The sequence below is a fragment of the Leucoraja erinacea genome, chromosome 14 (genome assembly GCF_028641065.1).
Source record: "Leucoraja erinacea ecotype New England chromosome 14, Leri_hhj_1, whole genome shotgun sequence".
NCBI classification, from domain to species: Eukaryota; Metazoa; Chordata; class Chondrichthyes; order Rajiformes; family Rajidae; genus Leucoraja; species Leucoraja erinaceus.
The window spans coordinates 24,239,923-24,371,576 of NC_073390.1; the positions used below are offsets into that span (position 1 = coordinate 24,239,923).

General features: G+C 48.5%; 2 protein-coding genes across 8 annotated transcripts in view; one reads left to right on the forward strand and one right to left on the reverse strand.

Annotated features, from left to right (window-relative positions):
- Positions 1 to 8,407, reverse strand: part of LOC129703415 (transmembrane protein 212-like) — a 9,362-nt gene extending 955 nt beyond the window's left edge. Inside the window, exons 1-3 of the mRNA XM_055645821.1 lie at positions 6,331 to 8,407; positions 4,837 to 4,896; positions 2,123 to 2,443 (exon numbers count right to left, since the gene is read on the reverse strand). Of these exons, the coding sequence (XP_055501796.1) occupies positions 2,123 to 2,443; positions 4,837 to 4,896; positions 6,331 to 6,489 (540 nt within the window). The 5' untranslated portion in view covers positions 6,490 to 8,407. The remainder of the gene's footprint in view (positions 1 to 2,122; positions 2,444 to 4,836; positions 4,897 to 6,330) is intronic.
- A 17,483-nt stretch (positions 8,408 to 25,890) lies between these two features.
- On the forward strand, positions 25,891 to 117,057 carry LOC129703416 (phospholipase D1-like). Of its 7 annotated transcripts, none has more exons than XM_055645825.1 (28): positions 25,891 to 26,037; positions 45,394 to 45,592; positions 62,297 to 62,488; positions 63,369 to 63,502; positions 64,219 to 64,364; positions 67,779 to 67,887; positions 68,932 to 68,997; positions 69,568 to 69,626; positions 71,276 to 71,368; positions 71,728 to 71,880; positions 77,777 to 77,926; positions 78,710 to 78,793; positions 79,631 to 79,712; positions 81,121 to 81,231; positions 83,420 to 83,644; positions 84,237 to 84,423; positions 85,561 to 85,650; positions 96,656 to 96,784; positions 98,313 to 98,431; positions 99,104 to 99,217; positions 99,831 to 99,941; positions 101,236 to 101,324; positions 103,909 to 104,022; positions 105,493 to 105,542; positions 106,872 to 107,006; positions 110,872 to 111,025; positions 111,646 to 111,763; positions 113,001 to 117,057. In XM_055645825.1, exons 3-28 carry the CDS (start codon positions 62,332 to 62,334, stop codon positions 113,223 to 113,225), a joined length of 3,204 nt encoding a protein of 1,067 aa, XP_055501800.1. In that variant the 5' UTR covers positions 25,891 to 26,037; positions 45,394 to 45,592; positions 62,297 to 62,331; the 3' UTR covers positions 113,226 to 117,057. The 7 variants fall into 7 exon arrangements, with proteins under 7 accessions (XP_055501800.1, XP_055501798.1, XP_055501799.1 ...); XM_055645823.1 differs by lacking the exon at positions 25,891 to 26,037 and adding an exon at positions 28,907 to 30,684; XM_055645824.1 differs by lacking the exon at positions 25,891 to 26,037 and adding an exon at positions 28,907 to 30,684 and having other exon boundaries at positions 45,397 to 45,592.
- The last annotated feature ends 14,597 nt before the right edge of the window (positions 117,058 to 131,654 follow it).

A 131,654-nucleotide genomic window follows, 5' to 3' on the forward strand; every position in this document is an offset into this window, starting at 1 on the left:
CGCTTTCAGGTCAGGCGATGCTCGAGCCTACAGTTCATCCAGGGCTAACCTGAAGAGGGGCATCAGGAAGGCCAAGCACTGCCATAAGCTCAGGATTGAGGAGCACTTCAACAACAACTCCGACCCCCGACGCATGTGGCAAGGCATCCAGGCCATCACGGACTATAGACCCACCAACATCACCCCCACATCCAGCGACGCCTCCTTCCTTGAGGAGCTTAATCACTTCTATGGCCGCTTTGACAGGGACAATCTAGAGACAGCCATCAAGGCTGTGCTCCCTGCCGATCACCAACCCCTCACACTCACCCCCTACGACGTGTACGTGGCACTGAGTAGGACTAATGCACGTAAGGGTGCAGGCCCTGACGGCATCCCCGGGCGCGTGCTTAGGGCCTGTGCTGCGCAGCTGACAGACGTCTGGACTGACATCTTCAACCTGTCACTTGCCCAAGCAGTTGTCCCCACTTGCCTTAAAACCACCTCCATTGTGCCAGTGCCAAAACACTCCACTGCGGCAAGCCTCAACGACTTCCGCCCAGTTGCACTTACCCCCATCATCACCAAGTGCTTCGAGAGGCTGGTCCTGGCACACCTTAAAGGCTGCCTACCCCCCACACTGGATCCCTATCAGTTTGCCTACCGCAAGAACAGGAATACGGAGGATGCCATCTCAACGGCACTTCACTCCGCCCTCTCCCACCTCGACAACAGAGACACTTACGTAAGAATGCTGTTCATCGATTACAGCTCAGCATTCAACACCATTATACCCTCTAAACTGATCACAAAACTCGATGACCTGGGCATCGACCCCTCCCTCTGCAACTGGATACTGGACTTTCTAACCAACAGACCCCAGTCTGTTAGGTTAGACAAGCACACCTCTTCAACCCTCACCCTGAACACAGGGCTGTGTGCTGAGCCCTGTGCTGAGCCCCCTCCTCTACTCCCTCTTCACCTATGACTGCACACCTGTACATGGTGACTAACACCATCATCAAGTATGCAGATGATACAACGGTGATTGGCCTCATCAGCAACAACGATGAGTCGGCCTATAGGGAGGAGGTCCAGCTCCTAGCAGCATGGTGCGCTGACAACAACCTGGCCCTTAACTCCAAGAAGGCCAAGGAGCTCATTGTAGACTTCAGGAAGTCTAGGGGCGGCACGCACACCCCCATGCACATTAACGGGACGGAGGTGGAACGTGTTTCCAGCTTCAGGTTCCTGGGAGTCAACATCTCCGATGACCTCTCTTGGACCCACAATACCTCAACTCTGATCAAGAAGGCTCACCAGCGTCTCTTCTTCCTGAGGAGACTGAAGAAGGTCCATCTGTCTCCTCAGATCCTGGTGAACTTCTACCGCTGCACCATCGAGAGCATCCTTACCAACTGCATCACAGTACGGTATGGCAACTGCTCTGTCTCCGACCGGAAAGCACTGCAGAGGGTGGTGAAAATTTCCCAACGCATCACCGGTTCCTCACTCCCCTCCATTGAGTCTGTCCAAAGCAAGCGTTGTCTGCAGAGGGCGCTCAGCATCGCCAAGGACTGCTCTCACTCCAACCATGGACTGTTTACCCTCCTACCATCCGGGAGGCGCTACAGGTCTCTCCGTTGCCGGACCAGCAGGTCGAGGAACAGCTTCTTCCCTGCGGCTGTCACACTACTCAACAACGTACCTCGGTGACTGCCAATCATCCCCCCCCCCCCCCCCCACTCCTCCCACCAGGAAATAAATACTATGCATGTAAATAGATTTATTTATTGCTCATATTTATGTCGCTCTTCTAGGGAGATGCTAACTGCATTGCGTTGTCTCTGTACTGTACACTGCACAATGACAATACAGTTGAATCTAAATCTGAATCGGAAGGGTTCCTGACGCCAAATAGAAGACCTCCCTTCTCCGCCTCCCGTGATGTCTCTGTCCTCCCCAACTCCTCCTCCCCCGGTTTCCTCACTTGTTCTCTCTGAGGGTCAGTGAGGAGGTGCCGGGACTTTCCCTGGTCCGCACCCAGTGTGCCGCCCTCCCCCAAACCTCACCCCCACCCGCGTGCTGGCAGAGGTCGGAGGTGGTGAGGTCAGGCCCAGGTGTAGGGGAGAAGGTCACGTACACGGAGGGTTCCTGTGGCGTTGAACCTGTACGCGAGGCGGATGCAGTGGGCGAGGGCCAGGGCGAAGATGACCAGGGCCAGGGCCATGGCCAGGAGGTGTTGGCCGAGGTGGTAGAACTCGAGGAGCGGAGGGTCGAGGCAGAGCGGGGGCAGGCGGTAGGGGTAGGGGAAGCTCACGGCATAGCCCAGGTACCCCTGGCCTGACACCCCCTCCTGGGCAAAGTAGCACAGTGGGCCGATCAGCATGGCAGCCAGAGCAACAGCAAACTGCAGGCACGACGTCACCAGGGTCACCAGGCCAAAGGTCAGGCCAGCGCCGGGCTGCCAATGGAAAGGGAGCTCAGTTAAAAGGATTGGTGACATCCTCCCAAACCCCTCCCTGACCCCACCATATCCCCTCTGACCCCATCTTGACCTCCCCTGACCATAACCCAATCATAACCTCTTCCTGGCCCCATCATAACCCCTTTGTGACCTCATCATGACCCCTCCCTGACCCCACCATATCCTCTCTGACCCCATCATGACCTCCCCCTGACCCCTCCATAACCCCATCATAACCTCTTCCTGGCCCCATCATAACCCCTTCTTGACCTCATCATGACCCCTCCCTGACCCCACCATAACCCCATCATAACCCCTTCTGACCTCCTCATGACCCTTCACTAATCCCATCATGACCCCTCCCTGACCTCATAATGATCCCTCCTTCCCTGACCCCAATGTAATGTCTCCCTGACCCATCAAAACCCCTAGTTGACCCCATCCAGAGAGTGGTCCTGAACTATTATCTACCTAATTGGAACCCTCGGACTAACCTTGACCGGACACAGCTGGCTTTAACTTGCACTAAACATTATTCCCTCATTATGTATACACAGTAATGGCTCAATTGTAATCATGTGTTTAGCACGCAACATAAGCTTTTCACTGCACCTTGGTACACATGACAATAAACTAAACTAAAATAACCTCCCCATCACCCTTCCATAAACACCTCCATCACCCCTCCGTAACCCCTCCCTGACCCCTCCATGACCCCTTCATCACCTTTCCTTGACCCCTCGCTGAACCCACCTCACTCCCACCGTGACCCTCCCTGACCCCTTACCACCTCTCCCCAGTCCTTCCCGCATCTCCCTGACCCTTCCCTGACCCAACCATGACCCCCACACTGCCTTGACCCTGACCCTGACCCTGACCCCTCACCGACCTCTGCCGTGTCTTCCCTTGACCTGACAGGATCCCATCCCCTCCCTAGCACCAGCGTCTCCAGAGGACATGGATGGGTGACGTTTCGGGTCGAGACCCTTCTTCAGACTGAGCGCGGTTGATGAGGGCAGGGGAGAAAGCTGGAAGGGAGGAATGGGCAGGACAGTGATAGGTGGACACACATGAGGCGAGTGATAGGAAGACACAGGTGAGGGGAGGGGGTTCACTGGCAGGTGAGTGGACAGAGGTGAGAAGGAGACAAAATGCATACAAGGAGAATAAAGGATGTCATTAATGGGAGGATGTCAAATAGGTGAAATGTAAAGGTAGAGGGATTCCCTCCCCTCACATCTATAGGTTGAACAAGATGGGAGGGGGCAGAGGGAATGGGGTGAAGGTTGTGGGGAAAAGGGGGGCAGGATAGTGGAGAAATATTCTTCAGTTTTCTCTTCTCAAATTCAGGTGAAAAGTTTTTGACTGATTCATTCATTCCGTTTCTCTCTCCACAGATGCTGCCTGACCTGTTGAGAGTTTCCAGTACTTCAACCAGAATGTGTTAGAGAGAACTGGACAGGCGACATTCGTGGTCGGGATCCTTCTTCAGTCTGACACCTGATACGTTGCCTGGCCATTCCCTCCACAGATGCTGCCTGACCCTGCTGAGTTCCTCCAGCACTTTGACTTTTTCTCAGGATTCCAGCGTCATTTCTACCGGAAGGACAAATCGATGGTCATTCACAGGTCTGAGTAGCAGGCTGTTCAATTGATGCAGTGTTGGTTTCATGAATGGAGGAAGTCGTTGAGGCTTGCCGCAGTAGAGTGTTTTGGCAAGTCCAAGTCCAACTCAGAGATGAAATGTAGGAAGGAACTGCAGGTGCTGGTTTACACCGAAGATAGACACAAAATGCTGGAGTAACTCAGTGGGTCAAGCAGCATCTCCTGAGAAAAGCTATAGGTGACATTTTGGGTTGAAACCCCTCTTCAGACCCGAAACGTCACCTGTTCCTTTTCTCTATAGATGTTGCCTGACCCGCTGAGTTACTCCAGCATTTTGCGTCTATCTTCAGAGATGGAATGTTCAGCGATTGGTGATTTACAGTATAGACCAGGAACTGCAGATGCTAGATTATTCAAAAAAGGACACAAAGTGCTGGAATAACTCAGTTAGTCAGGCAGCATCTCTGAGGAACATGGTCCGAAGAAAGGTCCTGATTAGAAATATCATCTATCCATGTCCTCCAGAGTTGCTGCCCGCTGAGTTACTCCAGAATTTTGTGTCCTTCTGATGTAATCCAACACCTGCAGTTTCATGTGTCTACCCATGTTTTGTCCCACTTCCACCTCTCTTTTCCAGTGCTCTCACCCCCCCCGATTCCATCAGTCTGAAGAAGGGTCCTGACCCGAAACGTCACCTATCCATGTCCTCCAGAGATGTGGTCAGAACCACTGAGTTACTCCGACACTTTGTGTATACAGCTGTTTAAGTGTTCTTTCATCATTACCAGAGATCGTGAATTGTATTCCTTCTCTGCCAACACAATCAGCACACCCACAATCAAAGTCTGTGAACGAGAGGGTGACAGGGTAGTGTTAAACTTGCTCATTCATTCCCCCCCCCCCCCCCCCCCCCCCCCCCCCCCTCATCTCACTCCCACTCACCATTTTTCCTCCTCGTTTGTTGGAGGTTTATTGACAATGTTATAACCAATACCAAACCTGGAGTATTGTGTGCAGTTTTGGTCCCCTAATTTGAGGAAGGACATTCTTGCTATTGAGGGAGTGCAGCATAGGTTTTACAAGGTTAATTCCTGGGATGGCGGGACTGTCATATGCTGACAGCTGGGCTTGTACACTCTGGAGTTTAGAAGGATGAGAGGGGATCTCATTGAAGCATATAACATTGTTAAGGGCTTGGACACACTAGAGGCAGGAAACATGTTCCCGATATTGGGGGAGTCCAGAACCAGGGGCCACAGTTTAAGAATAAGGAGTAAGCCATTTAGAACGGAGACGAGGAAACACTTTTTCACACAGAGAGTGGTGAGTCTGTGGAATTCTCTGCCTCAGAGGGCGGTGGAGGCAGGTTCTCCGGATGCTTTCAAGAGAGGGCTAGATGGGGAGAAGGCAGGAATGGGGTACTGATTGTGGATGATCAGCCATGATCACATTGAATGGCGGTGCTGGCTCGAAAGGCTAAATGGCCCACTCCTGCACCTATTGTCTATTGTCTATTGTCTATTGTCTACTCTAGGGACTAACCCTAGGCTTATTGTACCAATGCTGTGTTAACGGTGCGCCACGCTGTGGGAGGCGCTGCACTGAGGGAGCGCCGCATTGTATTTTCTTCATCAAATTTAATTTATTCAATTATGATATACAAAATATTATTTACAAACCAAAACCATGGTAACACACCCACCGCCATAATACAAAATCACCAAATTATCTCAACACTAAATTTTCAAATAACTATAATACAATGCTTGTTGAGGATACATTCCACTGCCCATGGTGTCAAGCTGTCCCGGAAGTCCACAGGTTGCCCGTGGACAGCGCATAGTCCCTCTAGAACACCACCCGGGTGCGGACATAACCTCTTCCGCCTGGCGCCGTAACTCGCAGATGGGCAGCTTGGCCAGGCCTAGGAGCAACCCAACTAGAACATCTTCAGCTCTACCCTCTCCCCTACGCACAGGGTGTCCAAAGATGAGGATAGTGGGTATGAAATGCAACCAGAGGGCAAGGCGTAGGGGAGAGGGTAGGACTGCAAAGTGGGAGGGGTCATACTGAGGGAACACCGCACTGTGGGAGGGGTCATACTGAGGGAGCGCCGCGCTGTGGGAGGGGTCATATTGAGGGAACACCGCAGTACTATCAGTGCTGTCCCCTGCCTGTACTTGTCAACTGCTTGGAGACAAGGCAGGAAGATTCTCCACAGCGGGACAGCGGTGGGGGTGGGACGGCCAGTGAGATGTTGGGACAATCTCTCCTCCTACCGTGACTCCGTTCCAGATGGGACAGGCAATCCGTACGCTCCAGTCAGCAAACCAGGGTTTGTAGGAAAAGGCCGGGAAAAAGCTGCCGATTCCCAGGAAGATGCAGATAATCCCCAGAGCAATGAGGGAGCGCCCCACATGGAGGAACCTGCCCTTCATTCTTCTCTCTCTCTCTCTGTCTGTCTCTCTCTCCCGTCTCTCTCTGTCTGGCCCTTACAGGAAGTGAATTATAACCTGTGTTTACAGAAAGTGGTCCAAGGTAACCATCACCAGGTAACCAGATCCTAGCAACTAATGGGAACATGGCCATGGGTGACCTGCTCAATGTCCAATGTCAAGTCAACTTACAGTGTAAGTCAACACAAGTCAACACAAGTCAACACAAGTCAATTCAAGTCAATTCAAGTCAATTCAAGTCAATTCCAATCAAGATGTAGGAACAAGATATTGCTGATTTATTTTATGTAATCTGCAGTTCCCTATTTCTACATTGTAAGTGCAGAAGCTGGTTCACAAAATAAGACAAAGAGTGCTGGAGTAACTCAGCAAGTCAGGCAGCATATCTGGAGTACAACGGTGACGTTTTCGGTCAGGACCCTTAGTCATAGAAGTAACATACCCTATGGTCCAATTTGCCCATGACAGCCAAGATGCCCCATCTAAGCTAATCCCATTTGTCTACGTTTTGCCCTTATCCCTCTAAATCTTTCCTATTCATGTTTCTGTCCAAGTGTCTTTTAAATGTTTTTGTACCTGCCTCAACCACCTCCTCTGGCAGCCCGTTCCATACATCCACCACCTTCTGCAAGAAGATGTTGCCCCTCATGTTAGTAGTATATCTTGTCCCTCTCATCAGGCACATGGATAGGAAAGGTGGCATGAGCAATTAGGGCTGAAGGGCCTGTTTCTGTGCTGTAGTCCACGGTAATGCAAGAGGTGGTCCGTAGTGTTCCGTTGTCGAGGTAGGATTAGGGTCGTGCGGATCGGTTCAAGAACCTAATGGTTGCAGGAAAGTAGCTGTTCCTGAACCTGGTGGTGTGGGACTTCGATCCTGGTGACGGGTGCTGTCTGTACAGAGTTTGTACGATCCCCCCCGTGACCTGCGTGTGGGTTTTCTCCGGGTGTTCCGGTTTCCTCCCACACTCGAAAGACCTGCAGCTTTGGAGGTTAATCGGCTTGGTAAAATTGTAAATTGTCCCTAGTGTGTAGGATAGTGCTCGTGCACGGGGTGATCGCTGATCGGCGCGGACTCGGCGGGCCGAAGGGCCTATTTCTGCGCTGTATCTCTAAACTAAAGTAGGCTGTTATTTGGGTGTATTGTGATGAATGCCAGCTGGTAACCAGATCTTTCCAGTTCACTGCATGTTGCAGACAATCACGGAGTAGCCAACGACCTTCTAGAAGTCAACAACAGTTTGGCACCTATAACTTTCTTGTTGGTGAGGCTGCATTAATTGTGTTCAGTTTTGGTCACATTACTATAGGAGGGAAGTGGTGAAGGTGGAAAGGGTGCAGAGAAGATTTACGAGGGTGTTGCCTGGACTTGAGGGCCTGAGCTATAGGGAGAGGTTGGGCAGGCTAGGACTTTATTTCTTGGAGCGCAGGAGGATGAGGGAAGAACTTATGGAGGTGTATAAGATCACGAGGGATATTAATAAGGTGAATGCATGAAGTCTTTTAACAGGGTAGGGGAATCAAGAACTGGAGGAAATAGGCTTAAGATGAGAGCGGAAAGATTTAGTAGGAACCTGAGAGGCAAGTTTTTTCACACAGAGGGTGGTGGGCATATGGAGGAGGTAGTTGAGACAGGTACTATCGCAATGTTTAAAAAACATTTGGACAGGTACATGGATAGGAAGGGTTTGGAGGGATATGGCCCAAACGGGGGCTGGTGTGACTGGTGAAGATGGGGCATGTTGGTCGGCATGGTCAAGTTGGGCCGAAGGGCCTGTTTCTGTGCTGTGTGACTATGGCTGGGTATACCATGGTAAATCTCAACTGGGCAACCAGAGCCCACATTTCACTCCACCTTGGCAACCATGAGAGTTGTAATGTGCAACTGTGAGCGATCCACCAATTCCTCCCGGCTTGTACATTGGAGCCATACCTGGGTCCTTGCAGCTCGCTCAACCTTGGTAACCCTCGCTGGGCAACAGGTCCTTGTAGGTCACTAAGCCATGGCAACCCTTGCTGGTCCTTGTAGCTCATTTACCTTGATAACTGTTGCTTGGTAACCAGGTCCTGCCAGATCACTGTATCTTGGCAACTATAACTAGAAAACCAGGTGTTTGCAGCTCACGGAACCTGGGCAACTAGTGCTGGGTAACCAGCTCACTGTATCTAAGCAACTATCGTGAGGTAACCACGATAGATGCTGTTATAACTTGGCAACTATTTCTGGGCAACAGGTCCTCGCAGTTCACTGTATCTTGACGACTATCTGGGTTAATCTGCACGTTTTGAGGAGAGGCTGTTGTGACAGAGTGGATCAACAGGAAGGAAAGGGAACCTGCGTATTTTGGGGAGTTGCGAAGAGCAGGGAGTGGGGTGTAGGGTGGGAGGGGCAGTGAGGAACCGTGGATGAGGTGAAGTGGGGAGAGCATGTGGGATGAAGAAAGGATTAACTTCTGCTTTACCAACCTGAGTCCCGAGGGCCCACTCCGCAGAGAACCCAGGACAGACATGCTGCACTGTTGCGCAGCGGGTAGAGCTGCTGCCTCACAGCACAAGCAAACTGGGTTCAATCCTGACCTCGGGTGCTGTCTGTGTCTCCCTATGACTGCGTGAGTTTCCTTCAGGTGCTCATGATTCCTCCTACCCTCCTAAAACGTGTTGGTTTGTAGGTTAATTGGCTTCTGTAGATTAGCCCCAGTGTGTAGGGAGTGGATGAGAAAGTGGGATTAACATAGAACTGGTGTGTGGCGTGGCCTCGGTAGGCCGAAGTGCTTGTTTCCATGCTGCATCTCAAAACTAAACTAATCTAAACTTGTAAAAGAAACATCCCAATGGATTCCAGAAATGGGATCCTGTCTCTGACTGGTGACGTGTTGGGTCGGGACCTTCTTCAGTCTACTGGGGGGGGGGGAGGATGGGGGGGGGGAGGGAGGAGGGGCGGGCCCGAGCCTGGCCAGTAATAGATGAACACAGGTGAGGGGGTTATTTGATAGACGGATTATCAACCACCTTAACTCTGTGAACTTTGTAAGGTGCATGGCTAGATCGGAATGAAGCAGGAAAAACCCTTTAAGTTTGTTCAATTTTCTAGCTTGATGATTCATTTCAAAACAAACAAAATCTCTTTCTTCAGAGAGTGACATTCTATCCTGTTGTTCCTGAATCATTAGCGATATAAATGTTTCAGATGAGGCGGAGGAAGTGACTCCGGCACAAATCTCTCCCCTGTGTGTGTGTGTGTAGTTTACTTGTACGAACCTTTCCCTTAGTCCAATCAATAACGCATTGATTGCTACGATTTTCTAAACTTAATATTCTGGATCTGAGAGTCACTGGCAAAATCTTCATTGATCTTTATTCAGGATTTATAGAGGATGTTTCCAGTCGAGGGAGAATCTAGGGCCAGAGGGCACAGCCTCAGAATAAAAAGAATATCTTTAGAATGGAGATTTAGACTTTAGATTTTAGAGGCACAGTGCGAAGCAGGCCCTTCGGCCCACCGAGCCCGCGCTGAACTGGGATCACCCCGTACATTAGCACTATGCCATACACTAGGGACAATTTACTATTTACAGAAGCCAATCAACATACAAACCTGCACGTCTGGGAGGAAAGCGGAGCATCCGGAGAAAACCCATGCGGTCACAGGGAGAATCTACAACCCCCATACAGACAGCCCACATAGTCAGGATCAAACCCAGGTCTCGGGCTCTGTGGGGCAGCAGCTCAACCATTGCGCCACTTTGTCACCCCTGAGATGAGGAGGAATTTCTTTAGCCAGAGGGTGGTGAATCTGTGGACTTCATTGCAACAGATGGCGGTGGAGGCCAAGTCATTGGGTATTTTTAAAGCGGAGATTGACAGATTCGTGATTAGTAAGGGTGTCAAAGGTTACGTACGGGGAGAAGGCAGCAGAATGGGGTTGAGAGGCAATGATGCCATGACTGAATTGCGGGGCAGACTCGATTGGCCAAATAACTTAATTCTGCTTTTACCTCTTATGGTCTGTACGGAGTTTGCACGTTCTCCCTGTGACCGCGTGGGTTTTCTCCGGGTGCTAAGGTTTTCTCCCACACTCCAAAGATGACCAGGGTTGTAGGTTAATTGGCTTCTGCAAATTGGCCATAGTGTGTAGGATGCAAAACTAGGATAACATGAACTACTGTACAGGTGGTCGCTGGTCATTGTGGACTCAGTGGGTCTCTGGACTCTAAACTCTAAACTTTGTTTTATACTTGTAAACCAGTATTGCAGTTCCTTCTTTCATCTGCACTGTTCTACAGTCTTTGTTCCAACAGGTGAAGTTCTTCAGTGCCAACAGACATGACCAAAGGTGTCGGAAGGAACTGCAGATGCTAGTTTACGCCAAAGATAAACACAAAATGATGGAGTAACTCAGCGGGACAGGCAGCATCTCTGGATAGAAGGAATGGGTGACGTTTTGGGTCGGGACCCTCCTTCAGACTGGGTCGACCTGAAATGTCACCCATTTCCTCTATCCAGAGATGCAGGCATGACCAAAGTCTGCTCAACCACCTACAGGTACAGAATGAAACCAATCGCATTGCATCTAAAATTAAACTCAGCATGGTATAGAGTCACAGTCACACAGCACGGAAACAGGCCCTTCAGCCCAACTCGCCCATACCAACCAACATGCTCCATCTAGACTATTTCCACCTTACAACATTTGGCCCACATTCCTCTAAACCTTTCCTATCCATGTACCTATCCAAATGTCTTTTAAATGTTGTTATAGTACCTGCCTCAATTACCTCCTCGTTCCATATACCCACAACCCTCTGTGAAAATGTTGCCTTTCAGCTTCCTATCAAATCTTTCCCCTCTCACCTTAAAACTATCTCCTCTGGTTCTTGATTCCCCTACTCTGGGTAAAAGACTTTGTGCATTCACTCAAGGTTTCAAGGTTTTCAAGGGAAGTTTATTGTCACATGTACCAGTTAAAGTACAATGACATTTATTCTATTTTATACTTGTTTATCTTATTGTCTTGTGGTGTTGTCTTATTTTTTGCACAGTTTTTTCCCTTGTAGACTTTATTGTAATTTATGTAGAACATTTTGTGTGTGCATTCATCCTATCTATTCCCCTCATGATTTTATACACCTCTATTAAATCATCTCTCAGCCTCCCGCACTCCATGGAATAAAGTCCTGGCCTGCCCAACCTCTCCCTATAGCTCAGGCCGTCAAGTCCTGGCAACAGTCGGGCAGCTTCTGTGGAGGCAGTTTAAATCTCTGTTTTGTTTTTTGCTCTGCATTCCAGCATCTGCAGTCCAGCATCTGCAGTCACTTGTGTCTTAGTGACTCTTTTAGCCTTGTCCCAGGGAAACTCCTAGCTGGGGCCGTACAGTGGCTCAGTGGTAGAGTTGCTGCCTAATGCCCCTGTCCCACTTAGGTGATTTTTTAGGCGACTGCAGGTGACTAGGCTGTTGCCACATGGTCGCCTGTATGGTCGTGAGTAGTCCCCTCAAGTTGCCCAAAGAGTCGTAGCGTCTTTCTGGTCGCCGCTGGATTTTGAAATGTTCAAAACTTTTTGCCGACAGTTGGCTTGATGCCAATGATGATAGCTTGACCTCCTGACGTAGGTGCTGTCGTAGGTTGTCGCCAGGATGACGTAAGTTGTCGCCGGTGCTGACTTCGGTGAATTCCATTGGCGTCTACCTACGTCAACCAGCGACAGGTACCTGCGACCGAGTTGGCTTACCTTGTCGTAGCTTGGTGGACGTAGGTGTGGTCGTAGGTGGATGTACTAATGGGTCGCCGGTTGTCGGTAGCTTTCCGTAGATGGATGTCGACTCGGTGGTAGGTTGTTGTAGACATTGTCGTGGGGGGGCCTGTCACCGTTTTTTCGGCGACCTGCTACGACTATGACAGTCGCCGGCAGTCGCCGAAAAAAATCGCCTAAGTGGGACAGACCCATCACAGCGCCAGAGACCCGGGTTCAATCCTGACTACGGGTGCTGTCTGTATGGAGTTTGTACATTCTCCCTGTGACCCTGTGCACCAGTTTCCTCCCACACTCTAAAGACGTACAGGTTTGTAGGTTAATTGGCTTCTGTAAATTGTCCCTACCATGTAGAATAGTGTGTGTTCAGGGTGATCGCTGGTCAGCGCAGACTTGTTCGGCTGAAGGACCTGTTTCCATGTTAAGTCTAAAGTCTAAAGTGCTTTTAGTCTAAAGTGTAAAGTGTTGAAGCCTAAAGAGTATTTAATGTGCAGGTTTGTAAGTTAATTGGCTTTGTTAACATTGTAAATTAGATAGTGGTAGTGTACGGGGTGATCGCTAGTCAAGTCGGACTTGGTGAGTCTAAAGTCTAAAGTCTAGTAATTTCCAAAGCACAACCCTTGGCCTTCCTTCCATATCACATGTCAAAGCCTTGCATTCTTTGCTGGCAATCTCTGGAGTCCTGACTTGGTGAGATCATTTGACATTCGGCCAGGATGTTGGCTTGTTTTTCCGAAACTGCGGTTTCAGTTCTACTTGGGGGCCAGAATCCAAAACAAACAGCCTGTGCTTTAGGAGTGTGGAATGTTTCATACAGTCACTGTGTTTGCTTTCCTGATTGATAAAGGTTCAGCAGTAAACACTGGTTAAGATAGCAGAGGTGTGGAGCTGTGAACGGGCAGGGGCAAATTGTGAGAGGTAATATTTTACAACTTATTTTTTCATGGCTACTTTAATATTCCAGGCACATATTGGACCTGAGCCAAGGGATGTGATATTGGGAGAAAGGTTTGAAAAGAACAGCGAGAAAGAGTGCACAGAAGATATAAAGAACAAGGATTTTGTCAGGACTCGAGCAAGGAGAGGTTGGGCAGGCTAGCACTTTATTACAGTACAGGAGGCCGAGGCATTATCTCAAAGAGGTGTATAAAATCATGAGGGGAATAGATAACGTGAATGCACAGAGTCTATTACCCCAGAGAAGGGGAATCAAGAAGCAGAGGACATAGGTGAGGACAGGTGCGAACCCAAGGGGCAACTTTTTCACATAGTGGGTGGTGCGTGTGTGGAAGGAGCTACCAGAGGAGGTAGTTGAGGCAGGACAATAACAACATTTAAAATACACTTCCCCCCCCCCCCAAAATAAGCTTTACTCACAGTAAAATATATATGCTAAATAAAAACTGCGCAAAAACTCTTCATACATTCTCAGTGTCGAAACATTCAATAGTGTTATACTCAGTAGTGTTTGTACATTTACAGGGTAGGTGCAAGGATAGGTACGGTTTAGAGAGATATGGGCCAAATGTAGGCAGGTGGGACTAGTGTAGATGGGGCATGGCGGTCGGCATGGGCAAGTTGGGCTGAAGGGCCTGTCTGTCTCCGTGTTGAATGACTATGATTATAACGTGATCACCTCACTATCTAAGAGGTGGAGAGGTTCAGGGAGGGAACATGATAGCCCAGGGCTCAGGCAGATGAAGGTTCAAATGTCAGTGTAGCAATGCAGACACAATGCTGGTATTAAAAAAAAGAGTCACAAAGCATTTTAGTAACTCAGCAGGTCAGGCAGCATCTCTGCAGAACATAGATAGGTAATGTTTTGGGTCTGGGTCCTTCTTCAAACTCCAGCGCTTTGTGTCCTCTTGTGTAAATCAGCATCTGTGGTTCCTTCTTTCTTGATGAGAGTTGGTCTTGGCGTCATGTTTGGCACAGGCCTGTTCGTGTGCTGTCCTCATCGACCCAAAATGTCAATTATCCATGTCCTCCAGAGGTGTTGCCAGACCCGTTCAGTTACTCCAACACTTTGTGTCTTTTTTTTGTAAACCAACATCTTAATTTCAATCTGTCTCTCCGTCTCTCCATCCATCCGTCCGTCCGCCCGCCGGCCCGCCTACCCACTCCATCCATCATCTATCTATCTATCTATCTATCTATCTATCTATCTATCTATCTATCTATCTATCTATCTATCTATCTATCTATCTATCTATCTATCTATCTATCTACCTATCTATCTATCTATCTATCTATCTATCTATCTATCTATCTATCTATCTATCCTAGAAGGTAGGCTGGGAGAGTGGTGTGAGTGTGGTGGACCAGGGAGTCACGGCGTGGGGGGAAAGAGTTAAGTGATGGCGTAGCAGTTTGCTTGTGACACAGTCCCCACCTTGATTGTCAGTGGTGAGAGGTTGAAGGTTGGTAATAAGACGAAGCAATGTTTCGGACCGAGTTACGGAGTTATGTCGGATTGGATTTCCGTGTGCTGTTGCCATGGGTCCCAGTGAAACTCCGACAATGGAATGTCTGATCTGATCGGTTCGGCACCCTGTGCACGTGCCTCCAGCAACAGCCCAGCACCTGGGCCCTTTGTGTATTCAGTCTTATGCGTCTCCTGCACCATTACAGGTTACAGACTATCCACACTGTCATATGAACCAGGGTGCAATTAAATAACTTGCTGACATGAAGCTCACAGAGTAAACAGTGCACCTACAGTGATGATAAATACAACAGAGAAATAAGGAACTGCAGAAAGCCACAAAGTGCTGGAATAAATCATTGGTTCAGGCAGCATTTCGAGAGAAAAAGGGCGGGTGACGTTTTGGGTCGGATTCCTTCTTCAAACTTAGAGGGGGAGGGAACTGGAGTGAAGAAAAGGCCAGAACAAGGTTATGACCCAAAAGGTCACCCATCCTTTTTCTCCAGAGATTCTGCATGACCTATTGAGTTACTCCAGCAGTTTGCATCTATCTTTGGTATAAACTAGCATCTGCAGTTCCTTACCACACAAGGAACTGCAAATGCTGGTTTAGAAAAAAAGTGTCGCTCAGCCAGTCAGGCAGCATCTCTGGCGAATCAAAAACCAATGAAACTAAAGACGTGCGTGTTAGTAGGCTGATTGGCCCTCTATAAATGACCCCTAGTGTGTAGGGAGTGGATAAGAAAGTCGGGTATCATGGAACTAGTGTGAACGGGTAATCGATGGTCGGCGTGGACTCGGTGGACTGGAGGACCCGTTTTCATGCTGTATCTTTAAACTAAACTAAAAATGTCGTTTATTGTCACGTCCTGAAACTGAACAAGGACATTCTTAGTTGCATAGAGCAGCACAATAGGTTTGTAAACTCAGTACTCAATAGATAATATAATAAAGAAACAGAAAATACATTCAATAAATACATAATCCAATATAGTGCAAAAGTTAAACAAAGCCCAAAGTCCCGAGTGCAACCCAGGCAGTTCACAGTTCAGAGTTTACTTGGAGTTCAGTGTTCAATAGCCTGATGGTTGTTGGAAAGAAGCTGTTCCTGAACCTGGACATTGCAAAACAGAGCATTTACTACTCACCCTGCCGTGGATGTGTAAGTTCACAGCCTGAATCTCCAAGACTGAGACTGTTTGCAAGACTGGGCTGAGCGTCTGAAGATTAGAAGGAGGGGTGACCTTAGTTTAGTTTAGTTTATTGTCATATGTACCGAGGTACGGTGAAATGCTTTTTTGTTGCGTGCCATCTAGTCAGTGAAAAGACTATATATGATTACAATCAAAGGTACACAAAAATGCTGGAGAAACTCAGCGGGTGCAGCAGCATCTATGGAGCGAAGGAAATAGGCAACGTTTGAGGACAAAACCCTTCTTAAACAACATGATTACAATCAAGCTGTCCACTGTGTAGATACATGATAAAGGGAATAATGTTTAGTGCAAGATGAAATCTAGTAAAGTCCAATTAAAGCAAGTCCGAGGGATCACGGAGGTCAGGACCGCTCTCTAGTTGGTGATAGGATGGTTCCATTGCCTGAAGACAGCTGGGAAGAAACTGTCCCTGAATCTGGAGGTGTGCATTTTCACACTCCAGGCAGCACGGTGGCATAGCTACTGCCTTACAGCGCCAAAGACCCGAGTTTGATCCTGACTGTCTCAATTTTTTTCTAGTGTGTGCGGGGTAGTGTCAATGTGCAGGGATCGCTGGTTGCTGCAGACCCAGTGGGCTGAAGGGCCTGTTTTCGTGCTGTATCTCAAAACTCAACCAAAAACGAAACTAAAATCAGTAACTCTTGCCTGATGGGACAGGTGAGAAGAGGGAGTGACCGGCATGAGACTAGTCTTTGATTATTCTGGTGATAGAGAGAGGAATAGATCGGGTAGATGCACGGAGTCTCTTGCCCAGCGTAGGTGAATCGAGGACCAGAGGACATAGGTTCAAGGTGAAGGGGAAAAGATTTAATAGGAATCCGAGGGGTAACTTTTTCTCACAAAGGGTGGTGGGTGCATGGAACAAGCTGACAGAGGAGGTAGTTGAGGCTCGGACTATCCTATCATTTAAGAAACAGTCCATGGATAGGACAGGTTTGGAGGGATATGGACCAAGCACAGACAAGTGGGACTAGTGTGGCTGGGACAATGTTGGCCGCTGTGAGCAAGTTGGGCTAAAGGACCTGTTTCCACACTGTATCACTCTATGACCTTGCTGAGGCAGCGTGAAGTGTAGATGTAGTCAATGGAAGGGAGGTTGATGTGATGGTGATGATGATGATCTGGGCTACGTACACAATTCTCTGCGATTTCTTGTGGTCTTGGATGGAGCTGTTCCCAAAATATGCTGTCATGCATCGTGATAAAATGCTTATTGACAGATATAAAATATTGAAGGGGGCTTGACAGGGTAGATTGATTGAATTAATTGAAAGAAACAGCATGGAAACAGGCCTTTTGGCCCACCAAGTCTACCTGACCATTAATCACCCATCCACATTAGTCCTATGTTATCCCACACTTTTATCCACCCTACACTCTAGGGATAATTTACAGAAGCCAAATAACCTACAAACCCGCACGTCTCTGGAGTGTGGAAGGAAACCGGAGCACCCGGAGGAAACCCACGTGGTCACAGGGACATTGTGAACGTTCCACACACAAACAGCGCCCGAGGTCAGGATGGAACCCGGGCCTTTGGCACTGTGAGGCAGTGACTGAACCAGCTGTGTCACTGAGCCGTGGATGTTGAGACAACTTCCATTTGTGGGGAAGTCTTAAACCAGGGACAGAGTTAGATGTTTAGGAACGGTAATTTAAAACCAAGATGCATGGGATGCTGAGGAATATGGCCCAAACGTGGATAAATGTGGTTAAAATGTGCCATCTTGTTCTATCTGTATGTGATATCCTGTCAGCAGAAAGACTGTACATGATTATAATTGTGCTGTCCACAATGTACAGATAGCGTAGTTACAGTAAGAAATGCCTCTGCTGGAGTTGAGGTATAAAAGAGAGGATCGATTGTAATGAATGATTGCAGATCCACTTCTGGGCCCAGCACGCAGAGAGTCGATTGGGTTGGGCAACGTCTCTGGATTTCTCAGGTTGTAAAGCCATTGTATTTAAATATTTTTATTTAACATGGTCAAACAAAAACTTACCAGTAGTTGGAAATTAGTTGTTCGACTGGTTGTGTGAGTGGATGAGAAAGATCATGTGATTAACTCAGCAGAAATATACCAAGCCCAGTGCGGACTTACACTGAACCTGTTTTCAGTAAAAATCTCACTATACATAAGCTTCATCCCAAGCCTTATGGAGACATAAGGAACTGCAGATGCCAGTTTACAAAAAAAAGACACAAAGTTCTGGCGTAACTCAGCAAGTTAGGCAGCATCACTGGTGGACATGGATAGTGTATATCCGGTGGCGCTGGTGCTAGCTGCCTCCACCTTCAGTCCGGTATCTTTTTGTTTTGTTTGTTATGTTGAAGTGTGTTTTTTGTGGGGTTTTTTATGTCTTTATATGGGGAAGAGGGTACAGTAAGGGGAATACCGTCCTTCAGTCGCTTCCTGGAGAGGATGCCACTATTATTCGAGTCACGTGCTCGCCCCCTCCCCCCGCGGCCTACCTACTGGATTGGCCACGGCCTTTCCTGCCGGGACCGACCAGAGCTCCAGCAGCAGCGGCGGCGCAGCGTTGGATACATCGCGGGGCGGGCGATGCCTTACCGGGGATCGCCGTTTGGAGCCCCGGAGTGCTGGGCCTGCTGCACCAACATCGCAGAGCTGTGGTTCACGGAGCTCCCAACGAAGGCGGTGCTGATCAACATCGCAGAGTCCTGCAACTCGGCCCGGCTCGGCCCGCGGACTCGGGAGCAGCGGACTCTGGTGGGAAGTGGCTGATCTGGAGGTCCGGGCCGCTGAGAATGTTCTCCATCGGGGTTCGGCGTCGGGGTTCCATCATCCCGGCGCGAGGGCCTGAGCATCGGGCCGCCCATGGCGGCGACTGCAGATGCTCGGGAGACCCCGACCACGGGTGAACATCTGGGAAGATCGGCGTGGAGGCTGGCTGGACTATGGTGCCTTCCTCAACTTTGGTGCCACTGTGTTGTGTTGTGGTTATGTTGTGTCGTGGACTTCTGTGTTTGTGCTTTTTTTTCTTTTAATATGTTTTATTTATTTATTATTATATATTTTTTTATGATACTTGACTGTAAAGAAAATTCATTTTGTTGTCTCTAATATGAGATAATGACAATAAATTGAATACAATGCAATACAATACAATAGTGACGTTTCGGGTCGGGTCCCTTCCTCAGACTGACTGTGAGGGGGGGAGGGGGAGGGGGGAGGGGGGGGGGGGAGGGGGGAGAAAGATGGGAGAGAGGAGGGGCCAGACAAATCCTTGGAGATAATAGGTGGATGCAGGTGAAGAAGGGGTTTTGATGGGTAAATGGTTGAACAAAGGCCGAAGATGAAAAGGCAACAAATGTGAGATGACGGAGAGGTGAGAATTGTGAAGCCAGAAGAAGGAATATAGGTGAAAGGGGATGATGGGAGGGGTGCACATGGAGGAGGGGGATAGAATTAAGTTAGTTTAATTGGTTAGTTACCTAAAATTAGCATTCATTGTTCACACCGTTGGATTGTCAGCTACCCAAGCAGAATATGTGGTGCTGTTCTTCCAGTTTGCGCGTGGCCTCACTCTGGCCATGGCGGAGGCCCAAGACAGAAAGATCAGTGCGGGAATGGGAAGCGGAGTTAAAGTGGTTCGCAACCAGTAGGTCCAGCAGGCGTTGGCGGACCTAGCACAAGTGTGCATTTTCACACTTTTGTACCTCTTGCCCGGTGGGAGAGGGTAGAAGTGAGAGTGACCGGGGTGAGACTGGTCCTTGATTATGCTGGTGGCCTTGCCAAGACAGCGTGATGACTCAAAGAATGCATAGACCGGTTGAAGATATGAATATAAAGCAAGCTGTGCACTGGTTTGAATATCTTGTGTCTTTTTAAATAAAAGCATGGAGTCAGATCCGGTGAGGTAGCAGTTAGTTTCCTGTCGCCCAGCTAAGCACCAGTAAATCTCCCCTGGGACTAAGTATCTGTGGTAGGCAGTGGTAAAAATAACTACATGAGACTCATGCACACTTGCCATTACATCATAAGAATTAGGAGCAGCAAGAAACTATTCGGCCCCTCTAGCCTGCTCCTCCCTCAATGTGATCATGGTGATCTTCTACCCTCCTGCACTCTCTCCCCATCCCTCAGTTCACCCCACGCATGTCACCTCTGCATCCACGTTAGCTGCTGTTATTACTTCTGACGAGCTTTCATTTCCCTCCTGTTGTCAGGAAGAAGGTACAGGAGCCTGAAAACCCTGTGCTCCGGGTTCAGGAGCAACTTCTTCCCAACAATCATTGGAATCTTGAACATCCCAACCACCAACTAGGCTACGAACTACAAATTGTCTTGTGTAGAAACAAGGTGGGTATGAAGAAGGGTCCCGCAGTATCACTAAACTCAACTCAAATAAACTAAACTCAACTCAACTAAACTAAACTCTTCTGCAAAGTTTACGATGGAATCAGGAACTTTGAGTAGTTTTAAGGTCAATACTATAGCTTCTTAATAAGATGCCCCATCAATGGCAGTCCCACCTACAACAAGCCCATATCCCTCTAAACTTTTCCTATCCATGTACCTGTCCAAATTTTACTTCGGAGTCACGTGAGTGACTACGTGAAGAACCCGCCTCAGCATGCATGCGCGGCATTACGTTTCAGCAGGCAACAGCGGCAGGTGGGAGTTAGGCTGGAAAAACCAGCATCTGCAGTTCCTTCCCAGCTCTCCCGCTACAACCCTGAAAGGAAGCCAGGTAAGTCTTACCTTCAGGTCAACAGCGACTCGCGTCTGTTTGTTGCTCCAGGAGGAGCAAAGCAGCAGAAGAAGCGGCCCCCGTTGGACTCCGGGGAAGGAGAGTTCCGTTCCACGGAAGGGGGAGAGACGCCACCAGGACCGCACACGCTGCGGTCCACGGACAGGGAGCTGCGCCGGTACCAGTCCAGACGCAAGCGGCCCCCGTTGACTCCGGGTAAGGAGTATTTTCCGTTTGGAGTATTTTCCATTTCAGGGAAGGGGGAGAGCACCATCAGGACCGCACACATAAACATCCATCACATCGCTGTGATGGAAAGCCAAAAAAATCACACCTGTTTAGGAAGCTATCACTTTGGTAGTTATATACAATATCTTGCCACCAATTTAGCAAGCACCCCAAGGGGTCTACCCTCCCGCGATGGTGAATGTCGCACCATCATTGATAAACCACTTGAGTATTCACCAGGTATACCCATTCATGGGATTTGTAACTACTACCATGGGACCAAGATACTTTATGGTAGACATCAACCTTGAAGATGCATACTATTCAGTACCTTCTCATATAAGTTTCGGATACCGCAATTACCTGGATGGAGTAACCATGATGAGCATTGCGGCATTTTAGTCTAAGCTATCCTGTATCAACCAGCCCTGACACTTAAGAAACATCCGTCATGGCATGTCTATATATTAACGACACACTATCCTGTGATACAGCGTTAGCTGCATTAGATACTGACTTATTTAGCGGGCATTGCCATATATCCAGATATTACGTGACCATCCAAAACTTTGTCATCTGGTATTCATTAAGACTATCAGTTATGGTAACATTAACCACCAATCAACTACGTGGCAAAGTATTGGGATAGTAGCAGAATTACCAGCTACTGAACATTGTACCTTTCCTATGAGCTGAAATACTAGTGTTCAAAACTATATCCATACCTGTGATATGGGGGCATATGGATTAATCTGGAGTGTTATCATGGAATTATCGGCAGGAAGGATTATGGTTGTACACTTCCACCTGTTTTGAGTAACATCTTATGTGTCCTGATGTGTTACTGAGCTTGTAATACTTAGTGCCTATGCAAATTGACTTAAACATGTTATATATTAACTTACTTAATTCTAGTGAAGCATTTGCTCAGTAATCCACCAAATTTGCATGTTCATTTATAAGTTAACAACATCACAGTGGTGGCACATACCAAACCACTTGGGCAGGGAACATCGATATTAGGTGACAATTTATTAACAATTGGTAACCGTATGTCGTCAAACATATTTGACCATCAGTAACCTCACCTATCAGGTGAGCTAAATACTGTAAACATACATTTAAACCAAAAATATTTGCTGAAATTACTAAGCAATATGGACACCAGATATCGATTCCTTATATCCAATCAAATCACCACGTATTAACTTACGTCACATGAAACCAATTTCAAGGCAGCGGCTATGGAGCCATTCCCACGTATTGAGGGGTGGGGGGAAATCTAATCTCTATGTTCTCCTTTCCTACTACCTCTTCAATAGGTACTACGGCTTCATCAGTCGGGTACTACGCAAATTACAGTGGACCAAGTCCACAGGCATGCTTCCCAGTGATCCTCAATATGGTCATTAAAAGAATTGCAAAATTGGGAAGACCACTGCTGTGTTTGGATCAGCAGCGCTATCAACCTGATGACAGCATTCTGTCGCATATCCTAAGGAACATACCTGAGGAGCATCAAAAAATGGGACACTGTTTTTCCAAAATAAGAATTACACATTCAACTACAACAAAACTGTACTGGAGCTCCTGGCAGGTCTTCACCACAATGAAGGAAATGTTCTGTCAGCCTACTCAACTTGGGTACTGCTCACTGGTGATCAGATACAGGAGAGGTATATTCAGTCCATTCCCCAGAAATAGGTACACCCAAATTGGGGTGTCAGTAAAACCCTGACGTACCTTAGGGGATGATCACCAGCCAGGTCACTCACCCTGGAACAGCCTACCCTGAAGATGGACATGCTGGTGGCCTTACATCAACACAAAGAGCCAGTTCTCCCATCTACTGCGATGGGACAACATGGTTATGACACCAGATAGTGTCACATTCCCATTCAAGGGTTGGCCAAACAGAACAGACCAGGAACATCAGGTCCAGTCATGATATCCGGGCATACCCACCTGAACCACGTTTTATGTGTCATGACCCACTCAGAGATCTACATCGACACAATAAGGAATACCGAGGGAGAGGAAAAAGCCTTATGTGTCAGCCACAATAAACCTCTTGGTCGGGTGACAAGCTAAACTATCTCTAGTGGCTCAAGCAGGTACTGGGAGTTGCTGGAGAAAATACTGACGTGTATAAGTCTTATTCCACCAGGACGGCTCCCACGTCAGTGACTACAAGAATGGAAGATCCTATGGACCTCATCCTGGCTACTGCAGGTTGGTCCAGGGAGTTTACGTTCCAAACGTTTTTTAACAAACCACTGACAGAACCCGTATCGTTTGCAGAAAAATTATCTGGAAAAAATATATAATTTAAGCCCGGGGGAGCAATTGATCTTGTTGTTGTTAATAACACCATTATTGTTTTACAAACAGATTCATGGTAGATTACGATAACACACTTCCTCCCTCGAATGACTTCGGCAGCGTGTGAAGTATGAACTGTTACACGGTTTGAAATCACAGAACTTTGAAGTCTTCACGTAGTCACTCACGTGACTCCGAAGTAAAATAGTAAGATTAAACGAGAACTTACCAGTTCGAAGTTTGATCTGTATTTAATGAGGAGTTACGATGAGGGATTACGTGCCCTCCGCTCCCACCCTCATTATATAGATCAAACTAGCAAACTGATGTCTCCTTGTCTTTACTATGTTTACTTCAAATAACTGTGTCTATCTGTGATTCCACACCGCTGCTTTGAAGTATGCCGCGCATGCGTGCTGAGGCGGGTTCTTCACGTAATCCCTCATCGTAACTCCTCATAAAATACAGATCAAACTTCGAACTGGTAAGTTCTCGTTTAATCTTACTATTAAATGCTGTTATAGTATTGGCTTCAACCATCTCCTCTGGCAGCTCATTCCATTTACCCACCACCCTCTGCGTGAAAAGATTGCCTCTCAGATTCCTATGAAATCTTTCCCTTCTCTCCTTGAACCTATGTCCTTTGATTCTTGATTCATAAGTTAACAAGTTCTAGGAACGGAATTAGGCCATTCGGCCCATCAAGTCTACTTTGCCATTCAATCATAGCTGATCTATCTATCCCTCTCATTCTCCTCACGATTTTAAATACCTCCATAAGATCACCCCTCAGCCTCCTGCGATCCAAAGAATAATGGCCTCAACCTCTCCCTATAGCAGGCCCTGGAGTCCTGGCAACATCCTTGTAAATCTTTCCAGCTTACAGCAACCTTCCAAATAGCAGACAATTCTATATTCTTGTTTAGAAACAAGTAGTCTGAAGAAGGGTCTCAACCCAAAATGTCACCTATTCCTTTTCTCCAGAGATGCTGTCTGAAGTACTGAGTTACTTCAGCTTTTTGTGTCTATCAAGGAACTACAAATGCTGGTTAACACAAAAGAGGACACAAAGTGCTGGAGTAACACTCTTGACTCTTGATTAATAGATCAGGTTAGAGTTAGTGAGTGGTGCAGTCCTTCCCCTGCTTTGCATTGGCCTCCTCCCTGGATGTGATTATTACAGGCTACCCACAGGCTGGGACCTTACTGGGTCAAAGGTCAGATGCAGCGAGTCGCATTTGACGAAACATCAAGGGCTTGTCCCACTTGGACGACCTAATCCACGAGTTTAGATGACCCTAGACGAAGTAACGGACCACCTACGACCTCCTATGACTGTGTCTACGACCTCCTCGACCCCCTCAACCTCAGTCTTCCACACCTAAGACCAACTATGACTAGCTAAGAGTGGAAAATTATCACATGATAAAATTATGTCATGTTTGTATTTTTTTCTCGGGCCAGTTACCGGCCTACGCCTACCCACGACTACCACCACGGCCTACCATGACCTAGCTACGAGTAAAAAGTATCAATTTTTTCCACGTCAACCTTTTTTTTACTTGTGGACATTTTTTATTAGGCTGGAAAAAATGCTGCAAACTACTTGAGGCCACGACTACGCGGAGACCACTCACGAGCATGAGGAAGACCTCCTACGACCTCGTGGCGACCATGCTGCGAGTATGAGTCAAGGGCAAACTCAGCAGAGGTCGCCAATTAGGTTGTGAAAGTGGGACAGGGGCTTTAGCTACATGTGAATTTGCCACATTTGCAGCTGCATCTGTTGCCTTTAGCTGCACGGGTGCAGAGTGGACAAGAGTTAGTTCAATTGCTCGATGGTTTTGCATTTTCCTAAGAACGGTAAAATTATATTTTTGCATACAGTTCAGTGACAATCCCACTATACATTAGGCACTATCATACTGAGTATAAGAGTGTAAGATAACAAGGCACACTGAGTCAGAACAGGAGGCAGCACGGTGGTGCAGTGGTAGACTTGCTGCATCACAGCGCTGGAGACTCGGGAATTATCCTGACCTCGGGTGCCGTCTGCCTGGAGTTTGTATGTTTTCCGTGTGACCGTGTGCTCTGGTTTCCTCCTGCATCCCAAAGATGTGTAGGTTTGTAGGCTAGTTGGCTTCTATAAATTGCCCCTAGTGTGTAGGATAGAGCTAGTGTACGGATTATCGCTGGTTGGCTTGTATTTGGTGGGCCGAAGGACCTGTTTCCACGCTGTATCTCTAAAACTAAACTAAACTTTAAACTAAGAGTTGCCACGTTTTAGGTGCCACCTTGTACCCTTCGTCCAAAATGTTGGAATCGTAAAGTTAAGGTCTAACATATTCAAAGTGCTGGAGTAACTCAGCTGGCCAGGCAGCATCCTTGGAGAAAAGGAATAGGTGACGTTTCAGAAGGGTCTCGACCTGAAACATCACCTATTCCTTGTCTCCAGAGTTGCCGCTTGGCTGAGTCACTCCAGCATTTTGTGCCTATCTTCGGTGTAAATCAGCATCTGCAGTTCTTTCCTATATATTGGTCCCTGATCTCCCAGCTTGGTGATGTGAGGTACTGGCTCGGAGAGGGGGAGATGCTGCTGTGTCTGGGCCTCCACGATTGCATCTTCAGTTGTGACAGCGTTACTTCCTCCCGCCTGACTGTAATCTCCAACACAATCACACCCCCCCCCCATCACAGAGAGTGTTGTCACAACGCACTCTGCCCTCGCTGTCTGGCTCAGTGCTGTCGTCTCCTCCCACCCCTTCACTGCTGCACCAACTCCCTCTCTGACTATCTGGGGACTGCCAGGAGCACCCGAGAGAAACTGGACCCTTCTCTGAACATCCGGGGACCTGCAGGAGTGCCAAGAGAGTGCAGGTAAGGCAAGATTAGGCTCTTAATTCAATGCTTGTAGTTAACTGTGCACGGTGTGGCAAAATTAGCCTTGCGTCTGACTGAAGTGTGGTAAACCATGCAAACACACGCCTGTGCCGACCATGACTCCAACTCAATTATGGCCCAAAGGGCCTGCTAATAAGTTCATAAGCTCTAGGAACAGAATTGGGCCTTTCATAGAAACATAGAAACATAAAAAATAGGTGCACGAGTAGGCCATTCGGCCCTTCGACCCATTCAATATGATCATAGCAACATAGAAACATAGAACAGGCTGGCCCTTCGAGGCTGATCATCCAACTCAGTATCCTGTACCTGCCTTCTCTCCATACCCCCTGATCCCTTTAGCCACAAGGGCCACTTCTAACTCCCTCTTAAATATAGCCAATGAACTAGCCTCAACTACCTTCTGTGGCAGAGAATTCCACAGATTCACCACTCTCTGTGTGAATTTTTTTTTTCTCATCTCGGTCCTAAAAGATTTCCCCCTTATCCTTAAACTGTGACCCCTTGTTCTGGACTTCCCCAACATCGGGAACAATCTACCTGCATCTAGCCTGTCCAACCCCTTAAGAATTTTGTAAGTTTCTATAAGATCCCCCCTCAATCTTCTAAATTCTAGCGAGTACAAGCCGAGTCTAACCAGTCTTTCTTCATATGAAAGTCTTGACATCCCAGGAATCAGTCTGGCGAACCTTCTCTGTACTCCCTCTATGGCAAGAATGTCTTTCCTCAGATTAGGAGACCAAAATTGTACGCAAGACTCCAGGTGTGGTCTCACCAAGACCCTGTACAACTGGAGTAGAACCTCCCTGCTCTTATACTCAAATCCTTTTGTTATGAATGTTAACATACCATTCACTTTCTTCACTGCCTGCTGCACCTGCATGCCTACTTTCAATGACTGGTGAACCATGACACCCAGGTCTCGTTGCATCTTCCCTTTTCCTAATCGGCCACCATCCAGATAATAGTCTACTTTTCTGTTTTTGCTACCAAATTGGATAACCTCACATTTATTCACGTTATACCGCATCTGCCATGCATTTGCCCACTCACCCAGCCTATCCAAGTCACCTTGCAGCCTCCTAGCATCCTCCTCACAGTTAACACTGCCCCCCAGCTTCGTGTCATCCGCAAACTTGGAGATGTTGCATTCAATTCCCTCGTCCAAATCATTAATATATATTGTAAATAGCTGGGGTCCCAGCACTAAGCGTTGCGGTACCCCACTAGTCACTGCCTGCCATTGTGAAAAGGACCCGTTCACTCCTACTCTTTGTTTCCTGTCTGCCAGCCAGTTCTCTATCCACTGAATACTGAACCCGCAATACCATGTGCTTTAAGTTTGTATACTAGTCTCTTATGTGGGACCTTGTCGAAAGCCTTCTGAAAGTCCAGATATAACACATCCTCTGGTTCTCCCTTATCCACTCTACTAGTTACATCCTCGAAAAATTCTATAAGATTCGTCAGACATGATTTACTTTCCATAAATCCATGCTGACTTTGTCCAATGATTTCACCACTTTCCAAATGTGCTGCTATCCCATCTTTAATAACTGCTAGCTTCCCCACTACCGATGTTAGACTAACGGGTCTGTAATTCCCCATTTTCTCTCTCCCTCCCTTTTTAAAAAGTGGGGTTACATTAGCTACCCTCCAATCCTCAGGAACTACTCCAGAATCTAAAGAGTTTTGAAAAATTATCACTAATGCATTCACTATTTTCGGCCCATCAAGTCTACTCCACCATTTAATCATGGCTGATCTAGCTTCCTCTCCTAACCCCATTCTCCTGCCTTCTCCACATATCCTCTGACTCACTTACTAATCAAGAATCTGTCAATCTCCGCATTAAAATATCCATTGACTTGGCCTCCGCAGCCAACTGTGTTGTGGTGTACTTTCCTATGTTCTCATCTTATCTATATCTTCCCAGCCCCTACCTGTTCATGTAACCAGCGAAATGCTGCTTAAACATTGCTATCATATCAGTCTCCACCATCACCCCATGCATCTATCACTCCCTGTGTGAATAAAAAACTTGCCCCACACATCTCCTTTAAACTTTGTCCCTCTCACCTTAAAGCATTGGTCTGAAGAAGGGTCTCGACCCAAAACGTTGCCTATTTCCTTCGCTCCATAGATGCTGCCTCACCCGCTGAGCTTCTCCAGCATTTTTGTCTATCCATAAAGCATTACCCTCTGAGTTTTAGGCACCTATTTCTGGTACTTGCTAATCGGGGGAATGGAAATACTCTGCTGTATTGTTTGTAAGATAAAGAACTTCACTGTGTTAGCACCACACATGATAAATTCACCATTGAACTAATCAAGCACCATTGATAGTCTTTGATATTTCCGCATTGAAAAAATGCGGAAAATGTTCAGACTGTCTACACTATCTGCGCCTCTCATCATTTTATATACTTTATCAGTTCCCCTCAGACTCTGATGTTCCAGAGAAAACAATCCAACTTTGCCCAAACTGTCCGTATAACTAACATGAACGAGGTCTCCCCTCAATCTCAGAGTTTAGACTTTACACTTTACAAATACAGCGTGGAAACAGGCCCACCAAGTCCGACCAGCGATCACCCTGTACACTGACTTCCACATATTATGGACAATATTGCAACTTACTTAAGTCAATTAACCTACAACTTGATGTGGGAGGAAACGGGAGCACCCACAGAAAATCCACATGGTCACACGGAGAACGTACAAACTCTGTACAGATAGCACCCACAGTCAGGATCGAACCCCAGTCTAGGGCAGTAATTCTACTGCTGCGACACCGTACCGCCCAGTGATCTGATGGACGCAAACAGAGTCATGGGAGGCACAGAACATGCCAGAAGTACTCAAGGGTTCCAGTCGTAGACTCTTCACCAGAAGTAGGAAAGAGAAAGAAGATCGACAAAAAGCTGGAGCAACTTAGCAAGTCTGGCAGCATCTCTAGAGAAAAGGACTTTGTACCATCTCCAGAGATGCTGCCTGACCCATTGAGTTACTCCAGCTCTTTGTGTTTCAATTTGAGTCTGGTTTAAAGCAGCATCTGCAGTTCCTTCCTACACAAGAGACAGAGAGAAGAGTTGGTTTAGTAGCAGAGCGAGTGGGGAAGGGAAATGGATGCAACAAGGGGAATTAATCTGACTGGGTGTAATTAAACGGTTTATAGCAGTTAGATCAGAACTTTCCGATTAAGATTCTTTATCTTGGAGCAGACCAGATCAGAGCGAGGTTAGAGTTGCTTAAGATCCAGCCAGCAACTGTTACAAGTATAATAAACCCCTACACCAAGCACTCCCTCACCAATCTGGTTGCATTTGGAGTATTGGGTGCAGTTCTGGTTGCCCCATTGTAGGGAGGATATGGAGACTTTGCAGTCAGAATGCTGCCTGGGTTAGAGAGCATTAGCTATAAGGAGAGGTTGGACAAACATGGATTGTGTTCTCTGGGGTGTTGGAGACTCAAGAATTACGACCTTATTAGAAGTGTATAAAACTACGAGAGGCGTAGATAGGGTAGATAGTCAGAACCTTTACCGCAGGTTGCAAATTAGGGCAGAGCAGTGGTGCAGTGATAGAGTTGCTGCCTTACAGCGCCAGAGATCCGGGTTCGATCTTGACTACGGGCGCTGTCGGCACGGAGTTTGTACACTCTTCCTGTGACTACGTGGCTTTTCTCCGGGTGCTCCGGTTTCCTCCCACATCCCAAAGACATACAGGTTTGTAGGTTAATTAGTTTTGGTAAAAATTGTGAAATTGTCACATGGACAATGTACAAACACCACACTGACAGTACCCTCGCCCAACTAAACTAAACAGTACAGGAACTGCCTCCACCACCACTCCTGGCAGTGCTTTTAAAAACATCTCCTTTAAACTTTGCTCCTCTCACCTTATAACCTATGCCCTCTAACCGTTGATATTTAATTTTAGACATTAGAGACAAAGCGCAGAAACAGGCCCTTCAGCCCACCAAGTTCACCCCGACCTGTAATCACCCTCATATACTAGCACTATCCTACACAGTATAGTCTGTTTAGGGTGGAAACAGGCCCTTCAGCCCACCGAGTCCGTGCCGACCAATGATCACCGATACACTAGTTCTCTCCTACACAATAGGAACAATTTACAGATGACAAATAACCAACAAACGTGCACGTCTTTGGAATGTGGGAGCAAAACCAGAGCTCCTGGAGGACAACCACACAGTCACAAGAACGTATAAATTCCGCGCAGACAGCACTTGAGGTCAGGATCGAACCTGGCGCTGTGAGGCAGCAACTCCTCCGCTGTGCCATCAATGTTTCTATGTTCCAAATTGGTCCTTGTGGTTAAAACTTTAAACAAGGAACTACAACCGCATCCTTACCCTGGGGGTTGATGTCAGATAAGAGGGAGGATTAAGAAAATGCAAATTCGACTTGCAACATAAAGTGTTTGTCAAGTGTTTGAGCAGGGGGGTTGGGCGGCGATAAAACCGGGAGTAGGTGGGACTCTAGTCATTCGATGGGACTGTCAGCACACGAGAAGGAACCAGTTTCACCGAGCTGCTGAAACTCAGAACAATTACCTCGGAGAGGCGAGATCAAGAGGTGAAACCCTCGGCAGGTGTGAGGTGAAATGTTTCCCGTCTCTCTATCTGCAAGTTGATTATTGGGTTGTGAGTTGTGCATTGCTGGTGACAATGGGGCGGGAAGGCAGGTAATCACGGGCTGGAGATTAACCCTTCACTGGTCGGAGGGACTGAGTCTACCACTGTCGATGTGATTGATATTGATTTGTGCCTTCAGGCTTCTGCTAGTTGATTCACTGATCATGATCCAACAAGTTGGGCCGAAGGGCCTGTTCCCCCACTGTATCAGTCTATGCCTCCATTGTAGCCAATTCAACATGTTAGTGGATCACAAAAAAGCTGGAGAAACTCAGCGGGTGCAGCAGCATCTATGGAGCGAAGGAAATAGGCAACGTTTCGGGCCTGTTAATGGATCAGATTGATAGCTGGCTTGGCGAGGTAGTTGCTGAGGGGCACATAATTGGGGAAAGGGGTCACCGAAAAGACAAGGTATGGAGGAGTTAGTTCACTGAGTCACAGTTATACGACAGGATAACACACCCTTTGGCCCATTGGGTCCATGCCAACCCGTCAAGCACCTATTTACGCTGATCTGGCACTAATCCTATTTTGTTGTCACCACATTTTCATCAACTTCAGATTCCACCGTTCACCTACATACTAGGGGCAATTTACAGAGGGCCAATTAACGTAAAATACATCTTGGAAACAGGCCCTTCAGCCCACTCCGCATCTACGTGGACCATCGATCACCCGTTCACACTAGGTTTACCTTATCCCACTTTCTCACCCACTTCCTACACACCAGAGGCAATATACTGAGGGCCAATTAACCGACAAACCCAGGCGTCTTTGGGATGAGGGAGGAAACTGGAGCATCGGAGAAAAATCAGGCGTTCACAGGGAGACAGCACCCAAGGTCAGGATTGAACCTAGGATTGTCGATTGTTGGACTCGGTGCGTCAAAGGCCCTGTTTCGTGCTGTATCTCTAAACTAAACTAAAGGAACTGGAAATACTAGTTTTGAAGAATTGTCCCAAACAGAAACATCACCTCTCCATATTCTCCGGAGATGCTGCCAGACCCACTGGGTTACTCCAGCACTGTGCTCTATAATAACACTTATCCCACCCCGGTCATTCCTTCTTCACACTCCTGTCGGGCAGAAGATACAAAAGCTTGAAAGCGCGCACCACCAGACCCAGGAACAGCTTCTTCCCCGCTGTTATCAGGCTACTGAACGGTCCTCCCGTAAGCTAGGATGTGGTCCTGATCTTCCAACCTACCTCATTTCAGACCTTGCACTTTCTTTCATTTGCACTTCCTTTGTTGCTGTAACATTACAGAAAATTACCAGAGTGCAGAACATAGTGTTGCAGTGCTGTAGAATTACAGTGCAGATTACAGTGCAGATTAGCTGATTATGCTGAACTTTGGCTGATCAGCCCACACTTGCCCATGTGTCTTCCAATTCTGTTCTTAATTACTATTTCTAAAATGTTCCCATCTCTGAGGTTAAAAGGACTTGTCTGTAATTACTGTGTCTATCCACACACCCTTGCTTGAACAAAAATGCAACTATTGCAGTTTCTTCACAACTGTTATCAGGCAACTGAACCATCTCCAACTAGAGAGTGGTATTGACCTCACACCTACCCCATTGGTGACCCTTGGACCATCTGTAATCGGACTTTACTGCACTATCTTGCACTCAACATTATTCCCTTTATCCTGTATCTGTGCACTGTGGACGGCTTGATTGGAATCATGTGTAGTCTTTCCGCTGACTGGATAGCACCCAACAAAAGCATTTCACTCCACCTTGGTAGACATGACAATAACCTAAGCTAAACTAAACTAAACTAAACTGAATTAAACTAAACTAAACTAAACCAGTCGTCAGGCACCACCCCTGAATCTACAGAGATGTGGAAGATTATGCCATTCCTTCCAAACCTCCCACAGCAATCTAGGATGTTTCCCGAAGGACCAGGTGATTTAAGTGTAGCTAATCTTTCCAGAATTCCTGACCACAGCCCATCTCGAATCTCAATGTATCTTCAGTACGATTTGGCACTCATTCAGAAGTTCAAGAGACTTTCAGGGTACGGAAGAGGTTCGCCAGAGAGCTGCCTCGACCAGGGAGTATTAACTATAAGGAGAAGGCTTATATGGAGGCTTGCGGAGAACTATATGGAGTAACTCAGCAGGTTACTCTGGCACTTTGTGCCTATCTTTGCTGTACAACCCAGCATCTGCAGTTCCAAGGGATTTGGGGAGAAGGCAGGCACGGGTTATTGATTGGGGACGATCAGCCATGATCGCAATGAATGGCGGTGCTGGCTCGAAGGGCCGAATGGCCTCTTCCTGCACCTATTTTCTATGTCTATGTCTATGTTATTCTAAACAACCATGAGGAGAAGCTGGCCAGACTTGGAGAAAAAGGAACTGCAGATGCTGGTTTACCAAAGCAAAGACACTAAATGCTGGAGTAACTCAGCATGTCGGGCAGCAAGCATCCTTGGAGAACATGTGTAGGTGACATTTTGGGTTGGGACCCTTCCTCAGATTGGAGAAAAGTCCTGACCTGAAACGTCACATGTTCCATATTCTCCAGAGATGCTGCCTGAGTTACCCACTGAGTTACTCCAGCATTTAGTGTCTTTTCTTGGACAAGCTATGAATATTTCCTCTGAAAAGTTGAAGGCTGAGGGGAGACCTGATAGAAATATATACATGTATGAGAGGCATAGAGAGGGTAGACATTCAGAACCTTCTTCCCAGAGTGGAAATATCACAGACCAGAGGGCATAGTTTTAAGGTTAGAGGGGAAAAGTTTGAAGGAGGTGTGCAGGGCAAATTATTTTTTACACAGAGGGTGGTGAGTGCCTGGAACGTGCTGCCAGGGGTGGTGGTGGAGGCAGATACGATAGTGGTTTTTTTTAGGCCATTAGGTAGGCACGTGGATATGCCGGGAATGGAGGGATATAGATTATGTGGAGGCAGTGGAGATGGGTGTAATTTAGCATCATGTTTGGCACGGACATTGTGGGTCAAAGGGCCCGACTCCTGTGCTGCACTGTTTATGTTCCATGTTTAAGTTGTTGGCAATAACATTCCTGCCAATCCCTGAGCGCACACCCTGTAATTACTCTCTTACACTGTTCAAGCCTTCTAATTATCTGAAAAGCATAATCTCAGCACTGCTCGGTGACTGTGGAGAAAGTCACTAATGTTTGAATACTTGCTGCTATTTAAAGCCTCACTTTCCTGGTGTCATTCAACCCACTGTGCCTGCAGGTCTCCTTGCTAATCTGTAGATTCACAAGCCCCGTGAGAAATGCTGGAGGGTAAGGTTTAAAAAAGAGGAGGGAATTGTAAATTTCCAGGCTCCGTCATTCGATGATCACATAGAACAGTACAGCACAGGAACAGGCCCTTCGGCCCACAATGTCTGCGCTGAGCATGACGCCGTTAAACTCATTTCCTCTGGCTGCACATGATCCACATCCCTCCAATTTCTTGCATATCCATGTGCCTACAGTATCTAAAAGCCTCTTCAACACCACTATCATATCTGGCTCTACCACCACCTCTGGCAGCACGTTCCATGTCCACAACATTCTGTGTAAAAAAACTTGCACATCTCCTTTTAAACTTTGCTTCCCTCTCCCCTTAAAGCTCTGCCCTCTATTCCTTGGCATTTCCACCTGAAGAAAAATGTTCTGACTGTCTACCCTATCTATTCTTCTCATAATGTTATATACCTGTCAAGTCTCCAGTGCTCCAGAGAAAACAATCCCAATTTGTCCAACCTCTCCTTAAAGCAAATAGCCACCAATCCAGGCAGCATTCGGTATTCAGTATTCAGTATTTACTTACATACACAGATAAAACGAAAAAATTGTTTCTCAATCAGTTCCCGTCAGTGCAGTTAATAAAAACAGAATAAATACATATAGCATTAAAAATTAAAATTATCATATCTAAAATAGGCCTCATAATTGAAAGAAAAATAGACATTCAGACCGAACAGTGGCTTTGCTTTGACAGGTGCCTGGATGTCAAAGTATGGGCGAGGTTAGATGTGTTGGTGTATGATATATAGGGAGGGGACACAGTCCGTTAACCAGTCTTATTGACCAGCATCCTGGTAAACCTCCTCTGCACCCTCTCCAAGTGTTTATTTCTGGATGTGCTATTTAATTCTATCTTATTTCAGCACATCATTTTGATTGTGCACCTGACCTGTGATTTAAGAGTCAAGAGTCTAGTCAAGAGAGTTTATTGTCATGTGTCCCAGATAGGACGATTAAATTCTTGCTTGCGGCAGCACAACAGAATATTGTAGGCATAAATACAGAACAGATGTGTCCATACGATATAACATCTAACTTGCGGAAACAGGCACAACAAGTCCGTGCCGAATTGTAGGCACTAAATATAATCCTCCATTCCCTTCTCATCCATATGAACAGATGTGTGCCTCCATCCAGCATTTTTAATACATTGCACTACCATATGTGTGTCCATATACCATAGAATATATATATATATACACACATAAATACAGATAAAGTGCAATAGGCTGTTATAGTTCAGAGTTTGTTTGAAGTTGTGTTTAATAGTCTGATGGCTGTGGGGAAGCAGCTGTTCCTGAACCTGGATGTTGCAGATTTCAGGCTCCTGTACCTTCTACCTGATGGCAGCAGAGATGAGTGTGTGGCCAGGATGGTTTGGGTCCTCGATGATGCTGGTAGCCTTTTTGTGGCTGTTATCTCATTTTAAACAAAGGGGCGGCATGGTGGCGCAGCAGTAGAGCTGCTGTCTTACAGAGCCCGGGTTAGATCCTGACCTCAGATGCTGTCTGTGTGGAGTTCGCGCGTTCTCCGTATGACTGCATGGGTTCCTCCGGGTGTTCCGGTTTCTTACCACATCCCAAAAGACGTGTGGGTTTGTAAGTTAATTGACCGCTCCGTAAGATGCCCCTAATGTATAGGTAGTAGATGAGTAAGTGGAATAACATAGAACTAATGTGAACGGGTGATCGCTGGTCGGCGTGGACTCGGTGGGCCGAAGGGTTTGTTTCCACCCTGTATCTCTAAACTAAACTAAACTAAACTTAACTAAACTAAACTAAGATGCTGCTTGACTTGCTGAGTTCCTCCAGCACTTTGTGTTTTGCTCAAGAATCGTGCATCTGCAGTTCCTTGTATCTATCTCCATTTTACTACTTCTCTTGTCTCTCCTGCCACCCATCTACACTCCACCTACAGTCCAACTTACAGCGGCCAATTAGCCTAGCGGCATGTCTTTGTGGGGTGTGGGAGGAAACTGAAGCACCCCGATGGCCACACTGAGAATGTATCTGCAGCAGTATTCACATTATTTAGAGCTATTTGCACAAAATCCCTTAAATCCTTTTGCTTAAATAAAAACGCGCTGCCAGGGTTGGTGGGGTAGGCAGATATAACCGTGGCGTTTAAGTGGGTTTTGGATAGGCTAAACACAAAATGCTCAGCATGTCAGGCAGCATCTGTGGTGGGAGTGGATAGGTGACATTTTTGTTTGTGACCTTCTTCAGATAGGACATAGATACACCGCGAATAGAGGGATATGGATCACGTGCAGGCAGGATGGGGAAGTTTAGGAAAGATGTGCGGGGCAAGATTTTTTACACACAGAGGGTGGTGGGAGCCTGGAACATGCTATCAGGTGTGGTGGTGGAGGCAGATATGACTGTGGCATTTAAGAGTTGTTTTTGATAGGCACATGGGTATGCAGGGAATGGAGGGATATGGATCATGTGCAGGTAGGTAAGAGTTGGTCTTGGCATCATGTGCGGCACAGACATTGGTGGGTCGAAGGGTCTGTTCTATGCTTTATGCTCTAAATGCCTGGAGGAATATGGATCATATGTAGGCAGTGAGATTATGATTCATTGATAGAAACTCTTATCACATGTGACATGCCTCAGTAAAATCCCTTCTTTTGCATGGCAAACACAAAGCATGCAAAGTGTCGCCACTGCTAACTATCTTGGCATCATGTGTGGCACAGACATTTTGGGCCGAAGGGCCTGTTCCTGTGCTGTACTGTTCTGTGTTCGATGCTAAAATCGCTGGAGGGATATGGATCACGTGCCGGCAGTGTGTTTAGTTTATCTTGTCGTTATGTTGGGCACAGACACTATGGGCCGAAGGGCCTGTTCTTGAGTTGTATTGTTCCACGTTCTATGTTGTGAATCACTTGTGATTCGGTAAACATTGCCAGCTCTCTCGCTGAGATCTGAGATCCAAGCGCAGGCCCACACTGCTCCACTTGCCACAATGAACCCACTCACCATCTGCCTCCCCACTCGTTCCCAACTCCAGCTCCCATTCATACTCCAGCAACCTCCCAGTCGCTCCACGTTCAATCACAGAAAGCCCCGCAGTTTTCACCCACGAAAACTGTTGCCATGCCAACCGCAAGATCACATAGCAAAATCTTGGCTCGTTACGACTTTCCCACAGTAAAGCGAGATGGCTTGTAAATTCTCAAAGGGCCCATTTATGGACAATGGGTGAGACTCAGTGCCATGTAAATACAATATTCAAGTTCAGCTCCCTCTCTTTATTGTTACTGCTTTCCAAAGTTTCTGCTGACAGGGATGTTTGGTTTTGCAAGATTGAGATCAGCTTACTTCAGAGATACAGTGCGGAAACAGGCCTTTCGGCCAACGAGTCCCCACTGACCAGTGACCACCCCGTACACCAGTTCTATCCCACACGCTAGGATAACTCTACCACTGCGCAACTGTGCCACCCACAGAAGATTGTTCAGGAAGAGATTATAGTCATAGATTCATACAGGCCCTTCAGCCCAACTTATCCATGGGTGACCAAGATGCCCCATCTAAGCTGATCCCATTTGCCCGTGCTAGGCCTATACCGGTAAAGTTGGCTTCTGTGAACAGTTTACAAACCTCCCTCCCTTGCCCTCAGAAAGCGCCCTAAAGTTCCGTGACCGGCTCAGGAAGCAGGACGCGGCAACCTCAGTGCACGGAAGCGGAGGGGCTCCTGCTGGAGGCGATGGATGGAGCATTTGCCGTGACCGTGGGTGGTGTTGTTGGCGGAGGTGGCCGTGAGAGGCCCTACAGCAGCCGGGTGAGCAAGCGGATCGTGCGCAGCCTGTGGCGGCTATACGTAACGGCAGGGAGAGGAGCAGACGGCATCGAACTGGGCCAGGCCGACCCCTACTTCATCCATCCAGTGCCGCTAGGACACTGGGCTTTAAAGTGAGAAAATCCTCGGGCCAAGATCAGACTTTTCAGAGACTTGGAAGTTGCAAGATGCGCTGGAACGTGGCTACTCTTTACATGCTGTTCCTGAAGAGGATCTATTGTACTCGTGTATTGGCTGATTTGACTGGATAGCATGCAGAAAAAACTTCTAACTGTATCTTGGTACACAAAACAACTATAAACTAAACTAATGTGTAACAAAACAACAGCCTAGTTAACAAGAAGATTGTTCAGTACTTGTCTAAGGAAGGGGAAGTGGCTGTTCTTGAATATATGGTAGTGCTCATTTTCAAGCTTTTGTATCTGCTGCCCGACGGGAGAGGGGAGAAGAGGAAATGACGGGGGTGTGAGTGGTTCTTAATTGTGTTAGCTGTTTTCCTGAGGCAGTGTGAAGTGTAGATGGCGTCAATGGTGGAGAGTCTGGTCTGTGCGATAAACTGGGCTACACCCACAACTCTCAGTGATTTCTCACTGGGCGTTGAACCATTCACCAATAACTTGTCCATCCTGCAAGCTTATGTCCTTCCTTCTGCGATGTCAAGAGAAGGGTCCCAGTTCCGAAATGTTGACAGCTTAACTTTCCACAGATGCTGCCTGACCAGCTGAGATCTTCCAGCATTTTTTGTTTTTGTTTTTCTGATTTCAACTTCTGCAGTTTTTTGACTAGAGCCAGAGTCATAGGATCAAACAGCAGGAAACAGGCCCGTCGATCTAACAAGCACATGCCGACTAAGATGCCCCATCTACATAGCTCCACTTGCCCGCATTTGGCCCATATCACTCCAAACCTTTCCTATATATATACCTGTCTAACTGTCTTTTAAATGCTGTTGTAGTACCAGCCTCTACTGCCTCCTCTGGCAGCTTGTTATATGTTCCATACACCCACCACTCTTTATCTAAAGAAGTTGCCCGTTAGGCTCCTATTAAATCTTTCCCCTCTCCCCTCTCACCTACCTGTATGTCCTCAGGTTCTTGATTCCCCTACTCTGGGTAAAAGACTGTGCAATTCCCCCTTTCTATTCCCCTCTTGAGATTACACACTGCTATAAGATCACCTCTCATCCACCTGTGCTCCAAGGAATAAGGTCCTAGCCTGCACAACCTCTCGACATAGCTCAGGCCCTTGAGTCCAGGCAACATCCTCGTAAATCCTCTCTGCGCTCTTTCCAGCTGAACGACATCCTTCTCACGGAAGGGTTCTCCGCCTCCACCTCGGTAGTGGCCAGTATCCACAAAGTTAAAATTGATGCCTTTGATTCCAAAGTCTAAGTTGCTAATGTAACTTGTGCACGTACATATCCTTCTGCAAGCCAACTTGGAGTCTATACTGCTGCTAATTCCCTCCCACCACCCTCTCTGACCTGTTGTGTGTTTATTGTGCTACATCTTATCTAAGGCACTTCATAAATCAGCGTAAAGGGGTTGGACAGGCTAGATGCAGGAAGATTGTTCCCGATGTTGGGGAAGTCCAGGACAAGGGGTCACAGTTTAAGGATATGAGGGAAATCCTTTCGGACCGAGATGAGAAAAACATTTCTCAAACAGAGAAGTGGTGAATCTCTGGAACTCTCTGCCACAGAAGGTAGTTGAGGCCAGTTCATTGGCTATATTTAAGAGGGAGTTAGATGTGGCCCTTGTGGCTAAAGGGGTCAGGGGGTATGGAGAGAAGGCAGGTACAGGATACTGAGTTGGATGATCAGCCATGATCATATTGAATGGCGATGCAGGCTCGAAGGGCCGAATGGCCTACTCCTGCACCTATTTTCTATGTTTCTATGTTAAACTCTGGATGTGTTCTACCTGCCTATCCCTCTGCCCTTGGATGTTCTTAGATTGTGGGGAGAGAAAAGGTTAAGCCTGCATTCCCTTCCAGCTTTGGAGAGGGTGCAGGGGTTTTACGAGAAAGCTGCCAGGATTAGAGGGTATGCACTCTAAAGAGAGGTTGGACAAACATGGATGGAGGATGATTAAAGTGTACAAAATTCTGAGAGGCATAGACAGGATAGACAGTCAGAACCTGCAAGGTCAAAGACTAGGGGACACAGCTTTAAGATGAGAGGGGCAAAGTTTAAAGGAGATGTGCTGGGCATGTTTTTTTACACACAGGGTGGTGGGTGAATGGATGCAGAATGGATTCATAGCAAAAGGATTTGAGTATAGGAGCAGGGAGGTTCTACTGCAGTTGTACAGGGTCTTGGTGAGACCACACCTGGAGTATTGCATACAGTTTTGGTCTCCAAATCTGAGGAAGGACATTATTGCCATAGAGGGAGTGCAGAGACGGTTCACCAGACTGATTCCTGGGATGTCAGGACTGTCTTATGAAGAAAGACTGGATAGACTTGGTTTATACTCTCTAGAATTTAGGAGATTGAGAGGGGATCTTATAGAAATTTACAAAATTCTTAAGGGGTTGGACAGGCTAGATGCAGGAAGATTGCTCCCGATGTTGGGGAAGTCCAGGACAAGGGGTCACACCTTAAGGATAAGGGGGAAATCCTTTAAAACCGAGATGAGAAGAACCTTTTTCACACAGAGAGTGGTGAATCTCTGGGACTCTCTGCCGCAGAGGGTAGTCGAGGCCAGTTCATTGGCTATATTTAAGAGGGAGTTAGATGTGGCCCTTGTGGCTAAGGGGATCAGAGGGTATGGAGAGAAGGCAGGTACGGGATACTGAGTTGGATGATCAGCCATGATCATATTGAATGGCGGTGCAGGCTCGAAGGACCGAATGGCCTACTCCTGCACCTAATTTCTATGTTTCTAGATGCGATAGTGGCGTTTAAGAGGCTTTTAGATAGGCACATGGATACGTCGGGAATAGAGGGATATGGATCATGTGCAGACAAAGGAGATCAGTTCATCTTGGCAACATGATCGGCGCAGACATTGTTCGCTGGAGGGCCCATTCCTGTGCTGCACTGTTCTGTGTTCTATGTTTTATGGCAACATGGAGTCAATTCTGCTGCTAAATCCCTCACTCAGAGTGCATCTGACCTTGTGCATCAGTTTATTATGCTGTACTGTGGCACAGTGGTGCAGTGGTAGAGCTGCTGCCTCACAGCACCAGAGACCCCGGTTCAATCCCGACCACCGGTACTGTCTGTGTGGAGTTTGTATGTTCTCCCTGTGACTGCGTGCATTTTCCCCGGGTGCTCCGGTTTCCTCCCACACTCCAGTGATGTGCAGGTTTCTGGGTTAAGTGGCTCCTGTAAATTGTCCCTGGTGTGTGAGACAGTGCTAGTGCACGGGGTGATCGCTGATCAGCGCGGTCTTGGTGGGCCGAAGGGCCTGTTTCTGCGCAGTATCTCTAATCTAAACTGAACTAAACATTATCCCAGGTAAATCTTTTGCAAATCTGGGTAAAATGTAGGTAAGTTACATCCACGGAGCTCCCCCTCCACTTGGATGCTCAGCTGGAGGCGAGAGGATAAGTTAAGCCTCCGTCCCCTTAGCTGGAAGAGAGAGGGAAGGAGTTACAAAGCCTCACTCCCTATTCAGCCTCCAGACTAATGGTGAACGCAGTTGTTGGATCCTCCCTATCTTTTAGCGTTCCAATGTCTATAGACATTTCACAATGTTTGCCATCATGTGGAGTTCAACCAGGGAGCTCTTTGAACAAGCACAAAGGTTGCCGGCTTACAAATAAACTCACAAAGTGCTGGAGTAACTCGGCGGGCCAGGCAGCAAATCTGGAGAACTTGGCCCAACTTGCCCACACCGGCCAACGAGCCCCATTTAATGCGCCCCACCTGCCTGCATTTGGCCCATATCCCTCTAATACTGTCCTATCCACGTACCTGTCTGGAAGTTTCTTAAATGTTGTGATTGTACCTGCCTCAACTACCTCCTCCAGCAGCTCGTTCCATACACCCACCATCCTTTGTGTAAAAAGGTTGCCCCTTAGGTTCCTATTAAATCTGTTCCCCTTCACTGTAAACCTCCCCCAGTGTGTACTGCCTCAGTACCGCCCCTCCCCCAGTGTGTACTCTCTCAGCTCCGCCCCTCCCCCAGTGTGTACTCCATTAGTACCGCCCCTCCCCCAGTGTGTACTCCATTAGTACCGCCCCTCCCCCAGTGTGTACTCTCTCACTACCGCCCCTCCCCCAGTGTGTACTGCCTTATGGAGAGAAGGCCCCTCCCCCAGTGTGTACTCCCTCAATACCGCCCCAGGCTCCCCCGAATGTGTACTCCACCTAATTTCTAGTACCGCCCCCCCCCAGTGTGTACTCCCTCACTACCGCCCCTCCCCCAGTTATGTGGATGAGTTGTTGGCTGGGCTAAACCAGCTTTAGTGGTTGTTCTGGTGAAGGGAGTGCTTCCCACATTACGCCCTTAAACTCGGAACACTGCACTTTGCAAAAGGACATCTGATGAGGTCCATGTGTCGGTCCTAGTGTCCCAGACTCTGATCCCTTACCAAGGCTTGGTCGATGGTGGAATGTCTGGGCTACGTGCCACACGGGCTGGTTGCCAACACAAGTCGCGGGACTGGGTTCTCACGGAACTGCAGTTGACTGCCACGGGACTCCACTGCCAACTCTGCCCCTCCCCCCTAATGGATGGGCACACTACCCACTGCCAGTGAGGGCTGCAGGGCTTGAGTTGGAAAGAGAGAACAAATAGGCTGGGGCAGCTTTTCTTTAGACTTTAAACTTTAGAGATACAGCGCAGAACCAGCCCTTCGACCCATCGAGCCTGCGCCGACCAGCGGTCACCCCCTACATTAGCACCGCCTACACCCGTGGAACAATTTACAATTTTTACCGCAGTCAATTAACCTAGAAATTTGCACATCTTTGGAGTATGGGAGGAAACCGGAGCTCCCGGAGAAGACTACACGGTTACAGGGCGCATATATGAACTCCGTACTGATAGCACTCATAGTCAGGATTAAACCCACGTCTCTGGCGCTGTGAGGCAGCAACTCTATCACCGCGTCACCGTGCCAACGGTTGAGGGGTGACCTGATTGAAGTTTATGAAATGATGCGGAGCATGGATAGGGTAGACAGAACCTTTCTCCAAGAGTGGAAACGTTAAAGAGTGGATGACATAGCTTTAAGATGAAAGGGAACAAACACTCCTAGCAGCGAGTTTCAGGAAGTGGATGGGAAAGGTTCAGAACAGTATGGGCCAAATGCAGGCAAATGGGACGTGTGTCGATGGGCATCTTGGTCAGCATGGACGAGTTGAGCCGAAGGGTCAATTTCCACGTGTTATGACTCTATGAACCTGTAGAACATACTGTAGCACATAAAATAGTACAGCACAGGAACAGTCCCTTTGGCCCACAGAGTCTGTGCCGAACATGATGCCAAGATAAACTAATTTCCCTTTTCTGCCCATGATCCACATCCCTCCATTCCCTGCATTCCCCAAAATAGGAGTAAATGGGTCAGACCATTGGAAGGCAGCACAGTAGCAAAGCGGGTAGAGATGCTATCTCACAGCACCAGAGACCCGGATTCAATCCTGACCTCGAGTGCTGTCTGTGCGGAGTTTGCACGTTCTACATATGACCGTGTTGGATTCCTGCAGGTGCTCCTGTTTCCTCCCATGTCCCAAAGGTGTACAGGTTTGCAGGTTAATTGCTCCTCTGTAAATTGGCCCAATTGTTTAGTTTAATTTAGAGATACAGCGTGAAAACAAGCCCATCGGCCCACCGAGTCCACGCCGACCAGCGATCCCTGTGCGCTAACACTATCCTACACACACTAGGGACAATTGTACAATTTTGCCAAGCCAATTAACCTGCGAACCTGTATGTATTTGGAGTGAGGGATGAAATCAGAGTTCCCAGAGAAAACCAACACAGGTCATGGGGAGAATGTACAAACCCCATACAGACAGCACCCCTAGTCAGGATCGAACCCGGGTCTCTGGCGCTGTGAGGAGGAAACTCTCCCCCTGTGCCACTCTGTGTGCAGAGAGTGGATGCAAAAGCGGGATAACATGGAACTAGTGCGAATGGGTGATAAATGGTTGACATGGACTTGGTGGGCCGAAGGACCTGTTTCCACGCAGTATCTCTAAACGAAACCATGCTTGTGATGGAGCGAATGAGAACCAGTTAGGTGGAAGGATTGGCTGAAGGGACAAAGTTGGGTGGGAGAGTGAGACCGTGAGTGCTGGGAGGTGGCCACGTGAGTCAGCCGAAGTGGGAATGTATATAGTGGGAAATAAGAGATGCAGGTGGAAGGAGAAGGGCTGAGAACAGATGTGGCAGAACTGGAAGAGGTCAAAAGCCCAGTCAACGGTCGTGGAGGGGAAACCACAAGGAAAAAGGAAGCAGTGCCGGAAGTGCCTGTGTAGAAAGTGTTACCAACACCACAGACTCGACAGAGGGCAGAGAAACTAGAATGTATTGAGATCTTGCAGGCGGCAGGGAGGGTGGAGGCACAGTGGGGACAGTGTGCCAGTCGGTGAGATAGAATGGACATTGGTCACCAAAATATCCCCCTGGGGCAGCGACACAGAGACCCAGAGAGGGATGAGGGCGAGTCAGAGATGGACTTGATAGAAAATCATAGAATCATAGAAAATAGGTGCAGAAGGAGGCCATTTGGCCCTTCGAGCCAGCACCGCCATTCATGGTTGATCGTCCCCAATCAATAACCCGTGCCTGCCTTCTCCCCATATCCCTTGACTCCACTAGCCCCTAGAGCTCTATCTAATCTAACTCTTTCTAACATCCACCCAGTGACTCCATTGCCCTCTGTGGCAGGGAATTCCACAAATTCACAACTCTCTGGGTGAAAAAGGATATAAGGATATAAAGTTACGAGCAGCATAGGCTTTGGAAAGGATGCAGTGGTGGTTTCGCAGAAAGCTGCCTGGATTGGATGGCATTAGCTGCAAGGAGAGCTTGGACAGACTTGGATTACTTTTTTTTCTGGAACGCTGAAGTTGAGGGGAGACCGGCCAGAAGTGTATACAATTATGAAAGGCATAAATAGGGTAGACAGTCAGAACGTTTCTAACCCAGGGTGGAAATGTCAAAGACTAGAGGGCATAACTTGAAGGTGAGAAGGGCAAAGTTGAAAGGAAATGCGAGGGGCAAGGTTTTGACACACAGAGTGGTGAGTATCTGGAACTCGCTGCCATGGAAAGTTAGGAAAGTAGGATAATAGAGAACTCGTGTGAACGGGTGATCGATGGTTGGTGTGGACTCAGTGGGCCGAAGGGCCTGTTTCTACGCAGTAAGTTAAACAAAACAGAACTATGCTGGTGATGGCAGATACAATAGAGGATTTTAAATAGACGCATGGATAAGCAGGGATGTAGATCACGTGCAAGCAGAGGAGGTTAGTTTAACTTGGCATCATGTTCAGCACAAACATTGTGGGCTGAAGGGCCTGTTCTTGTTCTGTACATTTCTATGACCGAGTGAAAGTGAAAGTGGAGTGCAATTCGGCCACAAAACGTAATAGAACTAATCTATGTGCCTGGTTATCTTTACAGCAGCACAGAACTAGATGGTCTGCAGCCAACCTGCAGTGACCGTGGGGAGTTAACACTGCCTCAACAGTTCCACAAGCAACTAGCGAAACCAAGGAGATCTGCAGGAGAATTACTAAACAAAATCAATACCAACGTTCCCCCATCCCCAACCCCAAGTGATTGATCGGTGAGGGAGGATTGAAGGAGCACCTTAAGAGAGGTAAGCAAATGGTATTAGCCTAACATGCCAACTTGGTCGTTATGAACAAGATGGGCTGAAGGGCCTGTGTCCGTGCTATACTGGCTGTTTCTGTGTCTCTATGTTAAGATACTGCTGGATTGGGAGCAAAGGTGCAGGGTACTATTGGAGTACTGTCAAGTCTGAAGAAAGGTCCCGACACAAAACGTAACCCATCCAGAGATGCTGCCTGACCCGTTGAGTTACTGCAGTTGTTTCTATCTTAGGTACCGTTGGAGATCAGGTTTAGCACAGATGGAATCTGTGTCTCTACATCTCTGTCTCTTAGATATTATATAATTGTTGTACAGGCCCACCGCTGATTTTCCGGAAACTGGTGTTCTGGCACCTCCTTTACTCTGGCCAAAATTACGAGAGTGCATTTTAATCCCCCTCCCTCCTCAAGAAGTCTCCCCGAAATCATGACCGATTGACGAATCGAATTTTCCCCCTGTGGCCGGGGCTCTGGAACTTCAGCCCGGCCAGAGGCAGCAGATCCATTCCCATAGCCAACTTCCGAGGCTGACTTTGCGGGCCGGCACCTTGGCCCTTGGGCAGCCTAGGTGACCCATTCTGGTACCGTTGGACTCCTCTCGGAGGCCTTGACCGCTGTCGGCCTGACAAAATGGATAATCCAGAAAGGCTGTGGAACCAAGGGTGCCGGAAAATCGGTGGTGGACTAGTACAAGACGTTGATAACACCGCACTTGTGTTCAGTTTCAATGACGCTGACATAGGGGAAGATGCCATTCGGCTGCACAATATGCAAAATATTTCCGAAGATGGTGTCAGGACTCAAGGGAGGGGTTGGGCAGGGTAGGACTTTGTACCTTGGAGCGCAGGAGCCTGAGATAGTAATCTTATAGAGCTGTACAAAATCATGAGAGGAATTGATAGGTAGGGGGATTCAAGAACCAGAGGATATACTGTAGGTTTAAGGTGAGAGGAGCATGATTTTATAGGAACCTGAGGGGCAACCGCACCACACATGGTGGGTGTATGGAACGTGCTGCCAGAGGGGGTATTTAAGAGATACATGGATAGGAAAGGTTTAGAGGGATATGGGCCGAATTAGACTGGCTGAGATGGAAAATTGTGGACAGGTCAGGCCGAAGGGCCTGTTTCGTGTCGTAAGACTGGAGAATCTGAAGAATTGCATGTTTTTCAACATATTCAATATCTGCTGCATTCCTTAGTAACTTCCTCCTCTGGTTCTCTGACCTGTCACACCTCCTCCATCCAACGGAGGGCGTTGTGCCTCTACCCCCTTCCCACAGGGAAAAAGTTGGCCAATGTTATTTTTCTTGCAGCCGGAAAGTTTTTTTTTTCGTCAGCCACACAACACACGACTTTCTTTTCAACCACAGTCGCCAGTTTGATGGGAAACTGGGCGTAGTAGGAACGTGGTAGGTGCTCATCAGGGTGATGCATCTCCCTCCTTTCAAGGTTGGAACTGTTGCACAACAGAGTTCAAGACTCACTGGGAACAGACGCGGCTGAAAGGGGCGGCCAGCGCTGGGGTGGAAGGCAAGGGGAGGACTGGGTTGGCTGGAGTGGAGGGGAAGGAGGGATTGCAGACAGACCTCGCCCCCTGGGAGTTATCGTGGGCGAGGTTTGCAGCGCAGAACTCTGCAGCAGAACACACTGGGATGTGTTCGGATCCAGCTTCTAGCCGCTCGCTTGTGGCAACCGCATTCCAAGGGTAGCTCAAGATGCAGTCGAGGCTTCTGCCGCCTGGCCAGGTTAGTTATCTCTCTCCCCTCGCTCTCTTGTGACTCTCCCCCCACCTCCACGACTGGACACTCACTCTATGCCCCTGTCCCAGACAAGGGGTACACTGCCTCCGGAGATGTGGCTTCAGCCCCGGGACCTCAATCAGGTGCCGGACCTCTGATCAGAGTCGTCACTGGTTACTCGGGCTACCATCTCCCTCCCTCTCTATTAGCGTTTATTTATCTTCTCTCTCCTCCCCGTATCTCCTTCCCCCCCCTCCTCTCTCCCCTCTCCCCCCTCTCTCTCCCCCTCTCTCCCCCCTCTCTCTCCCTCTCTCCCCCCCCTCTCTCCCTCTCTCCCTCCCTCCCTCCCCCCCTCCCCCCCCCCCTCCCCCTCCCTCCCCCTCCCCCCCCCTCCCTCCCCCTCTCCCCCCCCCCCCCTTCCCCCCCCCCCCCCCCCCCCCCCCCTTCCCCCCCCCCCCCCCTCCCCTCCCCCCCCTCTTCCCCCCCCCCTCTCCCTCCCCCCCCCTCTTCGCTGTAATCTCTGGCATTCTCTGCCACAGAAGGTAGTTGAGGCCAGTTCATTGGCTATATTTAAGAGGGAGTTAGATGTGGCCCTTGTGGCTAAAGGGATCAGGGGGGATGGAGAGAAGGCAGGTACAGGATACTGAGTTGGATGATCAGCCGTGATCATATTGAATGGCGGTGCAGGCTCGAAGGGCTGAATGGCCTACTCCTGCACCTATTTTCGATGTTTCTATACCCCCACAGCGTGAAAAAGTTACTCCTCAGGCTCCTATTAAATATTTCCATTCTCACTGTAAACCTATGTCTTCTGGTTCTTGATTTCCCTACACTAGGGATAAAAGACTCAGTGCATTCACCCTATCTATTGCCCTCATGATTCTGCAGGGAAGGCAGGAGTTGATGGACCGAATGGCCTATTCTTGTTGCAAGTTATTATGCGTTTGTTTCTATGCTGCTGCTCCTGCTCTTGTCCAATCAGTGCTTTCTAGAGTTATTACCATTCCTCCTCGAATTTTATGATTGTTAAAATGGTGTTTTGACAATTTTCCATCTCGGGAACGTGCCTTCTTGTAAAGATCTCCCCCAGACAGGAGAGCACGCGTTAGCTCATAGGGAAACACCCTTTATACTGCCGATTAGTCACATATTCCCAACACAAGACTGCATGCACGAGTTGAGAATGAAGCTCCCTCCTCACCGTTTCATCACACACTCCCGGGATCAGAGGCAGAGTGAAGCCCCTGTTGTTGCCCGGCTGGGGCGCTGGTCAGAGTGCTTTCCTTTCAAGGTAGAGTGCTGGTCATAAACCGGGTGGTAGCCTCCATGTTATGGTACCAGCTGGCCGCTCTTGTCCCCCCCCCCCCCCCTCTCCCCTTTGCTACAACGATACAGAAGAGGTTAGTGAGTTTCTTCTGGGATCAAAGAGTCACCAGTCACGGTGCCATAGTTGTGTTGCTTCATTACCCTGACTTTGTGCCACCATAAACATGTGAAGACATCGCAGACTGGATTTCAAAACATTCTTTAAAAAGCAGACACAAAGTGCCGGAGTAACTCAGCGGGCCAGGCAGCATTGCTGGAGAACATAGATAGGTGACCAACCATCTGCTAGTCAAGACCTCCCTTCGCCTACAGTGATCTGCTACTTGCCATGTTCTGTCCGGCCTCTCGCCTCTCCCACCTTTCTTCTGTACCCCCCTACCCCCCCCCCCTCCCACCTTCTCCATCCATCCCACCCCCCCCCCCCCCCCATCTCTCTCTCCGTCCCCCCCCCCATCTTCTCCCCCCCCCCCCTTCTCTCCATCCCCTCCCCCCCACCCCCTCCCATCAGTCTGAAGAAGTCTTTCTTTTGTTTAGTTTAGAGATAGACTGTGGAAACAGGCCATTCGGCCCAGCGAGTCCGCACTGACCCATGATCACCCCATACACTAGTACTATCCTACACACACTAGGGACAATTGTTCGCGAAGCCAATTAACCTACAAACCTGCACATTTTTGAAGTGCGGGAGGAAACCGGAGCAACCAGAGAAACCCCACGCGGTCACAGGGACAACCTACAAACTTTGTACAGACAGCACCTGTCATCGGGATCCAACCTGGGTGTCTGGCGCTGTGAGGCAGTAACTGTAGCGTTTCACCACTGCATCACCCTTCCATCTTCTCCAGATATGCTGGCTGACCTGCTGAGTCCCTCCAGAACTGTATGTCCTTTTTTTTGTAAATCAGCAGCTGCAGTTCCTTGTTCTACATGACAGGGTGTTTCTAGGACTCTAGAGTGTCTAAAGGACCTGTCCCACTTGGCTGTCATTTACGTGACAAGCCGGTAGTGACGGACACGAGACGGTTGCGCACATCATCATGCGACGGCACAGCCGTCTGGAGCGCGTGATGTCGTTTGAAGATAGACGCAAAATTTTTGCACAAAATGCAGGAGTAACTCAGCGGGTCGGGCAGCATCTCTGGAGAGAAGGAATGGATGATGTTTTGGTTCGAGACTCTTCTTCAGATCTCCAATCGTCTTGGCCCCGCTCTGGGAGTAGGAGTGGAGGCGGATCCGGCTCCGCAACGGCCATGAGCCCCAGGCTGAGCTCGGCGATCGCTTGCCTGCTTCTGCTGCTGTTGGAGGTGAGACATTGCGCCGCTCCAGCGTGCCCCATTTGGCCGTCATTCACGCGACAGGCCGGTGGCGTACGAAGATTTCGTGCAGAACGAAATCCTGGAGTGCTGCACGATACCGTGCGCAAGTCCGCACTCCTCCACACCACTCCATGCGCCTGTCCCGCGCCACCCACACGCTACCAGGTCACATAAATGGCGCGCAAATGACGGCCAAGTGGGACAGGCCCGTAATTTTCTTACTGGATCTACGTTGGGCAATCCTGTTCCCCATCTGGATGTGTATCTCCCCCTGTCCGCTTCCACCTAATTTCTACCTCGCATCACATTTCACACCTCTTCTCACTTACCTCCTTACTTCAGCAGATTTTGTTGTTCCATTTGGCCTTTGTCCACCCATCTGTTAATCGCCCCCCCCCTCAAGTATCCCCCTGTCACTTTTGTGTAGGATGGAACTGCAGATGCTGGTTTAGACTGAAGATAGACACAAAGTGCTGGAGTAACTCAGCGGGTCAGGCAGCATCTCTGGATAAAAGGGATAGTTGATGTTTCGGGTCGAGACCCTTCTTCAGACTTAGAATTGGGATAGAGGAAAACTAGAGGTATGAAAAGGTTCAGAACAAATCAGAGCCGGCACCGACCCAGGAAAAGTGGAGCCCACAATGGTCCATTGTTGGCTGTGGAAGAGATGATAACGAAGGGATATCTGGATGCAAACAGTGGAACCGGCAGCATGACTTCCTTTTATCCAGGGATGCTGCCCGACCTGATGAGTTACACCAACATTTTGTATCTATCAACCTATCGCTTGCCAGGTTTTGTCCTGCTCCACCTCCGTTCCTGCTTTCTTCCCCCTCCTGCAATCGAATCGAAGAAGGGTCCCGACCCAAATTGTAACCTATCCATGTTCCCCAGGGATGCTGCTTGATCCACTGAGTTACTCCAGCACTTTGTGTCTTTTCTCATCTGGTATCATCTTGATTATCAGGATTATCACCGTTCCTTTCCAAGCTGTCCATTTCTCTGTCACCTCGGCTACCCTTACCCACCCTCCCCCCCCAACCCACCCTTAACCCCAACCCCCCTCCCCCCCCGTCAGGGGCCTCTGTACTCCTTCAATTACAAACCCTTGATTCATCCTCCCTTGATTCATCCTGCATTTCCACACTTTGGTCATCTTCAGCAGCCTCTGCTCTGAGCTCTGGGATTCCCTGCAAAATTTTCCTACTTCCTTCAAGTGCTGGGAACTCCTTGACCAGGTTCCGAAACATAGACTTAGGGGAGACCTGATAGAAGTATATAAAATTATGAGCGGTGTAGATAGTCTAGACAGGGTGGCAATGTCAAAGACTGGAGGACATAGTTTTAAGTTCAGACAGGCAAAGTTTAAAGATGATATGCAGGGCAACGTACCTATTTCCTTCGCTCCATAGATGCTGCTGCACCCGCTGAGTTTCTCCAGCATTTTTGTGTACCTCTGGTTCTTGATTCCACTACCCTGGGTAAAAGACTGTGCATTCACCCAATCTATTCCCTGCACCTCTGCACCTTTTATACACCTCTATAAGATCACCCTTCACCTCCTTTCTAAATTTCTATGTACATATCTAAACAATCATTCTATCAATTATCTTGGGTCACCATATGTCACCATATTTGGTCACCATATTTAAGGCACTATATAAATGGAGTTCCAAGGACTGAAGTCCTAGCTTTCCCAACCACTCCCTGTAGCTCAGGCCCTCAAGTCCTGGCAACATCCTCGTAAAAATGGCCGTACCAGGCCGTGATGCAACCAGTTAGGGTTCTTTCTTCACTGCATCTGTGGAGCTTTGTTCCAGCATTTGGTGTCTTGCACTCCACAGACTGAGAGTTGCACCTTCACAGGGCGTCAGCGGTGGAGTTGACACCTCTCCGCGCCAGAGACCCGGGTTTGATCCTGTCTATGGGTGCTGTCTGTACAGAGTTTGCATGTTCTCCCTATGACCGTGTAGGATTTCCCCGTGTGCTCCAGCTTCCTCCCACGCATATAGGTTTGTGGTTTAAATGGCTTTGGTTAGTTGGAACATTGTCCCTAGTGTGTGTAGGTTAGTGTATGTGGCGATCGATGGTCGGCACAGACTCGGTGGGCCGAAGGACCTGTTTCCCTAAAGCGCTGTATCTCTAAAGTCTAAAGATGGTCCCTCCTCCAGGGTTTGAGTGCAGCGAGGCAACCTGTGTAACCTTAAATGCCGGAGGGAGTAGGTGAGGGAGTTCGAGAACAGAGTACAAAACAAGAACTCTCTTTTCACAATGACTTTCGTAATCTCCTGTATCACTAAGCTGTTTGCAATTGGTGAAATGACCTTACGAAAGATAGCAGCTAAATTACGCCAGGTGGTTTATTGCAGTGAGGTGGTTTATGGAATAAACACTGATCTCACAATTTGCAGCAATAAGGAACTGCAGATGCTAGATTACAGATAAAGGACTGGAGTAATTCAGCGGGTCAGGCAGCATCTCTGGAGAACGTGGCATAGCAGAGTGACCTCACAATTTGTAACCCTTCAATCCTTCTCTCACACCTGCTTTTGTCTCTGGCCTTTCTCACAACCATCTGCCTATCTCTCCCCCCCCCCCCCTGATCTGTGTACATCTATTACCTGCCACGCTTTGTCCTGCCCCTCCTCTATCCCAGTTTTTCTTCCCCCCCCCCCCCCCCCCCCCCCACCGATCGGACCGAAGAAGAACGGTTTCGACCCCCAACGTCACCTCTCCATGTTCTCCATAGAAGCTGCCTGACCCGCTGAGTTACTCCAGCATTTTGTGTCCTTTTGATATCATGACGTACTGCACCAAAAGAGGCCATTCAGCCCATTGGGGTGCATGCTGGCTCCCAGTCCTGCAACCCCTTCAGTCCCATTCCCTGCCCCCTTTCCCCGTAATGCCACAGGAACAAACATGGATTGTTTTCTCTGGAATGTCAGAAGCTCTGGGGAGACCTGATAGAAGTTTCTAAACTTATGAGAGGGATAGATAGGGTAGACAGCTACAACCTTTTTCTCCAGGGTGGAAATGACAACTACTAAAGGGCATAGCTTAAAGGTGAAAAGGGCAAAGTTTAAAGGAGATGTGCAGGGCAAGTATTTTTGCAGAGGGTGGTGGGGACCTGCAGTGCACTGCCAGGGGCGGTGGTGGAGGCAGATAGTGGCAGTTCTATACAGATGTCATCATATTTTCTCATCCACTCCCTACGCACTCAGGGTAATTTACAGAGGCCCAATTATCCTACAAACCTGCATCGCTTTGGGTTGTGGGAGGAAACCGGAGCACCCGGCGTGGTCACAGGGAGAACGTGCAAACTCCACACAGACATCACCCGAGGTCAGGATCAAACCCGGGTCTCTGGTTATGTGAGGCAGCAGCTCTACTGCTGTGCCATCCTTAGAGATAGAAACATAGAAACATAGAAATTAGGTGCAGGAGTAGGCCATTCGGCCCTTCGAGCCTGCACCGCCATTCAATATGATCATGGCTGATCATCCAACTCAGTATCCCGTACCTGCCTTCTCTCCATACCCCCTGATCCCCTTAGCCACAAGGGCCACATTTAACTCCCTCTTAAATATAGCCAATAGGCAACTACCCTCTGGAAGAGCCAGAGATTCATGGAGGTTTTTACGCTGTGAGCACTTCCCTAACATCGGGAACAATGCATCTAGCCTGTCCAACCCCTTAAGAATTTTGTAAGTTTGTCCCCTCTCAATCTTCTAAATTCTAGAGAGTATAAACCAAGTCTATCCAGTTTTCTTCATAAGACAGTCCTGACATCCCAGGAATCAGTCTGCTGAACCTTCTCTGCACTCCCTCTATGGCAAGAATGTCCTTCCTCAGATTTGGAGACCAAAACTGTACGCAATACTCCAGGTGTGGTCTCACCAAGACCCTGTACAACTGCAGTAGAACCTCTTGCTCCTATACTCAAATCTTTTGCAATGAAAGCTAACATACCATTCGCTTTCTTTACTGCCTGGGCATGCCTACCTTCAATGACTGGTGTGATGACACCCAGGTCTCGTGCATGCCCCTTTCCCAATCGGCCACCATTTAGATAATAGTCTGCTTTCCGTGTTTTTGCCTGATAACCTCACATTTATCCACATTATACTGCATCTGCCAAACATTGGCCCACTCCCCCAGCCTATCCAAGTCACCCTGCAGTCTCCTAGCATCCTCCTCACAGCTAACACTGCCCCCCAGCTTAGTGTCATCCGCAAACTTGGAGATATTGCCTTCAATTCCCTCATCCAGATCATTAATAGATGTTTGGATAGGCACATGGAAGTGCAGGGAATGGAGGGACATGGAGCAAGTGCAGGCAGAGTAGATTCGTTTAACTTGGGCATCATGTTTGGCACAGACATTGTGGGTCGAAGGACCTGTTCTAGTGCTGTACCGTTCTATGTTCTTTGAACTGTCGCTGGTGTTGTGGGATAGTGTGATGGAATCGTGCGCTGGGCTGATAGGAGGGTTCCTGAGCTCAGACGATGGACCGATTGCCTCCCTGTGCAGCTCTCCCCCCAGTATCATAACATGGGTCAGAGAGAGGAGGGAGTCAGTGGTGCAGGTGGTAGAGCTGCTGCCTCACAGTGCCAGAGACCCGGGTTCCATCCTGACCTCGTGTGCTGTCTCTGTGTGTGTGTGTGTGTGGAGTTCTCCCTGTAACTGTGTGGGTTTCCTCCGGGTGCCCTGGTTTACTCCCACATCTCAAAGACGTGTGGGTTTGTAGGTTAATTGGCCCTCTGTAAATTGCTCCTAGTGTGTAGGGAGTGGATGAGAAAGTGGGGAAACTAATATGAATGGGTGATCAATGATCACATGGCCTCGGCCTTTCTATACCTTTTGCCCGATGGGAGAGGGGAGAAGAGGGGTGCGACCCGTCCTTGATTATGCTGCTGGCCTTGCCGAGGCAGGTTAATTGGCTTTGGTAAATTGTAAATTGTAAATTGTCCCTAGTGTGCAAGATAGTGTTAGTGCGCGGGATGTTTGCTGGTCGGCCCGGACTAGGCGGTTCGAATGGCTTGTTTCCACTGTATCTCTAAACTAAACTAAAGAATCAATTGGTGAGGATAGTCTGCAAGCTGCTGGTAAACTGTGGCACAATTGGACTTGTTGAATACATCAACTGTTCTGGTTGTGGAGCTGTATAGTGTATCTGAGGTGTGGTGTGATCGATGCCCGATTCTCCTACAAGTAGTAAAGCAACAGGAGCAAGGATTGGGAAGCAGGGCCTGGAGCCCCACAGGATTTGGAGCTCAAGATCCCAAGAAACATTCCTTCTGTCACGGTTCCAACTTCCTACTCCTGCCACATGGACAGGGCAACGAGAGTCGGGCATCTAACAATGACAGGTACACAAAAATGCTGGAGAAACTCAGTGGGTGCAGCAGCATCTATGGAGCGAAGGAGATAGGTAACGTTTCGGCCCGAAACGTTACCTATCTCCTTCGCTCCATAGATGCTGCTGCACCCGCTTAGTTTCTCCAGCATTTTTGTGTACCTTCGATTTTCCAGCATCTGCAGTTCCTTCTTGAACACATCTAACAATGACAGTTTACTTTTGTGTAGTTTAGTTTATTGTCACACGTATCGAGGTACAGTGATGAGCTTTTTGTTGCCTAAGGCAAATTTCGTTGCCCAAGGCAAAAATGCCAATAAAGGATACTTTACTTACTTAGTTACTTACTTATCTGGATTCTGAATGATAATTCCGACCTGTTCTGACCACAGGAAGATTTGTACTTCCACAGAATCCATATAGCCCATCACTAAATGCCAGATCGCTCCCGAGCAAAATTATGTCCTGGCAGTTTTATTGCAGTTGTTCCAAGGGAATGTTTAGTTTAGTTTAGCGTCATGTGTACCGAGGCACAGAGACATACTTTTTTGTTGCGTGCTAACCAGTCAGCGGAAAGACTATACATGATTACAATCAAGCCGCCCACATGTACAGATACAGGGTAAAGGGATTAAGGTTTAGTGCAAGATAAAGTCCAATAGTGTATAATAAGAAGAAATTGCAGGTGCTGGTTACCAAAGGAAGACACAGTGCTGGAGTAACTTAAGTCAGGCAGCATCTCTGGAGAACATCGATAGGTGACATTTTGGGTCGGGACCCTTCTTCAGACATAAATGAATATTATTTATTCATTTATAAATGATTATCATATATGACATTCAATTAAATTATTTCGTTTGAATTATTAAAATATTGTGACATTATAAATTACATATTCTGAAGAAGGGTCCTGACCTGAAACTTCACCTTTCCATGTTCCACTGCAGATGCTGGAATCTTCAGCAAAAACTGACCTTGGGTGCTGTCTGTGTGGAGTTTGCACATTCTCCCTGTGATCACGTGGGTTTCCTCCAGATGCTCTGGTTTCCTCCAACATCTCAAAGACTTGCGGGTTTGTAGTATAGTTGGCTATAGTAAATTGCACCCTAGTGTGTAGGGAGTGGATGAGAAAGTGGGATTACATAAAACTAGTGTGAACGGGTGATCGATGGTCGGTGCGGAATTGGAGTTCCTGTTTCCATGCTGAACTAAACACAAAGTGCTGGAGGAACTCATCAGGTCAGGCAGCATCTATGGTGGTAAATGGACAGGAGATATTTCTTCAGACTGACTGCTACTTGGCACGAGGCGTGTGCCCAGATCTTTCTATCTTTACTTCAGATATCCATCAACTGTAATTATTGAGTTTTGGTTCACAGAAGCAATATTAGGGCTTGCTGTGTATTATGGAGATCCCTCCATTTCTACAGATTGGGTGACCCCTAGTTCTGTACTTCCCCAACATCGGGAATAATCTTCCTGCATCTAGCCTGTCCAACCCCTTAAGAATTTTGTAAGTTTCTATAAGATCCCCCCTCAATCTTCTAAATTCTAGCGTGTACAAGCCGAGTCTATCCAGTCTTTCTTCATATGAAAGTCCTACCATTCCCAGGAATCAGTCTGGTGAACCTTCTCTGCACTCCCTCTATGGCAAGAATGTCTTTCCTCAGATTAGGAGACCAAAACTGTACGCAATACTCCAGGTATAGTCTCACCAAGACCCTGTACAACTGCAGTAGAACCTCCCTGCTCTTATACTCAAATACTTTGCTATGAATGCTAACATGCCATTTGCTTTCTTCACTGCCTGTTGCACCTGCATTCCTACTTTCAATGACAGGTGTACCATGACACCCGACCTTTGGCCAGGATGGAAATGTCAAAGACTAGTGGGCATAGCATTAACAAAAGAGGGGCAAAGTTTAAAGGAGATGTGTAGGGAAAGTTTTTTTACACAGAGTTGTGGGGGCCTGAAACGTGCTGCCAGGGGTGGTGGTGGAAGCAGATACGATAGTGGAATTTAAGAATCTTTTAGATATGCAGGGAATGGAGTGATATGGATCATGTGCAGGCAGAGGAGATTAGTTTAGCATGGCATCATATTCGGCACTGCCATTGTGGACAAAAGACTGACTCTTGCTGGAAAAAAAGTGCTGGAGTAACTCAGCGGGTCTGGAGAACATGGATAGGTGATGCTCTTCATACCTGCTTCTGTGCTGTATTTTCCCTGTGTTATGGAATAAGCAGGAATGAATCCAGCTGGAAATATCAGGACAAGAGGTGTAGATGGAGAACGAGAAGGATTTAGGGAGAGAATTCCAGAGCTTGTATCCCCCACCCCCCTCGCACAGCTGAGGCTTGTCTGCAAGTCAAATATCTATTAAAGGATCAATGAACAGCTGCAGCTCAGAGTCTGAAGAAGGGTCCCGACCCCAAACATCATCCATATTCGCCAGAGATTTTAGTTTAGTTTAGAGATAGAGTGGAAACAGGCCCTTCAGCCCACCAGGTCTGTGCCGACCATCCATAACCCCGTACGCTATCATTATCCTGCACACAGACTCAGTTTAGAAGAATGAGGGGGGCTTATTCCTGCACCTATTTACTATTATCTATGAAACATACACAATAGTGAAAGGCTTGGATGGAGTGGATGTGGAGAGGATGTTTCCACTAGTGGGAGTGCCTTGGTCCAGAGGGCACAGCCTCAAAATTAAAGGATGTTCTTTTTGGAGGGAGATGAGGAGAAATTTCTTTAGTCAGAGGGTGGTGAATCTGTGGAATTCTTTCGCACAGAAGGCTGTGGAGACCAAGTCAGTGGATACTTTTAAGGCGGAGATAGATAGATTCTTGTTTAGTTCAGGTGTCAGATGTTATTTGGAGAAGGCAAGAGAATGGGGTTCGGAGGGAAAGATGGGTCAGCCTTGATTGAAAAGCAGAGTAAACCAAATGGCCTAATTCTACTATCATTTATGACCTAACGACAAACTAGGGACAATGTTACTGAAGCCAATTAACCTGCAAACCTGTGTGGCTTTGTAGTGTGGGAGGAAACCGGAGCACCCAGAGAAAACCCAGGGTTGATTGGGAGAACCTACAAACTCGTAGTCAGGATCGAGTCCTGGTCTCTGGCGCTGTAAGGCAGCAACTACCGCTGTGTCAACTGACCGCCCGAGATGCTGCCTGACCATCCGAGTTACTCCAGTACTTTGTGTCCTTACTTAGAGCTGATTAAAGACCAATGAAGGAGGAGTATTAAAAAGTTAGAGTGCAGAGAATGGGAGAGATGGGACACAGGCTGACAGAAGCTTCAGCAAGAAGAGGAAGAGGTTTGTAAAAGTTACATAGGCCCCGGAGAGCTGAGACGGGGGAATTAGTAATAGGAAATAAGGAAATGACAGAGAAAGTTTGCATCTGTCTGCATGGTGGAGAGCACTGAATACAAGCCCAAAAGGAGGAAATAAATGGAAGGGAGGAACTTATGGCAGCTGTTACACTAGAGATTACATATGAGAGGATGGATTTTGTGAACTCTCGTAAATGTGTCCGGATTTAAGGAGGTGCCAGACCGTGATGCTGAAAAATCTGTGGTGGACCTGTATCTGATCTGATTGGATAGCATGAGTAACAAAGGTCGTGAACCAGAGGACAGAGGTTTAAGGTGAAGGGGGAAAGACTTAATAGGAACCTGAGGGGTAGCGTTTTCACACAAAGTGTGGTGGGTGTATGGAACGAGCCGCCGGAGGAGGTCGCTGAGGCAGGTACTATCGCAACGTCTAAGAAACATTCAGACGGGTACAGAGATAGGACAGGTTTAAAGGATATGAACCAAGCACTGGCAGATGGGACGTGTTGGTAGATGTGAGCAAGTTCTGTTTCCACGGTTTATGACTCTGACTCTATCACTGTACACGTGACAATAATGAACCTAAAGCTAAACTAAACCGACTCTTTGAGACCTGTGGGGTTTTTTTTGCTGAGAAATAGGTGTGATTATAATTCCAATATTATGCATTGGTTTGCAACTGATGGAAGCCTGTGTTATCAGCTCCAGCCCAGGTGAATGGTACACGCAGGTACCAGTGATTTATCAGTCATTACGAGGCACCCGGCCAAACTCATTGCAACAGATTAACCTCTTGCAAACACATAAATGTTTATGGCCCAACTAGTGGGTAGAGCCTCTGCCTCACAGCGCTGGAGTCATGGATTCAATCCTGACCTCGGGTACCTGTTTGTATGGAGTTTGCACATTCTCCCTGTGACTGCGTGGGTTTCCTCCGGGTGCTCCCGTTTCCCAAAGACGTGCGGGTTTGTAGGTTGGTCTCAGTAAATAGCTCCCCAGTGTGTAAGACTCTGGGATGGAGGGGCCTGTTTCCATGCATCTTTCAATAAAGATGCTGTTGATGGCAGTAAGGGAACAAAAGCAAAATATTGCATATGCTAGAAACCTGGAAGAGAAACACAGGGAGACAAGGAACTAGAACGTAGGCAGTACTACCAGACACAGAGAATTACTCGATCTCTGTTTGGTTTAGTCTTGTTGAGTTTAGAGATACAGCACGGAAACAGCCCTTTGGTCCACCAAGTCCGCACTGACCAGCGATCACCCCATACACCCGCTCTATCCTCCACACACTGGGGACAATTTACAATTTTACCAAATCAATCAGTCTACAAACCAACACGTGTTTGGAGTGTGGTAGGAAACCGAAGCACCTGGAAAAAATCCACGCAATCATGGGTAGAATGTGCAAACTCTGTACAGACAACATCCATAGTCAGGATTGAACCCGGCTCTCTGGCGCTGTCAGGCAGCAACTGGACTGCCGCTCCAGCGGGCAGGTTTTATCTTTGACGGGCAGGTGTTGGGAATGTCATTGGGGCTACACCTTGCCAATGGTGACCATCATTTAAAGCGGAGAGTGACATGTCATCACATTATTTGCATTCCGATGAGCTTGGGAGCTGCTCACATGCTTTCTCTGACTGGAGTAATGATCAGAAACAAAATGCATGGATGTCTGTTCCTCTAATTTGCATTTGGCGTTGCTCTGACAGTGGAGGTGGCCCAGGATAAAGAGGTCAGTATGGGAATGGGAAGGGGAAGACAAATGTTTGGCAACTGGGAGACTACCTAGACCAAGATGGACTGAGCGAAGGTGTTCAGCGGGTCCCTCTAAACCTTTCCTGTCCATGTACCTGTCCAAGCCTCCTGTTTGTGGTTAGATGATATATTAGACTGGGGTCCTCTCTCTGATATAAGTGATCCCAGGGCCCTGTTGTGTTGGTTGCAGAAGGCTTTGGATTTGGATGAAATATTAGACTAGAGACCTCTCTGATATGAAGTCCCAGGGACCTTGTTGTGTTGGGGGGGGGGGGGGGGGGGGGGGGGGGGGCAGGTACTTGCAACTCCTCGATGTGTTTCCTGTACACAAAGTATACATTCATTTCTTGAGCAGGCATCAGCCAGGAGATGTTGCTCGGTTGCTGAAAGGCCTTCAATGTAGCAATGTTACAAAATTTTGAGATTTTAAAAATCAAGTCTGCAATTTATCCCATCAGATAAACAATAAAAATAAGTTTAATTTGACACCTAATTCACTTTCATATCTCAAGTATTTAAAAAGTTATGGCCATTTTCATACTCGGAAATTAGCATCTTGTTCCCGATTGATTTTCTATGGACATAACAAAAAAGCTGTGATCGTGGACAGTCAAAAGCCCATAACCTTCTTAAAATTAAGAGAACTGAATGAAATTTTCAGTTATCATAGATTGAAGCATTCTGAAACAAATATAAAATAATCTTACTTGGATGATCTGAAATTAAAGCATATAATTAGTTAGTTACCTAATTGTAGCTAATTCCAAACTTCAATTACTAGATCTAAACATCTATCCATTTCTTAATAAATGATTAACATTTTTAAATAGCCTAAGTGTCCAAATAATATTCACAAATAATTCACAATAAAACATGACTTTTATATCTCATTTACATTAATTTATAGGCCAAATGGAAGGAATTTAGTGTTCAATTGCTGTAAATTAAAGTCCATTTAAATCAGCTTTCTACTGGGATCCTGTGAACGCGCTGGTTAATGTTTAATCTACTATAACAATTAAATAAAGCCCTTAAAACTAACAATAGCTCAAGCGAGGGAATCTTCCAGCGATTATTCGTTAATAATTAACTAGGCTGAAAAAACTCGATTTGAACAGCCTAGGGAAAATCGCGTTTTAAACCCGCCCCCCTCTAAACGGCGCCAAAATCGCGCACACGGGCTGGGACAGATTTTCAGCGACGCTTCAGGTACGTTTTGCAACATACCTATTCAATGTTGGCTGAGATGACTATCAGTGCTGGTCCTAAAAAGGACCCTTGCTTGCGGCATTGTAGCTTGCCAACATCTTGGGCCGGGTTGTACACTTTCATGTTACAGTTGGTTAGTTATGCCCCTGTCCCACTTAGGAAACCTGAACGGAAACGTCTGGAGACTTTGCGCCCCACCCAAGGTTTCTGTGCAGTTGCCGGAGGTTCCCGGAGGTTTTTGTCAGTCTCGCTAATGGTCGAAAGTGGTTTCCGCTTCTTCTATGTTCTGGCGATTATTTCAAAAAATTAAAAACCGGACCGGACGCGACTAAAAATAGGTTGCCGTTTTAAAAATTGGTCATTTTTTAGTCGAAGCCGGTTGCGATGCTAGTTGAAGGTGGTTGCCGGAGGTTGCAGGTAGTGGAAGGTCTTACCGGGAACCGCATGGAAACCTTGGGTGGGGCGCAAAGTCTCCAGAGGTTTCCGTTCAGGTTTCCTAAGTGGGACAGGGGCATTAGTGTAGTGTAGAAGGATTCGCAGGTGTAAAACCTGACAGGGACCGTGACGTGGACACGCCTTCTTTGGCCACCGTTGTGTTGGTTGCCAGAGGTATTGACCATTCTCCTTCATTCACAGGCTGGCAGGCGGGAGCCTGGGTGCTAGTGTTCGCCATGTCCCAGCGACAGCAGGAGTCCTTCCACCGACCATCGCCACTGAAGGGTGTAGCCCAGGACCTCAGCCAAGTGATGGAGAAGTTGGACACCAACGAGCTCTATCTGGAGGGAGATGAGACGGACATTGACACCACCATCGGGACAAGGGCACCTGGTAAGCAACCTTCCACTTCCAGGCAGTCATCGCTCATGAGTCATAGGAGCCCCATTAAATCCATTGAGTCTACTCTGCCATTCAATCATGGCTGATCTATCTTTCCCTCTCAACCCCATTCTCCTGTCCATAACCATCAACGCCCTTCCTTATCTTGAATCTGTCAATCTCCGCTTTAAAAATACCCAATGACCGTCATCTCTGACAAGAAATTCCACAGAATTACCACCCTGTAAATAAACAGATTCCTCCTAAAGGCAGGTCCTTTTATTCTGACCCTTAGCTCCAATCAGTTACATAGATACATAGAAATAGGTGCAGGAGTAGGCCATTTGGCCCCTTGACCCAGCACCGCCATTCATTGTGATCGTGGCTGATCGTCCCCAATCAATAACCCGTGCCTGCCTTCGCCCCATATCCCATAATTCCACTAGCCCCTAGAGTTCTAACACTGGCCCTTTGTTATGGTCTATAATTGGTTTTACTTCCTGGTTCTCACTCCATGACTTTGTGAATTTCCCCAGTTCCGTTTTGAAGACTCCTATTGAATCTTGTTTCAGTATCCTTTCAAGACGCAAAGAGCTGGAGTAACTCAGCGGGTCTGGAGAACATGGATCGGTAATGTTTTGGGTCGAGATCCTTCTGAAGGGTCGTGGAAGGAGATCTGAAGAAGGGTCCTGACTCGAAACGCCGCCACTCCATGTTCTCCAGATATTCTGCCCGACCAGCTGAGTTACTCCAGCATTTTGTGTTTTCTTTTGTAAACCACCACCTGCAGTTCCCTGTTTCTACATTCCTGAGCAGAGGGTAGGCTACAGGTGACCTTGGCCGGAGAGGACTGGACCGCGTTGTGTTAAAGCCATTGTTTCGTGTGCTTCAGATGGTGCCCAGATCCCATTCTCAGCTGTCTACATGACCAAAGGCTTCAAGGAGGCGGACATCCAGATCTACATCACCGGTGCCCCCATCATAGCCCATGTGGTGGATGTCGAACGTTTCACATCCACGAGGAAGGTGAGGGAATGGAGCAAAGGGAGTTGGGGAAAAGAATCACAACACAAAGTGCTGGAGTAACTCAGCAAGTTAGGCAGCATCTCTGGAGAACATGGATAGATGACGTTTTGGGTCAAGACCCCTTCTTCAGACTGGTTAATAACAATGTATAGGAAGGAACTGCAGATGCTGGTGCTGGTGCATACCAAAGATAGACACAAATTGCTGGAGTAACTCAGCGGGTAAGACAGCATCTCTGGAGAACATGGATAGGTTGCATTTTCGGGTTTAGACCCTTCTTCAGACTTGTCATTAGTGAGGCTGTACATGAAGTATTGTGTTGATTTGGGTTAGCCTGTTACAGGAAAGATACCATATGCTGAAAGAGTGCAAAGAATTACAACAATGTTGCCAGGATTGGATGGCCTGAGCTAAGAGGCTGGGACTTTATTCCTTGGAACGCAGGAGGCTGAGGTGTGATCTTATAGAGGGTCAGGACTGAGGGAGTGCCACACTAGGAGGGGCAGTACTGAGGAAATGCCGCACAGTGGGAGGGGCTGTACTGAGGGATCACCACACTATGGGAGGGGCTGTACTGAGGCAGTGTTCACTGTGGGAGGAGCTGTACTGAGGGAGCGTCATGCTCTCCCACCTCCTACGACCACCCCCCATTCCTATTCCTGGGGGATTTTGGAATGTAGCTGGACCTTCCAACTAATGCTCTCATTTCTGTGCAGGTGCCAAGTCCCAACATTTACACTATTGAACTGACACACGGGGAGTTCAACTGGAGGGTTAAGAGGAAATTCAAACACTTTCAGGAACTACACCGAGAACTTCTACGCTATAAAGCTCTGCTCCGCCTTCCGATCCCCACTCGAAGGTAAAGTAAAACCCGGAGAGCCGGCATCTGTCCCCTTATCCCAACAGGTGGGGGTAAAAACAAAACCCGGAGCAGGATCAGAGCAGAGGCCCCTGCCCCCGCTACCTCCCCTCCTCTATAATTCCCTTCTCCTTGCTAACTGAGTGAGTTGGAGAGAATGTGGCTGCTGTGGGAAATAGCAAGGACGGAGATTTTGGACGCACTAAACGGGAGCAGGGTCTGGTAACTGATGCAGAAACAAAGAACAACAGATGCTGGTTTACAAAAAAGGACACAAAGTGTCAGAGTAACTATGCGAGTCAGGCAGCACCTCTGGAGATCATGGATAGGTGATGTTTTGGGTCAGGTCCCTTCTTCAGACTGAAGTAACGCCAGCACTTTGTGTCCTTTTTTGTAAACTAGCATTTGCAGTTCCTTGTTTCTACGTTTAAGCATTTTTTTTTGTTAGAGGCACAAAAAACTGCAGGTGTTGGTTTGCAAAAGTAGACACAAAGTGCTGGAATAACTCAGTGGATTAGTCGGCATCACTGAAGAACGTGGATAGGTGACGTTGGGTCGGGACCCTTATTCAGTGAAGTTACTCCAGCACTTTGTAAAACAGCATCTGCAGTTCCTTGAGTCTCTAACTTCAAAAATCACTAAACGTAGAGACAAGGAACTGTAGATGACTGTTTACGAGAAAAAAAGACACAAAATGCTGGAGTAACTCAGTGGGTCAGGCAGCATCCCTGGAGAACATGGATAGATGGTGTTTTGGGTCGGAACCTTTCTTCACACTGATTGTGGGGGGGGGGGTTAAAGCTGGGAGAACGGAGGGGCAGAACAAGGCGTGGCAGGTAATAGATGTGGGGGGTTGATAGGCAGGTGATTTGGACAAAGGCCAGAGATAAAACCAGAAGGTGCAAGACAGACGCTTTGAAGAGATGCAAATTGTGAAGCCAGAGGAAGGATTGTAGGAGGAAGCGAGGGGGCAATAGGTGGGAGTCTAGGAGTGGGGAAAGGGGAGATGTGGGGAAGGAGGGGGATTGGGTTGTTAGAGGTATGGTGACAAACTGGGCAGAGACACAACAAACTGCAAACGCTGGTATCCTAAGCAAAACAAAGTGCTGTAGGATCTCAGTGGGTCAGGCAGTGTCTGTGGTGGGAATGAACAGGTAACGTTTCGGGTCGGGACCCTTCTTCTGACTGATGGAGAATGAGGGAGAATTGATAGGTGGATACAGGTGAGAGGGGTGATGGGTAGATGGGTGAAGTACATGACTAAGCCTGGGGGTGGAAAGCAGACAAAAGGGTGTCAGATAGGGGGGAGAAATGAAATGAGGAAGCAAAGAGGTGATGTAAAGCCGGAGGGAGGGGTATGGGTGGAAGGGGATGGGGGGAGGGAGGGAATCATCTAAGGGATGAGTGTACAGGGGAGGGTGATGGTGGGAGAGCGATGGTGCTGACTGGAGTGGGCCAGGGGAAAGAGAGAAGTATTACTTAAAATTGGAGAAGTCAATGTCTAGATTAGTTTATTGTCAACGTTGCCTAAGTACAGAAAAAAACTTTTTTGAGTGCTATCCAGTCAGTGAAAATATGATTATAAGTGTTTAAGAAGGAACTGCACATGCTGGAAAATCGAAGTTAGACAAAAGTGCTGGAGAAACTCAGCAGGTGAAGCAGCATCTATGGGGCGAAGGAAATAGGCAATGTTTCGGGCCGAAACCCTTCTTCAGACTGATGTCATCAAGCCATGCACAGTGTACAGATACAGGATAAAGGGAATAACGTTTAGTGCAAGATAAAGTCCAGTAAAGTCCGATTAAAAATAGTCTGTGGGTCTGTAATGTGGTTGATGGCTGCTCAGGGCCGCTCTCTGGTTAGTGATAGGATGGTTCAGTTGCCTGCTAACATCTAGGAAGAAACTAAAGATATAGGTTCTTTGGAAGAAACTCCCTGAATCTGGAATTTGCATATTCACACTTCTGTACCTCTTGCCTGATAGTGGAGAGGAGAAGAGGGAGTGATCAATGTGAGACTGGTCATTGATTATGCTGGCGGCCTTGCCAAGGCAGCGTGCAATTATTTAGAAACAAGGAACTACAGGTGCTGGTATACAAAAATAAAACACAAAGTGCTGGAGCAACTCAGTGGGTCAGGCAGCATCTCTGGAAAACACAGATAGGCAACGTTTTGGGGAGTTATGTTTCCCACAGAAGCTGTTCACACCCAGTAGAAGCGGAGTAACTAGTTTGTCTGCTTCTCCATGTATGAAGTTGTAGAGCAGGTTGTTCAGGAAATGAGGAAACTTTCCTGATTCTAAATAACCATCCTTAACTACTAAGAAATCGCCTGGTTTGCAAGATCACGCTTCAACCTTTCCTTGTTGCCTCTACTGCTCCACGACAAAATCTCAAGATGTGCCTCCTTTAAAGGAGCTCTCCCCTCTCAGATTCAGTTCCTTGTTCTTCCAGCTTTTAGTATTTTGCTTTATCACATATCTCTACTCTATGGATGGCTCAATTGGAATCATCTATAGTTTTTCCGCTAACTGGATAGCATGCAAGAAAAAACCTTTTCACTGTACCTCGGTACACATGACAATAATAACCTAAATGGAAGTCTCCATCCAGCCTCTATATATATATATCCAGCAAATATATACCTCTCTGTCTCCCTCTCTCTGTCTCCCTCTCTCTGTCTCCCTCTCTCTGTCTCCCTCTCTCTGTCTCCCTCTCTGTCTCCCTCTCTCTGTCTCTCCCTCTCTCTCTCTCTCTCTGTCTCCCTCTCTCTGTCTCCCTCTCTCTGTCTCCCTCTCTGTCTCTCTGTGTCTCTCCCTCTCTGTCTCCCCCTCTCTCTGTCTCTCTCCTCTCTCTCCCTCTCTCTGTCTCCCCCTCTGTGTCTCCCCCTCTCTGTCTCCCTCTCTCTGTCTCCCCCTGTCTGTCTCCCCCTGTCTGTCTCCCCCTCTCTGTCTCCCTCTCTCTGTCTCCCTCTCTCTGTCTCCCCCTCTCTCTCTGTCTCCCCCTCTCTGTCTCCCCCTCTCTGTCTCCCCCTCTCTGTCTCCCCCTCTCCGTCTCCCCCTCTCCGTCTCCCCCTCTCCGTCTCCCCCTCTCCGTCTCCCCTCTCTCTCCCTCTCTCCCTCCCCCTCTCCGTCTCCCCCTCTCCCTCTCCCTCTCTCCCCCTCTCCGTCTCCCCCTCTCCGTCTCCCCCTCTCTGTCTCCCCCTGTCTGTCTCTGCCTGTGTGTGTGACAGGACGTACCCGTGAGTTATAGAGAGAGGCGTTACTGGGGATTGTCGGTATTGGAGAGAGTCAGTGATGGGGGGGGGGGAGGCGATGATGGGGAGAGTAACCATGGGCCCTGGGGAGAGTGGGTGCCAGGGAGTGTCGGAGGGGGTGGGGAGTGTCTGTGCTCACTGTGTTCTCCCTCCCGCCAGGTTCACAGTGCGACGACAGACGGTGAAGCAGGGGGAGCCGCGGACCATGCCCTCTCTCCCCCGGAGCTCGGACCACATCGTGCGCGAGGAGCAGGTCTCCAGCCGCCGGGTATGGGCATGGGTGGCTCCGGGCATCACCCACCGGGCACCACCCACCGGGCAGCACCCACCGGGGGGGAGGGGGGAGGAGAGACCATGTGTGGGGGATAGACTGGGAGGCGCGGAATGAGATCGGGGGGGGGGGGGGGGGGGGGGGAGCCAGGGGCAAGTTGAGTGTACGTGGGGAGGAGAGGAGACCAGGGGATCGGAGGCAGCGGGCAGGGGGAGGCTGGGAGATGGAGGGGTGGGATACCAGGGAGTGAGGTAGGCGGGAGGAGATGGTGGGGGAGACAGGAGGAGGGGAGCACAGGGGGGAGACCAGGAGAGGGGAGGAGACCAGGGGAGTGGGAGATCATGTGCGGGGAGGCAGGTACCAGAAACTAGACTACTAGAAACCATTACAGACCAGGGCAGCGCAGCTGGTAGAGTCGCTGCCTTACGGTGGCAAGGACCTGGGTTCGATCCTGACTTAGGGTGCTGTCTCTGTGTGTGTGTGTGTGTGTGTGGAGTTTGCACTTTCTCCCTGTGACCACGTGGGTTTCCTGCGGGTGCTCTGGTTTTGCTACCACATGTGGTTTGTAGATTAATTGGCCCTGTGTAAATTGCCCCCTAGTGTGTCGGGAGTGGATGAGAAAGTGGGATAACATAGAACTAGTTTGAACGGGTGATCGATAGTCGGAGTGGACTCAGTGGGCCAAAGGGCCTGTTTCCGTGCTGTATCTCTAAACTATTACAAATGATAGCAGACCATTGCAGACAGTCAGAGCGCTGAATGGGGGATTCTGTAAAGGCGTGGCTCCAAATTCCATATTCGACAATCTGATGCTTGATCCCAATCCAGGAGAAAAAACGATTACAATCTCATTGTTGAATTTAAAAGCAACACGAGGGATGCTCTGGATGTCAGGCAGCATCTACGGGGAGAAAACTGGGTCCACAGGGGGGGGGGGGGGGGGGGGGGGGGGGGGGCTGAGTGTCTCTGGCGATTTTCTCTCTTTGTCTGAATCACTGGTCTGCACTTCTCCTTTGTGAAGGTTTTCTCTTGCATTCACAGAGACAGCTGGAGGACTACCTGACCAAGCTCCTGAAGATGGCCATGTACCGCAACTACCACGCCATGGTAAGTTCTGCCAGAGTGCCTGAAGTCCTCTGCTCTCCGACGGGTAAAATGGTGAGAAGTCACGATGCAGCTTCACAAGACTTGGGTTAGGCCACATCCACTTCCATCAGGCCTCCCCTCAACCTCCGTGCTCCAAGGAAAACAATCCAAGTTTGTGCAACCTCTGAAGAGAGTCGCAAAGTGCAGGAGTAACTCAGTGTTCAGGCAGCTTTGCTGGAGAAAAAGGATGGGTGATTTTCGTACCATCTGGTAAACCTCCTCTGCACCCTCTTCAAAGCCTCCACATTCTTCCTGTGATGGGGTGACCACACTTGCCTTTTAAGGGTGGCAATATGGGGCAGTGGTAGAGTTGCTGCCTCACAGCACTAGAGACCTGAGTTTGATCTTGATCGTTGGTTGGTGCGGACGTGGAGGGCCGAAGGGCCTGTTTCCGCTCTGCATCACTAAACTAAATTAAACCGCACCATATGTGGCCTAACCAAAGTCTTATTATGCTGCTACATGACTTCCTCACTACTAATGTAGTGCCAAAGAAGACCATGGTAGTGACCCATTTGTTTGTTCCCACAGATGGAATTTATTGGAGTCAGTCAGCTTTCCTTCATTCACCATCTTGGACCCAAGGGCCTGTAAGTGACACTATTGGTATTGGTTTATTATTATCACATGTACCGAGATAGAGAGAAAAATGTACCATGTTATGGCTGCAGAGAAAGTGCAGATAAAAAAAGTTCAAGGGCTACATTGCAGTAGATTGGAAGATCGGAACTACACCTTTACCTATGGGACAACCGTTCAGTAGTCTGATAACGTAAGGGAAGAAGTTGTTCCTGAGTCTGATGGTGCGTGGTTTCAAGCTTCTGTATCTTCTGCCCGATGGGAGAGGAGAGAAGAAGGAATGACCTCGGTCCTTGATTACATTGGCTGCTTTCTGGAGGCAGCAAGAAGTGTAGTTGGAGTTGATGGTGGGGAGTCTGGTCTGTGTGATGGACTGGGCTACATCCACAACCCTCTGGGATTTCTTGTGGTCTTGGGCAAAGCTGTTGCCAAACCAAGTTGTGATGCATCCCGATAGGATGGTTTCTGTGGTGCATCTGTAGAAGTTGGTAAGAGTCGTCGTAGAATTGTCTTCATTTTCTGAGGAAGACATTGGTGTGATTTCTGGGCCACAGTGTCAATGTGGTTAGAACAACACATAGTGTCGGCGATATTTACACCTACAAATCTGAAGCATTTGACCATCTCCATTTCAGGTTTAGGTTTATTAATGTCACATGTGCCGAGGTACAGTGAAAAGCTTTGATTTGCATGCTGTCCAAACAGATCAGATTTATACCATAGACAAATACAATCAAGTCAAACTCAAGTACAATAGGTAGAGCAAGGGTGAAGATACAGATGAAGGGCCTGATAACAAAGGAGAAGAAGCTGTTTCTGAGTCTGGTGGGGCACGCTTTCAAACTTCACTACCTTCTGCCGGATGGGAGCGGGGAGAAGAAGGAATGACCAGGATGGGATAAGTATTGATACAAACCAAGTGTGTAATCCACCACACTTCCTGAAGTCCATGACCAACTCCTTCGTCTTGCTGAAATCGAGGATGAGGTTATTCAGTTTAGTTTAGTTTGTTGTCCCGCGTACCGAGGTACAGAAAAAAACTTGTTCGTTTCCTACTAACCAGTCAGCAGAAAGACCACATGATTACAATCGAGCCACTCATAGTGTACAGATACAGGATAAAGGGAATAATGTTTAGTGCAAGGTAAAGTCCAGTAAAGTCCAATTAAAGATAGTCTGAGGGTCTCCAATGAGGTAGACGGGAGGTCAAGTTGGTGATAGGATGGTTCAGTTGCCTGATCACAGCTGTGAAGAAACTGTCTCTGAATCTGGAGGTGTGTGTTTTCACACTTCTGTACCTTGTGCCTGATGGGAGAGGGGAGCAGAGGGGGTGATCAGGGTGAGACTTTTCATTGATTATGCTGGTGGCCTTCCTGAGGCAGCGTGAAGTGTAGATGGAGTCAATGGAAGGGGGGTTGGTTTGCGTGATGGCCTGGGTTGCATCCACCATTTTCTTTAATTTCTTGTGGATAGACTTGTTCCCAAACCATGCTGTGATGCATTCCCAATAAAATGCTTTCCACGATGTATCTGTGGAAGTTGGTTGGAGTTGTTGGGGACATGTCGAACTTCCTGAGCCTTCTAAGCATCTTGTGCTTTGCCTTGGTTCCACTTGTGTGTTGGTTTGACGGAGATTGATCAGAATCCCTCTCCTTTGCAGGGAAGGTTTTATAATGAAACGTTCCGGAGGTCACCGAATTCCCGGGCTCAACTGCTGTGGCAGGAACAAGGTCTGTTATCGCTGGTCTAAGAGGTAAGTGAGCCCGAGGTCCGTTGACTTTCATGGGATCAGACTTGATAATCACGCCAGCAAGGTCACCACGTTATAGTCCTGGAATCATAGGGTCATACAGCACGGGAACGCGCCCTTCTTGCCTGTAGCCTAAATCTCTTGCCTGATGGGAGCAGAGGGAGTGACTGGGGTAGGACTGGTCCTTGATTATATTGTTGGCCTTGCCAAGCCAGCGTGAGGTGCAGATGGAGTCAATGGAAGGGAGGAGGGTGGTTTGTGTGAAGGTTGCAGTCATAAAGATGAAGGGCGTGGGTAGGTGGGCCAGGGCGGGTGAGGACAGGGGTCTCAACGTTACTCGTGGACGTGTGTTTTGCCCCTAGGTGGTTGACGGTGAAAGACTCCTTCGTCACGTACGTGAAGCCGGATTCTGGAGCGGTGGCCTTCGTCCTGTTGGTGGATAAAGAGTTCAGCATCAAGTTGGGCATCAAGGACACGGAGACCAAGTACGGCATCAGGATCGAGAACCTGTCCAGGTGGGTCCACCCACCAGTGGAGATCTGACACCCTTCCGATCCCCACCTCAATCCCATTCTATTCCAGGGACTGGAACACACAATGGCGCAGCGGGTGGAGCCGCTGCCTCGCAGTGCCCAAGACCGCGGTTCGATCCCAACCTCGGGAACACAAGGCTAAGGATGATGTGCTGTAAATGGATTGGTATTGATGAATACTCGATGGCCAGCATGGACATGGTGGGCCGAAGGGCTTGCTTGTGTGTTGTGGAAATTGATAAGAGGTGTAGGAAGGAGCCGCAGATGCTGGTTTAAACCGAAGTTAGACAACAAAATTCTGGAATAACTCGGCGGGTCAGGCAGCATCGCTGGAGAAAAGGAATAGGTGACGTTTCAGGTTGAGACTCTGTTTCAGGCTGAGGGTCAGGGGAGAGGGAAACTAGAGGAATGAAAATGTACAGAACAAATTAATGAATGGAATGAAGTGAACAAGTCAGAACCAGCACTGATCAGGGAAAGTTGGAGACAACAGTTGTTCAGATTTATCATTGTCACGTGTGCTGAGGTACAATGAAACGTTTCGTGTAGCATCCTATAACAGATCAGATAATAATAAGGATGGCACAGTGGTGCAGCTGGTAAAGCCGCCGCCACACAACGCCAGAGAACCAGGTTCGATCCTGATCTCGGTTGCTGTCTCCGTGGAGTTTGCATGTTCTCCCTGTGACCACGTGGGTTTCCTCCGGGTGCTCTGGTTTCCTCCCACATCCCAAAGATGTGCGGGTTCATAGGTTAATTGGCCCTCTGTAAGTTGCCCCTAGTGTGTAGGGAGTGGATGAGAAAGTGGGATAAATTAGAACTTGTGTGAGTGGGAGATCGCTGGTCGGTGTGGGCTTGATGATTCCATGCTGTACCTGTCAACCAACCAATCAATTTACATTGCAGAAGGGTCTCGACATGAAATGTCTGAAGAAAGGTCACAATCTGAAACATCACCTGTCCATGTTCTCCAGAGATGCTGCCTGACCCACTGAGTTATTCCAGCACTTTGTATCTTTTACAGCACAAAAGCAGGTCATTCGGCCCAAGCAGTGCTATCATTCAGGCTCCATATGGACCTCCTTCATCTTTCTTCCTCTAGCTGAATCAGCTTGGCCCGCTCTTCCCTCCTCCCTCCTCTGCTGTCCTGCCTCTACTGAAGATCACCATCGCGATTCACACCCAGCCTCCCGGTGGCTGAGAGATCCACACTCTCACCGCACTCTGTGTGAAGGAGAATCCCCTGAATTCCCCGCTGATGCTGACGGACTCTAGTTCTGTTCTTTCCTCCACCGGTGGAAACACCGTCTCCACATCATCTCCATGGAAACCTTTCAGCACTTCAATCAGATCCTCCTTCAACGAAGAGAGTCCCAGTCTGTCTATTCTCTCCCAAAACGTCGACCCCTGTGCTCCCGGTCTCATCCTTGTAAACTTTCTCTGCTCCCTTTCTCACACACCTCGGCATCATGTTTATGGTGAGTCAGAGCAGTACAACAGTGTGGTCTAACCAAACCTCAACGCAGGTCATGTCTTACTTCCCTAACGTGTTGTTATTGCTGTAGAAATTAACCCTAGTGCTTTGCTTGCTTCCCCGGTAGCCTTGCTAACCGGTGGTGTCCAACCCAGGCTGACATTGTCTGAGTCATACAGTGTGAAAACAGGTCCTTCAGCCCAATATATCCATGCCGCACAACATGTCCTCTCCACACTAGTCCCACCTGCCTGTGTTTGGCCTATATCTATATTACTAAAAGTCTGATCTTGCCCACTTCCTGGTGTTCTGTATATTGATTTTAGAAAAGAAACGCTGCCACTTTCGAAGTGTTGAGTGCCTCAGTCAGTCTCTGCAAGATGGGGGAGCGAGCGGGTCACGTCTCTCAGTCTGAGCTGTGAATAACAATGAACACATGTCTACTAAACTGTGAGTGGTTTTACTGACCTGTCAGTGCCCTTAATGTGGTTTGAAAATATAGTTTGGAAATGCTAAAGCTGTGTTGCCTTTGGTTTGGAAATGCTAAAGCTGTGTTGCCTAATTAAAGTTGCCTTGCCCAATTAAAGTTGCCTTGCCCAATTAAAGTTGCCTTGCCCAATTAAAGTTGCCTTGCCCAATTAAAGTTGCCTTGCCCGATTAAAGTTGCCTTGCTCGATTAAAGTTGCCTTGTCCGATTAAATTTGCCTTGTCCGATTAAATTTGCCTTGTCCGATTAAAGTTGCCTTGCCCGATTAAAGTTGCCTTGCCCGATTAAAGTTGCCTTGTCCGATTAAAGTTGCCTTGTCCGATTAAATTAGCCTTGTCCGATTAAAGTTGCCTTGCCCGATTAAAGTTGCCTTGCCCGATTAAAGTTGCCTTGCCCGATTAAAGTTGCCTTGCCCGATTAAAGTTGCCTTGCCCGATTAAAGTTGCCTTGCCCGATTAAAGTTGCCTTGCCCGATTAAAGTTGCCTTGCCCGATTAAAGTTGCCTTGCCAGATTAAAGTTGCCCTGCCCAATTAAAGTTGCCCTGCCCAATTAAAGTTACCTTGCCTAATTAAAGTTGCCTTGCCTATATAATTAACAGTCTAATCTTGACCACTTCCTGTTTGCGTTTTATATTGATTTTAGAAAAAGATCTGCCATGTATGGCTGTGATTTTTGGCCATCTTACTCAGAGCCCCCCTCCGCTGCGCAGGACAAGAGGATTTTTCCCATCTATGAAAAATAAAAGAGTTATTAGTGTTTAAAAAATGTTGAGATTCTCTCTCCTGAAGGCCACGCCCCTTCTGGAGAGGCTATAAAACCTGGAAGTGTTGAGTGCCTCAGTCAGTCTCTGCAAGATGGAGGAGCGAGGGGGTCACGTCTCTCAGTCTGAGCTGTGAATAACAATGAACACATGTCTACTAAACTGTGAGTGGTTTTACTGACCTGTCGGTGCCCTTAATGTGGTTTGAAAATATAGTTTGGAAATGCTAAAGCTGTGTTGCCTTTGGTTTGGAAATGCTAAAGCTGTGTTGCCTAATTAAAGTTGCCTTGCCCAATTAAAGTTGCCTTGCTCAATTAAAGTTGCCTTGCCCGATTAAAGTTGCCTTGCCCGATTAAAGTTGCCTTGCCCGATTAAAGTTGCCTTGCCCGATTAAAGTTGTCTTGCCAGATTAAAGTTGCCCTGCCCAATTAAAGTTGCCCTGCCCAATTAAAGTTGCCTTGCCTAATTAAAGTTGCCTTGCCTATATAATTAACAGTCTAATCTTGACCACTTCCTGTTTGCGTTTTATATTGATTTTAGAAAAAGATCTACCATGTATGGCTGTGATTTTTGGCCATCTTACTCAGAGGACAAGACAAGACAAGAGGATTGCGCAGGACAAGAGGATTTTTCCCATCGATGAAAAATAAAAGTTACTGGTGTTTAAAAAAATGTTGAGATTCTCTCTCCTGTCAATCATGCCATGAAGGCCACACCCCTTCTGGTGGGAGGGGGGAGGGACTATTAAACCCAGAAGTGTGGGCATAGCTCAGTCTCTGCAAGATGGAGGAGGAAGAGGTCAAGACTTGCTGTCTTTAATGGCCTTGCGCCCTGCTTGAAATGGTATGAAAATGCACTTGAATTTGGTGGCCTTGCACCCTGCTTGAAGTGGTAAGAAACTGCACTTGAATTTGGTGGCGTTGCCTAATTAAAGTTTCTTGAAATGGAATTTCAAGGAATAGCCATGAGTCAACTGCCAGCCCACCAGCTGTGAGTGAGTGAGCTGCCAGCACAACAGGCTTTAGTGACTGAGCCGCAAATAATCCATTTGGCCCACAATGTCCATACTAACCCTCTGGAAACCAGTCCTTTCAGCCCACAACACCCATTCTAGCGCTCCAGAACCCCCCCCCCCCCCACTGGGCACCAATATTGGAATTGGTGGAGAGGTGAAATATTGTATTGGGGGACCAGCCCTCCCGTGTGATGCTGAGACCCAAGGGTCCCACTTAGAAACATAGAAACATAGAAATTAGGTGCAGGAGTAGGCCATTCGGCCCTTCGAGCCTGCACCGCCATTCAATATGATCATGGCTGATCATCCAACTCAGTATCCCGTACCTGCCTTCTCTCCATACCCTCTGATCCCCTTGGCCACAAGGGCCACATCTAACTCCCTCTTAAATATAGCCAATGAACTGACCTCAACTACCCTCTGTGGCAGAGAGTTCCAGAGATTCACCACTCTCTGTGTGAAAAAAGTTCTCCTCATCTCGGTTTTAAAGGATTTCCCCCTTATCCTTAAGCTGTGACCCCTTGTCCTGGACTTCCCCAACATCGGGAACAATCTTCCTGCATCTAGCCTGTCCAACCCCTTAAGAATTTTGTACGTTTCTATAAGATCCCCTCTCAATCTCCTAAATTCTAGAGAGTACAAACCAAGTCTATCCAGTCTCTCTTCATAAGACAGTCCTGACATCCCAGGAATCAGTCTGGTGAACCTTCTCTGCACTCCCTCTATGACAATAATGTCCTTCCTCAGATTTGGAGACCAAAACTGCACACAATACTCCAGGTGTGGTCTCACCAAGACCCTGTACAACTGCAGTAGAACCTCCCTGCTCCTATACTCAAATCCTCTTGCTATGAAAGCCAACTTAGTCTAGAATCCCTCTAAAAGTATCCTTTCCATGTAGCTGTCTAAGTGTGTCTTAATCTTTCTTAAGCTACCTGCCTCAACTACCTGCTCTGGCAGCTCATTCCATACATCCACTAACCTTTCTATATTTAAAAAAATGCCCCTCAAGTTCCTATTAAATCTTTCTCCCCTCACCTTAAACCTATGTCCTCTTGTTCTCGTTTCACCTAGACTGGGTAAATGTGCATATCTCTCTCTATTCCCTTCATGATTTGACACACCTCTATAAGATCACCCCTTGTTCTCCTACGCTCCAAGGAATAGTCTCAGCCGGCCCATCCTATCCTCATAGCTCAGGCCCTCGCCCTGGCAACATCCCGGTAAATCTTTTCTCCAACCTTTCCAGCTTAACAACATTGATAATAGGACCTAGGCAACCCACCAACCTCAGGAGGCAATGTTTACATCCAGGCATGTTCCAGAATGTCAAATATGCCAGACCTCTGGATGAAGAAGGGCACAAAGGTTCTCTCCACCTCTATTAACGTGAAGGATTTGGACAACAGCAGATTTAACTGCAGTATCTGGGCCTGTCCCACTTTCACGACCTAATTCACGACCTTTTTAACTCGTGGACATTTTTCATCATGTTGAAAAACCCCGACCTACCTACGACTAGCATCACGACCTACCCACTTCCCACCTACGACATCCTACAACCATGCTGCGGAGTATGTGTCAAGGGCAAACTCGGCAAACCCGTGAAAGTGGGACAAGCTCTAATGAAGCGAATCGCCATTGTAATTGAAACTGGAAGTCTTCAGATCAACGAGCTGTTTAGTTTTAGATAATGAATTGCCAGGAAATCATTGGTAAACAGATGGGAGCAGTCAAACAAAAGTGATAGTGGTCACTGAATGGGTGAATAATTGGCTGATTGCAAAGTTCCAAAGTGCAATGCTTCTTCTTATCGAGTCAACATTACAAGATTAGAAATTGTTCAACCAGAGCTGAACACACGTCTCGGCATCTGCATACAATGGCATCTTCCGCTTCTTGTGTGTGGTGGTGGAACGTTTGGTGGAAACAGGGCCACGACATGAACGCTCTTTCCTTGGACCCCAGCGCAATGCTGAGGGTAGCAGTGTATGGAGGGGCGGTACTGATGGAGTGTCGCACTGTGGGAGGGGCGGTACTGAGGGAGTGTCGCACTGTGGGAGGGGCGGGTGCTGCACTGTGGCAGGGGCGGTACTGAGGGAGCGCTGGCTTGCACTTATAGTTTTGCCAACTTGTTCCAGGACTCTGATCATCAAATGCAACAGTTACCGACACGCTCGATGGTGGGGGCAGGAGATCGAGAAGTTCATTTGCGAACACGCCGCGGTCTACCTGAAAGACCAACGCTTCACATCCTTCGCTTCTGTGGACGAAGGCATTCTGTCCAAATGGTAAGCGATCCACAAGTCACGGGAGCTGAATTAGGAAAGTTGGCCCATCAAGTCAAATGGCTGATCTATTATTCCCTCTCAACCCCATTCTCCTGCCTTCTCCAAAAACATGGAACCTGTCATGAATTTGCGTGTCATCCATGTTGGCGCTGGAGTGCGGTGGCTCTTTGCGCGCTGGTCCCAGATGAGAACCTGTTATTATCCATTACGATTGTTCCATTCGTTTAAATCTTTCCATCATAGAACGTGAAGTAAAACAGCACAGAAACAGGCCCTTCGGTCCACAGTGCCTGCACTGAACATGATGCCTAGCTGAAGATAAACATTAAGTGCTGGAGTAACTCAGCGGGTCAGGCAGCAACTCTGGAGAAATGGAATGGTGACGTTTCAGTTCGGGACCCTTCTTCAGACTTCCCAACCTGAAACATCACCCATCCACTTTCTCCAGAGATGCTGCCTGCTCTGCTGAGTTACTCCAGCACTTTGGGTCTTTCTTTGGTATAAACCAGTATCTGCAGTTCTATGTTTCTACGTGATGCCTAGCTGAACTGATCTTCTCTGCCTGCATATGATCTATATCCCTCCATTCCCTGCATATCCATGTACCTATCCAAAGGTCTCTTCAACACCACTATCTGCTTCCACTACTATCACTGGCAGCGCGATCCAGGCACTCACCACCCACACATCTCCATTAACCTGTTCATGCTGGTTGCATCTTCCTGCCGTCCCCTGTCCTCCAGTGAGTGCCGTTAGTTTAATCCTGCCTTGCTCTCCCTGCAGGTATGTCAATGCCAAAGGATATTTTGAGGATGTGGCAGATGCGCTGGAAAATGCCCAGGAGGAAATATTCATCACAGACTGGTGGTAAGTCCGGGTGACGGGTCAGTCAGAGGGACCGGAGCAGGGGTCGGCTGATTACTTGAGGCAGGATGTGCTGGCTCTGGAGATTGTCCAGATTGTCAGCACTAGGCCTGTACCCGCTGGAGTTGAGAAGAATGATTGGGGACCTCATGGAAACAAACTGAATAGTAAAGGTTTGGATGGAGTGCATGTGGAGAGGATGTTTCCGCGAGTGGGAGACTCTAGGACAGAGGTCATAGCCTCAGAATTGAAGGACGTTCTTGTAGGAAGGAGATGAGGAGAAATTTATTTCGTCAGAGGGTGGTGAATCTGTGAAATTCTTTGCCATAGAAGGCTGAGGAGACCAAGTTAGTAGATATTTTTAAGGCAGAGATAGATAGATTTTTGATTAGTACTGGTGTCAGAGGTTATGGGGAGAAGGCAAGAGAATGGGCTTAGGCGGTAGGCCTAATTCTACTCCTATCAATGATTATCAAAAATAATCGAGCCTGCCCTCTATTTAGGCTTTAGACCTGTGATCTTGTGGATTTTCTCTAGGAGCTCCGGTTTCTATCCACACTACAAATAAGGACAGGTTTGTAAGTTATTTGGCTTTGGTAAAATTGTAAATTGTCCCTATTGTGTAGGATAGTGTTAGTGTATGGGGTGATTGCTGGTCAGTGCTGTATCTGTCTAAGTCTCTAAAAATCATGTCCAGCACAGATATTCTGTGACAAAGGCCTGTTCATGTTCTGTACTGTTGTATGTTCTCTGAATGAGAAAGCGTTGTGATGTTGGCAGCAGCTGAAGGGATTTAATGTCTGGCAGTGACTCTGTCTTCTCTGCTTTGGTGGGGCACAGGTTGAGCCCAGAGATCTTCCTCAAGAGGCCGGTGATGGAAGGGAATCACTGGCGGCTGGACTACATTCTCAAACGCAAAGCGGTGAGTTCCTGATTCCTCTCTCATCCACAGCATGTGGCTGGCCCCTGGTAAGGCCAGCAGTTATTTTCTACGTCCTCCGTGCATCCCAGGAGGCTGAGGGAAATTCAGCCACGTCTCCCGTGACTCTCGCTAACGACCGACCCAAGATGGCGCCCAAGCCAAGCGACTCAGACCAGGAAATGGATCTGCAATCATTCATTACCATCTCTCCACTCTTAGACCTCTCCTCCAGTAGCAGGTTGTCTTACACTAGTTATGCTCTTATGTTCATTAGTTCTTGGAGCATAAATAAGTCATTCGGCTCATCTAGTCCACTCCGCCATTCAATCATAGCTGATCTATCTTTCCCCCCTCAACCCCATTCTTTTGCCTTCTCCCTGTAACCCCTGACACCTGCCCTAATTTACTCTTTATCTCCTGTCAGATCTGTCACCCCCATTGGAGACCTTCGAACTATCTTTAATTGTATCTGTACACTGTGGACGGCCAGATTGTAATCATGTGTAGTCTTTCCTCCGATTGGTTAGGCACACAATAGTAAAGCTTTTCACTGTGAAATAGTAGAGAGTGGTGGATGTAGCCTAGTCCATCACACAGACCACCATTGATTCATATCTACACTTCACGCTGCCTTGGGGGAAAAAAGTCATCCTCCAATCAAAGACTTGTCCCACCCTGGTCATTCCTTCTTTCCCCTTCTGCTTGGCCGAAGATACAGAATCAGGAAGTGGAGGACAGGTGGTTTATGGTGAGGGGGATAAAGATTTAATAGGAACCTTAGGACAACTTTTCCACATAGAGGGTATCTGGAACAAGCTGCCAGAGGAGGTAGTTGAGGCAGGTACTATAACACCATTTAAAAGACATTTGGACAGGTTCATGGATAGGAAAAGTTTAGAGGGATAAGGGCCAAGCATAGGCAGATGGGACTGGCTTAGATGGGGCATCTTGGTCGGCATGGATGCATTGGGCCAAAGTGCCTGTTTCTGTGCTGTATAACATAAAACTGACTTGTTTTCTCTCTCTCTAAGTTCTGGAAAAGAGACTATGACTTGAAACGTTAACGCATGCTGAATGCCTCCTGCAGTTTCAGTTTTTAGTTCATAAATTCATAAGTCGTAGAAGTAGAATTATGCATTCGGCCCATCCAGACTACTCTTCTATCCGATCACAGCTGATCGATCTTTTCCTCTCAACCCCATTCTCCTGCCTTCTCCCCGTAATCTATGATGCCCTTACCAATTAAGAATCTGTCAATCTCCGCTTTAAAAATACCCAACGACTTGGCCTCCAATGAATTCCACAGATTCACCACCCACTAGTCGAAGAAGTTTCAGCTTCCTAGCGTTTGCAGACATTTGTTTTTGATGTTCACTGATTCTCTTCCCTTCCTCCCTGAACCCGGTAGGTCCAAGGCGTGAAGATCTTTGTGATGCTCTACAAGGAGTTGGAACTTGCCCTGGGCATCAACAGCGGCTACAGCAAGAGGACCCTGGTGAAACTGCACCCCAATATCAAGGTGAGTGGCCACACAAGGAACTGCAGGTGCTGGTCTACAAAATAGACACGAAATGCTGGAGTAACAGGAGGGAACTCACTGACCAATAACTGGGGTGGAAGCTGGTACAACCAACCAAGTCTAGAGTGAAGCTCAAAGTGCTGGAGAAACTCAGCAGGTCAGGCAGCATCTGCAGAGAACAAAGAGGGCGGCACAGTGGCGCAGCAGTAGAAAGGCTGCCTTGAAGCACCAGGGAATACTCTGCCACAGAAGGTAGTTGAGGCCAGTTCATTGGCTATATTTAAGAGGGAGTTAGATGTGGCCCTTGTGGCTAAAGGGATCATGGGGTATGGAGAGAAGGCAGGTACAGGATACTGAGTTGGATGATCAGCCATGATCATATTGAATGGTGGTGCAGGCTCGAAGGGCTGAATGGCCTACTCCTGCACCTATTTTCTATGTTTCTATGGACCCGGGTTTGATCCTGACTATGGGTGCTTGTCTGTACAGAGTTTGTACATTCTCCCTGTGACCTGCGTGGGTTTTCTCCAATATCTTCGGTTTCCTCCCACACTCCAAAGACATACAGGTTTGCAGGTTAATTGGCTTGGTATAAATGTGAATTGTCCCTAGTGTGTGTAGGGTAGTGTTAATGTGGGGGTGATCGCTGGTCGGTGCGGACTCGGTGGGCCAAAGGGCCTGTTTCTGCACTGTATCTCAACTGAACTAAATTATGGATTGGTGACTTTTCGGGAAAAGAAGGATCTCGACCCAAAACGACCAGGTCACCTGTTCACGTTCTCTAGAAAAGGTGCCTGACCCGCTGAGTTACCCCAGCACTTGGTTTTCTTGATAAGAACTCCCTTCTGCTTTTGGGACCTTACACTGAACGACCTCAAACTATGCTGCAATCCCTCTGTCTGACAGAGCCATCTGTCTATGGGTGTGACCTGAAGCCCACACTGTCTGTTTCGGGAACAGGAAGGACCCCACTGACCTATATGTGTACGAAAAAACTGCAGATGCTGGTTTAAATCGAAGGTAGACACAAGATGCTGGAGTAATTCAGCAGGACAGGCAGCATCCCTGGAGAAAAGGAATGGGCGACGTTTCGGGTCGAGACCCTTCTTCAGACTGACCTATAACTGGGGTGGAAGATGGCAGAGCGAACAAGGTCTAGAACAAAACACAACGTGCCGAAGACACTCAGTGGGTCAGGCAGCAACCCTGGAGATCATAGATAGAAGACCTTTTGGGTTGGGATCTTTCTTCAGAAAGGAATCCCAGACAGCCAGCTACAGATTAGAATAGATATCAACAGGCTAAAATTCTCACTGCACTGCCCATTTTTAAATCCATATCTGATTCCCTGAGGCGTTTTTTTAAACAGCATTTGAATTTATTTCAGATAACTTTGAGTAGTGGGGGGTTGGGGGCCTGGAATATGCTGCCAGGACTGCACCAGCCAGTGGAGGCAGATAACATAGTGGCATTTAAGAGGCTTTTAGACAGGCACATGGATATGCAGAGAATGGAGGTATATGGACCATGTGCAGTCAGAGGCGCTTAGTTTGACATGGACAGGAACATGGATAGGATGGGTTTAGATGGATAGGGGCCAAACACAGGCAGGTGGAACTTGCGTAGATGGCTTCCTGTATCGCATGGCAGCAAGACTTTCGGCAAAGCTTGTGGACGCTCAAGGTGCGAGGGAAATACAAGTTTAAGATACAATAGTGGTTTTTAGATGGGTACGTGGATATGCAGGGAATGGAAGGTTATGGATCAAGTTCGTGCAGGCTGATGAGATCAGTTTAATTTGGCATCATGTTTGGCACAGACGTTGTGGGCCAAAGAGCCTGTTTCATTCTGTATGACCTTGACTCGAATGGCATTATGCTCGGCCTGGACACAGTGGGTTGAAGGGCCTGTTTTGTGCTGTATGTTGTGGACAGGGGTGACGGGACTGTGTATGTTGTATGCTGTGGGATGGGGCAAGCAGGGAGAGAGTTGTACGTTGTGTTATGGGACTGGTGTGATGGGCGACTTGTATGTTGTGGGACAGGGGGTGACGGGGGACTGTGTTGTATGTTGTGGGACGGGGTGAGAGGGGAGAGTGTTGTATGTTGTGTGCTGTGGGACGGGTGGCCAAGGACAGTGCTGGGGGAAGATGTGTGCCAACTGACCTCATTGCCCTTTGATCCCCCAGGTGATGCGCCACCCTGACCACGTCTCGTCCACCGTCTACCTGTGGGCCCACCATGAGAAGCTGGTGATCATTGACCAGTCGGTGGCCTTTGTGGGCGGCATTGACCTGGCGTACGGCCGCTGGGATGACCAGGAGCATCGGCTCACAGACGTGGGCAGTGTGACGCGGAGTGCCCACTCCCCGCCCACCACCACCCCCACCCCCACTGCCAACAACAACCCCCCGGTGAGCAATGCCCGGGGAGGGCTCATCCCTGTAGTGGAGGTTTGCTGTGTGTGTGTGTGGTGGGTGGTGGGTGGGATTGCTCTGTGTGTGTGTGTGTGGGGGGTTTGCTGTGTGTGTGTGGGGGGGGGGGGGGTTAGCTAGATAGATATGCCACTTGTTGTCACTATACATGTACAATGAGATTAAAAGCAGCTCGTACTCAGTGCATACATATAATTTAGTACAAAAAACAAGAGAAGCTGTGTGTGCAGGGGGGGTTAGCTGTGTGTGTGTGTGTGCTGTCTGGGGAAGGAGGGGGCTGTTGGAGGGACACCGTGGGTGGGTCGCTAGGCTGTACCGGCTGGGGCGGAGGAGCGGGAGTGTGTGTGTGTAACTGAGTGTGGGCGTAGTGGATGTATGGGAGTGTGAGCACTGTGTCAGAGTAAGTGTATAAATGAATGAGTGTCTTTGTATCTGTGTGTGTGCAGGTATATTTATGTTTTTCAGTGTGTGTGTGTGTGTGTGTGTGTGTGTGTTGCATGTTTTGTGCTTGCCTGGCGCGTGTCCCACGTTGGGGTACACCCGTGGTGATGACGTGACCATGTGTCGGCAGGTGGAGCGCGGCCTGGACGGATCGGGTGAGACGGAGGAGACCAGGATCCCGGCAAGGATCAAGCTGGAGCGGAGCGGCGGGGAGGAGGAGGGGGGTCGGACGCGAGGCGCAACCTGGTCAAACCTGGTCAAACGGCTGCAACGACCGAACCTGGAGCGCAACGACAGTGTCAGCAGCGGCGACAGCGGTAAGCTGCAGCCCGCCTGCCCCCCCGTGCTAATGTCAACGGTAACAGCAGCATTCAGCGCTCACCACCAACCTTGACCTCCAGCCCCGACCTCCAGCCTCTCCTCCACTGACCTCACCATTGCACTTCCCCCCTCTCCCAACTACCCGCCCCTGGCCTCCCTTTCATCTCCTGCCTCACCCAGTGGAAAACTGTGGCGTTGAACTGGCCTCTCAAACTTAGTTTAGAGAGAGCAGAATGTAACGTTACAGTGTTCCAGTTCCAGAGAAAGTGTAGATTAAAAAAAAGTGCAAGGTCTGCAATGAGGTTGGTTGGAAGACTTGGGCAATACCGAACCCGATCAAGGGGCAAGCGTTAGCAAGCCCCCCATGGTTGATGTTATTGGGATGTGCCAGGTCCCTTGGCCTTTGAAGATGAAACATTGGGTCCAACCCAATGCTCGATCCTGCACATGACATTACGATTTCACTGGGTCCTTGGCCAGTGGAGGTGGGCCCTACTTGTGATCCATTCCACGGCTCTCCTCCCAAGGTGGGGAATTGTTTTAGTTTAGTTTAGAGGGTGGATACAATTCCCCACCCACGGAATCCATGCCGACTGCCGATCACACTAGTACTACGTTATCCCACTCCCCCATCCACTCCCTACATACTGGGGACAATTTACAGAGGACACACGAGAGCTCGTGTTGGTTTCTACCCACGCTCCAAAGATGTGCGAGTTTTGTAGGTTAATTGGTAAAATGATAAATTTTACCAATACTGTGTAGGATAGTGCTCGTCTACGGAGTGATTACTGGTCAGCGCAGACTTGGTGGGCCGAAGGGCCTGCTTCCGTGCTGCATCTCCAAATTCCAAATTCCAAATTAACCTACAAACATGCACGGCTTTCGGATGTGAGTGGAAACTGGAGCAACAGGAGGAAGCCCATGCGATCACAGGGAGAACGTGCAAACTCCTCACACAGACTGCACCCGGGATCAGGATCGAACCCGGGTCTCTGACGCTGTGAGTCAGCTGCTCTACCCGCTGCGCCAGCGAGTCTGGTGCCTTCCCATGCAGGAGGGGTCTGGGGAGGAAGAGGTCGGGTGCTGTATGTACATAGTCCCAGACAAGCTACACTCTAACCTCTCCGCAGATTGGTTTACCAGCAAGCAGAACTTGTTGTCCAACCTGAGGAAGTTACGCCACCTGTCCGCCAACTCCGACCTCCCTACACCCGATGACGGTGAGTCGCACCCTCGAGCAGCAAGCTCTCCGTTAGCTTTGCAGTGGGTGCTGGGGCTAAAGAACACTCTCCCCACTCGTACCCTCGAGTGCCATGATGTGCTTGGATGCTTAAGCTTTGGTGTAGCTGGGATTGCTGGTGTCTGCCTGTCTGCTTGTCAGAAGATGCAGGGAATACTCTACCGACGCCAATCACTGGGTCCTACCCGCGTGGTCTGGTGGTTAGCACATTCGTCTCTGAGCCAGATGGTCTTGGGTTCAAGACTCTCCACAGCTTTGGTCCGGTAATTATTGCATTTTGGTTTACGTGAGCGTGTGATAAGCATTTCATGGCTCGGGGCCTGTGCTCACTGGAGTTTAGAAGGATGAGGGGGCACCTCATTGAGACTTGCCGAATAGTGAATGGCCTAGATAGAGTGGATGTGGAGAAGATGTTCCCACTAGTGGGAGAGTCTATGAGCAGAGGGCACAACCGCAGAATAAAAGGATGTACCTTTAGAAAGAAGATGAGAAGGAATTTCTTTAGCCAGAGGGTGGTGAATCTGTGGAATTCATTGCACGGATGGTGGTGGAGGCCAAGTTATTTTTAAGGTGGAGTTTGACAGGTTCTTGATTAGTAAGGTTGTCAAGGTTTATGTGGAGAAGGCAAGAGAACAGGGTTGAGACGGAAAGATAGATCAGCCATGATTAAATGATAAGAGTAGACCCGACGGGCTGAATATGGGCAAGTTCTGCTCTCTGACATTTGGCATGCTATTCAATCGAATAAAATACTTTACATAATATACAATCCAGCCACACACAAGTATAATAGGTAGAGCAAAGGGAAAGACAACACAGCTAGAAATAATGATCGATTTATGTGGAAAAGAGATTACCAAGAGTGCCTGTATCTCTACTGCTTGTTGGGCCATAAACATTTATGAGTCTGCATAAATTTTGTTGCAATGAGTTTGGCCGGGTGCCTCGTAATGACTGATGAATCAGTGGTACCTGCGGGTACCATTCACCTGGGCTGGAGCTGATAACACAGGCTTTCATCAGTTGCAAACCAATGTATAATATTGGAATTATATTTTCTCAGCGATTTCTCACCCATTTCTCAGCAAAAATCCCACTCGTGTCTCAAACACCTTACCTTTTAAAGATTTAGTTTGGCTCTAGGTTTATTATTGTCATGTGAACTGAGGTACAATGAAAAGCTTTGTTTTGCATGCTATCCATACAGATCAGGTAATCTATACATTGATACAATCAAGCCCAACTCGAGTACAATTGGGAGTAAAAGGGAAGATACAGAGTGCAGAATATAGTTCTCAGCATTGTGGCGCATCAGTTCCAGAGACAAAGTCCAATGTCCGCAATGGGGTAGAGGCGAATCGGACAGTACCCTAGCTTATGGAAGGGCCGTTCAGAAACCTGATAACAGAGGGGAAGAAGCTGTTCCTGAGTCTGGCGGTGAGCGCTTTCCGCTGCGTTACTCCTGCACTTTGTTATAAAAATCATAAAGTCATACAGCACGGAAATAGGACCTTTGGCCCAACTCGATTGTGCCGGCCAAAATGCCCTATCTAAGCTAGTCCCCCTTACCTGCGTTTGGCCCATATCCCTCTCGAGTTTCAGTTCAGTTTTAGTTTATTATCACGTGTTATATGGTTATATGGTGTGTCAAAGAACAGTGAAAAGCTTTTGTTGCATGCTAACCAGTCAGCGAAAAGACAATAAATGATTACCATCAAGCCATTCACGGTTACATGTACGGGAATAATGTTTGGTGCAAGATAATCCCAGTAAAGTCTGATCAAAGATAGTCCAAAAGTCACCAACAAGGTAGATACTAGTTTCCTATCAATGCATCTGTCCAAATGTCTATTACATTTTGTTATAGTACCTGCCTCAACTACCTCCTCCGGCAGCTCGTTCCATACACTCTGTGGAAAAAGTTGCCTATCAGTTTCATATTAAATCTTTCTCCTCTCACCTGAAACCCATGTCCTCTGGATCTTGATTCCCCTACCCTGCATTAAATAAACTCTACATTCAGCCTATTAATTCCCCTCATGATTTTAGACACCTCTGTAAGGTCCTTGGCCTCCTGCGATCCAAGGAATAAAGTCCTAGCCTGCCCAACCTCTCCCTGTATCTCAGGCCCTCGAGTCCTGGCAACATCCTTGTAAACCATTTTTGCACATTTTCCAGCATACAGACATCATTCTAATAGGATGACCAAAACTGAAAACAGCCTCACTAACACCTTGTACAACTGTAACATAACATTGCAATGCAAGATTCCAGCATCTGCAATTCCTTGTGTCTGCAGCCGAATCAAAGTCCTGCAACATGACTTTCTGGTCCTTGTACTCCATGCCTGATCTGTAGACTGTAGAGATAGCACAGAAACGGGCCCATTGGTCCACCGAGACCACGCCGACCAGCGTTCACCACATACGCCATCAATATCCTACACACTGGGGACAATTTACAATTTTACCGAAGCCAATGAACCTACAAAGCTGCACGTCTTTGGGATGTGGGAGGAAACCGGAGCACACGGAGAAAACCCACGCAGTCAAAGGGAGAACATGCAAACTCCGCACAGACAGCACCCGTAGTCAGGATCAAACCCGGGTCTCTGGCACTGTAAGGCAGCAACTCTACAGCTGCGTCACCGTGCCACACTGCTTCCCCCCGTATACGTACTGCCCGCCTTCTTTACAAGTGCAGGTGGACTCTGCTTCTTCACAACACCCAGTGTGAGGCGCAGAGAGGAAGATGTCCCGATATATATCCCAGGCAGCTGCCCATCCTCAGAGTGGCTAAAATCCCGACGTCCTTGGTGCCGTGTCTGATTGCCTCCCTCAGAGCTGTGAAAGGAATCTCAGACAGCCAGCCGTAGATTAGAAGGGAAGTTGGCACGGTGTAAATCTTACAGCGCGTCCATTTTTTGACCCCTATCTGATTCCCTGAACCATATTTTTAAACCCAGCATTTGAACTTATTTCAGATAACAAAGAGTTGGTGAGAGTTTGTAGACACAAGAGACTGCAGATGCTGGGATCTGTAGCAAAGAAAGGAAGGTAACTGAAGGAACTCAGTGGGTCAGGCAGCATCTGTGGAGGGTAGACACACAGTGCTGGAGTTACTTAGTGGGTCAGGTAGCATCCCTGGCTCGGTCTGAAGAAGGGTTTAGACCGGAAACATCACCCATCCTTTTTCTCTAGAGATGCTGCCTGACCCGCTGAGTTACCCCAGCATTTTGTGTCTATCTTTGGTATAAACCAGCATCTGCAGTTCCTTCCTACAGCCTTGTGGAGGGAATGGCCCTGGGCTCGGGGTGGTGTAGAGGAGAATCTAGGAGGGATACACAAGGAACTGCACATGCTAGATTTCGAATAGAAGACTCAGTACTGGTATAACTCGACATCTCTGGAGAACATGAACAGATGACATTCCAAGTCTGAAGATATATGATAATATGAACCCAAAATATCACCTATCCATGTTATCCAGAGATATTTTGCTGACCTGCTGGGTTACTCCAGCACTTTGTGTCCTTTTTGTTTTAACTAATCTAACCTGATTTGGTTTATATAAATAGTTTATTAAAACCCATTTCAAATGTATGAAATGCAAAGGAAAATATTACTAATACATCTACAGAGTTGATAGATTTTGGAGAGTATATTTACCATAAACCAAGACCTGAACATTAGTGTATATCTGGAGCCAGTATGCTTCTCGACAAAGCCTTTCTTCGTTCCCTTCCTGATACTCCCACGTCACTCAATGCCCTATACAACTCAAGCACTGCTCACTCTTTCAACTTTTCCATTACTTATTCCAGGAATTAAATCCAAAAAAGTGACAGTCCCTGTTCTCCGTCCAATAAGGTCATCAAACCTGTCACAGAAGTGGAAAAAGCATCACTTGAGATTTTCCACACTATATTGGGTAGGGTGACATGTCATGTGTTCCGAGGTACAGTGAAAAGCATTTTGTTGCATGCTAACCAGTTAGCGGAAAGACTATACATGATTACTATCGAACCGTCCACAGTGTACAGATACAGGATTAAGGGAATAGTCGACAGATCTGAGAGGAGATTAAGAGCATAGTTAGAGTAAAAAATGCTGCTGTTGAAGTCGAGGTTTAAAAGGGTTTAATCGATCACCCATTCATACCACTTCTACATTATCCCACTTTCCCATCCATTCTATACACACTAGTGGCAATTTACAGAGGCCAAGTCTGGGGTATGGGAGGAAACTCGCACGTTTTTGGGATGTGGGAGGAAACCGGGTCACCCGGAGGAAACCCACGCGGTCACAGGGAGAATGTGCAACCTCCACCCAGACAGGGAGCACCTAAGGTCAGGATCAAACTCTGGGTATCTGGTGCTGTGAGGCAGCAGTTCTACCCGCTGCGCCACTGTGCCGCCCCCCTGCTGGGGAGGGAGTTCCACGGTTCCGAACCAGTGACGAAGGCAGGAACGGCGATATTTGCGCTGCTGCGCCACACTAACTTGTGCAGAAAGTTCGACTGCTGTATCACTGTCTCCATTGAGTTTCCAAGGTGAAGAGTCACTGACCTAAAATAATTCTGTTTCACAGCCCGACTTTTATGGCCTGACTTGATGAATATTTCCAGCACTTTCCGCGTCGATTATGTCATTGCAGCAGGTTTACCTGGAAATATTTCGTAAAGATTCTCTTGACAGGTTTTTGGCCTGAGTTTGTATTGCCTTTCCACAGTGAGGGCACTGTTACCAGACTCTCTCCTTACCCTGGGAATGTGTGACAAGTTGGAATAGAGGGACACAAAAAGCCGGAGTAACTCAGCGGGACAGGCAGCACCTCTGGAGAGAAGGAATGGGTGACGTTTCGGGTCGAGACCCTTCTTCAGACCCGATACGTCACTCATTCCTTCTCTCCAGAGATGTTGAGTTACTCCAGCTTTTTGTGTCTATAGAAACATAGAAACATAGAAATTAGATGCAGGAGTAGGCCATTAGGCCCTTCGAGCCTGCACCGCCATTCAATATGATCATGGCTGATCATCCAACTCAGTATCCCGTACCTGCCTTCTCTCCATACCCCCTGATCCCCTTAGCCACAAGGGCCACATCTAACTCCCTCTTAAATATAGCCACTGAACTGGCCTCAACTACCCTCTGTGGCAGCGACTTCCAGAGATTCACCACTCTGCGTGAAAAAAGTTCTTCTCATCTCGGTTTTAAAGGATTTCCCCTTTATCCTTAAGCTGTGACCCCTTGTCCTGGACTTCCCCAACATCGGGAACAATCTTCCCGCATCTAGCCTGTCCAACCCCTTAAGAATTTTATAAGTTTCTATAAGATCCCCTCTCAATCTTCTAAATTCTAGAGAGTATAAACCAAGTCTATCCAGTCTTTCTTCATAAGACAGTCCTGACATCCCAGGAATCAGTCTGGTGAACCGTCTCTGCACTCCCTCTATGGCAATAATGTCCTTCCTCAGATTTGGAGACCAAAACTGTACGCAATACTCCAGGTGTGGTCTCACTAAGACCCTGTACAACTGCAGTAGAACCTCTCTGCTCCTATACTCAAATCCTTTTGCAATGAAAGCTAACATACCATTCGCTTTCTTTACTGCCTGCTGCACCTGCATGCCTACCTTCAATGACTGGTGCACCATGACACCCAGGTCTCGCTGCATCTCCCCCTTTCCCAATCGGCCACCATTTAGATAATAGTCTGCTTTCCTGTTTTTGCCACCAAAATGGATAACCTCACATTTATCCACATTATACTGCATCTGCCAAACATTTGCCCACTCACCCAGCCTATCCAAGTCACCCTGCAGTCTCCTAGCATCCTCCTCACAGCTAACACTGCCCCCCAGCTTAGTGTCATCCGCAAACTTGGAGATATTGCCTTCAATTCCCTCATCCAGATCATTAATATATATTGTAAATAGCTGGGGTCCCAGTACTGAGCCTTGGGGTACCCCACTAGTCACTGCCTGCCATTGTGAAAAGGACCCGTTTACTCCTACTCTTTGCTTCCTGTTTGCCAGCCAGTTCTCTATCCACATCAATACTGAACCCCCAATGCCTTGTGCTTTAAGTTTGTATACTATCTTCGGTTTAAACCAGCATCAGCAGTTTCTTCTCACATATTATAGAGGGACCTTTATTCTGAGTCTGACCTGTGCCAGCAGGTTGGGTTGCGTGGGCCCAGGGCTCAAGATTAGGTTGCACGGTTCCTTTGAGGTGGTGTTAACACATCTTATAACTTTGGTAACGGGTGCTACACAAATACAAGGCAAATATACATAGTACAACACAGGAGCCATCCCCTCGGCCCAAAATGTCTGTGCCATAGATGCTGCCGTTATGTTAATCTCCTCTGCCTGCGTGTGATCCACATCCCTCCTTTCCTTGCATATCCATGTGCCTATCTAAAAGCCTCTGAAACGCCACTATCGTATCTGCATTCCAGGCACCCACCATCCACTGTGTAAAACATCTTGCCCCATGCATCACCTTTACACTTTGCCCTCTCTCCTGTACATTTTGACATTTCCACCAAAGAGAAGAGGTTCTGAATGTCGACCACTCATGATTTTATATACTTCTTTCAGGCCTTACTTGTGGTCACCCTGCAGCATATTTGTGGTCACCCTGCAGCATAGATGAAATGTAATGGTCACGAACAATGATAATTAAACAATACTTCTTAATTCCTGAACAGGTAGCCCCGCTAAAAAAAACTCAAGTCCTCATTAACATAAGAAACTGCAGATGCTGGTTTACAAAAAAAGACACAAAGTGTTGGAGTAACACAGCGGGTCAGGCAGCAACTCTGGAGAACATGGATAGGTGACGTTTTGGGTCAGGACCTGTCTTCAGACCATTCTCTTTTCATTGTTTCAATGAATCACACTTTCTGTCTTTTCATCTCTATTCTTTGTCCATCCATCTCCCCATCAGACCCTCCTCTCACCAGTTATCAACCTACAACCTAACTGCCCAGCTTAGAGCATTCGTCTCCCCTTCCCTACAATCAGTCTGAAGAAGAGTCCCAACATGAAACGTCACCTATCCATGTCCTCCCGAGATGCTGCCTGACCCGCTGAGTTACTACAGCATTTTGTGTCTTTTCAAGTCATTGTTTCCACTTCTAAGACTGGGGCAATAAATTCACTGCTTCGTTGGACAAAACGGTGAATGCCTTTTTTTCTGGGACTGAATGAGAGATTGGAGGCTGGATGCAGGAACAGCTGAATAAAGGAGAGGGGTTCAGAGGGAATTCCTGAGCTCAGAGTCCAGGTTCTTGAAGGTACAAACACAACAGCCTGCTGTTTAATTGACTTTAGTTTGGAGAATTGTGTGCAGTTCTGTTCATCCCATTATGGGAAGGATGTGGAGCGGGTGCAGAGGAGGTTTAAGGGCCTGTCCCACTGTACGAGGTAATTCAAGAGGGCTCCCGAGTTTACCCTGATTCCAACTGTGAGAATTACGGTAATAGCCGCTCGTAGGTACTCGGGGCTCTCGTGGACATTTTTAAACATATTGAAAAAACTTCACGAACTTACTGCGTTTCCCGAGTACCTGCCGTTAGCGTTACTAGCCACTAAGAGACGTCCTGAGCTCCGACGTAGACAGTGGGTACATTCTATGGAGGGATACAGATTATGTGCAGGTAGCTGACAGTCTTGGCGTCATGTTCGGCACAGATATTGTGGGCTGAAAGGCCTGATCATGTACCGTACTGTTCTATGTATAAAGCATCGAGATGGGCCACTGTTGCAAGACAGCGGGGATCTCAGAGCTTTGACTGGGGGGAGGGGGGGGAGTGACTGAGGGGAGAGGCGACATTGGGGAGATGTTTGAATGGGAGGGTGAGGACATTACGGTTTGAGGCTTGCTGTGCTGGGAGCCTGTGTCTATCGGCACGGAGGGGGAGAGAAGTCCTAAGGCAGCTTTTACAGGGGAAGAGGTGGGATGGGCCCACGGTGAGCAGCTGCAGCCACTGGCGTGACTTGCTTCCTGTGTATCACTATGGAGTGTACGGACCAGGAATTGTCTCCTAACAGCTGCATGTTAGGTCAATCACCCCAAAGCTATCCCTCAAATTCCTAGTGTCCCGCCCTCATTTTAACCCTGCCAACATTCCGGCATCTCACTTCGATATCCCTCTCTGGTCTACTTGTCAATATTGAACCTGGTCACTTGCTAACAGTGTCACCCAAAGGACCATACCTGTCTCTCCTCTGCCTCTCAACTTAGGTTACCTGAGGTACAGTGAAAAGCTTTGATTTGCAGGCTATCCAAAACAGATCAGATATACCATGCATAAGTGCAATCAAACCAAGTTTCAGTTCAGTTTTAGTCTGTCACGTGTACTGTGGTACAGTGAAAAGGTTTTGTTGCATGCTAACCAGTCAACGGAAATACAATACATGATTATAATTAAGCCATTCACCGTGTACAGAGACATCATAAGGGAATAACATTTAGTGCAAGGTAAAACCAGTAAAGCCCAATCAAATATAGTCCGATTATCGCCATTGATGTAGATAGTGGTTCAGGACTGCTCTTTAGTGTGGTAGGATGGTTCAGCCTGATAACAGCTGGGAAGAAACTGTTCTGGAGGTGTGTGGAAGAGCAAAGGGGAAGATACAGGGTGCAGAATATACAGGTAGTTCTCAGCATTGGAGTCATAGAATTAGACAGCATGGAAATAAACCCTTCAGTCGTACTCTGCCCACGCCGACCAAGATGCCCCATCTGCACTAGTCCCACTTGTCCGCATTTGGCTCGTATCCCTCTAAACCTTTCCTGTCCATGCACCTGTCCAAATGTCTTTTAAATGTTATTATCGTACCTGTCTCAACTACCTCCTCTGGCAGCTCGTTCCATACACCCACCATTCTCTGTGAGAATAGGTTGCCCCTCAGGTTTCTATTAAATATTTCCCATCTCATCTTAAAACTGTATCCTCTGGTTCTTAATTCCCCTACCCTGGATTAAAAGCTCTACATTCAACCTATCAATTCCCTTCATGATTTTACTCAACTCTGTAAGATCACCCCTCAGCCTGCTGTACTCCAAGGAATAAAGTCCCAGCCAGCCCAACGTCTCCTTGTAGCTCTGGCCCTCGAGTCCTGGCAACATCCTCGTAAATCTTCTCTGCACTCACTTAACAAGATCATACCCAGTTTTGGCCACTATACTACAGCTGTCTCTACAACTCTTTGAACATTTACCCGTACCAATCCAGTCCCGGTTTCAGCCGATCTATTCCCTTCATGATTATACACAGCATTGTAGTGCATCAGTTCCAGATACAAAGTCCAATGTCCGCAAAAGAGTCGAGGTGAATGAGACAGTACCCGAGCTATGGAAGGACAGTTCAGAAGCCTGATAACAGAGGGGAAAAAACCTGTCCACCTGTCTCGCCATCGTTGTAGCTTTAGAGATGCCGCACGGAAACAGGCCTTCGGCCCACCCGAGTCTGTGCCAATCAGCGCACGCCCGTACATTAGTTCTATCCTACACACTAGGGACAATTTACAGAGGCCAATTATGCTACAATTCTGCACGTCTTTGGGATGTGGGAGAAAACCGGAGCAAACCCACGCGATCACAAGGGGTCTGAGTTTAGTTTATTGTCGCGTGTACTGATGGACAGTGAAAAGCTTTTGTTGTGTGCCAACCAGTCAGCGGAATGACAATACAAGGTTACAATTGAGCCATTCATAACTCGGAACGTGCAAACTCCGTACAGACAACACCCATAGTCAGGATGGGGCCCGGGTCTCTTACGCTGTGAGGCAGCAACTCTACCGCTGCACCACCTTGCCGCCCTTACCGCGCTACCTTGTGCTGGCTATGAGTTGATGGCTTGCATTGCCCCTCTGTCAGAGGGCCAATGCTGACCCAAGATTGCTGACATGGTTTGGCTGCACGGGCTTGAGGATCTGCGCTGTGGGACTGGTCTAACCAGGGACTTGCCCCAAGAGGCTGGGCTTGTTGGTGGCTGCATCGTGCCAATGAATTATCTGTTTACGCCTCCTTTGCCTTGCTTTCGTGCCTTAATCTTCACATCTGAAGATGTAATTGTGTCACATGCTTTTCTTTGTGTCTTTAGACTGAAGGACGATCCTTAAATGTCCATCTGGAGGTCTCTATCTTTTAGACACAAAGTGCTGGAATATCTCAAGGGGTTCGGCAGCATCTCTGGAGAACATGGATAGGTGACATTTCGGGTTGGGCCATTTTACAGAACGACGGTATAGGGCTGAGGGTGGGACTGGAAGCAAACAAAAGGCAAATCTAAATCTAGTGGGAGAGTCTAGGGCCAGAGGCCATAGGCTCAGAATAAAAGGACGTACCTTAGGAATGGACATGGGGAGGAATTTCTCTAGTCGAAGGGTGGTGAATCTGTGGAATTCCTTACAACAGATGGCTGTGGAGGCCGAGACATTGGATATTTTTAAGGTGGAGATTGACAGATTCTTGATTAGTATGGGTTTCAAGGGTTATGGGGAGAAGGCAGGAAAATGGGGTTGAGAGGGAAAGATAGATCAGCCATGACTGAATGGCGGAGTAGACTTGTTGGGATGAATGGCCTAATTCTGCTCCTATAACTTATGAAATCTGGGCTGGCAAGAGATTACCTCACACAGGAAGATTCCCAGATAGGCTGATCGTTTGCTAGGGATGGTGTGATCCCAAGAGGGATACATTGTTGCGAACTGTGGAACTGGTTACTCCTGCACTTTGTGTCTCCTTCTGTTACCAGTTTGGTTGAGGATCGTAATGAAACATCTGTTCTTCATCCATTCCCAATCATTTCAGGACCACTAAATGGAACGTTATAAGCATCGTTGCTGTTGGTTTGAAAGTCCTCCACAAGGACTGGCCAAAACCTTTGGTGCCAAGCTCAACACGGTCTGTGGTCTCGGTGGAATTGTACACATACTGACTGCTTTGTTTCTCTGTTGACTCTCCTGAGGTAGACAGTGGCTCAGTGCGCAGTCTCTGCCCCAACATTGGAGAGCTGGTGGGACAGACCAGGTTCTGGCACGGGAAGGACTACTGCAACTTTGTGTACAAGGACTGGATCCAACTTGATAAACCTTTCGACGGTGAGTGAAACCTCAGCAGAGGGCGAATAATCTTCCCACCGCTGCTCCGTGTCCTAACATGGCCCCATCCCGTTTGCCCACTCCCCCATTCACCCTACAACTTACCTCCATGTTACACTTTCCACGTGTTTCAGTTTTATAGTTTTGTTTATATGTTAACGATTTGGATATTGGAATTGATGGCCTTGTGCGCAAGTTTGCGGATGATGCGGAGATATGTGGAGGGGCGGGTAATGTTGAGGAGGGAAGGAGCCTGCAGAAGGGCTTGGACATGTTGGGAAAGTGGGCAAATAAGTGGCATATGAATTACGCTGTGTGCAGGCATGCACTTTGGTAGTGGGAATAAAGAATCATAAAGTCATACAGTGTGTTAACAGGCCCTTTGGCCCAAGGTTGCCCACACCAACCAATGTGTCCCATCTACACTAGTCCCACCTGCCCCCGTTTGACCCATTTCACTCTAAATCTATCCTACGCATGTACCTATCTTAATGCTTCTTAAACGTTGCTATAGTACCTGCCTCAACTACATCCTTCGGCAGCTCGTTCCACACAGCTACCACCCTCTGTGCAAAAAAGATTACCCCACAAGTTCCTATTAAATCTTTCCCCCCTCATCTTAACCTATGCCCTATGGTTGTCAAATCCCCTACTCTGGCCAAAAGACTGTGTGTTTACCGAGGTACAGTGAAAAGATTTTTGTTGTGTGCTATCCAATCAGTGAAACCTCCCATCAGTCTGAAGAAAGGTTTCGGCCCGAAACGTTGCCTATTTCCTTAGCTCCATAGATGCTGCTGCACTCGCTGAGTTTCTCCAGCATTTTTGTGTACCAGTGAAAAGACTACACATGATTACAATCGAGTCGTCCACAGTGTACAGATACAGGATAAAGGAAATAATGTTTAGTGCAAGATAAAATCCAGTAAAGTCTGATTAAAGACAGTCAGAGAGTCTGCAATGAAGTAGTTGGTTGATCAGGGCTGCTCTCTCGTAAGAAATGTAGATGGAGTCAGTGGAAGGGAGGTTGGTTTGTGTGATGGTCTGGGCTACGTCCATCACTGTGTTTACAGACTTGTAAATTTCTTATTGTCAGACCTGCTAGACTTCTCAACTCACTGGGTTACTAGCCCTAATCGGTCCACCGGATAACTTGGTCTGCTGATTACCAGGTTTAGTTTCGAGATGCAACATGGAAATGGACCCTTTGGCCCACCGATCACCTGTAGACTAGTTCTATCTCACACACTAGGGACAATTTACAGAAACCAATTAACCTGCAATCCCGCACGTCTTTGGTGAGTGAGCACCCGGAGAAAATCCATGGGGTCACAGGGGGGAATGTGCAAACTCCACATAGAGGGCAGTGTGTGGTGGGGAGGTCAACACCCGTGATGGACTGGGCAGTGTCCACCACTCTCTGTGGTCTGCCTTTGACAATCTGCGGAGGGGAACCTGAACCCTGGGGGTCAGTGATGGGGCCCCAGCTTGTGCTCAGCCCCAGGGGTCTAAACTTCCTCTGCTCCCACAGACTTCATCGACCGCTACACCACGCCCAGGATGCCCTGGCACGACATTGCGGCGGTGGTTCACGGCAAGGCTGCCCGCAACCTGGCGCGGCACTTCATCCAACGCTGGAACTTCACCAAGGTAACCCCTCCCTCCGAGCCACACCCCTTCCTCCCAACCACTGCCCACACCTCCCTCAACCTACCCCCATCACTCCCTTCCCACCCACAGTAACCTGGCATGGCACTTCATCCAATGCTGGAAATTCACCAAGGTGAACCTCCCCATTCAATGGTCCTAGCCCACTCACCCACAGCTCTCCCCTCCCCCCACCTCCTACACCCAGCCACAGCTCTCCCCTCCCCCCACCTCCTCCACCCAGCCACAAATCCCCCCCCCCCCACCTCCTCCACCTAGCCACAGCTTCCCCCCACAACCCCTCCATTCCCCCTTCCCACCTTTCCCAATTCCAGTTTAAAGCGGTGTGGCACTTTATCCAACACGGGAGCTTCACTAAGGTGACCCCCCCCCCCCTCCACGCCCCACCCTGCCTCCCAACCACAGCCCTCCCCACCCCCCACCCCTCCCTCCCCCACACAAACCCCTTCCTCCCACTTCTTCCTCCCCACCCAACCTCCACCCCTCCCTCCCTACTCCCACCCCAAACATTGTCTGTCCATTTCCCTCCACAGTTGCTGCTTGACCCACCAAGTACCTCCGACACTTTGTGTTTGCTCAAGATTCCAGCATCTGCAGCTCCTTGTGCTTCCGTTTTGCCGGCCTGAGTGAAGTTCCCTCTTTTCCCGTCCGCAGATTGTCAAAGGCAAGTATCGGCCGGTGTCGTACCCGTACCTCCTGCCCAAGAGCATGTCCACTGCCAGCGAGCTGACGTACCAGGTGCCGGGATCCATGGCAGCGCGAGTACAGGTCTGTCCCCCTCTATTTCACCACCTCTCACCAGCTCACCGCTCCTGCCCGAGGCTCCCGGGCTACGGTTAGCGGCAGGGTTTGCATGCCAGCTTCAGGGAAGATTGGAGGGACATTGCTGGGGTGGGTGGGCAAAGTGGGCGTGTGGGCTGACTGGGCAGGAGGGGGCGGGAAGGGGTATTGTGTTATAGGTCTGTTGCTGTATAACACTGGGGTACAGGTCCAATAACAGGGGGAGAAGCTGTTCCTCTGGTGGTGCGCGCTTTCAAGCTTTTCTCCCTTCAGCCTGAGGGGAGCGGGTAGAAAGAGGAATGACCGGGGTGCGACATGTCTTTAATTATATTGGCTACTTTCCCGAGGCAGCGTGAGGTGTAGGTGTAGATGGAGTCGTTGGTGGGGGGTCTGGTCTGTGTGATGGACTGGGCTGCATTCACAACTTTCAGTGATTTCTTGCGGCCTTGGGCAGGGCTGTTCCCAAAACAAGTTGCATTATGCAGTGCATCTGTAGAGTTGCATTTGTTCCCTCCATTGTGCAGCCACGGGGCACACAATCCGTGGAGCACTCTCTGCATTAGCGGCGCTAACACGCTCCATTCCTCTCGATGTGTTGCAGGTGCTGAGATCGGCTGCGGACTGGTCCTGTGGCATTAAGTATCACGAGGAATCCATCCACCAGGCATACATGCACGTGATTGAAAACAGCCAGCACTACATCTACATCGAGGTGGGTTACAGGGTCCATGTTTACCTGTCACTGTGACCTAACCCCCCCCTCCCGTCCACCCAGGTCATTGCTCCCGCCTCTCACGCACTCCTGGATTGTCAGCTCACTGACGATCTCCTCGTGGACGGGAGGAATTATGCACAATTAGGGCAGTACAGTAGCGCAGCGGTAGAGTTGCTGCCTCACAGCGCCAGAGACCCGGGTTCAATCCAGACTCGGGTGTTGGCTGTACAGAGTTTGCATGTTCTCCCTGTGGCTGCATGGGTTTTCTCCGGGTGCTCCGGTTTCCTCTCATATCCCAAAGACGTGCAGGTCTGTAGGTTAATTGCCTTCGGTAAAGTTGTAAATTTGTCCCTAGTATGTGGGATAATGCCAGTACATAGGTGTTGCTGATCAGCTCGGACTTATTGGGCTGAAGGGCCATATCCCAAAGACATGCAGGTTTGTAGAATAATTGACCCTCTAAATTGTCCTTCGTGAGGAGGATAAAACTAGTGTATGGGGTGATCGCTGGTCGGCGTGGACTAGATGGGCCGAAGGGCCGTTTCCCCGCTGTATCTCTAAAACTAAGAACTTAAACTAATATAAAATGCAGCGCCCTACTCCGTGTCCACGACAAGCAGCCAATGGTGCATCACATGCACTGTCACAGTGGAGAGGAATTGCTTGCACAGTCTCTGTAGCCAGACAAGCCTCTTCTCTGCTTCTAACACCGTGACCTTGGTGTAAAGCATGTATACGCCATAAATTCAATCTGAGCTCGATGTACACACCATGGTGCACACAATCCAGTGGCCATATCCACAGCCGCTGCCTCCTAGCACCAGAACCCTGGATTCAATCCTGACCTCGGCTGCTGTCTGTGTGGAGTTTGCATGTTCCGCCTGTGACCGCGTGGGGTTCAATCAATAAATCTATCTGGATTGGGGGAGAGGTGGTGGGATGAGGAATATCAGGTCGAGTTATTTTTGTAACAGAGGGAACGCGACTCAGTGATAGATAGCGCGGTGCAGAATCAAAGGTCTGTAGATAGACACAAAAAGCTGGAGTACTTCAGCGGGAAAGACAGCATCTCTGGAGAGAAGGAATGGGCGAAGTTATACCAAAGGTAGACACAAAGTGCTGGGTCTAGCAGCATCTCTGGAAATGAAGGATAACAGTGTAAAGAAAACGTCACCTATCCATGTTGTCTAGAGATGCTGCCTGAACCGCCAGAGTCTGTCTCTGGCAGAGGCAATGAAGGGAGGTTCACAGTGACTATGTGTTCATCAAACCTCTCCCTTGTTCTCTCCAGAACCAGTTCTTTATCAGCTGTGCCGACAATAAGAATGTCTTCAATGGGATCGGCGACGCCATTGTCAAGCGGATACTGAAGGCCTACAGGTTTGAGGACATTTCTTCACACTGTGTAGCTACACCCCAACGGTATGAGTGGGCTCTCCCGGTTGCCATCCATTTCAACTCCCCTTCCCCTTCCCACACTGACCTTTCTGTCCTGTGTCTCCATCGCTGGTATGGACATGAACAAGTAACTCCTATTCTCACTCCCCTCCCCTCCCCCCTCCCCCCTTCCTCCAATCTAGTCACTTTGCCAGTTCCACAGTTCTCCACATTGATTCCCTCTTGAGATTTCAAGCCAACAACAGACTTACCAGGCACCTGAGGTCATTTGTGGCTGGCCCTAATTTGTCCTGGTCTTTTCTCCCCTCAACTCTTCCCTCTCCCCAACCCCTACTTTCTGTCAGAAGAAGAGTCCCGACCTGAAACGTCATCCATCCTTTTTGTTCAGAGATGCTGCCTGACCCGCTGACTTACTCCAGTGCTTTGTGACTATCTATAAAATATAAAATCATGAGAGGCATAGACACGTTGACAGTCAGAACCTTTTCTCCAGCGTGGAAATGTCCAACACCGGGAGGGCCTCAGCTTCATGGTGAGAGGAGCAAAGTTTAAAGGAGATGTGCGGGTCAAGTTCTTTACACAGAGGGTGGCGGGGGCTTGGAATGCGCTGGAATGCGCTGCCAGGGGTGATGGTGGAGGCAGATACGACAGTGGTGTGTAAGAGGCTTTTGGATCGGCAATTGGATATGCAGGGAATGGAGGGATATGATTAACATACAGGGAGAGGAGATTCATTTAACTTGGCATCATGTTTGACAGGACATTGTCTGACAAAGGACCCTTTTCTGTGATGTAATGTTCTCTGTTCTAACCCCCCCTCCCCCCTTTCCCTGTGCCCCACAGGAACACCCATTCTCCTACTACTCCCCTCCCCACAACTTTTCCCTCCCCCCATCTACTTACATCCTATCCTTGTCTCTGACTGTACATTTCATAGAACATAGAAAGGTGGAGCACAAGGATAGGAGCTTCAGCCCACACTGTCTGCGCTGAGTATGATGCCATGACCATCATTTATCTACCTGTGCATAATCCATATCCCTCCATTCCCTGCAAATTCATATTACCACCACAGTCTGGCAATGAATTCCACAGATTCCCCACCCTCTGGCTAAAGAAATTACTTCGCATCTCCATTCTAAAGGTACGTTCTTTTATTCTGAGGCTGTGCTCTCTGGTTCTAGACACTCCCTCTAGCGGAAACATCCTCTCCACATCCACTCTATCCAGGCCTTTCACTATTTGGTAACTTTCAATGAGGTGGCCCCTCATCCTTCTAAACTCCAGTGAGTACAGGCCCAGAGCCATCAAACGCTCATCGTACATTAATCCAATCATCCCCAAGATCATTCTTGTAAACTTCCTCTGGGCCCTCTCCAACACCAGCACATCCCTCCTCAGAAATAGGGACAAAAACTGCTCACAATATTTCAAATGTGGCCTCACCAGTGCCTTATGTTTAGACATAAAATGCTGGAGTAACTCAGCGGGTCAAGCAGAATCTCTGGAGAAAAGGAACAGACTCTGAAGTCTGAAGAATGGTTCAACCCGAAACGTCAGTATTCCTTTTCCCCTGAGATTCTGCCTAACCCGCTGAGTTACTCCACCATTTTGTGTCTATGTTCAGTACGAACCAGCATCTGCAGTTCCTTCCCACACACTCAGCATTACATACTTGCTTTTATATTCTAGTCCCTTCAAAGTGGATGCTATGATTGTTTTAAGGTGCAGGTTGGCTTTAAGAGCAGAGTTGCATTTTCATAAACAGGAGTTGGAGGCTGTATTTGGACTTTTGGGCTGTTATTCTTTATCTTCCTGTGCCACTGGCTTTAAATCTACCGCTCCATCCCACACTGAGATGGTATCACTCTGTAAACAGTGGCATGAGCCTGCTGATGTGATGTGCACAGAGGCCCAGATGTGCTGTTCACCACTGCCCCCAGCAGGTAAAGGAAGTCACTGCAGCGGTGTTGGCAGTTAACAGGAGACACCATGAACTGCAGCTGCTGGAGTCTTGAGCAAAACACAAAGTGCTGGAGGAACTCAGCAAGTCAGGCAGCATCTGTGGAGGGAAGTTTACAGGGGGTTAGGCAGCATCTGTGACGGTTCAGGTCGGGACCCTTATTCGGGCTGTTAGAAACAAGACGCAAAGTGCTGGAGTTGCTCAGCAGGTCAGGCAGCATCCATGGAGAACATGGACAGGCAACGTTTCGGGTAGGGACCCTTCTTCAGACCCACTAAGTTACTCCAGCACTTTGTGTCTTTTTTTGGCAAACCACATTTGCAGTTCCTTGTTTTTACATTCAGATTAATGGAGTGCAGGCAAGGAAATGTGGGCAGTGCTAAGCCTGGTGAGTGATAGGTGGATACAGGTGGGGGGGGGGGGGGGGGGTGATTAGCTGATGGGTGGATTAAATGAAAAGGAGATAAAAGGTGTTCGATAAGGAGGGAAGAGGAGGAGTGGAATGTAAAGCCGGAGGAAGGGATATCGGGGGTAGGAAATTGTGAGGGTCTCTCTGTTCATTTATAAAATACTATGTCCATTTCTCTTTCTTTCATTGCACAGGGACAAGCAGCGTTACCGGGTCTACCTGGTGACTCCCTTGATGCCGGGATTTGAAGGTGACATAAAGACGGGAGGAGGGACAGCGATTCAGACTGTGATGCACTTCAACTACAGGTAGGTCCGGCCTCCTACGCTCCAAGGAATAAAGTCCCAGCCTGTCCAACCTCTCCCTGTAGCTCCGGTCCTCGAGCCCTTCGAGCCAATGATGATACATTAGACAATAGGTGCAGAAGTAGGCCATTCGGCCCTTCGAGCGAGCACTGCCTTTCAATGTGTTCATGGCTGATCATCCCCAATCAGTACCCCGTTCTTGCCTTCTCCCCTATCTAGCTCTCTCTTGAAAGTATCCAGAGAACCGGCCTCCACCACCCTCTGAGGCAGAGAATTCCACAGATTCACAACTCTCTGAGAGAAAAAGTGTTTCCTCGTCTCCATTCTAAATGGCTTACCCCTCATTCTTAAACTGTGGCCCCTGGTTTTGGACTCCACCAACATCGGGAACATGTTTCCTGCCTCTAGCGTGTGTAAACCCTTAACAATCTTATATGTTTCAATAAGATATCTTCTCATCCTTCTAAACTCCAGAGTGTAGAAGCCCAGCCGCTCCATTCTCTCAGCTTATGACAGTCCCGCCATCCCGGGAATTAACCTTGTAAACCTTCGCTGCATTCCCTCAATAGCAAGAATGTCCTTCCTCAAATTAGGGGACCAAAACTGCACATAATACTTTATTGTCAAATGTACCCAGACACAGTAAAATGCTTTGTTCTGCACACAGCCCGGTAGAATCATACAGCAGACCTCACCTGGGCAGTACACAAGTGTCGCCACATTTCCGGCACTGACAAAGTTACAAAAGTTCACTGAACAGTCCTATCGTCTGTCCAATGTTCATCAGCACTCACCATCTAGAATGCGGTCCTGACCTCCCATCTACCTCATTGCCCACCTTTCAACTATCTCCCTAATCGGACCTTATCTTTAATGTTATATCTTGGCACTAAACGGTGTACACTTTCTCTGCGCACTGTGGTCGGCTTGAGTGTGTTCATGTAAAGTCTTCTTTGACTGGGTAGCCCGCAAACATAAAGCCTTTCACTCTACCTCGGCACACGTGACAATAATATTAATGAACAAAGCTAAAATATTCATTACAATCATGGTCAGTCCTGTATCTCAACACCATGTACCTGCTCTCTCCCCATTCATTTTTTTTTACTACTTTTCGTGCCCAGATCGGGCGACACAGTGGAACAGTGGAATGTACAAGTGACAGTTTAATTTAGAGAACCAACGTTGAAACGGGTCCTTCAGCGCACCGCGCCGACCAATGATCACCCGCACACTAGTTATCCGACACATTAGGGACAATTTGCGGAAGTCAATAAACATATGGAGTGTGGAAAAAAACGGAGTACGCGGAGAAAACCCACGCGGTCACAGGGGGACCAGGCAAACACCGTACAGACAGCATCGGAGGTCAGGATCGAACCTGGCTCTCTGGTGCATTGAAGCAGCAGCTCTACCCGCTGCGCCACCATGCCGCTCTGACTTGTCGATGTAACTGGGTGTTTTGCCCCACAGAACGATCGCGAGAGGGGAGCACTCCATCATCGAACGCCTGCGGAAAGAGAGTGAGTACATCGGCCAGCCGTGGCCAGGGTCAGGGCAGGGACTGCACCTCTGCATGTGGTGTAGCTGGAGGATGGCAAGGGGACGGGAAGCACAGGGGAGCAGCAAGAGGGAGTTTAGGCTGGGGGCAATGTGGGAGCTGGGAACCCAACCTGCACCTCAGCCAAGAGACAGGCTTGCACCTAATGTTAGCAAGCTGCTGAACACACGAGGAACTGCAGATGCTGGAATCTGGAGCAAAGCACAAAGTGCTGGAGGATCACAGCATCTGTGGAGAGAATGAACAGGTGACGTTTTGGATCGGGACCCTTCTTCAGACTGATGGAATTGAGGTGAAAAAACAGGAAAAGAGAGGTGGGAGCGGGACATAGCCTGACAAGCCAACAGCTAGTTCGCATCCAGCCCTTGTCACTATCTCTCCACCCCCCTCACCTGTGGGGATTTTCCCCACCCCCACCTGTCTTAACGGAGGGGAAGAAGCTGTTCGTGAGTTTGGTGGTGCGCGCTTTCAAGCTTCTGTATCTCCTGCCTTACAAGAGCGGGAAGAAGAAGGAATGACCAGGGGTGGATCAAGTCATAGGTTCATGTCATAGGAGCAGAAGTAGGCCATTCGGCCCATTGAGTCTACTCCGCCATTCAGTCATGGCTGATCTATCATTCCCTCTAAACCTCATTCACCTGCCTTCTCCCCATAACGTTTGACACCCTTACCAATCAAGAATCTGTCAACCTCCGATTCAAAAACGGCCAATGACTTGTCCTCCACAGCCTTCTGTGGCAATGAAGTATTTCATAATTGACACAAAATGTTGGAGTAACTCAGCGGGTCAGGCAGCATCTCTGGGGGAAAAAAGGAGTAGGCGACGTTTCAGGTCGAGACCCTTCTTCAGACTGAGTCAGGGAGAGGGAAACTAGGCGATATGACAAGGTACAGAGGCAAATGAATGAAAAGTATGAAAAGAACAAGTCAAAGCCTCCACTGGGGAAACTCCTCAAGTCATTGGTTATGTTGTTCTGCTCTCCTGAGGCAGCGTGAAGCGTGGATGGAGTCTGGCCTGTGTGGTGAGGATGTTCCCTGCTCCTGAAGGATTGAGGTTGGGGGTTTTGGAGAGGGTTTTTCCCGCGGTTCCGGGGCGATGGCGTGCAGCCACGGAGCGACGTGGTAGAGGGAGGGGGTCGGGGGTGAATACTTACCAGCAGATGCAGGGGTGGTGACCGTGAAGGGGGGGGTGAGCAGTGGTTCTGATGTGTCGCACTCTTTTCCCACCCCCCCCCCTCTCCCCCCCCCCCCCCACCCCGTGTCAATATACGGCCTCTCCCTGTGCCTGCAGTGGAGGACATGTGGATGAACTACTTCTCGGTGTGTGGGCTGCGGACTCATGCAGAGCTGGACGGGAACTTGGTGACGGAACTCATCTACGTTCACAGCAAGTTGCTGATAGCTGATGACAGGACGGTCATAATCGGTGAGTGAGGCCAGCGTCACGCTGAGTCTTTACAGAGACAGCACGGAAACGGGCCCCTCAAGTCCACGCCGACCTGCGATCACCCCGTACACTCGCACTATCCTACACACGAGGGGACAATTTACAATTTTCACAGGAGCTAATTAACCTACAAATCTGCTCGTCTTTGAAGCGTGGGAGGAAACCTGAGCTCTCCTACCCACTTTGAGCCTAGTTTAATAAACAGACACAAAGTGCTGGAGGAACTCAGCGGGTCAGGCAGCATCGGTGGTGAACAGGGATAGGGACGGGTTGGGACAGTGACGCAGCGGTAGAGTCGCTTCCTTACAGCGGCGGGTTCAATCCTGACCTCGGCTGCTGTCTGTGTGGAGTTTGCATGTTCTCCCCGTGACCGCGTGGGTTTTCTCCGTGTTGACCAGCATCTGCAGTTCCTCCTTTCGACATCTTCAACTCCCTGCAGCTCAGCGGGTTATTTGACCCTCTGACCCTCCTGTTCCTGGAAAGTTTTATCTTCCATATTTACACTTACACTCAAGCCTGTCATGACTTTCAGCAGCTCTGTGAGATATTTCCTCGACAATCCTCGAGGCTCCTGACTGTGTAATGACAAATTCTGCTCCGCTGTGTCACACTACACTGAAGCTAATGCCATTCCCATGGAGTACTGTCTCTGAGAGAAGACAGAGAGGCTACAGAGAACACATCCCCTGAATGGAGTATGTGATCACTCATGAATGTTAGAGACACAGCGTGGAAACAGGCCCTTCAGCCCATTGAACCCACACCCACCAGCGATCACCCTGTACACTAGCACTATCCTACACACGAGGGTCAATTTACAATTTTACAGAAGCCAATCGACCTACAAAAACAATACATCTCTGGAGTGCGGGAGGAAACCGGAGCACCAGGAGAAAACCCACACAGTCACAGGGAGAACGTGCAAATTCCACGCAGACAGCGCCCGAGGTCAGGATAAAACACGGCTCTCAGGTGCTGGGAGACATCGGCTCTGCAGCTGCACCACCCTGCCGCCCTAATTATTCGCTTGTTACCCCAGACCAAATGAGGGGGCAGGTTTCCACTCTTTAAAGGTTAGAACATTGAACAGTACAACAGAAAAACAGGCCCTGTGATCCACAATGTCTGTGCCGAACATGATGCCATCTCATCCGCACCTCATCCACATCTTCCATTCCCTGCATATCCATGTGCCTATCCAAGAGTTTCTTAAACACCGCTATCGTATCTGCCTCCGCCACCACCACCACCCCTGGCAGTGAGTTCCAGGCACCCACCACCCTCAGTGTAAAAAAAACTTGCCCTGCAGATCACCTTTAAACTTTGCCCCTCTCACCTTAAAACAATGTCCTCCAGTCCTTGACGTTTACATCCTGGGGAAAAGATTCTGCCTGTCTACCATATCTATACCTTTTATAATTAGATAAACTTCAAATTGGTCTCTTCCCCCCCCCCAAGCTCCAAAGCCTTCAATGGATTTCCTTCCTATAGTTTACAAATTTATCATTTAATTTAATTGTTACAACAGAGAAGGAGGTAATTCAGCCCATCAGTCCATCACTCCTCAGCCGACCAATCCCACCAGTCCCGTTACACTCCACCAGCCTCGCTTCTTTCTCTCACACCCGTCTACACCATTTATCACTCCAACAAACACGGGGGGCAGTTTACCGAGGCCAATTAACCCATCGATCAGCACATTTTTGGGATGTGTGAAATAACCGGAGGCGCAGTGGCACAGCAGGTAGAGCTGCCACCTCACAGCACTAGAGACCCCGGTTCGATCCTGGCCTCGGGTGCTGTCTGTGCACATTCTCCCTATGACCGCGTGGGTTTCTTCCGTGTGCTCCAGATTCCTCCCACATCCCCAAGACGTGCGGGTTTGTAGGTTAATTCGCCTTCTGCAAAATTGTAGTGCGTAGCGAGTGGATGAGAAACCAAAACATAGACAATAGGTGCAGGAATAGGCCATTCGGCCCTTCAAGACAGCACCGCCATTCAATATGATCATGGCTGATCATCCAAAATCAGTACCCCATTTCTGCTTTTTCCCCATCTCCCTTGATTCTGTTGGGCCTAAGAGCTAAATCTCTCTTGAAAATACCCAGTGAATTGACCTCCGCTGCCTTCTGTGGCAGAGAATTCCACAGATTCAAAACTCTCTGGGTGAAAAAAGTAGTTCCTTATCTGTCCTAAATGGCCTACCCCTTATTCTTAAGAAAATGGCATAGCAAATAACTAGTATGAACAGATGATCGATAGACCGCGTGGACTTGGACTGAAGGCCCTGTATCCATGTTGTATCTCTAAAACTAATACTAAAAATTAAACATGCAGCCACAGGGAGAAGGTGCATGCTTCACGCAGACAGCATACGAGGTCAGGATCGAACCAGGGTCTCTGGTGCTGTGCGGAGGTGGCTCTAACCACGATTGTATTTCTCTTTAACTGAATTTAGATTCTCAAAGCTGATTGTAGACTTTTATTTCACTTTCTTGCAACTACCTACGGTTTAAGGCAAGAGGAAGCAGTTTTAAAAGTGATCTGAGGCTGTGTTTCTCAGGCTGATATGCAGGTGTAATCTGATACAATAATGTCATGTAACGTTTTCTCCGACATCTTCGGTTTCCTCCCACACTCCAAGGACGTACAGGTTTGTAGGTTAATTGGCTTGGTATAAATGTAAATTCTCCACAGTGTGTGTAGGATAGTGTGAATGTGCAGGGATCGCTGGTCGGCTCGGGCTCGGAGGGCTGAATGGCCTGTTTCTGCACTGTATCTCTAAACTAAACTAAAGGGGAATTTATAGAGTCATACAGTACAGAAAGAGGCCCTTTGGCCCATCTTGTCCATGTCCACCAAGATACCCCATTTAAACTAGTTCCAGCTGCCTGTGTTTGGCCATATCCCGCTAATCCTTTCCTATCCATGTTCCTATCCAGGTGTCTTTTAAATGTTGTTATACGGTAGTACCTGCCTCAGCTACCTCCTCTGGCAGCTCGCTCCATTTACCCACCACCGTCTAAAACAGAGTGTCAGTAACGCCCCAGTAATGACTGAATGCCATACCCCCCCCCCCTCACAGCTGTGACTGTGTCCTGAATTCAACAGCTGGCAGCAGCTGAGATTCCGTGGGATCTCGCCGTTGCTCTGCAACCGGCCCGTGAGCCGGGCGGCCATGTGGCGCCAACTGGATTTATTATTGCTTGCTTTGCCGTGGGAACTGGCAGCGAGTGTGAGCTGCCGACGTCTGGCTCTGTGTGAACGTTTGTGTGTAAGAGTGTGTCTGTGTGAGTGTGTCTGTGTGAGTGTGTCTGTGTGAGTGTGTCTGTGTGAGTGTGTCTGTGTGAGTGCGTCTGTGTGAGTGTGTCGGTGAGTCTCGTGTGTGTGTGTGTGTGAGAGTGAGTGAGTGAGAGTCTTTGCCTGTGCATTATGGTATTTGTGAGTGTGTATTAGTCTATGCATTAGGGGTGTGTGAGTGTGTGTGAGTCTATGCATTAGGGGTGTGTGTGTGTGTGTGTGTGTGTGTGTGAGTCTATGCATTGTGTGTGTGCGCGTATGCGCTGTGCACGGTGGCACAGTGGTGGCGTTGCTGCCTTTCAGACTGAAAGCTGTGGGATAGAACCAGTGTACAGATGAATGAAGTAGACTCGGTGGGCTGAAGGGCCTGAATCCGTGCTGGGTCTCTAAACTAAACTAAACTGAAGTAAACTAAACTAAACCAAAGTATAAATGAATCTAAAGTGAACAAAGTGAAGTTCATGCCCGATGTTTATGGGAGCCCCCACGATGCTGCCTGTCCCTAGGTGAGCTGCTAACGTGACTGCTTTGATTTAACCGCCAGGCTCGGCCAACATCAATGACCGCAGCATGTTGGGCAAGAGGGACAGCGAGATGGCGGTGATCGTGGAGGACACGGGCCACGTGAGCTCACTGATGGACGGCGAGGAGTACCAGGCCGGGGTGTTTGCCCTCCACCTCCGACTACACTGCTTCAAGTGAGGCCATGCCATGGGGGGGGGGGGGGGGGGGGGGGGGGGGGGGGGTAGGTGGGGGGTGGTGAGGTGGATGGGGAGGTGGATGGGGAGGTGGATGGGGAGGAAGGGTGGGCGATGGAGGTGAAGTGGAGGGGGGGGGGGGAGTGAGATTGAAGGGGGTGGGGGAGGTAAAGGGGGTGGGTAGGGGAGTGAGTTGGAGGGGAGGGGGTGGGGAAGTGAGATGGAGGGGTCGGTAGGTGAGTGGGATCGTGGGGGTGTGAGCTGGAGGGGGTGAGTGGGTTGGATGGGAAAAGGCAGGGTGAGGTTGGGGGGGGGGGTTTCATATTTCAAAGTTTAGTTGGTGTTCGTGATGTTTAATAACCTGATGATGATTATTGGTAATCTCTGGATTACTAGTCTAGTAACCAAAACCCTCCTTGCATCATGAGTCCAATAACCCACCCCTCTCTAGATCACTAGTTCAATAACCCACCCCTCTCTAGATCACTAGTCCATTATTACTAGTCAACCGACTCTCCCTGCATCACTAGTCCATTGCCAACCCCCTGCCCACACCTTGCGTAAGGGGGTGAGTGGAGCCGTGTGCTGTGACTGACGGAGTATCTTCTCCTCTCCCGCAGGCTCATCATGGGCGGCTTCAATGACCCGTCGATCGACGTACAGGACCCCGTCAGCGAGAAGTTCTTCAAGGAGGTTTGGATTCCGACCAGCGCGAGGAATGCCACCATATACGAAAAGGTACCCGAGATCCACACGTCATCTCCAGCTCTGGTGTGGAGGCAGGGCGGTACGGTGGCGCAGCGGGTAGAGCAGCTGCCTCACCGCCCCAGAGATCCGGGTTCAATCCTGACCTCCGGTGCTGTCTGTGTGGAATTTGCACGTTCTCCCCGTGATCGCGTGGGTTTCCTCTGGGTGCTCTGGTTTCCACTCGCATCACAAACACGTGTGTGTTTGTAGGTCAGCTGGCTTCTGTCAATCACACCCCATTGTGCAGGCAGTGGATGAGAATGAGATAACGTAGAATTAGTGTGGACAGGTGATTGATGGCCAGAGTGGACTCGGTGGGCCGAAGGGCCTGTTTCCATCCTGTATCTCTAAAGTAAAGTAAGGGTCCCACCCCAAAACATCATTAGTCCATTGTGCAGGAGGCATCGCTGGGATAACATGGAACTAGTGAGAACGGGTGATGGTCTGCCAGTGTTGACTCAGTGAACCGAATGACCTGTTTCCACGTTGTATCGCTAAACTAAACCAAACTAAACTTAATAGATGATTGAATGTCAGGAGAATCAGATCCGTGATGGGGGTGGGGGAGGGGGGGCAAGGAGTGTCGGATATGGGAGTGGAGGACATGGAGGGGCTGTGATCACAACGAGTTGTGGGCAATTGCTGGGGCAACTCAAAGTGTCAGGCAGCATCTGTGGAGGGAATGGACCGATGACGTCTTGGGTCAAGATCCTTCCTTGAGAGATACAAAATGGAACCAGGTCCTTCTCTGTCTCTCTCCACTTCTCTGGCACAGTAGGGTAGCAATGTAGCGCAGTGGTAGAGCTGTCACCCTGTAGCGCCAGAGACCCGGGTTCAATCCTGACTACGGGCGCTGTCTGTACGGAGTTTCTACATCTCCGCGTGGGTTTTCTCCAGGTGCTCCGGTTTCCTCCTACATCCCAAAGAAATACAGGTTTGTAGGTTGATTGGCTTCAGTAAATTATACCTAGCGTGTAGGATAGAACTGGTGTGTATGAGGTGATCGTTGGGCTGCGTGGATTTGGTGGGCCGAAGGACGTTTCTACGCCGTATCTCGAAACTAACGTGAGCTAGATGTTCTCAGTCACGATTAATATGATCGTTCTCTTCTGGGATGTTTGTAACACGGTAAGAATGAAAAGTAATTGAGGAATGGGAATCGTTGGAGTGGGAGGTGGGGAGTTGCCTCTGCTGTTGAATGAAGCTAAAACCTCAATCCTTGTGTTAGGTCTTTAGATGTCTTCCCTCAGATCACGTGAGGAACAACGTGGATCTGGATGACTTCAACGCCAAGTTGGGGCTGAACACCGAGGACCCGGCCAAGGCTGCGGAGGAACTGAAGAAGATCCGAGGCTTCCTGGTGCAGTTCCCCATGTACTTCCTCTCTGAGGAGAACCTGCTGCCAGCGCTGAACACTAAAGAGGGCATGGTGCCAATGGAGGTGTGGACATGAGGGAGAGTGAGAGTGAGCACAATGCTGCCAGTGAAGACAAGACGCTGAACCAGCTACATATCACAGCCCTGGTCAAGGTATCCATGGGAGACTAGACATTCTATATACAAGGCCTGAGGTGGATCAGTGGCCCCACCATCAACTAACGTACAAAGAACTCTAGATGCTCAAACTGGATTAATGACAGCCCAAGATTAATGGGCTCCTTCAACTTGGAGAGAGTATTTCTGACTTTCCTTCACAATGGGTTAATCGGATGGAGGGTCCCGGATCCACAAACCTTCCAAGCCACTGGGATCCCAGCAAAGGGTCTCTGAGTGTAGATGCTGTTCCCATTGCAGTGTGTGTTCATATGTGATGAAGCATAGAAGGGGGCAAACTGTTAATGCAGCGCCCTCTTTGTTCAACGTATCGATCTGTCTCTGCCCTGCCCTCCAAACCCCCATGCCCACCCTTCTTGTGGAACCTCTCCTGTGCCTGAACCACGAGAGTTCGTCCAGCCCCTGGAGTGCGTCCTCCTCTCAGTCACATCACGGCCGATCGGCGGACTCACTCTTCGCACGTCCACTAATCTCAGACTTAAAATGAACACTAGACTCTATACTAAGGCTGCACGGTGGCGCAGCGGGTAGAACCACAGCGTCACAGTGCCAGAGACCCGGGTTCCATCCTGACTTCGGGTGCTGTCTGTGTGTGGAGTTTGCACGCTCTCCCTGTGACAGGGTGGGTTTCATCCGGGTGCTCCGGCTTCTTCCCACATCCCAATGACGTGCGGCTTTGAAGATGAATTGGCTCTTTGTAAATTGTCCCCAGTGTGGAGGGAGTGGACGAGAAAGTGGGATAACATAGAACTAGTGTGAACTGGTGACTGATGGTTGGCCTGGACTCGATGAGCCGAAGGGCCTGTTTCCACGCTGTCCCTCTAAACTAAAGTAAGGATTCTGAGCCCGAAATGTCATGTGTAGGATGCCAAAGTGGTAAAACAGAACTAGTGTGAACGGGTGCTAATTGGTCGGTGTAGACTCGGTGGGCCGAAGGGCCTGTTTCAGCAACGTAGCTGCTGTGGGTGGGCCTGAGGTTAGCAGATACGAACGTAATACAGCCTAGTCAATGTACGGGGAGTTGGCGTGGAGGGGGAGGCAGGAACAGGGAGGTTCAGCACTCCACATGTATCCACACAACCCACTAACACCCTGTGTATCTGTCTGTGGGAGCTCCCCTTAATCCTCCTCATCTTCACCTCGCTTACTGAATGAACGTCTCCTCGTAAGACTCGTAACAGGACGGTGGATGTGAAACCTTCATAATTTATAAGAATTAGGCCATTCGATCCATTGAGTCTAATCCGCCATTCAATCATGGCTGATCTATCTTTCCCTCCCAACTCCATTCTCCTGCCCATAACCTCCGACACCCTTATTAATCAAAAACCTGTCAATTTCTGCCTTAAATATACCTAATGACTTGGCCTCCACAGCTGTCTGTGGCAATTAATTCCACAGATACATCACCCTCTGACTAAAGAAATTCCTCCTCGCATCCTTTCCAAAGGTTTGTCCTTTTATTCTGAGGTTGTGCCCTCTGGTCCTAGACTGTCCCACTAGTGGAAACGTGCTCTCTGCTCTCTGCACCCACTCTATTTCCAACCGCAATCGTGCTGGAGGTGGTGATTGAACCCGGATCCCTGGAGGTGTGAGGCAGCATCACTACCTGCTGCGTCACCGTGCCATCTGAATGTAACTGTACACTGCCCATGTAACGTAGTAACAAGGAACTGCAGATGCTCTTTTACCAAGGAAAGACACAAATGCTGGAGTAACTCGGCGGGTCAGGCAATATCTCTGGTGAATATGGATAGGTGACGTTTCGGGTCGGGACCCTTCTTCCGACATGTCGTTTTATTTTGTTGGCCGAATGGTGCAACACTAGTGGAATTACCCCTGTACCGGGAAAATAGAACACAGTACATCACAGGAGCAGGACCTTCGGCCCACAATGTCAGTGCCGGACATGATGCCAAGATAAACTAATGTCATGTGTCTGCATGTGATCACATCCCTGAAAGCCCTTCCATTTTATTCGGCTGCAAACAATTACTTGTGCCCATAAAAGAAGAATTATGGATGTTGCAGACATCAGGAAAAACAGCAACTGGAGTGATCACATCTATAGTAAGGAATACAAGACACCCGGGCAAAGAGTCATTGAGTCATCCAGCACGGAAACAGGCCCTTCGGCCCAACTCGTCCATGTCAACCAAGATGCCCCATCCGCACTAGGCCTACCTACCTGCATCTGGCCCTTAGCCTTCTAAACCTGTCCTATCCATGTACCTGTCCAAGTGTCTCTTAAATTTTGTTATAATATCTGCCTCCACTTCCTCCTCTGGGAGCTGGTTCCATCTACCGACCACCCTCTGAGTGAAAAAGTTGCCCCTCAGGTTCCTATTAAATCTTGCCCCTCCCACCCTCTGAGTAAAGGACTGCGTGCAGTCACCCTATCCATTCCCCTCATGTGTACTCAGTCATATCACAGTGCACTGCTGGTATAACTCGGCATCATTTGTGTAGTGGTGCTGGACTGTGCACAATTGGTCATTTTACATGACTAGTGCAAATTGTGCACCATCTATACCAGTTACACACTGGTAGAGCCACTCCCTCATAGTGCCAGAGATCCGGGTTCAATCCTGACCTTTGCACTCCTCCCACTTGCCAAAGATGTGCAGGTTTGTAGGTTAAATGGCCCTCTCTGTAAGTTGCCCCTAGTGTGTAGGGAATGGATGAGAAAGTGGGATAACTTAGAACTAGTGTGAAGGGGCGATGGATGGTCGGCATGGACTCAGTGGGCCGAAGAACCGGTTTCCAAGCTATATTTTTCAATTCATCAGCACCTGTGTGATTGCGCTGTTCTCATATGATTGTGCCATACTAGTGTAATTCTGCAGTGCTGGTGTAACGATGCATCATCTGGGCTGTTTGTGCACTAGTGTAACTGCACCATCTCTGTAATTGCACACTACTGGTATAACAATGCTGTACTGACATATTGTGCACTGTGTATTCATGCACTACAGGGGCAATGAAGTGGTACTTGTGCAATTGTTCACTAGCCATTTAATTGTGGACTACTGGTGTGGTGATGATGTACTGGTGCAACTCACCAGCAATGTAACTATACTCCTGGTGTAACAATGAAGTGGTACTTGTGCAATTGTTCTCTAGCTGTGTACTTGTGCACCACTGGTGTAATTACTGCATTGGTGCAATTGTTCACTAGCACAGTAATTGTGCACTGGTGTACTGACGCTGCACTAGTGCAAGTGTTAACTAACCATGTAATTGTGCACCACTGGTGTAATGATGCGGCACTGGTACAATTGTTCACTAGCCGTGTAGTCGTGCACTCCTGGTGTAAGATACTACGCTGGTGTGATCGTGCACCTCTGGAATAATCATCGCCAGTTGTGCAGAGGTGCAGCTGAGGTACCCGTGCGTAGTCTAGCCCAGATGTGGGCCAGCTGTGACAGCACCCATGTAGCGGCATGAGGAGTGGGCATCGAGCAGGGCCCGGCCAGGAGAATGACCGTCCGTCCGGCGTCTCCATGAGATGTACGTTGGTGAGCCGCTGCTCCATCTACCCCTCGACCTACGGCAATGAGATGCCCGGAAGAGGAAGAAAGGATCGTTACTCCTGTGGACCAAGGGTCAATTCTACAACCAGCAAAGGTGTACAGAACCGCAGCTACAGACACGTAAATAACATTAATTAATTAAATGACATTTAATATTATTCATAATGTTGCAGATAAAATAAATAATATTAGTATTGATTAATTGTCCTGTATCATTGTCATATTGCTAACCAGTCAAGTCATACCATACACGAGTGCAATCACGCCACACACAAGTTTAACAGGTAGTGCAAGAGAAAAATTACCAGAGTGTAGAATATAGTGTTACAGCGATATTGTATTACACTTACAGAGAAAGTGCAGATTTTAAAAAGTGCATGATTAACAATGAGGTAGATTGGAAGTTTGGACTGCACTCTATACCAGCTGTAGAGTCGCTGTCTTACAGCACCAGAGACCCGGGTTCGATCCTGACTATGGGTGCTGTCTGTATGGAGTTTGTACGTTCTTTCTGTGGCTGCATGGGTTTTCTCCAGGTACCCTGGTTTCTTCCCACATTCCGAAGATGTACAGGATTATAGGTCAAGTGGCTTTGGTAATTTTGTAAAAGGATAGTGCTAGTGAATGGGGAGATTGCTGGTCGGCGCGAACTCGGGGGACTGTAAGGCCTGTTTCCATGTTATATCTCTAAGGTCTTCAGCTTATGAAAGGACCGTTCAGTCGTCTGATAACAGTGGGGAAGCAGCTGTTCCTGAGCTGTGGAGCATTTGTTCCAGCTTCGGTATCTTCTGCCTGACGGGAGCGGGGAGAAGAAGGACTGACCAGGGTGGGACATCCTTGATTTTGTCGGCTGCTTTCCCGAGGCAGCGTGAAGTGTAGATCGAGTCTATGGTGGGGAGTCTGGTCTGTGTGATGGACTGGGCTACATCTTGCTCGAAGCACAAACAGCTGCAGATGCTGGTTTCCAAGAGAAGAGTGCTGGAGTAACGCAGTGGGCCAGGCTGGCAGCAACTCTGGAGAACATGGAGAGGCGATGTTTGGGTCAGGCCCCTTATAGGGTGATTTCACCAAAGTTAAAATGAGCGTAGATCCCCCCTCACGTGACCGAAAAATTTAACTGGAGGACATATGTCACTTCGATACATGTTAGTGCATGGGGAAACACGCACTTTCACACCCGTTAAAAACATGAAAATCGGCCGAATTTTGAGCTGAAATTTTCTGTGCTAGTCGGGGTGACCGTGAAGCACAGCGACCTAAAATTTCAGGCAAAAAAAAGATAGAAAGTATGGTTAATACAAGAGGGAACTGAAGGTGGAAAAACAGCGGAAGTGAACAGCCGATATTTGCCGTGGAGATTTAAAGGTCCAAAATATCGGGAATTATCGCGTTTGCTCGCTGAATTTCATCAAAAGTAAGCATTATTAACGTTTTTCCACCTTCAGTTCCCTCTTGTAATTACCATACTTTCTATCTTTTTTGCCTGAAAATTTAGGTCGCTGTGCTTCACGGGCACCCCGACTAGCACAGACAATTTCAGCTCAAAATTCGGCCGTTTTTCATGTTTTTAACGGGTGTGAAAGTGCGTGTTTCCCCATTCACTAACATGTACCGAAGTGACATATGTCCTCCAGTTAAATTTTTCGGTCACGTGAGGGGGGATCTATGCTCATTTTAACTTTGGTGAAATCACCCTATTGCTAGTCCAGTAACGGGACCGACAGTGCGCTCTCCCTCGGTGATCAGACACTTACACGTTGTTTACACAGACAGTGGACACGGGAGAGAGCCAAAGGGAGAAACATTTCCAACCTGCTCGTGGTTATCTCCAAGCAACCAGCTGGATTGCATTGCACACTGATGTATATTTGGCAATAAATTAATCTGAAGTCGTGTGGATGTGAAGGCAACGTCGGTGTTAATTATCCAGGGAACTCGGACAGAGAGGACGTGTGGGAATGCAGAACAGAACTCGTGCTATTCAACGATATTCCAAGCTGTGCAAGCCAACGCAAGGAACCTTGAGCAAAGCCCCAAGTGCTGGCGGACTTCAGCGGGTTTAGTTTAGGTCAGGTGCACCAAGGTCCAATTTACACTAAATGCTATTCACATTATTCCCTTTATCCTGTACCTGTGGACAGTGTTTTGTGCTGTAGATTGTAATCATGTACAGTCTTTCCGCTGATAGTTTTTCGCTGTACCATGGTACATGTGATAATAAACTAAACTCAAACCCAAACATTGAAAAGCTTTTTGTTGCCTGCTATCCAGTCAGTGGAAAGACTATACATGATTGCAATCAAGCTGTCCACAGTGCTCAGATGCATGATAAATGGAATAACGTTTAGTGCAAGATAAAGTCCAGTAAAGTCCAATTAAAGATAGTCCGAAGGTCTTCAGTGGGAGAGGGTAGTTCACGACCGCTCTCTAATTGTTGGTAGGATGATTCATTTGGCTGATAACAGCTGGGAAGAAACTGTCCCTGAATCTGGAGGTGTTCTTTTTCTGATGGGAGAGGGGGGGAGAGGGGGGGATGAGGGAGTGGCCAGGGTGCGACTCGTCCTTGATTATGCTGCTGGCCTTGCCGAGGCAGGGTGAGGTGCAGATAGAGTCAAGGGAAGGGAGGTTGGTTTGTGTGACGGTCTTGGGAATTGCTTGGGGTCTTGGATGGATCTGTTCCCAAGTGATGCTGTAAAATGCTTTCCATTGCGCATCTGTAGAAGTTGGTGAGAGTTGTTGGGAACATGCCAAACTTCAGAAGCCTTCTAAGGATGTAGAGGCTTTGGTGTGATTTCTTGACCATTGTCTCGATGTGGATGGTCCAGGCCAGGTTGCTGGGTCAGGCAGCATTAGTGAAGGGAATGGACAGATGATGTTTTGGTGGCAACCTTTCAGACAGATTATGCTTCAGTTTAGTTTAATTATACAGGATGGAAACAGGCCCTTTGGCCATTGAGAGAACCCCGACCATCAATCACATTGTAAACCGGAGCGCCAGGTGGAAACCAATGCGGTCACATGGAGAACGTGCAAACTCAGCGGTCAGGATCGAACCCAGGTCCCTGGCGCTGTGAGGCAGCAGCTCTATCGCTGGTAATAGATTGGTTCAGATTCTGAGCCAGACCAGGCCAATGCAATGTCAATCTCAGGCTAACTCAGGACTTACGGGCTATGCTAGGGACCACTAGAGGACAGCAGCAAGGGTGAGTCACACAGCCCCTCTAGCCTGTCCTGCCATTCAATCATGGCTGATCGGCACCGGCCTTCTCCACTGAGTCTGGGTTCACATCTAGTGCAGTGGATCTCCCCTGCAACCTGCCAGTTAACTAAAAGGGCCTGTCCCACTTACGCGACCTTTACAGGCGACTGCTGGCACCTGTGATAGCTCGCTGAAATTTTCAACATGTTGAAAATTCAGCAGCGACCAGAAAGACTGGAGACTATGGTCGTGAGAGGTCACCAGGGGTCGTGAGAGGTCACCAGGGGTCGTGGGAGGTCTCCAAAGAGTCGTAGCGTCTTTCTGGTCACCGGTGATCTTTCAACATGTTGAAAATTTCAGCGACCTATCACGGGTGCCGGCAGTCGCCTGTAAAGGTCGCGTAAGTGGGACAGGCCTTAATGGACGTTTGCGAAGATGCCAACCCAACCTGCAACACAACGATTAGGCAGAAGAACGGCAGGCAGACTACGAACATCACCTCAATCCAACAGTATGAACATTGTATTCTGTTGCTTCGTGATGCCCCTCCCCCCTCCAATTCTCCCCAAGCCCATCACACTGTGCTTTTCCCCTCCTCCCACTTCCCCACCACTCATCCCCGAGCCCCCACCCAGTTCCCTTCAATCCTCACTGTATGCCACCCCGTCCTGAATTCCCTCCCCACTCAAGCCCCCCATCACACTGTGCTTTTCCCCCTCCCCTCCTTCCACATCCCCCACCACTCATCCCCGAGCCCCCACCCTTTATACGCCCATCCACCTCCCCTTGTCACTTCCCTTCCCTTTTGTCATTTACCCCCCCCCCCCCCCCCCCCCTCTGTAACCGCCTATCACTTGCCAAGGAAGCATCTCTGGAGAGCATTCCGGTCAGGTTTAAGTCGACCTTTAAGATTCCTTTTTTGCCATGCTTTGTCCTGGCCACCCCTCTCTTCTCCAGCCTTTCCCCCCCCCCCCCCCCCCCACCCCAAACTCCAATCAGGCTGAAAAAGGGGCCCAACTTTCTCACTCCCAAATAAGAGACAAATTCCCAACGGCAATTCATTGACCAACTTGGTCGTGGCTGGATGAATCATGAGCTGGCCCGGGCACTGGACTGCACACTGAGCCCAGCCAGCGGGCCAGCTGAGGAGTTTTGGCTCGCGCAACGTTGCGAGCAAAGTCGGGCACCCCATCCAACTCATGAACCGATGATCGGCCATGAGAAGGAGGGGTGGTAGTGTGGGCGGTAAGCGAAGGTCCGAAGGTCGGACAACTGGCCGGGCAGCTGACCAACAGGGCCACGGGCGAGGCACTGCTGCTGCACTCCATGGGCTGCACTACGTCGGGACGGGTGAGTCGGGGCTGGCCGCGGCGCTCCGACCCGACAGACCCGACTCGGGTGGTGCCAGTCAAATACGGGACAAGGGCGGTCCCGAATGGGACAAACAAATTTAGCCCAAAAAACAGGATTCCCTGCTAATTCAGATTCAGATTCAAGATTCAGATTCAGATTCAATTTTAATTGTCACAGTCAGAGACAACGAAATGCATTTAGCATCTCCCTTGAAGAGCATGGCAAATACGTGAAATTTTAATAAGTGTCCGGGGGGGGGGGGACCTTTAGTAGAGTGACAAAAGATTCCTCCTGCTGGTTCGGCAACGGAGAGACCTGTTTCCCGGATGGTAGGAGGGTAAACAGTCCATGGTTGGGGTGAGAGCAGTCCTTGGCGATGCTGAGCACCCTCCGCAGACAGCGCTTGCTTTGGACAGACTCAATGGAGGGGAGCGTTGAACAGGTGATGCGTTGGGCAATTTTCACCCCACCCTCTGCAGTGCCCCCCGGTCGGAGACAGAGCAGTTGCCATACCTTACCAATGCAGTTGGTAAGGATGCTCTCGATGGTGCAGGGGCCCAACTTGGACCTTCTTCAGTCTCCTCACTCTGATGAGCCAAATAATCAGAGTAAGGTAGGTCAAAAGAGGTCAAAGTTCACCAGATGTTGACTCCCAACGGCTAAAAAACGTTCATTCCGTCCTGTTAATGTTGGTGGGGGTGTGCGTGCCCACCTCTGGACTTCCTGAAGTCTACAATGAGCTCCTTGGCCTTCTTGGAGTTAAGGGCCAGGTTGGTGTCAGCGCACCATGCTGCTAAGTGCTGGACCTCCTCCCTGTAGGCCAGCCCATCGTTGTTGCTGATGAGGCCAATCACCGTTGTATCATCTGCATACTTGTTGGTGGTGTTAGTACCATGTACAGGTGTGCAGTCATAGGTGAAGAGGGAGTAGAGGAGGGGGCTCAGCACCCAGCCCTGAGGAACGCCGGTGTTCATGGTGAGGGTTGAAGAGGTGTGCTTGTCTAACCTCACAGACTGGGGTCTGTTGGTTAGAAAGTCCAGTATCCAGTTGCAGAGGGAGGGGTCGATGCCCAGGTTACCGAGTTTGGTGATCAGTTTTGATGGAATAATGGTGTTGAATGCTGAGCTGTAATCGATGAACAGCATTCTTACATAAGTGTCTCTCTTGTCAAGGTGGGAGAGGGCGGAGTGAAGTGCCGTTGAGATGGCATCCTCCGTACTCCTGTTCTTGCGGTAGGCAAACTGATAGGGATCCAGTGTGGGGGGTAGGCAGCTTTTGAGGTGTGCCAGGACCAGCCTCTCGAAGCACTTGGTGATGATGGGGGTAAGTGCAACTGGGCGGAAGTCGTTGAGGCTTGCCGCAGTGGAGTGTTTTGGCACCGGCACGATGGAGGTGGCTTTAAGGCAAGTGGGGACAACTGCTTGGGCAAGTGACAGGTTGAAGATGTCAGTCCAGACGTCTGTCAGCTGCGCAGCACAGGCCCTGAGCACGCGCCCGGGGATGCCGTCGGGGCCAGCAGCCTTACGTGCATTAGTCCTACTCAGTGCCACGTACACGTCGTAGGGGGTGAGTGTGAGGGGTTGGTGATTGGCAGGTAGCACAGCCTTGATGGCTGTCTCTAGATTGTCCCTGTCGAAGCGGCCATAGAAGTGGTTAAGCTCCTCAAGGAAGGAGGCGTCGCTGGATGTGGGGGTGATGTTGGAGGGTCTGTAGTCCGTGATGGCCTGGATGCCTTGCCACATGCGTCGGGGGTCGGAGTTGTTGTTGAAGTGCTCCTCAATCCTGAGCTTATGGCAGTGCTTGGCCTTCCTGATGCCCCTCTTCAGGTTAGCCCTGGATGAACTGTAGGCTCGAGCATCGCCTGACCTGAAAGCGGTGTCCCGTGCTTTCAGCAGTAGCCTGACCTCGCTGTTCATCCATGGCTTCTGATTCGGGTATATGGTCACCTGTTTGAGGGAGGTGACACTATTGATGGTGGAGTTTATAAATACGGGACAGTTGGCAACCATAGTCCCAACCCAAAACGTCATCTGTCCACCCCTCTGCAGATGCTGCCTGACCCGCTAAGTTCCTCCAGCATTGCGTTTTGCTTAGTACCATTTCGACTTCAGGCAAGGAGCTGCAATTTCTACTCTCGCCAGAGGATGGCGGTGGAGACCACATCTCAACACAAAAGCCCAGCAGGTTTCTGTGCCCTCCCACACTTACAATACAATACCATTTATTGTCATTTGAGCCTCAGTGAGGCTCAAACGAAATTCCGTTTCCACAGCCATACAAACAAAGACAATTTCCTACAGACATACACACAATTTAATTCACACAAACATCCATCACAGTGAACCCACTGTGATGGAAGGCAAAGTCTTTTCTCTCCCCTGTTCTCCATTTCTCTCCCGATATCCAAGCCCCAGGTGGGCGATGCTAAGTCCCACGGCCATTTTAGGCCTTGCCGGGCGATGTACGGCCCCGCTCCTGGTCTAAAAGTCACAATGTTGGAGCCCCCGGCGGGCGGTGGAATGTCCCACGACCATGAAGCCGCGCCGGGTGATGTACGGCCCCGCTCCCGGTTCGTTCCAACCCCGCGACACGGGCTGGAGAAGTCGCGTTGCGGGAGCTCCGGGAAGCGGTCTCTCCCCCGGACCCGCGAGCTCCCGATGTCCCAGTCCACCGGACCTGCGGCAGCGTTGCTGGGGCCTCCGAGCCCCAGGAGTCGAGTCGCAGCAGCGAGTCACCACCGCTCCCCACGCTTCGAGGCTGGCCAGCCCCATGATGGCGAGTAGTCCACAGCTCCGCAGTCTCCCGAGCCCCCGGGTCATTCAGGTTGGAGGCTGCTGCACGGTGCTAGGCCTCAACGACAACGGAGATCCGACAGGGAAAAGGTCGGGTCTCCCGGACAGGGAAGAGATTTAAACAGGTTCCCCCTCCCGCCGCCCCCCACATATACACATTTAAAACCAGTATTAAAAAAACACCAACACTACATTTAACTAGACAAAAAAAAAAAATGACAGACAAGCTGTAGGGGCCGCTGCAACGGGTGAGCAGCGCCGCCAAGGGACCATAAACTGAGACGCAATGTCCTGTTTTCAGTCCGTTCTCCTGGTTTAGTACATTGTCGATCACACTGCTGTACAGTAGGCAGCACAGAGGCGCAGTGGGTAGAGCTGCTGCCTCACAGCACCAGTGACCCGCATTCGATCCTGGACTTCGTGTGTGGAGTTTGCACGTTCTCCCTGTGCCCACGTGGGCTTCTTCCAGGTGCTCCAGATTCCTCCCTCATCCCAAAGACTTGTGGGTTTGTAGGTTAATTGTCCCTCTGTAAATTGCCCCTGGTGTGCAGGGAGTGGATGAGAAAGTGGGATAACCTATGTACACCTATTGCTGCGTGTACGGGTGATCGATTGTCAGCATGGGCTCGGTGGGCCGAAGGGCATGTTTCCATGCTGTATCTCCAAATTAAACTAAACTAAAAGCTGGAGGAGATTGTCCAGCCCATCAAATCAACCAAATGTTCATGATGTGTGAAGTGAAGTTTATGGTGAGATGCATGTGTACGGTGAGGAACTGGTGTAATGAAAACCTTGCTGGCAGTAGCATCACAGGCACAGAGACCCAGACAACACCCAGAAACACAAATTATAAATGTGGGGTATGGGGAGAGAGCAGGAATGGAAAGGTGAATTAGATGGGTGGCACAGTGGTGCAGCAGTAGAGTTGCTGCCTTACAACGCCAGAAACACAGGTTCGATCCTGACTACGGGTGCTGTCTGTGCAGAGTTTGTACGTTCTCCCTGTGACTGCATGAGTGTTCCCATTTTCTCCCACACTCCAAAGATGTACAGGTTTGTTGGTTAATAGGCTTCAGTAAAAAAATTGTAAATTGTCCCCAGTGTGTAGGATAGTGCTAATGTATCGAATATCACTGGCTGGCACAGGCTCAGTGGGCCGAAGGGCCTGTTTCTGTGCTGTATATCTAAAATCTAAGGACTATCCATAGAAACATAGAAATTATGTGCAGGAGTAGGCCATTCGGCCCTTCGAGCCTGCACCGCCATTCAATATGATCATGGCTGATCATCCAACTCAGTATCCCGTACCTGCCTTCTCTCCATATCCTCTGATCCCCTTAGCCACAAGGGCCACATCTAACTCCCTCTTAAATATAGCCAATGAACTGGCGTCAACTACCCTCTGTGGCAGAGAGTTCCAGAGATTCACAATCGGGTCAAGTGATAGAACCAGGTCGATGGGCCCAATGGCTAAATAGGTTAATTAATATTCCTTTATGATCATGTGTACCAAGCTACAGTGACATTATTTTTCTGCATACAGATCAGTAAGATTCTTGCCATAGATAAATACCATAAGTACATACTCCATCCTTCTCCTGCTCCTTGTTTAGTTTAGTTTAGATATACAGCGTGGAAACAGACCCTTTGGTCCATTGAGTCCACGCCAACCAATCACCCCGCACACTCGCACTATCCTGCACACTGGGGACAATTTACAATCTTCACCAAGGCCAATTAACCTTAAACCCTGTACGTCGTAGGAGTATGGGAGGAAACCGGAGAAAACCCACACGGACACAGGGAGAGCGTGCAAACTCCGTACAGACAGCATTCGTAGTCAGGATCGAACCGTGCTGCAGTAAGCCTATTTTTTAAATATTTCTCTGACGGGCAAGCAGGCACAATGGGCTGAACCTACCCCTGATTCTGTCCCTTAAATTGTGCCAGACAACAAGATAAAGGGGGAGCACCAGACCACGCTCCTGACCAACGTGACGTTGCAATGTGCCTTGGCTGGGGCAGCTTTCAACCCAGCCGCATGAATAATGATTTATCTACTTTCAACTAACCCTTGCATTCCCTCTCTCTCCATCCATCCCTCTTCCCCACTCCCCCGTGCCAGCTTCACTGTTCGTATCGCTTCGTTATCTCCTTTTCCACAGCCAACAATGGACCATTGTGGGCTCCACCTTTCCTAGGTCATCGGTGCTGGCTCTGATTTGTGCTGTACCTTTTCCTCCATCTAGTTTTCCTCTCCCCTGTATCTCAATCCGAAACATCAACTATTCCTTTCCTCCAGAGATGCTGCCTGGCCTGCTGAGTTACTCCAGCCTTTTGTGTCTATAATCTTTGGTGTAAACTGGCATCTGCAGTTCCTTCCTAAACATTTCTCCTCCCCCACTCCCCCACTCCCCCCCCCCCCCCCCCCCCCCCCCCCCCCCCCCCCCCCTGAAGCTGGTAGACGGCTGTAAATGTCCTCGGGCACAGACGGCAACTAATTCAAGTCGGGTTTATTTTTGGGAGTGTGATTTCTCCGAGAGCTGTCACTGATCTCATTGCAGCCGCTGGGTCCAGGAATCCGATATCTCGGGCATTCTCCAGTCCCCTGGCAAATTCCTTCCACTGCCTATCCCAGTTGTCCACTGACCAGTCCCCTCCCCTCGCATCCCCTCTCCTCCCATCCTCTCCGCACCTGCCTCATCCCATCCCCTCCCGTCCATCCCGTCCTGTCCTCTCCCCTCATCGTCTCCTGTCCCATTCCATCCTGTTCTCTCCTGTCCCATTCTCTCCTATCACTTCCCGTCTCCCCCTCCCACTCATTCCCCTCTTCTTCCATCCCCTCCCCTCTTGTTACATCCTGTACCCTCCCATACCCTTTCCTCCCATCCCGTCATGTACCTTCCTAATCCGTCCCGTCGCCTCCTGTCCCGTCCCATCCCGCCCTAACCATTGACCTCCCATGCCATCCCGCCCTGTCCCCTATTGTTTCCTGCAGTCTAGTCCCATCCAGTCCACCCCTCATATGCGACGGGGTGATGCTCACAAACAGCGCGCTGATCTTACAGCAACGCGAGCAGGTGGGTAATGTACAGGCTGAATCTCTCCACCAGTTGCCCAACTGAGGAGATTTCACCGCAGCTGCTCGGAATCTGCTCGGGAATTTGCTAGGGAATTTGGGCAGTGAGGGTTGTGGGGGATATGAGCCAAACACAGACTCTATAATAACACTGTAACTCTAAATCCTGCACTCTGGTATTTTTCCCCTTTGTCTTACCCGTTTTGTTTATGTTAATTTAGTCGTAGAGTCATCCAACTTGGAAACAGGCCCTTCGGCCCAACTTACCCACGTTGACCAACATGCCCCATCTGCACTAGTCCCACCTATCTGCATTGGCCCAATTCCTTCTAAACCGTCCAGTTTAGTTCAGTTTACTTTAGTATCACCCATATCGAGGTGCAGTGAAAAGCTTTTTTTTGACTTCTATCCAGTCAACAGATAGACTATACATGGTTGCAATCAAGCCATCCATTGAACACATACAGGACAAACGGTATAACGTTTAGTGCAAGATAAAGTTCAGTAAAGTCCCGATTAAAGAAAGTCGGAGGCTCTCCGATGAGGTAAATGGGAGGTGAGGACCACTGTCTAGTTGGTGAAAGGATGGTTCAAGTGCCTGATAACAGCTGGGAAGAAGCTTTCCCTGAAGTTGTACTTGTGCTTAGGTCGACTGCACTCGTATATAGTATTTAAGAAGGAACTGCAGATGCTGGAGAATCGAAGGTACACAAAAAAGCTGGAGAAACTCAGCGGGTGCAGCAGCATCTATGGAGCGAAGGAAATAGGCAACGTTTCGGGCCGAAACCCTGAAGAAGCACCCGCTGAGTTTCTCCAGCTTTTTTGTGTACACTCGTATATAGTATGATTTGACTGGATAACACACAAAGATTTTCACTGTACATATGACACATTCTTGGTACACATGACATTATAACAACGGCTATGTCCTTTAGTATTTGACATCTCCACCTTGGGGGAAAAGGTCAGACTGTCTACCTTATTTATGCCCCTCATGATTTTATATACCTATCAAATCTCCCATCTACCTCTGGCTTTCCAGAGAAAACAATCCAAGGCTTTCCAGCCTCTCCCTGTAGCTGAATACCCTCTAACCCAGGCAGCATCTGGTAAACCTACTCTGCACCCTCGCCAACGCCTCCTGTAATGAGGGGACCAGAACTGCATGCAATACTCCAAATAAAGTCTAACCATTCCTGCTTCATGTCCTCAATTCCATGAGCAATGAAGGCAAGCATAATGTACACATCCTTGATCATTCTCGATCTGCTGCCTCATCTGGTGTGTGTTTGAGTGGGAGCCCAGAGTGTGGGAGAGGGAGAGGATCAGGCTCGGATTGCCAGAGGGCCGCACGGTGGCGCCGCGGTAGAGTTGCTGCCTTACAGTGCCAGAGACCCCGGTTCGATCCTGACCTCGGCTGCTGTCTGTATGGAGTTCGTACGTTCTCCCTGTGACCATGTGGGTTTTCCCTGGGTGCTCCGCTTTCCTTCCACATCCCAAAGACATACAAGTTTGTAGGTTAATTGCATGGGGCGATCGCTGGTCGGCGCGGACTCAGTGGGCTGAAGCACCTGTTTCCACTCTGTATCTCTAAACTAATATAAACTAAACTAAACCTCACACTGCTTTTGTAACCCCCTATACTCCTCCCTCTCTGTAACCTGCAATAACACCCACACCACTCTCTGTCTATGTATTTCACACCCCTCCCTAATCACCCTCCCCCAATACCACCTCACCCCCAGCCCACTCCCGGACCCTGCACACACTTTTAAAAAAACCAACAATAATTAATTTAATTCTTTACAATAATATGTACCAAACTAAATGACTCAAAACAAAACCCACCATCACAGTACAGGTCGCACAAATATTCTTAAATTACTATTTCCCCATCCTCGTTAAGGATGCACTCTACACCCTGCAGTGCCAAACACAGCAGCTCCTGGGGTCTCGGTTTGTCTCGAGCCCTGGCCCGTTGCTTACCCCCAGACTTCAATTCTCCATTGTTGACTGCCATTGCCTTAGTTTTACAAGCTTTAAAACAAGCACCAGCCTGTTCAACTGAGTCTAATTTGGCCTGACTTTGCCTCTATCAGTCCGTGCTGGATCCTCTCCAAGGTTTACTCATCTTGTGTTAAGCGGTGAGGTTCTGATACACCTTCCCATGCGTGGAGTACCCAAGTTACATAAGAGCACTACTACGGTATTGGACTCAACCTTCTTGGAATTGTACGCTGGGTTTAATATATCTGGCCTTATCTGAATCTCAATCCGAAACATCAACTATTCCTTTCCTCCAGAGATGCTGCCTGTCCCGCTGAGTTACTCCAGCTTTTTGAGTTACTCCAGATCTTTGGCCTTATCTATTTACCTATTTAACCAGTTACACTGAGAAATTTCATTTGGAGATACAGAGTGGAAGCAGGCAATTCGGCCCACCTAGTCCACACCGACAGTGATCACCTTGTACACTAGCACTGCCCTACACACTAGGGACAATTTATAGAAGCCAATTAATCTACAAACCTGTACGTTAATAGGATGTGGGGTGTTAGGGCCAGAGATAGGGGTGCAGGTGGTTACGAAAACAAGGTTAGGGGTCAAGAGCGTAAGGGGTTACATCGCAAACAGGAGCACCTGGAGAAAACCTACATGGTCACGGGGAAAACATACAAACTCCACACACAGACAACACCCACAATCAGGATCGAACCCGGGTCACTGGTGCTGTAAGGCAGCAACTCCACCGTTGTGCCACTGTGCTGCCATTTGGTCTGGAATACACTAGTGCAAGGGTTCCCAACCTGGGGTAAATTTGCCCCCGGGGGTAAATTTGTTGATTCTGTATTTGTACATATTTGTTCTCATTGACTGACTGTGTTTGGTTCTGGTATCTGTTCATCATTAGTTGTTCATAAATAAGTGAAATAACATTGTTATATGCTATTAAAGTTGCCAGGGGTAAACGGGACAAAAAGGTTGGGAAAACCTGCATTAGGTGCCTCAGAAAGGTAACAGGTTCTGGTGCACCAAATTTGGTGAGCTCCTGGGAGAGGTTGAGTAGGCTAGGACTTTATTTCTTGGAGTGTAGCAGGATAAGGAGTGACCTTATAGAGGTGCGCAAAATCATGAGGGGAAGAGATGGGGTAAATGCATGGTGTCTTTTGCATGGAGCAGATGGAATCGAGCACCAAAGGACATAGGTTTAAGGTGCTCGTTGAGGTTTAGGCGGATGAGGGGAGATCTCATTGAAACTTACCAAATAGTGAAAGACCTGGATAGAGTGGATGTGGAGAGGATGTTTCCACTAGTGGGAGAACCTAGGACCAGAGCCCACAGCCACAGAATAAAAAGAGGTACAATTAAAAATCTGATGTGGGAATTTATTTAGCCAGGGGGCCATGAATCTGTGGAATTAATTGCCACAGACGGCTGTGGAGGCCAAGTCATTGGGTATTTTAGGGCAGAGATAGACATTCTTGATCAGTAAAGGTGTCGGGGGTTATGGGGAGAAGGGAGAAGGGAGCAGTTTCTTCCCAACAACCATCTGGCTATTAAACACAAATAGACTTCAAATTATAGACGGGGGCATTACCTTTGACTCTGTACTGCTATTGTCTATTTATTTGTCTCTTTGTTTTTCTAATATATACTGAACTTTCTTGTTGTTTATTAGAGGTTTTACAGAGTACTATGTTTACATATCTGTTGTGCTGCTGCAAGTAAGAATTTAATTGTTCCGTTTTTGGACATATGTCTCAATAAAACGCTCTTGACTCTTGAAGAATCTTAGCAGATATCTACACAGTGCAGGGCATGTTCTTTACACAGAGGGTGGTGGGTGCCTGGAACGCGCTGCCAGGGGTGGAGGTGGAGACAGATACGGTAGAAGCATTTTAGATGGGTGCATGAATACGGAGGGATTTGGATCACGTGCAGGCAGAGGAGATTAGTTCAATGGCGTCATGTTCGGCACAGTCATTGTGGGTGGATGAGCCTGTTCCTGTGCTGTGTTGTTCTATGTTCTATCCCCCAACGTTAGAGGAACTGCAGCAAATATTTGCACTAAAACTGCCAATGGGTTGCAAGGAAAATCTGAGCTTTGGTGCCAGAAACCGTGTGTGTGTGTGTGTGTGTGTGTGTGTGTGTGTGTGTGTCTATGCATACTGTATGTGAGTGTATTTACTGTTTGTATGTGCATACTTTATGTGTGTGTGTACACTGTATGCATATGGTGTGTGTATACTGCCTGTGTGTCTATATACTTATAATGGATGTATGTATAATGTATATGTGTGTCTATGCATACTATATATGTGTGTGTAATGCATGTATGTGCATACTGTGTGTATGACAGTGTGTCTTCCTC

What these genes read in the sequence shown, in the direction of transcription:
- LOC129703416 (XM_055645825.1), top strand. Translation starts at nt 62,332, where the DNA reads ATGTCCCAGCGACAGCAGGAGTCCTTCCACCGACCATCGCCACTGAAG. An exon ending in AACGCTGGAACTTCACCAAG is followed by an intron (nt 98,432 to 99,103) that starts GTAACCCCTCCC and finishes TCCCGTCCGCAG; the next exon opens with ATTGTCAAAGGCAAGTATCG. An exon ending in CGGATACTGAAGGCCTACAG is followed by an intron (nt 101,325 to 103,908) that starts GTTTGAGGACAT and finishes TTCATTGCACAG; the next exon opens with GGACAAGCAGCGTTACCGGG.